Source organism: Sylvia atricapilla, chromosome 5 (assembly GCF_009819655.1).
Source record: "Sylvia atricapilla isolate bSylAtr1 chromosome 5, bSylAtr1.pri, whole genome shotgun sequence".
NCBI lineage: Eukaryota > Metazoa > Chordata > Aves > Passeriformes > Sylviidae > Sylvia > Sylvia atricapilla.
In genome coordinates, this window is record NC_089144.1 from 44231533 (window position 1) to 44356237 (window position 124705).

The 124705-nt window shown below is 39.5% G+C and overlaps 1 protein-coding gene across 2 annotated transcripts; it reads right to left on the reverse strand.

The window, feature by feature from the left end:
* Window positions 1-1409: 1409 nt before the first annotated feature.
* On the reverse strand, window positions 1410-50654 carry TMCC3 (transmembrane and coiled-coil domain family 3). Of its 2 annotated transcripts, none has more exons than XM_066319283.1 (4): window positions 50548-50654; window positions 6105-7003; window positions 4499-4634; window positions 1410-1856 (listed from the first exon to the last, which is right to left on the reverse strand). In XM_066319283.1, the coding sequence occupies exons 1-4, from the start codon at window positions 50548-50550 to the stop codon at window positions 1554-1556; spliced, it is 1341 nt and encodes a 446-aa protein (XP_066175380.1). In that variant the 5' UTR covers window positions 50551-50654; the 3' UTR covers window positions 1410-1553. The 2 variants fall into 2 exon arrangements, with proteins under 2 accessions (XP_066175380.1, XP_066175379.1); XM_066319282.1 differs by lacking the exon at window positions 50548-50654 and adding an exon at window positions 42030-42107.
* Window positions 50655-124705: the final 74051 nt, after the last annotated feature.

The window sequence follows — 124705 nt, forward strand, 5'->3', positions numbered from 1 at the left end:
TTATATCATTATTTATTAAGTTAATTCTGTCCTTTTTAGAGTTCCTGAAGCCACAAATAGTAACTATTCACTGTTTATCTGACTGTAGTAAAATGTCAGAGTTCTTCCCTGCCTTTCCCTCATCCACTCCCTTTCCTCATAATAAGGTCTTCACAACTTCTATACCAACTATTGCACTTGATGAAAAAGAAATATGCACATCAAACTATGCCCTCCCTCCCTCCCATAATACCAGCATAAAAATACTGCAACTGAAAATACATGTCATGACAATTATTTTCACAGTTACTTACACTGAACATTAATTAATTGGAGACTTTTTTTCACTTAATTGAGTGGAGAAGAATTCTGGTTGTGGTGGTTTGTTTTGCATTGTTGTTTGTTTGTTTGTTTTTAATAAAGATCTTGTTTTGCCTCGTGGCTGAAAGCCAGTCTGATTTCAGGGAAATTTTTTCAGTTCTTAAATCAAGCAAAATAAATTCCAGTGGAAAAACAAACCCAACCCTGTCTCCTAGTAGTGGTACTGCATGTTAATACATTATTTTCAGGAATGTTTGTTGAGAGTCTCTATAGTTCCTATATTTACAGAAGTTTAACTCCCTGCTCCCCCTAAAAAGCTGTTCCCTCATGTTTCTGCCACATTCTTTAATCAGCCAGAAGAAAGAAATCCACTGTGCCCAGGGTCCCACCACCTGTATGCTTTGCATTCAGTTAGAACACCCCAACAATTCAGTGCTAACAAAGGCTAACCTCAATGTTGCCTTTCCATGTACTTCTTTCCCCTTGCAGGTTGCAGGGCTTGAACAAGTGAGTGCTTTGGTGTGGATGACAACTTACCTACCAGTTACTTGCTTCTTAATTCCTTTACAAAGTTGCCTGGGGATCTTATAATTCAATTTAGTCCATCTTTGGAAGTCTTATGCCACATGTATATGTTTCCTGAATGTGATAAGGAACAGTGCCAGGACAGAACAACTCCTAACTCTGTTCAAGAGTCATCACTGGTCTCATTTACAAACAATAAATCTGTGTAAGAAGTTACTAGCAGAAGCATCAAGTTTTGTTAGTCTTGAAAACCCATTAATTTAGAATCTAGAACTATCAGTACACACGACTGCATAGTTTGGCTTATCACTCTAGTTGGATTCAGAGAGAAAATTAACTATCAGTCTAACAGAGCTGATACATATTATGGCACTCCCTCCTGATCACACTCTTTGCACTCCAGCCTAGTAAAAAGCACATCTGATACCTGCAGTTGCTGGGATTCCTCCCAGACCATTATACTTTCTTTTGTAGGTATGGGTTTGGAAAGTGGAAAACCTTTTGGATTAAGGCAGAAGACTGACTTAAGTGAGCAGCTCATCACAAATACAGCCAGTTAGACAAAATCAGATTGAACAGGCTACTGACTGCCAACAAGTATTCTTTTATATATTTACACCAGAATTTGTATACACACAGTGCTTAAAAAACAGGGAGGGGAAGAAAAGAGTGGGGAATAAAGAAAAAAAAAAAAAAGAAAAAAGAAATAAACAGCTAGTCCAACAGCTTCATCTTGGTATAATCATCTTTTCTATAGCACAAATGATATGATCCCAGTTTTTACAAAATATTGCCAGCAGTGTCACTGCAAAAAAAGTGCAGATGATATGAAAACGGCTCTTCATCATAGGAGCAATGAACTTTGCAATAGTAGAAACGCACACTAAGATGACAGTCATGAAGGCCAGGATAACATTTATACACTTCCCCAGGAGCACTTTGGCATTAACTGTTTCAGACTGCTGTGCTTGCTGTTCTTGTTGATGGAGCTCCAGTTTGGAAACTCGGGTCTGGCATGATTCCAAGGCTTCCTGGAGACAGAAAACAAGAATTAGGGCAGCCATATTTCCATTCCATGTTTCTTCACATTTTAGCTGCAGAACCATCCATCAGCTAATGAGAAGTGTAATTTATTATAGACTGCTAAAATCATAACGAACCACCAACTTTCAAAAAAAATAAATGCACATATATGTCAGAATGAGTGTGTCACTGTTTGCTCAGGCATAATCAAGTCTAACAACACTGTCCAAAACGTAGGTTTGTTCTTTTTCATGCTCAAGAAAAAGTATCATAACTTTAATGTTCATGACAGTTGTTTCCTATATATACTGTTCATATAAAATACTAATAAAGCTGTTGCTAAAGTAACTATCACTGCAGCAAAGCAGCAAGAAAATTAGTTTCTTTGTATATCTTATAGAAAACAGGGCGGGCTTGCTTTTATACTAATTAAACATACTTCGCAACATGTAGCACTTGGGTTACACTGCCTCCTTGGTCTACTTTAATTTTGCTCTCAAAGCTACCCATCCTACAATGTTGGGCTTGAGTCCTCTCTGAGATCTGGCCTTCTCCCTCTGTCAGTGTGAAGACAGCGGAACAAACTCTGGAGACACTTTTATGGGATCGTCTCTGACATGATCTGTTCTGCTTCACAATTTGTTCTAAAGAAAGCAGACCTTTCTCTTCTGCTTGAGGATGGACTAAAAATGGTCTTTGAGTAAAATGTTTTCTAAAGACACTACCCCCATGCTTAAGCCCTCCCAAAGCAAAACACAGAAAAACTTCCAACTGCTTCACTTGCCAAAATGCCAGCTTTTTGCTGGAGTTGGGATTTGGGCACCACTGCATAACATGGGGCAAAACTGTAATTTCATGAGATTGATCACCTTGACATGATCTTTTACCACTCTGTGACAAAGAAAACCAATGTTCCAGCATCCCTACTTTCTTCCCCACTCTTAAACTCCAGATATTTTCATTGCACTAACAAGGTTGTTCACCTGATCACACAGTAAGCTATTTCAAACCAAACCTCTGTGTATAAACATCCAGAGAGTTTTCAGCTTTCCCTTGCTGGGTCAGTTTGCCATTGTTTCACAAGCTGAACTGGCTTACCAAGTGACTGGCCAGGCACCAAGGTCACCATGGAATGTGGGACAGTACCTTACACAAGCCTGCTTCCTTTTACTGCTCTAGGAATTAGTAACAATATAGAAGACAGTTCTTAATGGGTGACACAAAGTCTGTTATGGTTCAGGTATGTTCTGCTTTACACACTGATGAACTTCCCTGGTCTTTCTTCCACTCTGACTGGAAGTTATCCTTAAATTGTTTTGTGCTGCTTTAGAGAAAGTCCAGCTGCAAAAGTCTGATATCTGCATTGAGAGGCTGAACACATCTTTAAAACTATCTGTACATCCTTCAGTGACAGAGTTAGTTACTCAAAATATCCAGAGCTTAAATCCTTTTACTCTATTTTAGCTAATTTTCCAAAGCCCCAAAGAGATAGGTTTAAACGGGCCCAACTGTACAGAGATAAAAGAAACAAGGTTCTATCACCATAACACTTCAGTTAGGAGTTTCTGGCACCCCTCCAGGATTGTGCTAATGAGTTAGGAAATATTTCACAGTGCTTCTGTTGGACAACTCTGTTTTCATCCTCAAGATGCCTTCACAGAAAGGAGTCTTCCTTAAATCTGTGAGAGACCTCTCTTGTTTAAACATACAACAAAACCTGTAATATTCTTAGACCCAGTACAATCCCTTTCCCAGTCTGTTCCCAGGAGCTTCCTAACTCACATTTAGGAAACTCTGATCATCCTGCTGCCTGCACTCTGTCTGTTTAGAAATGTGAGCACAGGTGTATGTATACAGGTGAGGTTTTAGGTTCATTTACCATGTAAACCAGTACGAAGACAGTCTTTGAGCATTCCTCAGTTGTTTATGAATAGGTCAAGTATAATGTGTTTTCACCATTTTTCACCATTTCCTCAGACTTTGAGTGGAAGTATTATGCATTATGTAAGTGCTTGTATTGTATATAAATACTCAAGTACATATGTAACTACATGTTGTCAGGACATACTTGTATGCATTATTACTGCCTTTTGATTGAAGTCAGACATGACTACAACTCATCTCTAAGGTGAACACACCCCACAGCTTTGATTATAGAGGTTGTTGTGATCATGACTTAAAACTCTTTAATTATAACTGGTTAATCTGCAAGTCTATTTATAAATCAGCTACCTTACTTTTTACCCTAAGTTCAATTTATAATAAATCTTGCCAGTGATGAAACTACATATCGGAGAAAGTCTGAGCAAGAGGTTTGTGTCAGGACACTGTCAAAAGTGTTATGTCACACAACACAAGGAGACTCAATTCCTTCCTCCTCTATGAAAGGAATTAAAATGGGCCATTCTTCAACCACAAGTCTGCCTAAGCCATATCATCAGTTCCAGCAGGAAAAAAATCCTGAATCCAGAAAAACAAATGGAGACTGTCACCGATTCAGTGTGCTGGGTTTTCACCTTAAAACAGAGAAAACATGGGCTTAAATCTTTCCCCGTATTCCTTAATCTAAAAAGATGTAGAAAAACGCAGGTGTGTCATGGTACAAGATTTCTACAAAATGTTAGAAGACTGTGATGAAGAAGATAAGTACCTGAACGTCTCGTGATCGCTCGTAGGCCTGATACGCCACCTTCTCCTCTATGCTGGCTAGCTCTTGTTTCAAGTTTGCTGTCTCATGTTGATGAAGGTCAGTGAGGTCATTTAACTGGTCTTCCAATCTTTCGTATCTTATTAGGAAAAGAGGTCTAAATTTAGTGCATTCTACTCAAGTAATGCCAAATCATGAAAACAATTGCACGTTTTAAAAGGCAGTTTCTAGGCATACAATGAATTCATCTGACTGGCATTACAAAGCACATATAGAAATCAGTAAAAACTTTGCAAACTTGCTATAAACATTTATTCAGCAATCAGAAAGCCTTTTTTGAGTGTTTCTTGCTGGCAGTAGGTGCTAAAAAGCAAATATTTGTACATCACTGGCAAATTATATCAAATACAAACAGTGCCTAAGGATATCCAACTCACATTTTTCACTCTTCATTTAGCCAAGAGGATATGGTTTTATAAGTAACTTTGAGCCAGTTAATAGCTCGCCAGTAATGACAGGAAAAATATGCTCTCTCTCATACACAACTGCAGAGTTCTGCCATTTATGTACAGTCTGTTCTGGCATGCTTCTACATGGTAAAACAGTTCAAGTGAATCGCCAGCAAACTACAATTTTTTTTGTGAGTTTGTCACTTGATTTAACACACAAACAAGTAAACACTGCAGTCAGCACAAAAATGATGGAGGCAAAATTGTCTACAAATGGGTAGCAGGAGGCTTGAGATTTTATTGGCAGAGAGCTGTCAGAAAAGCCACTCTGCCTTCTCCTGAAGCCAATGAGTTCAGTAGGCCACTTTCGTTATTCTTTCCTCCCTATATTACCACACAATATCCAGCCTTTCATTGTATTTTGAGAACGATAAGCAAGGAAGACATGAAATATTGCTCTTCATACTGAGACTTTGCCCACTGGTGTAGTAAAGACTTCAAGAATCTACTGTTGCCTAAACAAGCCATAGGAAAAATGGGATATAGATACAGCAGGTGAAAGCTCTCTGTAGAACATATCATCCACTTCTCACAGAAGATGATAAAGGAATTAACTGTCAAGTAACAAACACAAGATGAAGTTGTGCTACAGCACTTTAAACTAATCTCCCAGGTATGTGCTACACCAGAGTACAAGGTGACATTGCATCCACAAGATAGCAATGTGTTTGAAAAGTATTTGGACAAGGTACTCAGGAATCAAGGGTATACTTAGCAGCTGTCAGTCAGTTCGGCTACACCACAGACTGGTCAGCTTTTTTGAGTCACATCAGATGAGAATCCTTCCACCAGCTACAAAACCATTGGCATTTCTTATATGTAGTACTCACATTATTCACATAAAAACTGTGACAGAGGAGAGAGTTTTCTGATCAGCCTTTGACAAAAGGTAAAGAGCACTACAGCATTTGATAGGAAATATAAATATTCTATGTGTATTTTCAGTTGTTGGAAGGAATCAAACATGTTGGTACCAGATACTGATTGAAATTATTTTTTCCTCTTGCTTCTGCAATCTCTCTCTCTCACACACACACACATTCCAAATAGCTTCTATACCCATTCAAAAGTAATTTCAAGAGAACAGTTTAAAAAAATACCTATATCTTTCCTCTTGTAGCATCTGAGAAATAAAGCCATAGTCTCTTTTAAACTGGGTTTTTAAATTCTCAATATCATCAGCTAATTGGGACTGTGTCTCCTTGATTTCCCTTAGTTCCTCCAAAATCATGGAAAGCTTTCCTTGGCTGTCCAGGGTACTTGCCACAGCAGGACTAAAGGAAGCATTCCCGTTGCTGTCTGCTGATCCAGAGGTCCCACTTGAGCATTCATCATCACTAACATATTTTGGTTTGGCAACAATGGTGGCACTGCCCCCATAGGTTCTAGAACTCGTTTCTGGCCGAAATTCATCCAGGGTATTTTTGAGATGAGCAATGTTGTCTGCACTACCAAATTTGTTTCGGATCAGGTTGGCAAACTCCCTAGACTTGCTGAAAACAAAGACAGGTGGTGTCAAAGATACACCCGGCATACCCGACTTGCTGCTCTCTGTTCCGTGCCCAGTGCTACGAGACTTTCCATGTGGAACATCTTTCAAGTTATCTCTGGAAGTATCCTTGGTAGCTTTAGAAGATCCATTTTGTTCAATATCCTTGAGCTTTTTGTGATACTGTTCCAATTTCTTCTGCAGCTGGGCAATGGAGTGGGCAGATTTTTGGTTCTTTTTCTCAAAGACTTGCTTAATGCGCCCAGCCTGTTGCTTGTCTGCACTGTTTACCAGTTTCAAATACTCAGCCACATTATCATCTCGAGCTGTTTGTTCAACCTTGATTTGCTCTGTAACCTTGAGGATTTTCTGTTTCAAGCTATCTGCATTGAGTTTGACTTTATGAAATTCTAGGACCCCATCTGGTACATCAAAGTTCAGGTTGGTATCAGAACCTCCACGGCGGATGTTAAGGGGTAAACTCAGGGTATGCATGTCATGTCTTTCCACCTGAGAGAAAAGAAAAAGAGGTAAATGGAATTTGATTTTTTTTAATCAAACATCCAGTTTACTTTTCCACATATAATTATATCAAGTACACAGTAAAAAGTAGCTTATATTAGCAAAGCATAATAAACTTTTCTTTGAAATTAAGCAGTATTTTCCTTGACTTCTACAGGTTAATAAACAATCCAAGGAACTGCTTGTCTCTCTTAAAATAGAGCAAAGATGAATTAGAGAGAAAATTATTCAGAATAGCTTACAGAATAACTGTAAGCTTTTCGGAATCACTTACAATTTTACACATAATGAGAATAACACCTAGCTAGAAAAAGTTCCTTAATGTATTGTTTATTATTAAAAGTTTCAAAGATATTAAAAGTTTGAAAGAAACCATGGCTAATAATCACTCCATTTTTCTCTTAGAAGTGGTCAAACATCAATGGAGATGTAACCAGATTTTTCCCTCTACAGCAGTGCTATACTGTTCAGTATATTTTCCCAGGTTTAACACCTTTTTTGATACATCCCATTCAAATTCCTCCCACAATTCAAAGTTTTTGCAAAACTAGCGGAAAGACAGCTCTTGTAAATTTAGTGTATGCTGCAAGCTGGAAGAAACTGCTGTTTTCTAAAGCATAGGGGACGGAGAAAGAATTTGCTGTATTTGACTCTCCAGCCTGATGAAGGTGCTCAACAACTTGATCTGTTGTGCTAATTCTGTCTTAATAGGAGATTCACAGATTTACAGAAAGAAACTCAGGAAAGAAAACTAGGTTCAGTCAATTATAGGATCTGTACACAATAAATGCTCTCTGAAAGCACAACAAAAACAAGTAGACAAACTCAGTCTCAACACTGACCACAACAGATCGTTTTATCTTTCTCAACAGAAAGGCAAGATAGTCTGATACAAAGCATTAAAAGTGTTTCTTTATATAAAGTAATAGTTACAGGAGAGGCATGAGAAGAATGATCTAAACAAAATATCTTAATCCTTATTATTATCTTGGTTTTGCCTGTGTGACAAACAAAGGGGCTTTCATTGCAGCTGCCACAATGTCATGTCTGTAGAGACTGCTTAACAAATGTTCTAGCCATTATGGGTTTTCAGAGCTTTAATACCAGAGGGAACAAATATAATTCCTCAGGCGAGACCATTGCAGAGACAAGGAAGAAACTATATTAAAGTATCTCTTAAAGACGCATTTATGAAATGCTTTAACTACTCTTTGCTTCCAAATGTCTGAGACACTATGTTAAAAGTTTGATTTCCAAATACAGTGTTTATTGTTATGTATAATACTGAAGATCATGCAGCCAGACCTATGTGTACATGTCTAGTGATCACCATTCAATATTTTTCTTGAGTAAAAAAACATAAGCCCATCATTAAGTATTGTTGCAAGGTTTGTTTTCCCATTCTCGTACAGTTTTGGCAGATTTCCTGGAAATTCACTCAAGGATTCTTGTATTGTCCTTAAAATTCAAGCTCAGTAACCAGATAAAGTGTCCTACTGTTAATACCATGCATCGTGCACAGCTTGATCAGGAGAACTACTCTACCATGCTGGGGTTCAAACACAGAGGGGGTGATGCACCTATAAATCTGGATCTGACCAAGATCAGAGACAAGATCATCTCTACTACTTTATATGTTTTTTCTTATAGATTACCAAGGATTACAGTGGGGATTTTTCTTGATTTTTCTTTTGCTACTGCACCACTCAGGGCACAAACCAGGTAACACAAAAATTCACATTCATCAATACCTTGAAAAATGCATAGTGAAAGAGTTCTGGAGTTGACAACTTATTTTGGAGAATACTGGTTAATGATGCCCTTGAAGACTCAGACTATCCCAGGGATTAAACCAGTGTTGTGGCCTAATAGATCTACATTTTAACAGTTTGTCAAAAACAAATGGTATTGATCCAAATGCTCAGTATAAAACAAGAATTTCTTGAAACAACCTAGGACCTTTTGTAATAAGCTTTGGCACAAAATAAACTGTAATTAGTCACAGAATTGTATACACACACAAAACAGATCCATCACTGATGTCACTCAGGACAAGCTGTACATAACTTCCAGGAATGGGTGGGTCTATATCTAACCTTTACACAGCAGTAAGTGTTTACTTCCTCAGTAAAAAATAGTCTAGAAATGTATTGTAAAAATTGGATACAAGCCCAAACCAGATCCCTTCTCCCTCATGTCCTCTCCCTCACTTGGCTCTCTATTGGTCAGCCTTCTCTGCCTTCCTGAAATTTCAAGGCCACAAAAGCAATACAGATAAAAAGAACAATAGTATTGAAGGAATACATCTGCTGAATACTGCCGTGCTTTTGGACATGAGGAAATCTGATAGCAGGGGGCAAATCTGCTCCTGAATAAAACCAACCATAGGGTCAGTTCAAATTCAGTAAAGTTCTTAAAAGAATTGCATTTAAATTCCCAAAGCACTGCTACCAGTAGGGTTTTTTACTTACTGGATTGAGAGCTTACTAAGAGTACAAAAAAGTCATATCCAACATATTTTTCAGTCTGATTGTACTTGGACAAAATGGCAGATGTCCTCTGCCATCATGTTGCAAGGCTGGGTCAAGCAACAGAGGTTCTTGAAATCCTCTGCTGACGTAATATACCTTTTTGTTGAGAGGGGATGTGTAGTGTGGGGTGGAGTTTTTTCTTTTTAAGGTGAGGGGCTGGTTGGTTGGGTTTTGTGGGGTTTAGGGTTTTTTTGGGGTTTTGGTTTGGTTTTTTTAAATCAGAAGCAAGCAGACAGTGGGCAAGTCAGGTATGTCTAGACAAGTGGCCTGTCATCTTTCTTCTACCTTGATGAACGATTTGTGATTGTTTTATAGCTCAGCACCAATACTACTCCAAGACATCAGATTTCCATCTTCAAATCCTACCCCAAATGCTTCTTGCTGCAAGTCTCATCCTGTGATGAGAAGACTTAGCTTCTCTTCCTGCTGTGTTGAATGCCTTATTCTTTATACTGAGCACAAGACTGCAAGTAGGAGTCTGAGATGCTTCCACGTCCCTGCAGGGACTAGTGCCCTCTCCTGGGATGCAGGCTGAAATCCTCCCAGAGCAGGAGACTGAATGCACATCTCCTTCAAACTGTGTGAATGCTCTTCCAGCTATGCTACGGGAAGAAATGAGGAATGCCATCCATGCCATTGTTCCTTCTGTGACTCCTGGGTCCCCAGCATCTCACAAGGCCACCAAACTGTTAAAAATAAAGAAATTGTTGAGAGATTTTATTTGGTTTTATTTTTTAAATTGTGGTTGCCAAGAGAAAAATAGGTTTACATACAGTAGCAGCCCCAATAGTTAAAATGGATGAGCCATCCTTCTGGAAGTGAGAAGCACTTGAAGAAAAAAGAATCATCACACATATCCCATATTATGGCAATCAATAGGGAGCTGGGCATTAGCAGCAGATGAGAAACAGCAGTCCTGAGACATGTGGTACCACCAGGTAGAAAGGAAGTCAAAGCACTAGCCAATAGTTTGAGGAAATACCAGAGACATGTCCTCAATCTGTCTTCTAGGAAGAAAATAGGAAAAAAACCAATTTGCATACGGTCCTGGGATAGCTACAGGGGATGTTAGCCTTAAAAAAGAAACCTGGGCCTTGGAGAGAGACCACTGCATTTTATGGAGCAATTCATATACACACTTTGCAACAACCCAGTTGAGAACTAATAGTAACGTTTATGCTGCTGAAATGTGAGCTTTTATAAACAGTGATTTAGGCAAGTAAAAAGCAGTTCAGGCCCCCTGCCTGCATCAGAGCCTGGCACCACAGATGACTAGATGGGTAACTCTCAGAGATAAAGCCCCAGTCCCCCTTTTTCCAAGGAGCCAAGCAGACCCAGCTGCCTGATCATGCTATCCATGCAACCCATCCCAAGGCGAAGTCCAGAGCTTTAGAAGGGACAGCAAAATCACTGCTTGGTGCAATGAACACAGGTGCACTGCTAGGAGCCCCTCATTGCACATGAATTGTCAGGTTTACTTTCTGTCTTAAATGTAAAGTGGATGGCTGGGTAATAGCAGCCTACCATTCAAAAAAAGCAGTCAGAGAACAATAGTGATTTGAAAACCCAATCACGGAAGCAAGAACAGGGATTTCATTGGCATCGTAATGATGCACATGTTTCTTCACTTACTGTCTGCAAAAGCAGCACAAAGGTCAGACTTGCAGACCATGCTATCAATGACCCCAGAGCACAGCAGGACCCATGCTCTCCAATACCACAGGCCAGACTGTTGGAAAGGGATTCAACATGGACAGGATCTGCTAAAGAGGTGAAAATATAATTTTTAATGACCTATAGAGATTGGTCATTGTATCCTACTATTGGAAAAGATAAAGCAGACCTAGAAGACCTTATTTCTTCCCCAAAGATCCTGGGTGGGATCTACGCACGAGAAAAGATCCACAGTGAACGGAGCACAAAGAGCAGGCAGCCCGCCCTACTGCAACCCACATCCCATGGCTGCTCAGATGAATCACATCCTCTGTTCCACTGACTGTGCCAGTGGCTCTCCACTGACAAATGAGAGATAAGCCCCCTGTGTTTAAGGTATTGCAGCTGAACTCAACTCTTCAGGTCATATATTTCTTTTATGCTCTTTTAAAAAATACCTTTAAAAAGCACCTTTAAAAAGCATTGAGAAAAAAAAAATTATAAGACAGATGCATATATGTATCAGGCTCCAGAAAGCCTACACCTTTGGGTTGCCTCACTAACAGAAACAGACCATGAAGACATAAAATTATCTACTTATTTAAATAGGCACAGTTTACAGGGGTTTCTTTCTTTTTCTTTCTCTAAACAACCTTATTACCATCACCAGTCATTGCTGTGCAGGCTAAATAAAAGCTTATGATGACAATTTAAGTCTATCTTGAACGAGTTTCTGATGAGTGCTTAGAAACAGAATCCTAAAAATCCCCAAAGAATCTACAAAGTAGGATTAAGGCAGCTTTAAAGCCTTTAGAATTTGGTAATAGCAACAAAAATCATCAGGAACAATTATCTTTTTTCAGAAATATGTATATGTCAGAAGCACAGGTATTCCGATGAGTAAAAGAAAATGCAGAGGGTGTTTTAATAAGTTTTCAGTATATTCCAAAGCAGAAATGTATTTGCGGAGAGACTTTAACCATCTCTTTCAAGTTCACTCTTCCTTCTAAAATCCAGATGAGAATCCTTCATGGAAGTCTTAAAATAGAGCTAAATCATCATACAAGTTACCTAAAATCATCATTTAAAGTTACCTAAAATCAGCCCCCAACATTTTTGTACAGTATGTCACAGCAAAACACCTTCTGCTTGTTTTTTTTTTCTTACAGAGCTAATTAACAGTAATATCTAGAAGTACCTTCACTCAGAATCCCAAGCTCATAATCATGCAGAGGCTTGAGAGTATATAGGAATGGAGGGAGTCAGCACAACTTGTTTCTAATTTTTACTGGGGTAATGGAAGATCCTGAGTGATTTGTCTGAGATCACCTGGCAAATGCTGATGGAGTCAAATAACTGAAGGCATTTCTTTCATCATCAACAATTCCTCTATTACCTATTAACTCTCCACCTCCCCTCAAAAAAACATTGAAGCTGTAAGGCATCTCACTAAGACACATTAGGTGTTTATTCCAGGTAGGAGTCAAAGGTAATTCCAGATGCCCTTTGGGAAGTATCTGCTCTTCAACATACAAAGGCTGGGACACTTCAAGGCCGTTCTGTGAGTAAGACATCATACAGGGGCAGAGTAGGCTGTAGAGATTTGAATCCATTTGAAAATCTGCACTATGCCAACATGGTCTGGAAATTATAAAAATTCAGTTGTTCTACTAGACAACCACAGCAAAACCTCAGATACAGGCTAAACTACTAAGCATACTACGCAAGATGTCAGATGTTGAATCCAGTCCTTCTCAGGGTCAGTTTGATCACCTATCTTTCCCTCCATTTTAATTCATTAGCACCACAGAGTTGTGACTGTAACCACAGGCACCTCAAGAATGATAAACTAAAATTGCAAGTACATGTCTAAGTGGAAAAAACCCCCCAAATTAAAAAAAAAAAAAAAAAAAAACTCCACAACAAAAAAACCCCAGCACTCAAAGTTGAAAATGCTATAAAACAAACTGTAGAAAGCAATTGCAAGAAAACACATTCACTGAAGTTCTGGCATGACTAGACTTTTACCCTCTTAATCTAATCTGGTCAAAGCCAAATACTTGTGCATAACCTGTGACCCAAACAGTGAACTTCACACCAAACCTGGTTTGCCTCAAATCCTACAGGCACGTTCAGTTCAAAGCAGAAATACCCCAGAAAGAACCTTTTCTAATTTCTATTTAAAGGACTGAACTAAAGCCAAATTTTCTAGGTCACAGCTTGTGTGTAAGTAAGTATTTAGATATGGTACTATTTCAAATTAGACCAATGGGAGATGAGAACAATGGGGGGAAGAGGGAGTTTTCTCCTTCACTGGTAACACCAGCTCCTTCAGAACCCAAGAATGTCCACCAAAAAGTCTTCACTGTCATAACTCACACTCAGTCCAGTTCTAAGTTTTTTGGCTGCACAAAACTGTCATAAGCAAACTGGTTCCAATACAAACAACTTCTGTGCCTAGACAGTAAAAATTGAAAACATGCCTCTATAAAAGTAAGCGAGGTACTTTCCATTTACTATCCCACAGTCATGCGAAGAAAAAAAGAATAAAAATCACTGTCCTGGCTAGAAAGATATAGTGATGAGCCAATACTCGCATTTACTAAGCTTAAGTTTCTTAAGAAGGCAAAAGGTAGATTCCACACCCCTTGGTTAACTGTTTTGCTCAGTTCAGTCCTCCTCTTTAGATAAGCACCATAAATTAAAAACAAGTCAATAAAATAGTTTCTCCTAACTGAGATCAAAATAAATCTAACTCATGTGCATGTTCCTTCTGTCCCAGGTTTACACAGCAACATAAGGAATTGCTAAGGGGGCACCATGTGCTAAATGGGTGGTTCCATCAAGCAGTGCTAATAGGAAGCCCGCACTCACATTCCCTGTGAAGGGACTTTCCTGTGACACAAATCCCTCAAAGTATGACCACTATGAAACAGCCTGGGAGTGACACAGTTTTGAAGAGTGATGCCAGACATTTTGTATCCATTCTAGATTAATTGTTCAACTTTCTCTTAGTATTTCTAATAAGGGCTCTTCCTTCCCCCTTTCCCAGCTTTTATGGATTTTTCTTCACCTCCCATTCAGTAATAAGTTTTCTTTTTTAAAGATGTCTGAATAGATGGCAATAATGAAATTTCCCATACTACTGTGACACGTTCTATGAAAAGTCAGCCTGCTATACATTTTCAATTACTAAATCCTTTTCCATGAATGAGAATTTGATAAAAAGCCAGCTACATACCTGCTATGACTAATCACTTCTCATAGTTACAGCATATGCTTCTCATCTCTCTCCACTTCTGATTTAGAGTGTGCTCTCCTTTGTATCACTGCATTGTCTAACTTCTCATGACAAACTATTCCACACTGATAAAATTGCAGCAGGTCACCTTCTCCCTCCACCTGGTTCTTTCTGCTTCACAGTCAACTCTTAATTTCATTGCTATTCATATATTCAAAGCATTTTCTGAAATCCCAGCTCTTGGAACTGTACAATCATACAAGAGAATTCCAGGAAATACTATGACGTTTCTTGCCTTCAGTTATGAAGAAGTAACTCTCACATCTAACTTCATAGTCAACAACCAACCATGCTGTCCATGCCCCAAAATAAAGACAACTTTAAGGAAATTTTAAATATGTAATTTTACAGACCTACGAAAATCAACCCCACAGCTCAATGCTGATTTTAGTCAATAAATTCATGACATTATTGCTTTGAGCTGGCAACATTACATAAAACCGATTTTGTAACAGGAACACTAAGGCTTTACAGTATCAGGGAACTTTGAAAGTATTATCACTGAGATACAAAACACTCTAAATCCATATAGACTGGCCATCACAGGCGAAAGACTCAAGACTGGGGGATTTTGTTTGTTTAAACCATCGCAAAACTTCCATTTATAAACAAGAGAACAATAGCTCCATCAGGCATAGGATCTCTTCATTTGCGTTAATGCTGCAGCAGCACATCCTGAGCATATAAACAATCACATCTTGTCCTGTACCTGAACTGAATTGCTTACTTAAAAGAGCCTGCCTGCTTCTTCCTTTCCCCTCTGCCCTGCATATCTCCATGCTGGGCTGATAAAGTATACCCAGGGGTTTTAGCTATTTTTTTTTTATATAAAAGGTTTAAGCAAAAGATAGGGTCTGCTTTACTACATTACATGACTGAGCAGTTTTTTTACCTCTCCACAATAACTAGTACATCTCTTGACAAAGCAACTTTATTTTATCAAACCTTCTTTACTTATATACACAAATACACTTTCATTATTTGCCACATTACACATATGAGTGCATGTTTTTGCTCCACACCTGATATCCAAGGCTTGTATTTGTACTCAAACAGCAAATAAATCCAAAGGCAGAGAACTGCATGAAGCTTGAGCAACCAAAAATCAAAAACTTTGGGCATACTTTATCATCTACAAAAACTGGGAAGAAAAAAAAAAGAAAAAAAGAAAAAACCTTTTTTTTTAAAAAAAGAGAGAGCCCAGAAAAGAAAGAGAGAGGAAAAGCTTTATTTAAAAGAAATCTTATTTCATTTGGCAAAATAAATACAATTAAAATTTGAATCACACAGATGCATATTATGCAGGTAATTTGTTATTCAATACCACTCTGCAATAATGGTATTTTAAGCCACTACATACAACTGATTAGCACTATTTTGACTTAGCTCCAGAGAAAACATCCTAATTGCAGTGCATTAAGAACCAAAATTCTCTGCAGAGTCAATGGATTTAACCTCCTCTGGATCACAACAACACAACTTTAAAGCATTTTGTTATTTAGATTTATTTTTAAAATAGCAGAAATATTTTTGTTTCTTTTCACTGAAGGGGCAATATAAAGCATTAGGCAATAGAATCACATTTTCCTGCTCTTTGTCTATCTTCCTCCTCAAAGAAAATGAAAGTTAATATAAATAATATTATTTTGAAAAGCAGAAACTATGTTGTGACTCTGCCATTAAAGTGAGTCTCAAGTGATGTTCTCCATTTATAAATAGATCTACAGTTGTCCTCATTGTGGAGAAAGTTTTAAAATATTTGTATGTTTACTATCTTGTTATTTATATAAATATACACATGAAAAGATACGCTTTTAAAAACATTTTTTGTAAAATATCCATAAAGTTATTGTTATTGCAAGTGAGCACTAGCCCACAGAAAATCTCATCTCCATGCAGTGTTTCAGCTGCTGTGCACCTTCTGGAGACCCTGCTCTTGGCATGGCATTTTAAGGTTACACCCTAACGATCAACTCAAATAGTTACAATAAAATCTGAATTCACAAAAAAAGATAACTTTTCTAGTAAAAAGATGCAAACAGAAGCCTTTATAAAGATGAGTGTGCCTCTACAAGCAGATGTCTCTGAATCCTCTTCTTTAAAGAGGCTCCAATGTGCACATTATAACAATACATCAAAGTAGTACTTCAGCCAGTGCTTTGTGCACCCTCTAGAAAAATGTTCTCTTTTGCACACGATGCTGAAGTTTCTCATATAATCTTTTTAAATGTTTATAACCTGGTACTAGCATGACTCGCTCCCATAAGAAGTTGGAGGAATGTCTTTTAAAAACTTTAAGAAACTCTTCTGTCCATCTATTCTCTCTGAACAAAATTCAGCTAAGACTATTCTATCAATTTAATAGAATTAATCCACTATTAATCCACATAGTCATGAACCATCTTTATACTCCATTTTTCTTTCAGTTTTTTGTATACACTGTACATTTCAAATACTAATACACATCACACAAATATCTCAACCCATAAAAGAAACTCTACTGTAGAGAAGTTCCGTAAGTAACATAACATCTATTAATCAAAGACCCAAAATTCAAAAGACTTGTCTAACTGAAAACAACAATGAGATTCACCCAATTAGTGAGAAATAAGACCCTACAGTGGAAGTTTTATCTCATCTTTAAAATATTCCTATTCTGACAACATACTTCCCCAGTTAGTGAGTTTTATTAAACTGAATTACTTAGAGAAATCAATTCAGATGATTTTGGAAGATAAACTAGGTTAAAGTATTATTCTTATATCACCATATTACTTGTACGGACAGTGTTAAATCATAGTTCTGAAAAGTTTTATGGATAAAGAAAAAAACCTATTTTTAAACAACTGCCTTTAATGAGAATTCACTAAATTTTTACTGTATGGTAAAATCCTCTGATGTCATTTTGAAGATGCCTGTGTAGCAACCATTATGTTTCGCCATGGTAGTACCGGCAAGTGAAAGCAGACTTTTCCCCTGAGAGATGTTTGCAAACTGAAAATACATTTATTTCTGTTTTACCAGAACTAAAATGGCACGGGTAGAGTGAACTCCAGCAGAAGGGAGTCCTGCTGATTTTGAAAGCTCATTACAAAGCTCACTGCCCTCTACACTTAACTACAGGGCACATTTGGTGAACATCTCCTCGTGTAAATATACCGGAGAATGTGTATTATGCATAAAATTTTAGTCATAAATTCAGTGTTTATAAACTAAATAAATAAACAAACCAAACCAAAACCAAACAAAACCTCCACTCCTTTCTCTCTGTCATCCAACACAAAAAACATTCTCAAAGCTGGGACTGCAAGATGAGAAGCACAGGCAAAAAACAGTAGTGACTTTGTTTAGCAGGCTAATGGAAAGTGCTCATAAACTGTACAGTTGCACAGCACATTAAATTGCTTAAAACAGAATAGATTCAGTAGGGGAAATTGTTTTCAATTTGATATTTCTTAATCTGTTAAAACCATGTTGCTAATATAAAAGTAATTTAATGCAGGAAAATTAAACCTGCTTGTCTTACCTGCTATCCGTTTTAATTGAGAGGATATATCAAATATTATAGACCAACTTCATCTAACTTCTTTGTTTCGTTAATATGTTTATGTAAAATTTAATTCAATTTGGCACAGATGTAGTAAAGACCTATCTCAGGAGATAGCAGGGCTGAAAAGGCAACACTGACAATGCACTCACTTAAGAAATCAAAGATGGCTTTCCAGCCTGTATTGCTCCTGTTGCATTTTCTTGCCTTTGGGTAAGTGTTTTAGACTCATATCCTTTGTATTCAAGGCTCTTGGGTTTTTTGATTTTGTTCAAACTCTCCCTAGGAGAACAGAGGGGATTAAAACCTTTATAATGCTTTTAGAGTCACGATTTAATTTGGATCTCAACATCATTATCTTAGGTGTTTCATTCTAGCACTAAAAAGGATGTGATGGCATTTATTAAACTGAATAGGGCAATACTAAAAATGTTTCGTGGTGATAATGTCTCTCAGGAAATTATAAAATTACTCTTAAAATAACATTTGTAGAAGCATGAATAAAGTTCAGCGTGGTTTACTTGACCAAAACACTTATATGGCCAGATGCCACAATTTAGGCTCTAAATCCAAGACCTGTCAATTCTTCTCATTGAGAACCTCTAAGATTTTTTGGAAGAGGCAACAACCTTAATATTGTCATCAGGATACTGTAGTGCAGTTAACTTCATATAAATAAAAAACAAGTATAACTTGCTACAGAAATAGTATTTACATGAACAATTATGTACTTATTAATAAATTATGTACTTATTAATAATCTTAGTTTTTACTTTTTTCTTTCTTGTATTTTTCCTCTTTTTGCTTTTGCTCAACTAACGGTAGCAACTGCATCTTTTAATCTTAAATCAGTTTGATCACATTTTTTGATCTGGAATATATTTTACCTGGTAGAATACTTCCCAAGAGTTAGAGAAATTGCCAATCTGTGTGTTAATGCAGCTTAATTTAATGTATCTTTTTCTATAAGACTAGGGCTCTTAAGAATATCCCAGAACAACTTTTCTTTTTAAATAGTAGTGATAATTTATATTATCACTACTATTATTATTATTTATAATTTAGATTATGACACAAACAATGAATGTTTAGTCTGGATACTGTGAGCTCTAAAGCACATGAGTTTTTTGATCCAAACATTTCAGTTTACATGGATAGTTAACACAAAACCTGATATTGCTTAATTATTAAAATACTATCTCAAACTAGAACTGCTACATCTTCAGTAACATCCATAATGATGGGTAAGCCAACTGCTATAAACACATAAGAAAAACCTCACCATCTTCAAGTTAGGTATTAATACACACCTCTGTCTTACTCAAGAATCACTTTCAGCACTGCTGGCAAGCTTCATGTGCTATGAAGAAACATAAAGCTACTTATATGGTCTAAGCAGAGATGGTAATGGAAGTTGTTCATACCATATCTAGAAAAAACTTTATTAAGCACATAGGTACTTGAGATTCTTATACAGCTGTAACCCGTAATAGCGAGACCAGGGCAGCATTTCTGAAACAGGAGCTCAGGCTATTGCTTTTCTGCTTGCTCAAGTTGTCACATGCTTACCATCCACATGTCCCACAAACTGAGTCACAGAGCTCACCCATCAATTTCCGTGCCAAGTATATGAAAACAATAGAAGATGTTTCAGAGCATTATTAAGAGTTATTTTCAGCTCGTTGAAAGCCATTGCCTCTCTTACCTAACCACAGGGAACTGGGAGAGCCTCTATCAAGCGATGGTCAAACTGTTGCCCTTATCTCCTTGTAAATTTTTCATATGAAGCAACAGGCTGCCCAACCTAAGTAAGTTTGTTCCCCACGTTCTTTGGCCATTACAGTACAACAGAATTTAAATTAGGATACAGAAGTTCCCCATGTAATTCTATTACACCATAATACAACAATATTACAATAATTACAACAATAAGCCTGATGGTCTTTTTAAAGCAGCTTGTAATCTTAATTCAGAGTGTTTTAAAAAAATTATCAACAGAAAATGGCATGTGTTGATCTTACATTCAAGCTAAACATACAGGGTTTCTTCAGAAGCACAGACATAAATGCTAGTTGCCAATTTTCTCTTAATGCCAGTTCCTACATATTAAACTCATATTAGAATTTTCTATTTTTAGAGTTGTGGTGATGTTAGAGGCCTATTCACCAATATGATTTGATTAGAATGAAACAGAAATCAATATTCTTCTCCTAGTCTCCCTGCTTGCTTGCCTCCCTCTCTTTGAACTTTCTAAATTGATTCTCTTTTTTCCTCTCTTAAGTTCCTATTCACACAGTCAAGAGGATATGGTTTATCACATGGTTTGGTGTCAAAGACTTACAAACACATTACCATATTCAGTCATGGCAACAGCACAGATAAAAAGGAACAAAGCAGAGTTCAGTGGGAAAGGAAGCAGATAAGAGTCATGCTGTCCTTGGAGTCCAACCATGGCTACTGGCTCTGCCCTGAGCTCTGTACCTGGGCAGAGAGCTGTGCTTGGCTACAGCCTCCAGAGTCCTGTTGTAAACAGCCTAACATTTGACACAAGAGATCTCATTCCATGACAGTGGAAAAGCAAAGCAAAACCCAAACCACAGTGCTCATTTTGATCAAGGCATTAGAAAATTGTCTAAATATTTTTTCCCTTTATCTCTGTCTGTCATATGCTCAGAATAACTTTAACCTAAATAAAGTACCATTAACAAATCTGACTTTTAGAAGTCTCAACAGACAGATGAAGATCTATATCCATTACTAAAGCCTCAGAAACATGGCCTTTGTGAGATTATGCCAAATGATGTTAGCCTAATTACACAAAGCAAGTTAATATTCTAAACAGTGTTACATGTCAAAAAATAATTTTCCAGACTCCCTTCCTAAAGAAACAGACTGAGAGATACTTTCATTTTCTGTAGTCAGTTACTTGACAGGTCTGAGGCTTGACAGGTCATAATGCAAACTGCAAAGAAAGCTACTTTAGCTTAAGTCTGCTAGTTCTTGGTATTTATGTTACAATCAAAGCAGTCTGCCTGTAGGTAAGCAAGTGGAAGAAACACATAAATTTAGGCAGAAATCGATATTAAAAGTTAGCTCCTGTAGACTTAACATTACTTAAAACAAAAGTTTGATGGGGGGAAAAGAAGCAGGTGGTAAACAAAAACCAAAATTACATAACTGTTCAGCAACTCAAAATGGCCTGAATGTCTTTTATTCTATTTCAGCTAGAGAGGAAGTCTTTAGATATGCACACATTCATTAAATGCTCTAGGAAACTTTAATGAATTGCAGTGATTTGCACTGGACGAACACCTTCCACGCAAATATGACTGTATGGAACTCTGACCTCTCACAATGGAAAGAGCAAATCACAGCTTTTACTGCTCTGCTCTCTGAATTTAGATTTTAAGTCTGTCCCCACACATGCTCCTGGTACTAACCAGGAAATATTGCAACATTTTAACTTTATGGAATACACTGAGGGACTTCATTATTCATTCCATTTAGTCTGTAGGCTTTTTACATGCTTTTTATTATCTTTCTTGTTCATTTACTGCTTTAACAAGAGTGTTATAAAAATAAAGGTCAGTACAGAAATAAATGCACCAGGTGTTATGTTCCCCTGCATAATTTAACAATATTTAGACAATAGTCATATAGTCTGAAAGTTGTATGATATAATATAAGATACTGAAAATGCCTGTTAGGGCTATTTGCTAGCTGAAAGCCAAAGATTCACTGAAATAAATCCAGATACACGTTCAAACATTTTCAGATGCTTAGCCACAGGTACTGGGACCACTACAGGGTAGTATACCCATGTAACAACTCAGAAGCACATTGAAAAGGTAAAAAAACTGCTAAAAGTAATTAAAATAGACTAGTAAAATGGACTAAATATAGACTAGTAAAACCAATGATTTGTCAGTTATTTAGCTATTCGTTGAAGGGCTGGTTTAAGTCTCTTTAGTGTGATAAAAGTGATGTGTAGTTTCTGGTACTAACTTCCCAATACAGCTCTTAAAAGATCCATGCACAACACTGTGAATGCATCCTTGTTTAGAGTGCAGAACTGGGGTGGGGATTAGTAGCATGTAAATAACTGAAAACAGTTAAGATGTTGAATAATAAAAAAAATTATACCATTTTAACACTGTTTTTTCAAGTACTCTAGATGGCTTCTGGGTCATATAAGGTAACAGTTAATAGAAGTTCTTACTATGTTTAAAATATCACAATATTGTGATATTTGACTATCTAATGTATGAAACTCATGTCAGAACTGATCACAAGTTTCATAAAGTTTTACTGTTATCTGTAGGGAAAGAATTATCCTGGAAGTACTTATTGGAAAGAGCATTGTTTCAGAAGGTTTCTAGTTTCCTTGCACGTAGCAACAACCAGGGAAATTATGTTACTCCCTTGAATGCTGAGACTCAACTACAAGCAGTTATCTTGCTGTCAGACAAAATCTCCCAGTGTAAGGGATTTAGTAGATTCACTAGCAGACGGGCCTTCTAAGAGACTACTACATATGAATGTACATAACATCACTCCCACGGAGTTGGCAGCCTGCCAGCGTTACAGTGAACAAGTCTAGCAAGGTCAAAATATTTTCAGAGCAGTATTTTCAGAGTTGGGGTATTCTGAGTCTATGATCTCCTTTTGAAGAGTTAACATTGTTCCCAGTGGAATTTAAAAGTTATAACTGGTAGTTCTAGATACCTGTCCCTGGCACAACCTGCCACAATAATTTGAGCTGTATTTCTGATCTGCAAAAAGGAGAATTCTAGAAAAACTCTACTAGTTGCAAGAGAAGCTCCAGTGACAAGCTATCTCAAAGCCTGCATTGAGATAGTCATGCCAGGTGTATTCAATGATTTGTTCCACAGGAATTTGACTCTTTCTCCCCACTCCCAAAGCACGTAGACACACTGGCAGGCAATTTGAGCTACAGATGAAAATAACAAAACCTAATCATCACATCCTTACTTCTGACCAGTTAGGAGTTCTAAGTATTAAAACACGATTTACTTATTTCCTTTTTGGTCACTGTTTTGGTCAATGTGCTTTGGGGGTGGGGAGAGAGTCCAATTCAGCATAAATCCTTAAGATGAAGACTTTGTGTGATCACCTGTCAACAGAAGTTCAAGTTCTACAACTTGTTCCATGCTGAAACATCCAAGGACTCATGATGGGCCAAAAATAAATAAAGTGTGTCTTTGACAACCACAGATACTTCAGCTGTGCTTACATTTAGATGCCACATAGCTCCTGCAGCCACTTCAGGTGAAATTTCATCCCCAGTCTGATATCAAAGGCATCTAATACCTTGTACATAGTGATTCCACTACCTAAAAATCATAACCTAGGCTCTTATGTCTTCACTGTATCTTATGCATGACAAAGCTGGCATACATGAGTGATGATGGTGGGCCTGTCAATAGATGAAAACTGAACTAGTCACTATTCTGCGTGAAGAAGGAAGGCCTGGAATTTTTCTAAATGTTAAAATCAGGGAGGACACTGCAGGACCTGTTCAGTTCCTTCTGGAATGATGGGAGGATGCCACATACAGGGACTTTGCTTCAAATTGCAGCTTATTGGCCAAACAAAAGGTTTTGAATTTTATTCATGTGAGTTTTTGCCTCACATGAGCTCAGGCTTTCCCCTTACCTTTCCCCCCAATTCTTTTATCAATACTTTTTTGTGAACTCTCCAGTTCTCAGTTCCTTCTCTGTAATTGCTTCCCTCCCACTTTCCTATTAACATACTTTGTAAAGGGTGAGTACCTTCCCTTCATCCAGAACTTCTGTATGATCTACCTACTTCTAAAAATTTCTTGACTCAATTTAGATTTTTCTCACCTCAGAGACAAGGAGTTTTGAAGCTAGGATCTAACGTTCTAACAGAACCATGCAATTTCTCACTAGTGGTACAACTTCCTATAAATTGCATCAGTATCAATTGACATTGAGAAATTTGTAGAAAATAATCTTCCCTGTCCAAGCACAATCTTTCTAGTAGGTCATTCTTAGTCTCTCAAAAAATGCCTTATCAAAAGCAAAGATATTTACAAGGAAAGGAACAGCAGCTCTAGGAGTTGAACAGTAAGTTAACTGCAGTAATGCAATGCAGCTGCAGGAATATGAGCCAATGCAAAAGCAGAACAAGCACCTCCAAAAGCTGTGTAACAAGCCCTGCCACCCAGCAATCCTCACAAGCCTGGAAGAAACTTTCCTCTCTAAGCTCTTGTGTGTGTGCCTTTGTTTCTCAGAAACACAAAAAAGTATGAAAAGGATCATATATAAAACCAAAACAAACAAAACCCGAACAAACACAGGCCAGTACTAAAAGCTTAAGCGCTAAGTTATTATCAGACAAAATCTACTTTTGAGGCTATCCAGGCTGCCACTTTCTATGTCAAAAAAACCCATCTGCTTTAAGTTACCACTGCACCATGCTATAGATACTGTGGGACAGGGACATTATTGCAATTGTACTATAAAATATACTTCCCTTTCTTTTTGCCAAACTTTTAATTTTATTTTTTTTTAAGTTTACAAAAATTAATAGAATAAAATAAAGTACTGTGATGCCTACATAATGGAAAAAACTACCAACATCTTTTTTTTTTTTCTCCTCTCATTTTTGTGACACTCAAATAACAAAGAATGGAAAGATGGTAAATAATACTTCAAAAGTATTTTTACCTGATTTGAAACAGAGTCATGATCCTAAATAACCTACAAGAGAATTACCGCAGGTAGTCTGAAGACTTTATACTAAAATAAATGCCACTTTGCCAAGTGAGATGCATTTAGTCATTTCCTGATTTCTTATTCCTTTATTTCACATACTTGAAAATGTGTGTTCCTGAATAATTTTTTCCTTTCCTCCAGAGATTCCTTTACAATGACTCCATAATAGTCCACTAATGAGGGCACTGGTACCACAGTCTCTTGCCAGGTGAATCAATCCAGATGCAAAATGTATCATGACTTCATTGCAGAAATCAGTGGAGAAGAAATACTTAATCACAGATGAATTACATCTTCAGTCATATGTGCCCAATCAAAAGGCACAGGGGAAGTAAGTTTGCTTATCAGCCAAGACTATCCATCAAGAAACGAACAGTTGGATTCTAGGCTCTCTTCAGCTTAAGACATGTCCAACATTCCTCTGCCTCTCCAGAAGAATTACGACCCCTGGGCCCCAAGATTTGTGGAGAGATTACAAAATATAGTGAGATAGTGAGGACATGCCCCAGGAAGGAGAAAGCTGTCCTCACACCACAGATGTATTTTAAAGAAATGGAGGAGGGCACACTAGCATATTGTCTTACATTGTTTGGCTTGCTTTATTTATTCCTCAGCAGCTAACTTGCTGTCCTGATCCCATACAGTGCTGAGGCCAACCAGCCTCAGGAGGCACAGAGGCCTCAGTCAGTTTCCACACTTGGAAATGCGGGTTCTCATGGAGCTCAGCAAACAAGATGGTAGGGAATACTCAAGGTCTCCAACAGACTCCTTTCCTTTAGTTCAGCAGCAGCTTAGTTATGCTGCAGCACTTCCACGACACATGTTAAGTTTAGTTTTTGTCCTATTCCTGTAAAAATATTATTTTGGAACATTTTTTCAATACCTTTTTTAATCAGCAGTGTTCAAGCCACACATCTCTCCTATTAAAAGAGCAACTATGCTGTAATGCTTCACCAGCCATGATCTGAATGGAGCTTATCCAAAAAAATGTCCATAACTACTTAATATCGACAACAATAAGCTGGAAAACAGTCCTACATGCAAGCTAGAGCATTTAAATGGACTGCAGGCACAACCTGCTTTCCATACACTGTTTTTACATCTTTAGCAAACACATAACAGAATCAATGCCATCTAGTCACCTCTAAAATCATGGTAGACTGAACTGGCTTATATACCTGAATAATTTAGCACTGAAGAGAGGTGATGGCACTCTAGTGTGAAATCCAGCCATGACAGCCTGTACCTCCTGAGGTCCTCTGTGCATATTTACACATTTAAAAACTTGAGCTATTGGTTACAACAATTTTAACTCTTCTGGTTCAATATTTCACTTTCTTTTATAACTCTACTGATTGAATTTTTTTCTTTCATCGACTAGACAGAGCACAGTAAGTAACTGCACCAAACAGGTTGCATCCTTTGGTATATCTTATTGGACAAGCCTGCTATATATTGGAAAAGTTAATAGGAAAATTAAAAAAAAAAAGTTCTTTATTCACCTGAAGCTTCAGTTCTTTCAGTTATGAATCTTAATATGGATGTCTAAAGTTTGGCAAGCAAAAACTGAGCCAGAGCTAAAAAATCACCTGCAGTATCCAGCCTTGTATGCAGCAAAGCCCCACATGTATTAAGTTGTATTTTATTTTTTAATTGAAAATGCATGAAGTATAGGCAAGCAGTTAAAACATTTAATATTTGGTAGAGATACCATACAACAATCCATTTAAAAAAAACCCACAAAATTTTTAATTTTTTATGAAGGTCATGATTTTCTTGCTTCAGTTGTCATGAAAATGAAGTATTATATCATGCACAGGAATTAATCATACTGAAAACTCCAGAGTTTTGTCAAGATCTCTAGATTAAGAGTTTCAGAAGCAGGGACCAAAGTTACTTCAGTAAAGGCCATTCTTCCACACTGTGTGGCAGCTAAGCAGTGCAGAAAGGCATTTCAAATATTTGACCAACATCAATTCCTATTTATGTTCACAAGCATGGATGAATCCATATTCTCAAAAAATTATCAGGGACGTCACTCTACTATGCACTTAAAGACACTGAAACACTGTTAAACAGAATTAAGTGCATCTACTGGCAGAAAAAAAAAAGCCCAAATCAAATCATCAGACAGCAATGAATACAATGTATTTTTGGAAAGAGAATTTTAACTAGAGATTGACAAGAATTTTCCATTTATCCCCCTACAAGATGAAACATATGCCCAAATTCAGCTAACACTAGTCTTCTGTGTACCTTAAATTAGCTCATGAAACATGGATGGAAAAAATCAAGGCCAACAACTGTTTAAAACTTAAAGACTAAGGATTTAGTTTCAAATAAAAAACGCAACCATGGAAATCGTCAAAAAGACAAAACAAAAACAAAAACATAAACAAAAACAACCCACCACCAAACCAAAAAAAAAGGAACTAATCCAGCTAAAATTTCAAAGATGCCACGTATGTGTATCCACACAAGCACTTCCTACAGCTCTTGTTCTCAATGAAGAGACCAATGATTTGGTAAGAAAAGAGGCACATCAAAATGGAGAGGATAAAGGATGAATGCTGCACATCAATTGTGACAGGGAGCACTTTGAGTAACACCAGGCAGCACACCAGAACAAAGTGCTCTGCTGTCAAGACCTGCTTCTTCACTTGACATGTTATGCCTTCCCAAAGGCGTAACAGTCTCATTCTGAAGGCACCTACAGTGCTCCCTTCACGGGGCTTTCTCTGGCCACCTGTTTGCTGCTAAAAGCACAAGAGTTGGTTGGGATATTTTATTTATATCAAAATTGCCTTCCCAATGTTCCTAAAGAATGCTCTTTCTTTCTACACTCCAACATGAGACACTGAAGATGCTAGAACACCTTCACTTACGCACTTTAGGAAGGTGGTTAATTAAATTTCACTATTAATGCACTTTTGACAATTCATCACTACCCTATGGAAGCTTCATTCAGATTAGAGTATAAAGCTGCCTTTTGTGGCAGAGCTCCATGGCACAGAGACCCTATCTGTCCCTTCACAGCCAGGCTGCACAGGGCATTGAGCAGCCAGGGCTAGTGAAAGGTTCCCTGCCCACAGCAGGATGGGTGGAAGTAGGTGATCTTCAAGGTCCCTTCCAAAGCAAGTCAGTCCATGATTCTGTGATCAGAGGGCACACATACACCTGATCAGCAGCTGCATAGCCACCACTTAGAGTTCTGAGCCTTAGCTCAGCCTGAACAGCAGAAGAGAACAATTGTTGCATTCCCTCAGAGACATCGCTAGAGAGGAAGAGGCAGAGAGTCTGCTGTATAACTCCTTCACAATCCCACAGAAACATTAGTGCAGCAAAAACAACGGAATGTGGTAACATATGGACCTTAGATTTATTTCCTAAAGCAACAATACCAGCAGCACCTTCCCAGATCTCCTCACCCCACTCCTCAGATTCTTTTATGCCCTCAAAATTCTATAGAGTATTTTCTGCTTGCCTCAGTGTCCTTAACTGTCCTTTATAATGGCTTCAACTTCAACAGTGTCCCTTGCAAAACCTTTCTGGCCCAACAAATGGGCAAGAAAGCATATTCTCTGGTTAATCTTAAACAGTCTGCCTGCTGATGGACTGGCATGCCAGACAGTGGATAAGAGGAAAATTGTCTCTCCACTCCCTAAGAGAATGGATAGGTGCCTAGTGAAGACACATGAAAATCATTTTCACAACATGTCTGGGCTCATTACCTTTGAAGCCTCTACTCTCCCTGTCATATTCACTAGGCAGAATATAATTCACTTAAACAAACCTGAATGATAAAAAAGCCTCAGGAAACATGTAAAATAATTTCCAGGAGAGAAACAAAGGACTTAGAGGAAATTCCTTGCTCCTAACATCAAATTACATTCATAAACTTAATAGGCTTCCTTTTCAAAGGAGTAATGTATTTTTGCTGTTCCTCAAGTTTAGAAAGTAATTTGAAAACTACCATGAATAAAAATTTTATCTTGATTTACTCTCTTTACCTGCAGTTAGATCTTTCTCTTCTACATTCAACTGCTCCTCCTTGTTATTGGCACATAGGTGACATACATTACAAGCATATAAATTATTTATACCCTTTCCCTATTTTATTTGTATGCAGCCTTTCTTTTCCTTTTACAAAAATGAGCACAAACAGTATGGAAGGATGAATACTGTATTTATCTTAGAAAATGTCTAATCTTTTCCTCCAATGTGTTGTTTGTGGGAAAAAAAATATTAGTAAATCACACCATGTGAAATACATAGAATGCTATATTTTTTTTTTTCCTCTGGGACCTACATTTCATACCAGTCCCTGTAGTTTTTAATCTCTGGGGGAATTTGTATGGATATTTTAGTTTATTAACATCATTATGAAAGGACAAAATTGGCAGAACAGAGGTAAGGGCTATGAAGATTATGAAGTTACTGTTAATAATTGCTCATCTGTGAGCTACCACATTGATACTAGCTCAGGACATATCCTCTTTTGGGATTTAATGGCCAATGTGAATTACAATAGTAACATGTATTAATTATTTTTATTCAAAACATTAGTATTTCAGTGGCTAAATGGATTCTACTCTTGCAGGTAACACCATGATTTTAGCCAGAAGTCTCATAAATTGAATTGCCTATGGTACTTGTAGCGCTGACAGAAGAAAGGTGAGCAAAGTGTTAGTCTAAGGAATACTTCTGAGCATTCACTGTTCAAAAAAAACAAAAAACAAAAAAAAAAAAAAAAAAAAAAAAAAAAAAAAAAAAAAAAAAAAAAAAAAAAAAAAAAAACTAAACTAAAACCAACCAACCCCCAAGCACATCTGTTGTGAAAATGCCAAGGGCTTTTTGCATTTGGAAATGAGCTGTTGAGTGGATGACACTTACTATCTTTGTTAACATGACAGTCTCCTAAATCTTATTGCTGTTGAAAAGATAATGACAACAGGAAGAAAAAAATTTAGAGAACAATGCAAGTTTATCACAGAAGCCTCAGAACTGGATCTTGATAATAAGTTAACAGCAGTGAATGGTACAACGCATTACACTCTAAAATCAAAGCTTCTCAAAATTTAGCAAAGAGTAATTATTACAATAATTAAAGCCATTGCTTCATGTGTTGGCTAGTAAAATATATGGAAAGTTCCCTGATCCTTACATTGGAATTTCCGAAGTTCAGTTCAAATAAATTTCCAAGCTGCTCTGCAACCTTAAACTACACTGATACAATGGTTCAGTATATTATGACATGAGACTGATCAAAATCATACTGGAAGGAGAATTTCTTTCCATTTCCAATTCACTAACCCTACCTTCACTAAAGTATGTGTTTATCAGTCCATCAGACTGCTAGTCACCAAAACAGCTACATCATAAACAGTGTTATTTGGCCCTACATAGAAACATATATTGATAAATTTTAAATCAGAATTCAGACACAGTCATTAAAATTTTGTCTCACTAAACCATGAGGAGTTCACATTCCTAAGATTAGCAAATTATACTAGATGAAATCATAGAAAAAATTTCTCTTAAAAATAGAAATTAAGGCACTTATTGCAATGTGTAAGGGGTAAAAATAAAGTGAATTTTACTCTACACGACTGCACTGGTTTTGGCTGGGGTAGAGTTAATTTTCTTCTCAGTTGGCTGGTTTGGGGCTCTGTTTTGGATTTGTGCTGAATACAGGGTTGATAATATAGAGATGTTTTTGTTATTGCTGAGCAGGGCTTACACAGAGCCAAGGCCTTTTCTGCTTTATGTACTGGCAAGGAGGCTGGGGTTGCACGAGAAGCTGGAAGGAGACACAGCAAGGACAACTGTCCCCAGTTGACCACAGGGATATTCCATTGCACATGGCATCATATTCACTATATAAAAGGGAGGGAAGAAGGAGGAAGAGAGGAAGCATTCAGAGTAATGGCATTTGTCTTCCCAAGTAGTTGGTAGGGCTCTGCTCTCCTGAAGATGGTTGAACAGCTGTCTGTCAATTGAAGGCAGTGAATTAATTCCTTGTTTTGCTTTGCCTGTGTGCAGCTTTAGCTTTCCCTACTGAACTGTGCTTATCTCAGCCAGCGCATTTTCCAGCCTTTTCCCTTCCTGTTCTCTCCCCAGTCCCACTGGAGTGGGAGTGAACAAGTGGCTGCCTGGACCTTGGTGGCTGGGCCTGGGGTTAAACAACAACAGAGACATTTTAAAGCCATCTTATCAGGGAGTCCACAAAATAATCCCAGGCTTTTCTTTTCCTAAAATCAGACTTATTTGTAGTAACAATAAGGCAAATTTAAGAGTCCTCTCCTTCTTTCCAAGTCACATATCGATAATTTTTCACCTTTCTTCCTTTATATATAAAAAAGCAATGGGGAAGGAGAGGTAACATCCTGTACTGCCAATTTTCTGAACGATCAGAGACCAGTGATTTTTTGCATAATGGCAAAGCTGGCAAAAAGACAGTGTTGGGTTTTTTTTTAAGTTTTCCTAAAACAATTATGCATAAGTGAAATGAAGAATCAGTAATACTAAAAATGCACTATATAAGAGGGAGAGTCAGAAAATTCTTTTGCTTTTCTGCCTAATAAAAACAACTTTAAATCTCACTCAAGAGTAATTTGGCACAGATGTCTGGATGTTCAGTACATGCACCTATTTCAATAATGCATGAAAAATAATGAAACTTGCATCTTTTACACAGTATTTGCAATATTCCCTATCACAGCTATTTAGACTAGATTTAGTCTTGCCCAGCTTCAGGTTTGCAGCTTTAAGTGATGTAGAATGAACTTCTTCAAAATGAACAGAGATTAGACAGATCACTCCAAGTGCTTTCCCACTGTCAACTACAAAGGGTGCACAGCTGCCTTAAGAGAAAATGCCCAATTTCAAATAGCTACACAAGACTTACACAGTTTGGGGGGGAAGAAGCACCTATGGCAGAGAGTCTTAAAAGCTGCCTGATATGGAAAGCAGAAACATGCCTACACTGTATATTTTTAGAAGCCCCAAAATAGTAAGAGGTCGTTTTTCCTTGAAGTATCCACTTGGATGGCTAATGATTCTGAAATATGTATCTTTCACAGTGTTTACACCACTCTCTCTTCAGAGAAGTTAAATGATTTCCACCATTACACAAGGGCTGAGAGCTGTCACAGTAGCCTGAGCCCATGTCACCAGAGCTTTAGGCTACAGTTGTCACCACTGCTCTAGACTTCATTTCAAAACACAGATTCTCTTCAAGGAAATCACTGAACTTCAGCTTTCTCTGACATTAAGTGCCACAGTGCATAATGGCACAGTACACACAAACATTATTCTAGCTGACTCTCTCAAGTCCAAAAAAAGAGTAACTGAAACAAGGCCTGGGCTATTTGTTCCAAAACACCTCAAGGGTGTATCTTTATTGCAAGAGAAATTCTTCAAAATTAAAGAGGTGTTTGCACACAGGCTACAGTGTAATATACATAAGTCACTAAAAACCAAGAAATCCCACCTAAAGTATGCATGAAAAGTGGCCATATAGGTCAAAACATCCTTTGAAAGAACAATCTGTAAGCTCCTGCACTCAAAAGTCCGGCTTCCCAACCTCCCCAAAAAAAAAAATAAATAGCTTCTGGCATCAACAAACACAAACCAAAGCTTGACACCAAGTTTTATGAAGATCACCAGAGACTTCCCTCTATCACTTTCAGATCGAGCTTTGTTAGGTCACCTGAACTCAGGTGCTGTTCAGGCCCTTCCAGTTACTTTGGGAAAAAAAAGAGAAATAAGAGTTCCTTGAAGGAGGAAAAAAAAAAAAAAAAAAAAAAAAAAAAAAAAAAAAAAAAAAAAAAGGCAGCTCATAAAAACTATGGGTGCACATTTTTTCTACATTAAATTTACACTGCAAGACACAATTATGTCCCTCAGGTAGAAATGCACTGAAACCAGTTTTTTAATTATAAGCAACAGAAGATTTGCTCAATAGGATCTCTCTTTGCATTAGAGAGAGGATACCATATGAATTAACACGGGAAAGATACAAAGGAACAACCTGACAATGGCACAGTTCCTTTTTTGAGTAGAAGTAAGCACCTACCTCTTACAGGCAGTAATGCTTGTTGACAAATTACTCATGACCACATCCATACAGTTTATGAGAACAAAACATTAAGCAGCCAACAATGACAATCCCAGAACTTCTTCGTATAACTACTGGCAACCAGAGGAGCCTCTGGTACAAAAGCCTGCTAAATCCAAACCACTTGCACGTGACAGAAGGAGTGTAACTCTTATACAGATCCTAGGCCCTCACCAGAACCAGCAACACCTGCTTGTGATGATGCTGTGTATCAGAAGGGCCTGCACCAATTCCCATGTGAAAAAAGGGCTCCACTGCAGAGACCTGCACAAAAAGCTAACCAGGACAACAACATAAGAGTATGGCAAACTCACTGTAAACCTTCTGTGGACCCATTTTAGCAGACCAGAAGCCTGGCAGCTTTAATCAGCCTGCTGACATTTACTATCTGGCTTTAAAAGAGATGACTAAGAGTATCCCTTTAACTCTTATTTTAGAAGAAGGCTGTAATTCTTTTTTTTTTAATCAAGGTGAAACTTTGTAATTTGCTTTAAAAAAGGACTGGATACAGATGACAAGATGTAGCCACATTTCTCCCTTAAGGTATGGCAGGAGAGGAGAAAGAAAAAAGATAGCCTCTTTCCCTGGACACAGCAGGAATGGGAGAAGAAATAAATTAGAAACCTGATAAAGTGAAGAGACACTTTGCTGCTCTGACAAAACTTACGAGAGACAGCCATGACACAGGATTACCTTACTCCTGCCAAAACCTCTAGTAAAACAAAGATTCCTAACATATTAAGAACCACATAATCCCATATTATGCACATGTATCAGTAGCTGGAGTAATATCAAATACTGAAACATTTTGTTTTCAAGTCATGTGTGTGGACTAAAGAAGGAGAAAAAGAAAATTACACCTGGCCATCAAAAGGGGCTCTGTTCTAGGCAATGAATCCATTTTAGGTAAGCACATGAAATCCTACCTCTACTCCTCTCTTCATCATTTCTTCTCCATTCCTTGCTATTGCCCTGCATGTGTCCAAAGCTGCTGAGAGCTGCCCAGTCACACCCACACTGCCCCTGCCCCTCAGCCCCAGCACAGGGAGTGAGGGAGCATGGCACTGGGCTGGGTGCAGTATCTGTAAGCACAGTATGACCACAGGAACAGTGAAGGAGCCCCAGGCTGGGTGCCCCTAATGGACTTGGTACAAGACAGCTCTGGGCAGCTTGAGAAAAGCTGCCAGGCTGAAGGCAGCACCCTGCAGTGCTGCAGACTGGAGAAGCAGCCATGAATGAGAAAAAGGTCCCCACACCTGACCTAGACAACTCTTACTAACAAGATCTCTTAATTTGATTCTTCTAACACTAAATGTCTCTTTCAGACTAATAGTGGGTTTGATCCTGGGTTTACTAGGTTCCAAAGCTTCCACCTGTCCTTTCAATCTTCAACCAAAGCTTCTTGTCTACAAAAATCCAAAACGCAGTCAATGGCTGCTGGAGTCCCACAGCCAGCTCCCATTTCATATGAGTTAATTTCTCAGAAGTGAGGGTGAAGCAGTGAATCTTAGCAAGTCCTCAGCACACTTAAAGTACAGAATGCCACTAAGCTGTAATGCCCTGAATTAGAAAAAAATTAAAGAGTCAGTTGTAATTGGTCTGTCAGTTTGATCTTTGCACATCACTCACCTGTACAGACATGCTGATATAAAGCAGCACATTTTCTGCATATTTATATCATTTTGCATTTGAACAATGAGCACTAGCTGAATCCTAATTTCTGTATTACATGTACTGGAACAACTTGGAATAAAGGGAGTGAATGCTGTAAAACCAGAGAAACCTGCTACATCAGCATACCCTAACAAGGCTTCTCTTCTTGCAACAGTAATGCTTGTAGTCTAGCATTTAAAGCCCACTTAGAAATTCTCTTATATTTAATAATCCCAAGACCCCAAAACTCTGACTCCTTACATTTCCTGTAAGCTGTGCTACTTGCTTTTTAGGTGGCAGTAGGCAATATCAGGTTTGGTTTGTTTATTTATGAATGGAAGTCCTATACTTCCACTAGCTCTACTTAAACCTTTTTCTAACCTTATAAATCAACACCTCTTGTATACATAAACTACTCCAGAGCACTGCCATCTTCCCTGTCTTTAGAACACCAACATTCATCATAATGCTTCATCTTCAACTGCAAAGGCTTGCTTTAAACAGGAGGAGCAAGTCAATTAAAACAAATAAAATCTTATTTCGTGCTTGAGAAGACAATCATGTTGTAGTCCTTTTGAAAGCCATACTTGTATTCAATTTAAAACAAAACAAAACAAACAAACAAAAAAGACCAAACAAAAAACAACACAACAAATCACATGACATAATTAGAGTTTAATTGCTGCAGTCCTTAGATGCACACACAGTGGCTGCTCTTTTCATCACAATCCTTGCCAAAAAGATAAACAGGTTTCCATACATTTTTAGCCTAACCCACTACAAAGCAAAAACAAAATAAAAAACCCACCTGCAGCATCCTGATTTAAACTAAAAGAGACTGTAATAACAACTGCAGGCAGCATCTCCCATCCTGTAAAGAACACTTAACATATAGAAGAGTTTCCACAAGTCTGTTCTAATTCATCTCAGATTGGTTCCATAGGCCCCTGATGTTAGCCAAAAGTTTCCAATTAATTCAGCACTACCCGAATCACATTTCCATTTTAATTCAGTAGCACAGTGTCAACTCCTCACATCCCCAGCATAGCTTCTTCATCCAGAACTACTAGAAACAAGTGTTTACAAAGGAAGACAAATGTTACCTATATTGCACACAGATAGGAAAAGCCAAGGAAAAGACGCCTACTATAGCAAAAGTTCACTGAGAATTATCAAGAACTGATAATACTTTGAAATACTTTATATCAAAGTTCCATTGAAATACATTGTCCAATATAGAGGTAAGTAAGAAAATATTAGTACCAGTGGTTTCCAAAACTTCTGCCCTCTAGAATTTTATCCAGTTGCAACCCCTAAACAGAATAACAATGAAGTGAGCAAGCTCTCAATATTAAGCTTTTCTGTAATTTTTTTTTAAACAAAATGCCTAATTTCAGCTTTCTACAGTAACAGCATCACAATTCATAATATTTAGGTATTCTTTAGGATGTCTCAGTAGAGACATCCTTCCATTCTCCCCCTTGTCCCTAAATTAAAGCTTAGATTATGTATGATGATATTAAAAAATGCTTTAGAGGAGTTCTCCCTTGCTGAGTGTCTGGTAAGGTTCAAGACATTCCGGCACATACTTGGTCCCATATGTGACGGCTTTAGATCAGCAGGTTAATTTTTGCCTTTGCAAAAGACAAGGCAAAAAGGATATTAATCCCCCTCTTTCAGACTAAGGGAAGAACAGAAAAGTTTTGGTAGTAAATACTGCAGTGCTCTTTTGTAAAGTTTCTCCACTCGGATGCATAAATGAAAAGGAAGAATTATGTTCCACCATTCCCCAGCACTACATAGAAATTTATCTCCCACACAAGTCTTTCCCAAAATCATACTTACTGTGGGGGTGAAGATGAAAGCTGCATACTTGTTAATGTTCCCAAAAGAACAAAAATGGGACAATGTGCAGTGGGAATCTTTTTAGCTTGGACAAGATTAGATGTCAAATCCACCAAAACCTTGAAGGCTCAGCCTCTGAGCAGACCTTGCATCAGGTGGTGCCTAGTGAAAGCCTTACCTATGGAGATGATGACAATAAACAAGGCAGGGATCTAGAGCTCTTGCCATCCCCCAGCATCACTGCTGGCAACCTGACAGACGAACAATTACACGTCCTTCAAAAGGAAAGCAAATCAGAAGGCTGGCAATTTTCCCCCAGTGACTTTTTTTATACATATACCTAACATTTAAAAGGTGATAAGAATTCCTCAGTCCTGTAAGCAATACCATCCACTGCAATGAGGATGGATCAATGGCACAGCAAAGGAAGACTCTACAGTCTTCAGAGATGTGAATTTTCCTGGTGGAAACCAAAAATTATGAAAGGTCTAAGTACAAAGATTCCAAACTTAAAATCAGTTTAAACCTTAAAAAGAAGATGCATCCTCCATTCTACTTATTGTTTAAAACTGTCATCTTGGAGTAGGGAAAAGATGAATTTGAGGACACAACAATTACAATTTACAGCCTACATGTCTACAAAAGAGGTTCACCATGTAGGAGCAGGGGAGCACAGCAATGCTAAACTAAGCTATACAAAACCAGCTTCCCCTTTTGTTTCATTTGACCTAATATTGCCCTTTAGCTTTTAGAAGTATTTAACCCTGAAACTCAAAAACCAAAAACCAAAAAAACCCAAAACCAACCAACCAACCAACCAAAACCAAAACAACACCACCACAAACCCCACAACTGCAGAAACTTCTTAATAGTCCTTTCTGGGACTATGGAATAAAAAAGTAAGAAGCTTTTTAAACAGTTCTAAATGGACAAAATATTCAATATTTTACTGTTTTAAATGAACAAATTCACACATTTCTATTTACACTGTGGATTTAAAACCAAAGCTTGGAGGTCCTAGCAAAATTGTCTCATCAAACTATTTTTAAGTCCAAACCTACGGGAACCATGGGGAAAAGCGCGTGTAAGGTCTTAGAGCACAAAATATTGGGAGGTTTGGTTACCGGTTACAAGAGCCCCCAACAGGCATGTCTTCCATAGTGATCTTTGTATTTAAAAGAACACCAGGAGATTAAATCTCCCTGTCTCCTAAAACTGTGGGTGGAGTGGTTTTTTGTTTTTGTTAGACTTGGTGGGGTTTTGTTGTTCGATTTGTTTGCTTTGTTTGCTTTGGTGCAGTATTCTGTTTGGGGTTTTCATTTGTTTGTTTTTAATCCTTTTAGGTTCCTTTATGTCATTTCCTCTAAACCTACTGAAGATTTTAAGAAATAAAGGGAATTCAAGGACAGATTATGAGAGTGATTAGAGGCTCAGGAAGACAGACATACGAAGAGTGATTATTAAAGTCTGCCTTGCCTATGGACAAGATGAATGGGAGGGATCATAAGAGAGACACGGAGATGAGAAGAGACATTCCACAGAATGCTTTTTCATCAGTAGAAATCAAGCGAATTTCTGGGGGTTTTTTTTAGTGTAAGCCTTTTATATGTGTGATCATGTAAGAATTGTCATCCAAAAAGCCGCTGATTCTGCTGCTAGTCTCACTAAGGCTGAAAGAACAAGAAGCTTGAAATTAGCTTCTCTATTTGTTAATAAACAAACCACACCTGTTCCAGGTAAGGTTTCTGTGTTTGTTTCAAATAAAGAAACGATTCTTACAATTCTGTTTTCCACTAATAAAAAGTAAGTTCTGAATAGGCTCCAATGTGCAAGAAATCAATTGGGACTTCCTGTGTCTCTCTCAAGTGCATCTGGTACTTGCTAAAAGTACTTACTCTACACAGACGTCTGATGGGATGTAGTAAAGGAATTTATGTGTTTTAGCTGTAGTGGAAAAGGATTTTTCTCCTCCAGAGCCATACATATAAATTTATAGTCCTGATGAAATGTGGAGGGTTCTTGTTCGGTAATGGGTGAGATATCAAGAGTGAAGAGCAATGTCCTGATCAGCAGATAATAACAATAATAATAATTTAAAAAAAGATAGCTTTAACAGACCCTTATAGGGCCTTGAAAGGCAGTCCTGACACACTGCTCTTGAAGCAAAAGACAGCACAGTGAGACATGGGTTTGCATAGCCAGGCTAGTTTGAGCGTCAGGCATATTAACTACTGCAATTACACAGACCTCTGCATGGACTTACTGATCAAGAAATACAGTGTAGCCAGAATCTGAACACAACTTCACAATGCCTACTGCAATATTAAGTCCCTTAAGAAAGCACTATGACACTTTTTAAACTATCCTGCTAGTTAAATTCCAGCAAGAGCAGTACTTTGTTCGTGACAACTAAAAATGCAACTTCTGTTCCCAAACTGTCCTACTTCATATCTTAGGTCCTGATTTTGAATGTTTTTCAAAGATTTGTATTGGAAGTGTTACAGGAATCAGCTAGTAGTGGATGTTAAGCACAGTGAAGCTGCAGCAACTGGCATTAGCAGAGAAGACCAGAAACATTTTGCATGGCTGTATTGTCCACGGATTTAACCTGCACCACCAAAGTGATCTGCAGTAATCCTGATTATAGTGACCAGGTACTATTGGCAAGGAGAGGCAGGCAAAGTCCCCTGGAAGGGCACCCTTCTTTAAGCTGGAGCTGGATGATTTTCCAGAACTAAGGCAACCAAATGGTTATAAATCTAAACCCACCACACAAAAGCAGAACTGTAAGGCACTAATTCCATTACACTTCACATAATAGTGATTTTATGCCCCATTCAGTACTGCCATGCACAGCATAGCTGGAGTCTCTTGTGATTCATCCAAGGAAGAGAACATCCAAGAAGAGAGAATGGCCACTCCCTCAAAATATTTGGCCTTCAGCAACAGCAGTGACTTTCCTAAGTTAAGGATGATCCAACTATACCCAAGTAAAGTATTTCATCTCTTTCAGCCACTGGGAATGTCACACAAAATATGACATATGGAGAATTATTACCAGAACCCGCAGTATCTTATACTTCAAATGGCCTCAAAAGAGAAGGTATTGAACAGATCTGTTGCTATACACTGAAGAAGCTTTTTGGCTGCAGCAGAATTGTTTAAATCCCCTCAGACTCTACCATTTACAAACTCCAAAGGCTATATTCACAGTAAATTGTTCCAGCATTTCTGCAAACTGAATTTAATGATGCCTTCCTACAGTATGTACAGCAGCAATTTTGGAACTGTTATTGTCCAAAGAGAAGGTGTCACTTTCTCATAAGGAAAATCCTCAGCTGGGCTTGAAAGACACGTGCAGTAACCTATAGTCTGGAGAATTCCTTTAAAATCCACCTGCCTAAAAACTGGACTCAGTAGCCTATGTTACATAGACTAGGAGAACCAGCTTCTACTTTGACACCTGTCTTTTCCCCATTTATTAAATGGATCTCACCTTCCTTACAACATGTTTTATCCTGCTACCAAAACCAGCTCCAAGGCATTCTTCACACAGCAAGTCAGCAAGTCTCCCTAGTCTGCTCAGGCTCTTGCAAACCTCCCCACCACCTCTGTATTGTTGTGTTCATGCACTGCATTGCTCTTCTCCATCCATGTTTGGGAATGGCAGCTTTAACTTCAGCTGCTCTGACAATTTTTATTCAGTCTCTAAATGAAAAACCAGCATTCTAATTTCTTGGGTTTTTCTACCTAATACTACCAGTTCTTGCTGCTCCAGTGCATGACCATTTCTACTCCCACGGCTAAGGCAGTAAGAGAAATGTTGAATTGATCCAGGCAATTTACCCGGGAAAAATTCCAATTTGTCTGGACTAAGCAAAATAGACTTAATACAAGGTCTTACCATCATCTGGAACACAGAACATGCTGCTACCATACCTAGCAACTATATTACAAGTTATGTGATATCTAACACAACTTATAAAGCCCAAACCCTGGAGCATCACAATTACATACAACTTTAAACTTGTGTAGAGCTGTATTTCCAGTCCTCATGGTCCCAGGAAGGGAAGATGACATTAATTCTGATCAAAAGAAATCCAATATCAGACAAAATATCAGTGCTTTTATAAAATTGCCCTAAACATGAGATTTTTTTTTAAAAAAAAGTCAATGTACAAGTACAATAAGCAACACAGCATTAGCCATGATGCTTTATACTTCTAAGCAAATCAACTAGACTACAGAGTACAGTTTAACATTTAAATATGCCAAAAATTATGAAGATATGCAACTTTTCTCCATGGCCACACTTAGGTAGGTAGTACACTATTCTTACAGCAAGATCAATGAAGGAGAAACTAATCAGTTCAACTTTCACGAGAGAAGAACAAAGGAAATGCATAACATTGTTAACTCCAATATGACTAGCATGTGCATCCATCTTACAGAGTGAATGGCATGTAGATTCCAGTAGTAATGCTACAGTGTGTAGGGTTACCTATTTTTAAATATTTCATTATTCTGAAGCAATCTGAATGACAGCATCTCCTTATCATCACTGCCAATTAATGGGCTAGAGGGATGAAGAATGCTGCTAATGCACAGTACAGGAAAATAAACCCCCAAACCCCAAAACTTTCACCCCAGTCATCCCCTAGAAAAAAAATCTCCCCTCACAAATAGTTGATCCTTACACTTCAAACCAAAAAGTTCATTTGCTGTCAAAAGATCTCAGCACAGAAGAGAAAACAGAATTTCTGCCAATATCCCAAGTCAGCTAGAGCAACCTCGTTTTTCCTTTCCTGCAGTGCATGGAAAGGAAGGGCCACTTTTTTACACACCTTTGAGCTGAGTATTTAAGTAATAATTTTAAACTAAAAAGCCAAGTGCCTTCATCAACAGAACACTTACCATAAAAGCCACAAAACACGTGAAAGGATCATAAACTTTTCCTATACATGTTTCTGTTTATATATATCATATGAACAAAACATAAAAATAAAGAAAGTTGAACTCGCCAGGAGGCTATTAGTAAAACTATTCCATAGAGCCATACATCATGGATATATAGTATATTTTTACTTTATGCCTAGAACACATAGGTGCGCTTTTTATGTCAAGTTCCATTCCTGCCACAGCCCTCTTCTAACTTCATAAAAGGAACCATAATAATACTTTGCTGCCAGATACAATCGCCTGCTCCTGTTTATTAAACAAGCCTTGAGAAACAGAACCTAAGCCCTAGTATCCACCACTGCGATCGAGACAGAGTCACGGCATTAAATCATCGGCGCTGTTGACACTGGTGAGTAAGTTCTCTATTACACTTGTATCCGTCTAGTTTCGATTGAGGGGATACCTCGAACATTGGTTTCTATGAAGTCAATGTCCAGTTTCATTTAATTTTCCTAAACCAAGAAGCGTTCGAGTATGAACGCGAAAGAATCACGTAGGAAAAGCCTTCCCTTTAGGTCGCTAGCCAAGCAAACGTGGAGACCTCACGGGGAAGGTGCTGGCGGCTGTCTGTCAGAGCTCAGCACCCAAACCCCCAGGCAGCCCCAGCGCCGCCGCCCGCGGGCCGCCTGCTCTCACACGCCTTACCCTCGTCTTGCGGCGCCGGTGCCGCTCCGGGTCCGAGTACGTCCTGTCCACGGCGAGCGCCGTGTCGCTGCCCGGCATGCTTGTGTTTGTGCTGCTGCTCCCGCCCGCTATCCCGCGCCGGGCGCGGTGCCGCCCAGCCCCAGCCCCAGCCCCAGCCCCGCGGCCGCGGGACTGAGCGGCTCGGGCTCGGGCTCGGGCTCGGAGCGCCGGGCACGCCCCGCCCGCACGGCCCCGCCCGCCCGCGGCCGCTCCAGCCCGCACACGCCCGGATCGGCGCCTCGGCTCCCGCCGCACGGGGCCCCAGGGGGCGCGGCCGGGCCGTCCCCTCCTTCCCGAAAGGAAGGATGCTGAGAGGGGATGGAGGTGGGAGAGAGCTCAGCCAGAGGGACTGGGCCAATCTCTTCGTTTGTTTAATTTTCAAGGCCGTCGTGTCTGAGGGGACAGCAGGAGCTGGGACGCGGTGATCTCCCAGAGGAATGGCTGGACAGAGCGATGACAGTTCCTCCTGCTGACCGCCGCAGGTTTGGGTCCAAGCCCGGTCTTGGAGGGAGTTACCATCAAGCAATCTCGACTCCCCTTAAAACCAACCTAAACCCTGTGGCTACAGTGAAACCTCACAGCATATCCTAAAGGTTCGGAAGTCCAAAGGGTAAAGGAGGAAGAAACCAGAAGTATTGTGTTGTCAGTTTTGGGCACATTCACTTGTAAGATTTTGACTTCGGTAGCCTAAGGTACCCTGGACACAACTGAGAACTGCTGCTTGAAAGCCCTTGATACCTAGATACTTTCACAATAAAATGGTATAAACATTCTGTCAAATCAACTAAGTAATTAGAGCATTTTTCAAAGTGGTCACTGCAGCACAGCAACCAATTCTGCCCCATTTTCTGCACATTACACATGTGAGATAAATCCTTCAATATCCTGCACAAGGGAGCTTCAAATGATACTTCTGAACACTCATGGAAAACTTGTTTTCCAGAGCAGGCGTATGCCAAATGTACTTAAATTCCTAAGAGTTGAGTGGAGTTTCTGACTGATTTTCACATTCATCTTCAGACTTTCTAAGCTGAGGAATGCATTTAAGTGACACTTAACATATTTTAACCCACTGAAAAGTGCAAATAAAATACTGTTTTATAATCACTAAGTTGTAGAGGAAATGTACTTATTTTCCTTTTTGAAATAAACAGACTATTTGAGTTACCACCGCTAATCATTACACAAGTAAATCTGAAGTTCCTTCCGGCCAACTCCCTTGCAAGAGTAGCAGGACTTCACCTTTCAAGTAGAGTTGTTATCGTGCTCATGCACAAGTCACACTGTTTTTCTTCTCCAGTTGGAGACAGCAACAGTCCCAAGGCATGTAGGTATATAAACATACTTAAATATCAACACAGCTAACTATCCCAGGAGGACCTTGCAGCTTTAGAAAATATTTCCCTGTCACTGGTTTTTTATAATGGAATCCTATGTTCCAAGATAACAGTACTGTCAGAGGTTAATTATCTGGCACAAGGCCTTTGTTGGTGTTTTCAACTAGTGAGTTCTTCATAAATGAAAGACCTGGAATTCTAAAATAAAAATAAATACTACACCTGACCTTCTTGGCAGGTATTTCTTCTTCAACTCTAGCACCAGTTTTAATAAAGTTATCCCAAAGTAAACAATGAGTGGGTTTACTAAAGGAAGAACTATTTTCCTAAAGTAGTACTCAAAGTACCAAACTAAATACTGCACAAGGATGGTGACTTGCCACCCTCCTATACTTCTTATGAAGCTGAATGACTTAGCTGAAGTTAAAAAAAGGCTGCTGGGGAAAAAAAACCAAAACAGAAATGGAAACTTTTTTTCTGGTCCTTCAGCTGAGACATGAACATTAATTCATGTGCCAGAGGGTGAGGAACTCTGGAAGTAAAGGTGAGTAAAAAATTAAATATGCAAATTTTGTGGGGCTTGGGGTTTTCACTGAAGCAATAATTGCACATTTCCAAACAGGAATGTTTGGTTTTCGGCACCTAGGACGAAACATCCTTATTTCCTCAGAAACCTTCAAGTTTTTTTTAAAGACTTGCCAAATGTAGTTGATCAAAGCACAGAAAGGTAAGAAGTTGGAATAGGGACACATAAAACACTACAACTGCTCGATGTTTTAGTAATAGAAGGCTTATTATGAATCATACTTTATTAAAAAGCTTAAAAGTTTTATTTACATATCAGCTTTATTTAAATAGTACAAGCAGACTACCCACAAAATGGTGAAACTTCTCTTTAAGATAAAAAGAGGCAGGAATATGCAATATATATTTAGAGGTAGTATCAACACACATACTACTATATTTACAAAGAAAGCTCTGTCCTAATGTAGCCTCTAAGAAGAGAACGTAATACAGCTGGTCTCGTAAGACCCCAGTGTTGCATTAGTCACACCTTCCAACCAAACCCGTGGATGTGTTGCTTGGGCACTACTCTCAGTGGTGCATACCAAACACAGCAGGTCCCGTCTCCTCTGCCAGCAGTGAAAGCCCTGGGCAGTTCCTGGAGGAGCTGTGACCACAGGACACCAGGCCAGTCAATTAGGAACAACTGCTGCACACAGCAACAAGTTACAGAGGAGGAGAAATAGCTGCTTGGGCGGAGGCATCTCTCACAGGTCAGGAGAGTCCTTCCACACAAGCTGACTTAGGAGCCATTGCCGTTCTGACAGTGTCTGCAAGTGCCACATCTCAAGAAATGGTTCTTTTCATATGTTGGACTTAAATCAACTGTGTCTTCAGAATTTATGTCAAACTGTGGTGCAATGCAATTCTCTGACCAAAGGCTGCTCTTTCCCCCCTTTATCTTTCCTTCTCACATATGTGCCACTACGTCCTTCCTGAGCCGGAGGAGGAGCATGTTCTTACCCTATGGCACATTTGCAGAATGCATTTCAGTTGGCTTGGCTGAACAAACACCACCTGCCCTCCTCTTGCACGCACAGCTCGTTTGTACAGCTCTCCTTCCTCACTCCAAAACAGATATGACACCCTGAGCGTGGCAGCACAGTACTGCACAGCACAGTACTACTGAGAGCTTCACTGAGTACTTCTCTCACTTATTTTCAAAAGCACACAGAGTTTAAATAAATGTTCTTCCCACACACTGCACCTGCTCTCAACTGAACCTTAACTCCACTAAAGCAGATTCTTCCAGATAGCAGCAGGAGCATGAAGCTGGACTCACAGTGACACAGACAGAAATGGTAGTCCATAGATTTGTTCTCTCATCCTTTGTTCTTCTCAGAAAGTATTTTAAAAATTAATTTCTATGGCTTAAATTAATGATAAAATGTTAAATCATCCTGGACATCCATTCTGCCAATTTTAAAGTTCAAATATGTCAAAATCCCTCACTTAGTGCCCAGCTGTCAGTGCCCATTCTTTTTCAGTCCTTTCCCTCACTTCAGCATGCTAGCATGATCCGCAATGCTTAACTCTTGGTATTTACATCATTTTGCCTACCTTTTAAAGTGACCTTTCAATGAGTGACACCTATTAGGAACAGAAGGTCTAGTTAGACTTAAGATCACTGTACAAGAATATTCACCACTGCATTTGGTTTGCAGAGGGACATACATCAATACTGCATTTACCTGTATTGCCATGTTTTAGGAAAATCAGATCTCTGAAGGTGGAGCAGAGGCACTGTCCAAAGGATGCCTGTCACCTGGAGTCTGAGCTTTCTAGAGATGTTTCACTCTTCCCTTTAGGAACCACATCTCTGCCATCTTTTGCCCCATGACAATGTGTAACACTTGCACAGCAGACACAGTACTCCCATCTGCAAGCCATAAACCATCCATACGGATTTATGCATAGGCCATGGAGGGAGCAGAAGTGCCAGTGCACCTGTGGGATTGCCTAACTAAACCCAACTCCCATGCAATGCAATCCCCGAGACGGTGTCATGTACACACACTGGGAAGTAACAAAAAAACCCCAAACAGACCTTTATAGAGGTGGAAAACATGGAAACACTTTCATTTGGAGGCTGGCTCAAGGTTTTGCCCCATTCTCTTTCCAGTCTTATCATGAATCTGGATCTGGCAATTTACTTTACGTCTTTAGACTTCTGCTACCCTATCCTCCTAAAAGGAGAAGGATGGCACATCTTTCTCATGTGGAGAACCTTGAGCTCCTCCAGAATTAAAGTGCTATTATTAAATGTTGTGTTCTGATGTTCATAGGGAGAAAAGAAATATTTGATGTCAGAGGTATGTTGGCAAAGGTACAATCAGGAAGAAGATGAAGGTCCCTTTTCCCACAATGGTAACATCTGTACTCTAAACAGGATACTGGGGCTCCTTTTGAGAAACTTTTTAACTTGTCCTCCAAATCTTTTTGGAAAAGCTTTCATCAACCAGTCTCCAGGGAAAGGGCCTACGTGAAAAGAGACAGTTAGTAATTTCCACATCTGAGGGCAAGTGGGATAGTGCTGAGTGGCACTAGTCTTGCAGTTAGCCCTGAGTGCACTGTCAAGATTCTCAGTTCCTCTGCCAAAGCATGAGGCTTTCACACCCACAGCTTGTTTGTACCCAGCACAAACTACCATGGGATCACAATAAGACTTGCAGATTGTATTGCCAAGCTGTGACAAGCATTGAGAAGATGTTGATAAACATTCAGATACCAAACTAAAATTTTAGATCAACCCCTCTCCTCCCCTGTCCTCTCTTGATTAAGAAATGTTTTATGTGCTTTCACAATAGAATAGCTCTGGACACTCTGGGAGTATGCATTTTCTACACAGTAAAAAACTGCAAAACAAAGACTTTCATATATTAGTGAGATGCACTTATAAGGAGTGAGGTATAGAGAAGCGAGTGAAAAAATTCAGTTCAGGGGTAACAGAAGTTCTTTTTTTTCCATTCCCCTGCATGCTATCATGTGTCCCTTGCTGTGCGATGAGAGGCAATTTCAAGGCCTTTCCTCATTCTCATACAACCTAGGAAAATTCAGCTACTCACTGCTAATTCCTCACTGCTGCTGCTGAGTGACAGCGATAGTGCAAACAGTACCTACAGGATGGTGGCAGTGTTTTGCATTTCAAATGCTGTGAATAAGAGCCACCTCTGTCGCAGACTGAAATGCCAGCTGTTCTGTATACCCAAGAACTTGCCAACTTGCCCGGAGCCCAGTTATTTACATTAAAGACAGTCCATGTTGCAGAGGGAAGTACAGAATTCTCCCACTAGCAACATGAATGGTTGCTGCTCATCAGCTTACAAATTTTCTTCTGCCTCCTAGTTTGTGATTTGTGGCTGCCTGAGAATGAATCTATGCAGCCTCTTTGTCCCAAATCAGCCACTTTGACATTGTCACAAGGCATGCAGGACCAACAGCTGCAGCCTGCTGGCACATAAAGGTGTACCTCGTTCCAAAACACAAATATGAACTTGCATCCAAACCATTCAGGCTGTTGCCAGAAAACAACCAGCCTGAATCTGCTTCTACTTCATATTCTGGTGGTTACATCAGGGAAACTTTTTATCTCAAATTAAAACTAGCACACTAGACATAGCCCATGAGGACAAGAATTGCTCTTGGAACGTGCCACTCTAACCTACTCTGCGAGCAGCAGCGCCTGCAGTCCCTCTGAGGTTGCATGTAGCTGGGTAGCTGACATCTGAGCTCCTAAAGGCTCTGTAAGTTAATACACTACAGCTTTCACCCTACTGCTCTATGGCCATAGCTGCACAGAATCCCAGCTCAGTTTGGGGCTGAGGGCTGCACACAGAGATAGCAGACAGTGCTGGACAGGAACCTGTCAATTTTTATGTATCTATGAAGTACATTGCATGGTGGTGGCTCTGTATAAGTTGTGTCACGCAAAATGTTCGACATCAATTACTTCCATATGAATTGACAATGTCAAATGCAGAATTAGAGCTTGCTTGCCAGTCAACCCGAAAACACAGATGGGTTATAAGAGGACAGAAAAATTAATGATTATACAAGTAACCCTACACCTTGTCCTGGTAACAGTTGTTGCAACATAGCCCTTTGAGTTTTATTAGATAGAGTGACTCTCTATCTATGGAGATGAAACTTACAGGGACAAGAAGCTCAAATTCCCTCACCAATGTAAAAGACGATCATCTACAACTCATTTAACTGTGGAAATTTTCCAAGTGTCTGATTTTAACAACAAATATTTTAAAGGCAGGAAATTTAAAAAAAAAACCTCAGAGCATAGCATAGATATTTCTATTATGCTAAGTACATGGCTATCAACCATTTTTTATAAGTATGCAGCAACACACTCCCTTTACACATCTAAATATAGTAATATGTCAAGAAGCCACCTCTGTGTTATTACTATATAATTTTACAAGATCATTTTCAATGAATAAAGTATTTGCTTGTTTTTTTTATTGCTAACACATATTACATTTTACTTTCATATGGTAATGTTTTTTATGGCAAAAATACAGGTCCATTGATAAAAGTCTTGCCAATACCTCCAGTATGCAAGGCCTTTATAACATATTTCTGCATATTCCACAGCAGATCCACTCACTACTACTGTTCAAAAGACAGGAGCAGAGCTTCATAACTTCTTGCACATTAATATTCATTCTTAACAATATTAAAACTGCAACACCTACATGCATATGTTCTTGTACTTGACTATACAATTCTGAGTATTAGAATCATGTTTTAGATTGAAATTTAGATTTAGTGAATTTAGACATGAAGCTATTTGAATACGGAGGCAAGCTATAAGATACAACATGATTGTTATTCTTAACTATCTGGGTGCTATTAGATGCTTCAGAATAGTCTGTAAGAGGCTTAAGCAGGAAAAAAACCAAATAAATGTGTTTTAAAAACAATATTCATAATGATTCTTTGAGGCTTTAAAAACCATTATTTAAACCCATGATTTATTCATTACAAAATCTGAGGGACAGTTTTTGGCAGATTGAAGTCTGCTGCTTCATTCTTATACAACCAACTATGAAATATCACACAGTTCCATTTTCTTATCCTTGGGACTTGAGTTTAGCAGGAATACATAAGCAGCAGCTTATTTTGCACTATTTTTAGAAGCTGTATCAACACAGTAGAGTTCTAGTATTTTAGGAGGAATTTCCCCTGAACTTCCAGTAGTGGAAAATGTTACAGCATGAAATTACTAGAAAACAGAACAACGAAGACACAACATTTCTCAATGAAAATTCCTATTCTGATATTTAGCAATACAATTTTCTGGAACAAAATTAATGCCTTTATCCCCAGCAAAACTGTAACCAGTCTTTTCTTACTAGAATTATATGTATGAAGGGTAGGATTTATTCTTTTACCAATACAGCTATGTTGATGAAGCATTTATACATAAACCAATCCTAAGGCAACAAAAGCAAAGAGAACCTCAGCATTCACAGACACCTGACAGGACAGGAGAAGACACCCTGCAATAGACAGGCTGCTCTGGAGCTGGAATAAACTGAAACCCTCTTCCCTTTCAGTGCCCACCAATGTAGTCATCACAGCTGGCCTCAAGTGTCACTGAAAAATGAAACTGCCCCTCTTTTTGCCTTAAAAAAAAAAAAAACAACACCAACCAAACCCAATTTTGGCAGCAGGGTTTGGGTTGGTCTGACATGGAGGCTTGCAAAGTAGTTGCCTCCGCCTGAGCTACCAGTAGCACCCCACTTCTGTCTTGTAACCACCTCAGGCTAACAATTTTACAGCTATTAGAATTTTCAAGCCCAGACAGAATAAAGGCATGATGAATCTCGCAGATAAACACATATATCAAAAGAGAGGAAAAAACTGTTATTGTTATAGGCCTACCGGTGCTTTTTTACAGAGTTCCTTTAAATTTATGTTTGAGTGGGTATATGTCATACATGTACACAGCCTTATCAACCACTTTAGTATTGTAAGGGAAGAAATTTAATGTTCCAGCTTGTTCATTCCACTAATACAGATTATTTCATGTAGATTTTGAAACACTTGTAAATTAGGAGTCTCAGTAGAAAGTATTGGTGAGATATATAAACTAATAGCAGTATAAATACCATAAAAGCAACAAGGCATATATCAAAAGTAATTAAGAGTTCTAGGGTGCAGGCACACAAAAGTTACAACAAAGTAACATAGCCAAGAAGAAGTCCTATTACATAAATTAAGAAAAACCTTTCAGAAAAAAAGTGGTATCACAAACACGAGGGACCTGATAGATCCTACTTTGCAAGTCTAACCCTCTCCAATTCCAATAATTTTCAGCATTTCAATCACAGAGGTCTGATACAACTGAAAAACAACTGGGCATATTCTTCATTTACACTCATCAAAATCTGGCATTTCTTACAATGAAAAGTTGTCTTTTTTCTAAAGAGTATATTTTCTCACATTTTCTGTCCTTTGAGACATCATATCACAAGCCTTACCCAGTTTGAAAACTTAACAGGAAAATGTTACTAAAAATTATTTTTCATTTCTGCCACAAGTGTTCACAAAAAACAACGTACCATTTTTCAGCAGTTCTGTTACCCTGAACCTCTAGACATGGCTTGAGGATTTGCTTGAGCTGAACGCCCGAAGTTCTGCCTTGGCTGGTGAGCAAAGCCGTGCTGAGTGCACAGCCAGCAGCTGCAAAGGGCAGTCTCCACACACGCCCCTTTCCTACATGAAGAATGATCCCAGCTACAGGTGGGGCCTGCCCAGCACAGCCACCAGCTGACATCACCGTCCTTGAATTTATGGGCATGGAAAGGTATCAGAGGCCTCAGGGCCATAAAAAGAAATGGCTGGTTGGTGATATCAGTGAGGAAGTAACCCATGCAAGCTGCCCATAGGCAGTAACTTGTGTACAAGAGTATTCAGACTATGTATTAAGCTGCAACAAAAACCACAGATTGCTTGGTTGACACAGCTTCAGAGTTAGTATGTAAAACTGATGGCTGGTAGCCTGTACTGCTACATGTGTATGTATTATCAGGGCAGAGAGATGTACCTTTAATGCCGGTGTTTAGTCTAGAATCTTATCCTTTAAAGCTGACTTGTAATTTAGATTCAACAATGTTGAGCTGCTCTGAGAGCTGGTCCAGGTGAGAGCTATTTCTGTCAAAACAAAATAATTACATTGTGAAAATACATATGTCTGAGTTTTATTAGCTCCCCCATCTTTTACTGGCACATCTACTCAAGCTATGGTGTTGACACAGGAAAGTGGGCAGGGAATCATGCCTGAGGGCAGAAGACAAAACATAGCAGATGTCAGAAGTAAAAACTAAAGGTGAGCATGCAATTACATTCATAGCTGACAAAGATTTAATTGTGTCATAGCACGTAGGGTACGTGTGTATCCAAAGACTCTAAATGTAAAAGACATGGAGTCAAATGTTAAGTTATCTATTACTTACAAAAATTTGTAGAATCATTGGCATCCAAAAATGAACTATTAAACCTTTAAAATGAACTATTTTCCTCATTTTTTTTCCCAACAGAACTTCAACAACAGCTTGAATTGGTTAGGCTTTAGAAAAATAACAAACAGCTTCATCCAAGCAAAAACCTAGCAGGAAGTTTCAGCGTGAATTTTCTGGTAGAGCTGAGATCAGCTGTTATATCTGAATATCATAATACCAGCTGCTGAAACTAAGATGAGGGAAAGCTGAAAACTAGCAGAACTGCTTGAAGGACCAAAAATGCAAATGTGGCATTAGAACATCTGTGGAGACAAAACATCATACATAAACAATTATCTGGTTTTCAAGAAAAGAGAAAAAAACCTTTCTATATAACTAAATAGCTGACCCAGCAAAAATGTGATCATCTTTTCCAAAAATGAGTCATCTCCAGGAAATGCTTCACTAAATCTCTACAGAATTTCCCCTCTGATACTAGTAAGTTTGCTACTGATAAATTTCCTTTAGTTATCTGGACTTCATATGGTCAGTCTCCAAAACTATAATGTATTTGTTTTTCTAAAGCATCCAATCCTTACATGAAATAAGGGTGCGTGTATACACAACTCAGCTTCACTTAGGCAGAAAAGAAGTAGGTAAGTTCAACTAAATCAGCAGGGAATTCTTGTATTCCTTTGTAGTAAATGGAGACAGCAGCAAATAAACATTAAAAAGTTAAACAATGTCCCTAGGCATTCAAATAGCTTGAAGTTAATAATCCTCTTAAAATGAGAATAAAAACAAACAAATTTTCAGTAACTCTCAGCATGACATCTTCAACCATTTATCAAAATCATACAGCAGTTTAAAACCAGAAGAGATTGGCCCCACATCATCAGGTTTTCTCCCCACAATGTATGTTCTGTATTTACAGACAGCTTTTTATATCCTCTTTGCATGCACAGAGCTGAACTTGCTGCAGCTTGTTTGCATTGTGACAAACCTTTTTTTGACTTGATTCCCCCAGAAATTCTTGGCATAATCCTCCTGACCCTGAGATTAGCTCAGTTATCAGTGTGGTGGCAATAATGACAAGGGCACAACTGCAATCCCCATATGGGCCATCCACTTAAGAGCTGGACTCCATGATCCCTTCCAACTCAAAACATTCTGTGATTTTTGTTTCCTTTTGTAACTTCTAGACCCCAATGCATACAAATGTGTGTTGGCAAATAGCACACATGAGCATTTCCTACTATCCTAGCTTCCCAAAATTCCTCAGCAGTTGTGAATGACACTTCCCTTCATGCCTATCATCAACATCTTCATATTGTCCTGCAAACTCAGAAAGAAGAATAACACTAGACAGAAAACTTTGAGGTTAAAAATATACTGCTCAAGCTCCCTTCTCTTTGTTCATTAGATATGCTACAGACATGCATATGTATAAACACATTTTATTAATTTATGCCTCCCCGGTATTTACAGCATTTCATAGGCAGAGCGAGCAGTTTACATGTGGCACTGCACGGTGGGCAGGGGGAATACCTACATCCTGCACCCCTGACTTCACTCTTCCAAAAGACTGAGCTGTTGTCGGCTGAGCACTCTGTTGGATGGACAGCAAAACAGGGCAGTGGGAAGAAAGTGAAGAGTTCCTTTGAGAAAGGACGTACCAATCTTGGTACATTTCTACCCCAAGAAGAAAAACGTGGCCTTATTCTGCTTGTTACAGGCTGATTGGAGATGTTTCTGAGCTGATTTTTAGTAATCAATTCTTGCAAAAGATTTTTAAAATGTCATAAAGTTGTGATTGCCTTTAGAGTTTTGTGAACATTATCAATTTTCAACAACTGACCCTTTCAAATCACTTCTGATATGGCCAAGGGGTTTAAATTCTAAAAATTGTGGGCAGGCATTAAAGCAAGTTAAAAACAGTCTGGTAATTGGAATGAGCAACTGCTTCTCATGCTCTGCAAAACCATTCAAAGAGTCACAGCATTGGTGTCTTTAGTTTACTACAGACCTGCTGCAGATGTGTATTAAGTTACATCTGTTAATCCTGTTTTCAGGATTCACTAGTAAATTTGAAATGCTTTTCATCACAAGTTCCATGGCAGTTGGAGACCTCTGAATGTTAGATATGGAGCTCTCAGTTACACTTACTTGTGTGTATCAAGCTAGAATTTATATACATAAATTATATATGTGCATATAAACACACCAATATGTATATAGATAGCTACATACAAAACAAAGAATATGCAATAGCACTTCTTGCTAATTTATAATTCATTCTAATTCACAGTTATTGAATCAGAAATATGAAATCTTGCAGTTTTAAGACTGAGCAGATGCTATGTTTTCATATTACTAGCTGGGCTGCAAGCTAGCAGGAGCACTTCTATCAGAACAGTGTCTCAGGAGGAGGGAAGAAATACATAATTTGTTCTAGCTGGCCTTTCCTAATTCCATTTAGTAGAATTTAATTGAATAAGTGCAGAAAATGTACCTAAGGTTTATATCCATGACGACAGTTTGTTCCCTGTAAGAAATTTCAGAAATATGTCTCTAGGTTTCTGTATGTAACTTCAACTCAACAACAGTAATTAAACTGACTTTGATCATCTAGGATTTGATCATTTGATTTAGTGCTTTGACAAACAGGGATTTCCACCCTGGCACATCACAATTTAGTTAGGACTTTTTAGATCCTGCTGTCAGTACTGGTCAGCATCAGTCTCTGAAGCAGCTAAGGCAGAACTTACCACATGGGTGAGATACCTGCTGCAGTGGATACTCAGGACTAACTTTCTGGACTTCAAATTTCATGTAGATTTGCAAAGACACCGATGTATTTATGCAAGTATTGAATGGGTAAGATTGGATGGGACCACTGGAAGTCATCCAGTCTACACTCCCTGCTCAACCAGGGTCCACTAGAGCACATGATTGTGATGAAATGGCTTCTGAATATCTCCATAGAAGGAAATTCCACAGCCTCTCTGGGCAACCTGTTCCAGTGCCCAGTCATATGCACAGTGAAGAAGTTCTTCCTCATGTTCAGGTGGCATTTCCTGTGCATCAGTTTCTGCCCATTGCTGCTTGTCCTATTCCTTGGCACCACCGAGAAGGGTCTGCCTTCATCCTCTTGACGTCCCACCGTCAGGCACTTGTACATTGATGAATCTGATGACCTTCTGAGACCATGTGGCACGTGGGTAGAACACAGACACTATTTTTGAGAATTTAGGAATATTCACATACAGATCATTGACTTAATTTATGGTCAGTGGCTCTTCCATAAGATTATTTCAAAGGCGCACTGATATTTTACTAAATGATCCATTACTCAGGGCTGTAGTGCAAGCACCATTTGTTAAATTTTTCCAGGATAATCTACTTGGTCTTTTCACTTTATTTTCAATATCTTTCCTCAAGAGAGATCTGGAGAGTATCAGGGTGAGGCACTAGCAAAACAACAGAAAAAACCCCAACAGAATTAACTTTCAGACATGGTCCCAGGACTAACATGATAAACAGGAAGTTTGAAAGGTCTAACTCCTGCTGCAACCTTTCATCAACATTCAACCTCAATCTTTCTACACCCCTGGATTTTGTGGTTTACTTGAAAGATTTCATACATCTTTCAAATAAAGCCTGAAGGATATTTTTTATTATATATACAATTTCTTTGAAGTAGTTGTGTATAACCTAAACAAATATATCTAAGTGATACTGCTAAACATACCTGCAATCATTCCCTCCTCAGAGCAGAAACGCTTGAGAACTCTTTTGGCCTCCATACCACCATTTGTGGTGTATTGTGTATTTTTGCACTGTCAGAATAGGACGAGTTTCACTCTTCAGACACTTTACAGCTAATCTAATTTCTGTCAACTTCTCTAAAAGATGGAAGACAGAGGATGGATTCCTGAGACAGCTGAATTTGAAATAAATTGCAAGAAAGATAGGTGTTGTTAACTGGACTCTTCTGCTGAAGGCTGATGCCTCAGCTGGGTATTGATGGCAATTCTTGTAAGCCCAGATTGGTTTTGGTCATGCTTTGTCTTTTAAAAGGGGTTATTTTGCGGCAGCAGCCAGTTTTCAAGTGAACCTAAAAGCATGTGGGCATTGAGAAAGTTATAACTGATGCTAAACATGGGAAGAAAGCTAAGCAATCTGCTGTGTAGGTGATAGTGCAAGACACACAAAAACTTGCCCGAAATAATCTACCCCAGCTGTTGGCATGCTGTAATGTAGAGGTGCCATGTTTTAAATTTGCTCTGAGATGAAAAGACTCAATATAAACAATCTGCTTATATTTGAGAAAATTTATTTCTCAATGTATAGCAATCACTGGAAGCCTAAAAAATTAAAACCAGTGTACAGTGAACATTTTGGCTACAGTACTGGTAAAAACCTATGCTTTTTTATGCCAGGCAAGGGACAGGAAACTTTCAGTTGGACGTGGCTTCATTTGCTCTGGAGTTACAGAGTTATGTTTCTGCCAGCAAGAACAGAAGATGAGGGGGCTGGGGTGGCAGATGTTACCTACCATGTATGCAGGGACTTGACCTGCAGGTACACATCCTGCCTTGTCCACTCATGGAGTGGGTGAAAACTCTGCTGAGAGACATTGTTGCATCCACTGATAAGATATGATAAATCTTAAGTAGTTTTTTTCTGTTTAAATCTGCCTGCAGACTTATTTTCTAACACCAGCTACCCAGGATATATGCCCAGCAAGACCTGCTTTAGACCAGTTCATCTCAGGGGGAAAAGGGGTGCACGACAGGTAACTCCACCTTACTGTTGCTATGTTTTTCAAACATTTTCTTTTGCCATTACAGGACCCCAGGGACTGTCACAGAAAACTACCTAGGCACATACAATTTGATGATGCTTCTCCAGGTGCATTTTGCCAAATGGACTCAGGGATGGCAACAGAGGAACCAGCTCAGCTCCGCATCTGAGACTTCCTTGTAAGACTTTACACAGAAGTAGAGATGAATCCTACATAAGCCCTTGACAGACAAAATAGGGGAGCAAGTGGTATTTGGCATCTGCTTTTGTACACGGGGGAACAAGAATGGAAGGTATCTAAAACATTTTTCTGCTTCACAGGCAGCCTCTTGAAATAGCTGCTACCTTCACCCTCATCTGTGCTTCCCAACAATGAAAATAAAATGCATAGCAACAGGAAGGGAAATCTTCAGTAACCTTTCCAATCCCAAGCAACAGGAGTATGCATGAACACTGTATTATGCCTTAAATTTTTTATTTAACTTGAAATGTCTCTGTAACCTGAAACAGGTCATTTACCTCACAAAAATCTCAAATCCCTTTAAAGCTAAAGACATTAATAAAACCGTGAATCAGAAAACCATTCTATTGGGTTTTGTTTACATCAGCTTCCATTGTTGCAAACATGTTTCTCCTCTGGAAGACTTTACCTTCAACCCATGTCCTGTGCAATCACCTGGAAGTGTGGGGAGGAGAAAGTGATAAGACATGGACTAGCACAGGGGAGGCAGCAGCAGTATGGGAAGAGCAAGACAAGGGAGAAGGAGCCGCGGCTCTATGCTTGCATTCCTCAGAGCAAAAAAAGCACGCTGTTTTTCAAGCACACGATTATCGTTGTTTTGAGCTCCCTGGCGTAGAGCTCCTGTTTTGAGCCTCCTGGAGGCTGAGAGGAGGCTGTGGGCCATGGCAGCAGCACCCAGTGTGACTCTGGCTGCCCGGCAGGGCCGGCAGCCGCGGGGAGCGGCAGCGGGGCTGCGCAGGGCGCACAGCGGCACCCAGGGGCGGCAGCTCCGCACCGGACCGCACACGCCCGCGGGTGTGTCACACGGGCAGGGGATAACCGAGCGGCAACAGGCCGGCTGGCTCTGCCGGGGACTGTGCCAGCCTTCCCAGCAGCTGTAATGTCATCTCCCCATCCTGCCCTGCCTTACATAACCTGGAGCACGGCAAAAGACACATGCTTGTCATGGAGAAAGCCCAAGGTAACACCTCCATAGAGTGCTTGTCCTAGTGCCCACCACGGCCCAGGAAGGACCATCTCTCAGAGAGCTGCAAGACAACGAGCTGGAATGTGGCAGCACAGCAAACACAGAAGTCTGTAACTCGCTGAAAGATGTCCTGATGTCCCCTATGAACCCTGTAGCTTGTGTGTGTGATCAGCCCATGTTGTAAAACTGAGAAAGCACAATGAGTTTTGAGAACATTACTGCTGGCCTGTAAACCATTTATCTACGTTGTGCAGCACAATTTGCATGGGTTGGGGGGCACCCAGGTTCCTCAGCAGTTGACTAATCTGTAACTCAGTCAAGATTTTTAACTATCTCATGATCTTAAGTCACCATATTAAAAACCTCACAAACAATAGCACAGATCTGAAGCATGCACATACACACAGAGAAGTCAACCTCAGCTTCTAAATAACCCAGTAATTCCTTGCACAGCAATGACAGCACAGGCAGTGTTTTTAAGACTCTCCCTTTTTTATTATTGTTATGCAACCAAGTAATTGAGGACAGCTGAGGTCATAGTTCTGTAACTGAATTTTAACCCTGACAACAGAAACTAGCATCTGATCTTTGGTTTACTGTAAGGTTTTTAACCTCATTTCCACCCACCACTACTGTTATAAAGTTCCTCTTATGTGTGTTGGCTGCTCGTCTTTCTTAACCTTTCGAGGCTATAATGTGGTTTCTTCACAAGGTTGAACTCTAAATATGCCTAGCAAGAAGGCCTATGGTACAACGTAGCTCAGAAAATTTGGGATCAAAAATTAAATAGAAGGCTGATGAGCTTAGTCTTTGCCTTACATCACTACTGAATTCCAGTACCATAAAAGTTTTCTTAAAGGCATGGACTGTTTGAAGCTGCAGAACAAAAATAATTGAAAAAACAGGGATGAAATATGTCAACCTTATAGAACAACAAGTCTAGTCAGGTATAGTGAATCACAGCATGAGAAATCACAGATGTGCTTCTAATGGACTTTGTTTTACTATCACCTGATAGTACAATCACCTTAACAGTACCAACAGATGTGGAATTTGGGGTTTGGCTACTGGGATGACTAATACCAATAAATCAGAGCAGCAAAGTAGGTCACAGAGTCCCCACCTCACTTGCTGCTCCCAGGGTCACAACAGGCTGATTCTCTTTTGCTTTGATTTCACATGTTAACTTGCCACTTGGAACTATTTCATTATTTCAAATAACTCTTACTTTTTAGACAGAGTTTCTTTTCCCAGGATTTTAGTTAGTGGATTCAGGTGCACAACAAATGGTTGTTTTTACCCTTCACCCTGATAAGCAGAAGAGCCATAATTAAAATGACAGTTAAAATGGTAGCACAATTACCAGGACAATTTTCTCTGAGCAATGGGCATTCACAACTAAATGTAATGATTAAATTTCTGCCAAAATGTTCTTTATTTTGAACTACTGCTAGTCAGCAAAGTAGTTGGAATGCATAAATTAGACTCCCCCAGGAAATAATACTCTGAACAAAAAGTTAATCTAATGGCAACTAGAATTTTGAATGATTTATCATATTCCTATTTTGTGGAATTTAATAAAAAATGCCACCACAGATAATAGACCATAAATAGAACTTAGGTTTTTCTATTCAGTTAGCGTTGCCTCATCTAAGGCAAACTACTTGTGTCAGAGAAAGACCTTACTTAATTTTCAATAAACCAAATAATAATGATGCAGAAGGAAAATTGTTACAGACTGCAAATTAAGAACTGTTTATTACTTTGTGCAGTTGCTTACAATGTTTTGGTAATCCTAGTTGGTCTTGATCCACTGCAATGGGAAATCCAGTGTATCACAGTGCAATGACCAAATGAAGTAGCTACTTCTGACACTTTATCTGTGATCCTTCTCAAGAAGAGAATTGCAAAAGGCATTGTGCAACCCACTGAATGCCGCGCAAACACCTGGCATGCTGCTCCAAATCCATTAACCGTGGACCCAGCTGCACCTCCAAGAGTATTTTCCAGAAATTGCATGTTCCAGCAGCCCATATATAGATGCCTAAGGCCTGTCCTGAGCATACCTGAAATCCACAGTGCATGAGCCCACAAACAGCTAACCCCACCAGGGTGCCTCGTGCTGCTGGTCATGCTCATAGCACCCTTTCTCCCTTGCCTGCCCTCAAAGCTGCACAGGTACCATCACACTCTCCAGATACTGCAGTTACCTGTCAGCACCATCAGTTCATCTCAGAAAAGCAAGTGCAGGCCAGAACTTGGGCTTCGTATGGTTCATGTTTTCTGGTCTGGGTACACACCACATTTTATCCTTCAAATTCATTGAAAAAAATCTGTGATTTGTGACTATTATTACAGCTTCTTGTACTGCACATCAACATCATGCTAATGGTACAAATGTCACAGTGCTGTCATTAGAAATCAATGTCCGCACTCAGTGATTCAAAATGAATAAATAGTTACATACACAAACACTGAAAATTTGAAAGCCATTCGTGAATTTACCTAAGGTAGACACTGCTGTGGTGTGGAGAATCTGGCACTCAGATTAGCAGTCAGACCTTAGGGACCACACTACCTCAGTCTACAGCATCAGTAAAGCAGTTTATTGAATCAGAATTGCAGAAAGCTAACTTCAAAATTAACTTGATAGTAACATGCCCATTAAAACCCCCAAACGGCATATAGGCACACCTTCAGTACTATTGCCACCTACAGATATTCCTCTTATCCTTCATTACAGAAAAGTGAAAGGAAAAAAAAAAGCTATGAAACATGCATTGTACTCTGATAAATTCAGTCACTACCATGTAATTCACTGCTGATTAACATCAGTTCTCTGGGTAAAAGCTACAGCTGAACATCGACTCATTTAATGCAGAAAAAATGCTAATAAATTCAGTGGTAAAAAGCTAAAAATATAAATCCTGCTTAGTTAGGGAAAAAGAAAAAAAAATACTTGTCCTATATTATCAGACACTATCTTAGATGATTCTGCATAAGGTAAAAAGCTGTAGAGGACATGCTCAATGGTACAGATCAGGCAATGAAGCATGCCAGTGTCCAGGTTTGTCTGGGGCAGCAAAAACCCTGCAGCCAAAGCTGGCTCATGTCTTTCCTGAATGGCACATTAGTGGGTTTGTTACCCCATGCTGCAGCTGAGAACACAAAGTGCAAGGATGTGGTTGTCTTTCTTTGCTGTCCCTTGCTTAAGATAGGGAACAATGGCCTTCATTTCTTTAAGGTACAGTGACTTCCGAGCAACCTCTCTAAACGTATTAGGTTTTTATCTTCATTTAGAAACATACTATTTTTCCCTTTAAAAACAAAAGGTAATTTTATCATAGTTTTTGGTGTCTACAATACTTGTTGCTCAGATTATCACCTATGATTGAATCAATTGCAAATGTTTCCAAATTAAATACTTAAGCCTATTTGAATTCTATTTTACTTACTTGCACTACAATTTTCAGAAAAAAAAAAGAAAAAAAGCTGTAACTGCTAACCATTTCGAGAAAAACCAAAGAAATCAAATTGTTAGCAAAATAGAATAATGAAACAAACTGCTTTTTGCACATTTTAGTCCTGCCAAGCACAGTACTGAATAGGGCTGAAAGCATTAGGACAACAGGGTATATGAGCATGGCACACAAGATCTCAGAAAATTAAATAATATAATGGTCTCAATTAAAAAAATTACTGAAAACAAGGCTCTGATTTTAATAATGTTTTCCAGTTTTACTGAGGGGGATGGGTGCAAATAGTGACAAAAAGATGAATGTTGCCGTCTGGAAAGGTGAATAATCAGCACAGCCACAGATTTATCCTTACCATGCTGCCCCACACCACGTTAACAGTCTATATAGTCACAACATTTCTGGCAGAGCTAAATTGCTGCAACTAATAATTCAGATACAGCTGAGCCTTGTAATTATTTCAGAATCAGGAAGCCCACTCTGAAAACACTATTATTTAGCATGTGCATGAATCCAGATGATGTTGATATACCTTGGTCTTTCATATTACTAGATAATTTCAATCCAAATGTGGATATTTCTTTCCCCATGCTTATGTGCATGAAAAGTTATGAGTTGATAAATGAAACACAGACACCACTTAAATACAACATACCAGATAAACCCAGCTGGATCAGAAGCTCCATGCAATAAGGTACAAACCAGGCATAAATTACTACTGGACATCTCCAAAATCCTATCTATTCAGGCAAAGCACTCTATACAAAGAGAAATTACAGAAATTCCTTGCTAGAAGTACCTTTTTTTTCAGGGTTCTGTTTCTATGGTAAATGGCCAAATATGAACTTTACCAGGCTCAGGACCCTTTACTAGATTTCAAAAAGGTAGTGAAAAAAATATTTTCTTTTCCTCATTTTTTCACACTAACTTTTGTGCATGACTGATTTCTAGCTATGTCTCCTTATTGTATGGGGTCTGTCCGTGGCAAAACAAAGAACAGGTTGTATTTCAACAGCTGAACTAGGGAGAAAAAAAAACAACAGGAAAAAATTATTTATGCAAGCATCATCCTTGAAGCAATTACCTGTGTTTCTGTATTTAACTATATTTAACCTAATGATATCTAATTAATCAGATATTTCTACTGAGTAGTCAGGAAATGTCTCAGAGCACAAAACATACAGTATTTTAACAGATACAAGCAGCATGAAAAGCACCATCTGAAATCCGAAGATGCTCACAAATCCCTATAGATCTCACAGCTGGGATAGCATACCAGCTAAAGTGAGCCAGCACTACAGCCAAAACAGCTATTGACCATTGCATCCCTAGAAAATAACATCTTCCTAATTCCTTCTTAGACTTAAAGATGGCAGGTTTAGATAAGATACTAGGAAGAAATTCTTTACAGCGAGGGTGGTGAGACACTGGAACGGGTTGCCCAGAGTAGTTGTGGACTCCCCCATCCCTGGAAGAAACCAGGCTGGATGAGGCTCTGAGAAACCTGGTCTAGTAGAAGATGGCCCTGCCCATGGCAGGAGGGTTGGATGGAACCAGATGTTTTTTAAGATCCCTACCAATCCAAACCATTCTGTGATCTTTCTGAATTGGTATGAAGGCACTGACCAAGAAACTGTTTGCTAAAAGAGTCACAGCTTCTGTCCTCTGCACCACAAGACCGGGGCCACGCAACAGGAGTGAGGGTTGGGGAGGACAGCTGGGAGCCAAGGGTTATGCTGACAGTGCCACCAGCTGGAAGGTCGGAGATGATAGCATAGGAAAGGCTCAGCACTTCAAAAACAAGTGAAAAAGGTCTTTTAATTTGCCCTCTTGGAGAACAAGCCAGAAGCTGCAACTTGTATGAAAGGAGCTCCAAGGTTCTCCCTCACAGCATCTAACATATATTAGATTTGGCTTTGATGTTAGTTCACATAAGAGAAACAACTAGTGTATCTTCAGATGCTGGATAATCCAAGCTAAAAACCTCACATTGTTCAAGCAAAAAGGTTTCCGGTGGTGTTTACAGGCTTATGCTACAAGTGACTCTTTTTCCTCACATATATGGGAGATTTTCTGGCATTTTATCCTACGGGAAAGAACCAGAATTATTTTGCAAAGAACCAATATATTTTTAAACACACTAGGAAAAGTCTGATTTCACTTAACTAAGCAAGAGTTTTGCCTCTGACTTAAATTACACTTTCACCCATTTTCCCTGGTACTGTAATGGGGATCTTTCTTATCTTTTAGGCAGATAAAATCTGACCTGTGGCCTGTGTCAACATGAAAATAGAAGTAATGTAAAATTTTGCTAAAAGTTTCACTTCCATATTTGTCCAAAAATGTAGTGTTTAACCTTTAAAGTCCTTTTGATTATAAATGTGAAGTGGAAACAGTACATTGACTTGGAGTACGCACGTTTTTTACAGATATTGTCTGAGTTTTATCAATTTTTTAACGGACGCACAGTGTTTTGGGTCCAACACTGCAAAGTCTGAGTGATTCAGGGGCTTCAGTCCTATCATCAAAATAACTTGAGTATTTTTAAGAATTTAGGCCTTAGTGGCTTAAGTGTAAAACTCTCAGATTATCTGTTTAATTCATTGGGAATTAAAGCTCTGACTCATTCGTAGATATAGATGAGCTTTAAAAAGCTTAAAATAATTTTCTGTTCTGACAATCTGCCCATTTAAATGCTTGTCTCCCTCCTTACAGGACTGGGTCAGCTTCTAGGGAAGATGATGCTGTATCACTGTGGCATATTAATTTAAACTGGCATCAGTTCTGGTCTTTCCTAGCAATGATGTGGTCTTCCCAGCTATGATTTAAGCAGATCTGCAACTGCTGTATGATTAGTCAAGCAATCCTAGAAGCAGGGGCAGAAATCTTTGAAGAGCACAGTAAAAAGGTTAGGGCCAGAATTGCTACAGCAGATTTAATATAAGCTGTCCCTATTTATGAGCCAAAATTTTGAGCACTGAAAAGGAACCTGAGTTCAAATGCAATTAACAAACTCTCTTTAGTGCCTTTTTAAAAAGAAGAGCATTAGGAACAGGTGAAAAAAAGCTAACTAACTTGTTGGCAAATGCAGACATGACCCATACTTTTAATTCACTGCTGTTTTTTTTACAGCAGGTCATTATTCTCATTAATTGCTAGCTGCTGGCAGATTCCTTGACATTTTGGATGAAAGATCAAGCTGGATTTAATAGAGTGATCAAGAGGAAAGAGGTTATAATTCTTTAGGTTAAAAATCTGCCAAATCAATGACATTGTGCAGACTGACATCATGATAAGCAGTAGCTCACTGATACAGCAGTCCATTTTTTAATCAGAGTGACATAATAAAGCTATCGTCTGGCTTGACATATAATTGCATCATACATGCATGGCCAAGATTAACTGTAAATCCAACACAGTGTCTCTCCTGATTCCTCTTAGAAGTTCAAGGTGGGCAGGAAGGTGTGAGAGGATTTATGCAGGTGTGTTTTCATCTGTGAACAAAGAAATTCTGTTACTGGATTGAAGGGTACATCTAGCAGCACTACCTAAATACAAGGACATTTAGGTTCAGGGCGTTCTAGCTTTTCCATCACCATCATTCAGAACTACTAAGAAATATGGCTAGTATCAGATCTGAACACACAGATATGCTTTTCCAGAGGTGCTCACTAGGAACAGCCTTTGACATGTGAGCAGAGCAAGGGGCTCAGACACATCTCCAGCTCTGAAATGAGACATGCTAACTGGTGTGTTATAGACTAAGTGCAATTGGCTTTTTCAAACAATGATTATTTTTTACAGGTAGCTTATCCTGCAGAAATATGAACCAATCTTGTTTACTCCAAAGCACACATCCCATGGCAGATACCAGACAACAGATATTCAGGCTGAACTGAAAAAAAACCAGGCAGGAAGATAAAAGGAATAATGGTTACATGCTGTGTGTCAGCTTTGGGTGGGGAAAGTTGGAGCATGAATTTTTCTTATAGAGACAGGGCTTCAGTACAGCTCAAGGAATGCTGAAACACTTAAGTAAGTGCAAGGAGAAGGAAATGGGGAAATGCCCCAAACTCTTTCTGACAGTATGTGCTTCCAGTGTGATACCCGCCTCGAAAAGTAAAGTTTTGCTAAACCAACTAATTGGATTCTGCCAGGCTGCAGAAGTATCATCAATCATGTATTGGTATAGGGAACTGACTATTTCCAGAAAATTAAATTTAAAAGGCAACATAGTAGACTGATAGATTCAAAAGCCTTATGACATTCACACTGGAGCATACTGAATATTTTAAAATTCAGGAACTGAGAAGGATTTTGTAGAAATCTCTGCTAAAATTGTACATTTGAAGATGCAGCAAGATACATTAGGAATTAGCAAGGCATGAAATTGTCTCACAAAGAAAATCACTTCTATGAAACAGTGATAAACGGCACAGGAAAATTATAGATAATGATCAGAATTTTTGTGCTACTTTCCACTGACTGCTCTGTCACTTGTTCTAAGTAAATGAATAAGGAACTTTTCTCCAGCCAGTGAAACCAAGAATAAGGAAAATCCTGTGTTATCCTAGTTTACTGAGTCTTGATACATGCAGAGATGCAGCACATACCATTATGGGGTATATCTGAACTGACAAAGAAGGTACTTCCTTTGGAGAAAGGCTCTCTGCATCTCTGATACCTGCAAAGGGTGACCCATTGCCCAAGCAGTCAGTCAATCAAGTCCCTTTTCCACCAGTCAAGAAAGCTCCCTGCTGAGTATGGCATATACTGCTTTCTAAAATTCAACCCCTGCTTACTGAGTAGGGCTCCAGGCCCTCAACTGCTTGATATGGGACAATTACTCTGGTAAAGTGGGGATTTACTACATTAACTGAGTGCAATGGTTTTCAAGAAAAAGTCTAAGAACATCTGAGCTACTGAGACAGATGAGACTAAATTCAATCCACTGTCGAGACTTAATAAATAGGTCAGATAAGAGCACGTGACAAGCTACACACAGTCATAACTGGAAAACTATTCTCTATGCAGAAGTTAGAATAAAAGCTTGATTTGAGACAGTGGAATTTTTAGGACTGAAAGCATTGTTAAATAACACTAACTAGCCATTAAAAAGCACACTACACCTGCAAACAGCTCTTCAATAGTTAGATACAATGACTATTTCTACTCAATATCCTTGTGTTATCGGCATTATTTTTTGTGTAATCTGCATTAATTTTTTAGCTCTGAAAAATGAGGTCTTTAGATAAGACACCCCAAATTACAGACAAGTACTTATTTGCAGATGGATTATCAGTAGGCATGTGATGAGTCAATGACAAAATTCAGCTGTGGGTCTGAGCCTGTGACTTGGGTTCTTGTCTAGTAAAAACTCCCTCCCAGGTAAGAGGAAAGGCAGAAACATGTAGGCAAAATAGACTGAGATTTCACTGATCTGCAGAATGCTGGAGTCTACAAAGCAGTAATTGCAAACAGAGCATTTGTAAGGCTCCTCACTCAGATGTCAAAACCCTTACATACACGAAGAGATTTCCTTTACCTGAACTGCCACAAAAAAAAAAAAAAAAAAAAAAAAAAAAATTAGCCATCTTTCAGAAGCAGCCAAATGGCTGCTACAAGGAGTTCCACAGCAGCTAAACTTGCCTTCAGCCTCTTCTCTATTGTTTTCTCAGGCATCACAAACCCACTGGCATCTGCAGCTACTTTTTGCCACATGCTGAGGATTGCTACTACAAGAGGAAAGTTTAACACCAGAGCAGCCCAGTGCCACCTGTTAACAAGACTGACAAACACAAAACACCTCTAATGTAGATTCACCATGTCACACTTAGACATGAATTACCCTAGTCACAACTGGACTCTGCACTGCTGAAATGTCTGTTGTCACCAGCTTACCAATTGCCTGAGCCTTTAAATTAGGCATGAATATAGAGATGACCAGCATCCTTCACCTGACTGTAGTATCCCAGTTTTTCCCATCACCTTCATCTGATGAAAGCCATAGATAAGTATTTGCCCTTCTAGCAAAATAATCAGCCTCAAGGAGGGTTGGCTTGCACTCAACATGAACAAATCAAATCTACAACGAGAAACACCTAAGTATTTTCCCATTTTTTCAAGGGAAACAAACAAACCACTACATGAATGTCATTGGCTACATCTATTTTTGAGCAAAACTTGGAGAATATAGAGACTTCACCAGACTCTTTAAAAACAATCCATGTCAGATAAAACATCAAAAATAAACAGTTACCTGTAACACATTTAGTATGGGATTCCTCCTTTTACCCGAAGATACCTGATTTTTTGAGAAAAAAGCCAACTTTATTCAGACTGATAAATCTCCCATTATTTTGCCCAATTCTCCCCTTTTCCCTTTGACTTTCTTTAATCTTCTCAGATTCAACTGTCTTCTCCAAGCATTCCTACTGGATCCAATATGAAGAACAGAGTCACCACAAAAATATCTCCCAGGTATATGCTAAATATGATACCTCTTGCAAACCGCAGCAGAGGCACAGACCCTCTCAGTTTCTTGGTAATATCAAAGCTTTCATCACTATACCCATCTAGTAGCTTTGAAAAAGAAAAAACAGTAACATGTTAGCAGGCACATCTGACATCACAGAAGCAGAAGACAATGATCAACCTCTTCCTTTCAAGCACTTTTTCCATGTCAAGTGCAGTTTGTGCCTTTTCTCCTTGACATCCTTCCCACAAGCACCACAGAGTAGCTGGTTGTTGGCTTGCAGAGTGTGGATGGAGAGTTGTAGGAACAGCACATACCTTGTGTGTAAGTCAGAGAGCTGATACGGAGCTAAAGTGTCATTGGGGTGGGGAAATCAAACCTTCTAAATAGTCAACATATCTGACTCTAAATGCTCCTTTCTCAACTTCTCCTAATTCCAGAGCACAGCTTGCGGACTCCACATTCCTGATGTGCTCTTTTGTCTATCATAACCAAAATACCTAAACTGACAGATACCTGGTTGTTGGGCTGTTTTTTAGTGTATGTCACTAATTCTTAGCTTGGTTGACTGAAGAGGGCACATTTGAGTTCTGCACACAGTGCTGACAATTTCCACTCGTATGCATCTAAATTAAGGAAGTGAGACTGCAATGCCAACAAAGGAAATGGCTTTGTTGAACACATGCTCTTTAGGCAAATGCCTTCACATTTCCCCCAGGGGAGGAGCACCCTGCACAGCATTAGACTACAGAGAAGAGGCTCAGCAATATGTCAGGCTGAGTAGCTTTTAACATAAAACTGTCAGGATCCTCAAGAACTGGATCTAGACTGAAGTTCAGCATCAAAGGCTGTGGCAGCGTTCTTGCATATACTTATAATGCTAGAGAAGAGAGATTGCATGAGTTCCTAATATATGCCATTCCTCATCCTCATGCCTTAGTGTAATGACTTTTCAGCAGAACAGGCAGCCCTCCTGAAACGTGTCATTCAAATGATGCACAGCTCTTTCTTGGGATAAAATAATCAGGTTTTTAATATCAGATAAGAATATTGACAGCCCATTTAAACTGTGTTAGGAAATACCAATTTCAAATGTGATGCAAACACGGAAACCAAAAAGACAACAACCTTCTACTTTATTTCTGTGGAATACAAGACTAATTTCACTCTTGACATTTTCTCTAATCAGTCAATCACTCTGCTATTTGGCCATTGCATAAGAATTATACAATGTTAACAGCATCCCTTTGGTTTTAATTCCTTTTTGTAGGCAGCTGTGAAATATTGAGTGGGTCAGAATGTGCAACTACAAACCACTATTACTAATTTTAGGTTTTACTCTTGTGCCCCCATAACTCAGACTGCAGTCACTTCAACAAGAAGGTGAGAACTCTCTGAATGCCACCAGGAGCTCTGTCTTGTAAACACGGTTTTCCTAACATTGCACATTTCTCCATGAAGAACAAGTAAATCCCTATGCTCACTATCAGAGAGGACAGCCAGCTATTACTTTCTCCTGTTTTCTTGAAGGGCAGATAAACACTGCACTTCTGTCCAGACAAAGGTTAGGTCAGACCATGACCTTTCCTACACCTAGAGTAAGAGTCCTCATGGCACCAGCTGTCTCTACAGTGCAGCTGCACATGGGCTATGTCATCAATTTTTGGCAGGGATTGTGTACAGCTGAGAAGTAGGAACTTCCTCAACTCCTCATCCATGGACATCTAGCTAATAGAGAGATAAGAGTAAGCAGTGGCTGGGATCCCACACAGCCTTTCCAAGGGGACCATGCTCATGGTGCGTGTTTCCTTAGTTTCATTTACTTGTCTGTCACTTCTGGCTTGTGTCCTCGGGTCAGGAGGCCTCAATCACTTGACAGACTTTGAGCCCTTGATATCACTGGGAGAGGTGTGTAAGCCTTCCTGCAGACTTGCATGTAGAACCAAGGGAGGGCTCTACTGTCCCATCACAGCCCTAGCAACTACCATGATTTTAGCCAAATTTCTTAACATTTAGTGTTTCTCAAAGCTCTCAGTCCTGCAATCATAAAACCAAGTGAGATTCTCAGCTTCCATATTCTTTAATAGTGTAAATTTGTGATTACAAAGCTAAAAACTGTCATGAATGTCATCTGACACCTCATAAAACAGAGGGCAAGGAGAAAAAAGTCACTGGATTTAATCTCATTACTTAAGAAGGTCTGATTTGTGGCTGCTACATACAAAAATTGGCAGAGAAGACTTAATACAGCTAAAAGCTGCATTGAAGAAGTTGTACATCCTGTCCCCCAAACTTTGATGTAGCTAAAAATTAATTAATGTTGTGGAGTGTCTTATTAGAAACAACTCACTCAAATCATAAGTTCAACTATGGCAGGAACTGGCCTCACTCTGCAGCAGCCCAAAGATGCCATTGCCTCAGCATGGGCTGAAGATGACCAATAGATGATGCTTTTCAGAAGCAAACCTACTTGATTGCTTATGTATTTTCTGGCTCTGATTCTGGTAAAAATAAAAAAATAAAAATTAAAAAAAAAAATCAACAAAGCTGATGAAAACAAAGCAATTGACAAAGTCAAACCCTAAGAGGCAATGAGTCCTAGACATTATTATTGCAACTCCCAGCACTCCTCCACTCCCAGCCGCTGGGTAGAAACAATTTGCACAAAAATCTATTTAGAGAATTCATTAGTAGCAGTCCAAGTTAATTGTGGCATGCATACAGATCAATGTTAAGCTTCTAATTAAAAGATACCAAATCTAACTAGAACCTTGAAATATCTTTAGATTATATAAATGTGTCTGGGGTATGTATTAACTGCACATTGTTTTGGTTTTCTTGCTGTCTGGTCATTATACAAACTGCCTAATTTAAGGCCATTTAAATGTAAATAGCTTTTAGCAACACCATAACAGAAACTAGAAAACATCTTTAGCAAAGATGGAAGCAGGCTCTTATATCTTTATGAACAGTAATTATTTAAGACATTTTAAGCCACAGTTCTATTCAAAAACATTTCTAAAGGGATTCACCTAGAAGACATACCTGTCCAGAAAACAACATCCATCTCTTCTACCAGCCAGGAGAGAGCAGGGAGAAAAGGGAAAATACATAGTGTGCTCCAGTTTATTCAACCTTTCAGTAAATGCCCTTGAGTTTCTAATGAGTGTCCACTTCACAAATCTCCTGTTTTAACAGATAAAACTCCATCTTTCTAATAAAACCAAAACTCTGACAGATGCACATACTTTTCATGTTTCCAGAATAATGTCTCCAAAACAGTGATGAGAAATGGATAAAATTAAATTTTTTTATCAATTTGTAATCTGAAAAGTTTTTATTGAATTTAATAAAATCAGGTGTTTGTAAAGCAATTAGCTTAAAGTATTTATGGCTGGAAACATTCAGTCTTCCAGATAAATTCAAAAGAAAATTCTACACCTTCCACAAAACCACTGGGAGGGTAGTATCATTTCCCTTTATGAGCAAATAGTCTTCCAAAATGATTAAAAGAAAATCCAGAAAATCCAAAATTCACATCAGTGTAAAAAAACATGAACGACCTAAAGTGACACAGTGCTCCCCTGGAGACCAGCAAGCTTGACAGATGGCTGTTGACAGAGATGTATGTATTCATCCTCCTCCCATTGCAGACTGGGGAAGGCCAAAGGCTCTTGTGTCAAAGAAACTCTTTTTCTGACCCAGAGACAGGGCTCCTGAGAAGGGTTTTAAAGACTTTTATTCCATTTTCCGCCTCATGAGAAGGGCGAGAAGGTATAGATATTATAAATCACACCATCACAATCAGAAGCCAAACTATTTCCTAATTACAAGACATTATAAGCGCTTTTTGGCCTATCAGCTTTTGCCACACAATGCTGCTAATGCTTCTAAGCCAATAATCTATCAAAGTACCCCACATGGGTCTTGCTACAGTACACCTTTCATGGTTCTATTTCTCCAAAATATCTAATCCATTTGCAAAGTCATCATCTGAAACTTGTCTCTAGCTCAGTTTCTCTCTCAACAATGTCTGTCCTATTCCACAGCCTTTATAAGTTAGCATACTTTATCTCAGAGTTTCCGTTGCATTTTTTTCCACTAGCTGGACTAGTTGAAGTGCACAGCCTCTACAGTGCAGCCAGGCTCATCTCTTGCAGAAATGCCTTCCTGCATGGCACATGTTTGAACACATTGCTGGTAACTATTGACATCTGTGTAAAGAGAGACCTGATGCATTGAGAAAATGAAGCTCTTATGTACAGCTGTTGAATGGTCTGGATACGATCAAGCACCTTAAAGCCTGTTAAGTTCACCTGATGATGTGAAATGCTGACACTGCACTGTGAACTCCTGACTCACAGGTAGTGCAGCAAGGAGGGGTGAACATGAGCTGGCAAGAAAATGTTCCCCAGAGGCCAGTGGATCTCCCACAGAATAAGAGGCAGCAAATGCATTTCCACTCAGCCTGAGACATTCTGTCATTTGACAGAATTATACTCTGAGAATATAAAACAGAAAGATGTTTCCATCCTGCCCAATTTGTTATTTGGCATCTTTGTTATGGTATGTTGACTCTATTTATTCTTAGGTTTCTTGCAGGGTGTTGTTCTGTCCTAAGGATATTTCCCCTTCCCTTCAAAGATATTTCTTGGATGTCCTATATCTGTCACAGCTCCCTGGGGATCGCCTGCCACCTGAAGCCTGCCCAGATGGTCAGGACCTAACCTGCAGGGTTAGGAAAGGGCTTCATACAGGAGAATGAGAAGGACACAAATCATTTTGTATGAGAACAATCCAGGAACAATAACAGAAAACTTGAAAGCAATATTAAAATGTACATCCTCAGCCCTAGAAGGAGGAAGGGGAGAGAAGTTCAAGAAGCTTATTTTTGTGGAGGGAAGTTATGAAGTACATTATGCTGTATATGTTACCATACTTTTATCCAATGCCCTTAGCTATAACTAACTAGATCATAACTAGAGTTAATGAACTACCAGTGTGATCCAAATTGGTAACTCCCATGTGCCTTGAAGTAGTCTGCTTCCTTCATTAAATATAAGTAATAAATACAGAAAAACAAACAGACAAAACCCAAACCAAACCAAACCCAAACCAACTAAGAGCAAGTAAACCAAACCCCAGAAATATCTGCAGCCAGCAATGTTATTTATTGATACGCTGTGTGTGCCTCCGACAGGAATTCAGTTCTTTTAAAACAGACCAACCAGGCTACTAAAGTGAGTGTCACGTCATCTCTTACTTAACTGGAAACCCCATATAGCAGAGTTGCTGCCAGTGAAACTAATTCTTTGATTCTATCATAGTAATAACTCTGAAAAAATGAAATCAGGGAATAATTAAGCATTTTAAAATACTTGCTCAGAATAAGGGAGAACATTTTCACATATAGATGTTTCATATACACAAAAATTAATAAATACTCAAAGTCCAAGTATTGTAAGTAAAAAGTAAATTGTAAAAAGTGAGTTCTGTGTCACGGTTCTGATTTAGCCAAAGCAAATTAAGAAAAAGAATGTTAACTTTCCATTTCTGTACAGAAAGTCCTGCTACTTGCTATCTTGCCAATGTGTCCAGTTAAAACAAGCATACTAAGAGTCACAAGTGTAATGAAGCATTTTTCTAATTTAGCAATCAGCAGGTTATTGAAGCCAGAAGGCTGTGTGACAGTGGTGAGCAGCCTCACTGATAAACACTGTGTCTGGATCCCATCACACACCATCCTGCTCTAGCCACTGCAAGCAAATGGTCCAGCAGATCCAGCCAGTTGTTCTCTTGAACAATAAAAATAATGAGCTTGAGAACATTTATGTTTTGTCTGCAGCAATATGGTCTGAGAGAGGATTTCTCTCTTTGTGTGGATCCTAGTCCACTAAGGGGTTAAAGTATTTTAAAAACCTATCAGTATTTTAGAAACCTAATGAAGATTCAAGATCCTTCAGTAAGAAAGCAAAACACAGTATAATATGATTGAAGAGAGATGCTCCATTTGACAGTGTTGTACATTGCTTAGTCCTTAGTGGAACAACTAACGAGCAGCTCAGAATACAATTCATTGCAAACATCTCTAATGTGGAACTAACAGCAAATGCTAGGAAATGAACTCAAATTTTATAAATACATAAATGAGCAGATGCTGATTCTTTGCTGTAATTCAGAGTTTAACTGAGGACCTCAGTGGCCCATGAGTGCAGCCACTGTTTTCATGTAAATGGGGCAAGCATATTCAATATATTTTTCCCGAGCCTTTTTTTACCTGCACTGAGAATTAGCCAACACATTATTTTCTAGTCTTGACATAGTACTGAAGAACTTGCTCAGCTGCATATCAGCCATAAGAAATGGGAAGAAGATATGTGTGACACATCTTTTAATGAAGAAATAGAAAAAGAACTGAAAACCCATTTAGAGAGAACTCAAATGCACATTTATCACACAAGACCATGGGGAAGGGAAACAATTTCCCAGCTCCCTCCTCAGGATTGCTTCACAGATTAGTAGTCTGCTTGCAGGAGTCCTATCCATTTCCCAATAATCCCTCAGGAGAGACTGTATGAAAGACAGATACACTCACTGGAAAGAACATATGGGAAATAGATCTCTATGCATCATTAGAAAAAGAGAATATGAATCAATGCAACTAGTAATACAACTGTATCACATCCTGGCAGCTAGACAGATGAGCTCCTAGTAAGGAAATTAGAAACAGCTGGAGTTGTCTCCCTGCATAATATTAATCCCCAAATTGTATTTTGTCACAGAACAAAGGTAGACTGACTTGCCATATCCAGTACTCAATTCTGGAGATCAGAGGACCCCAACAGGAGTCAACAGCCTTTTCATTTTCTAAAACACTCCAGTAGCCTCTTGGTTTCCTCATACACAGCACCTTCTCATAATATCCAAGAATGCCTAAGAAAGCCAACATCCCAAAAAGGCAAGATCTGGCATAAAATTACTTTGAATGCTCAAAGCACAGCCACAGCTGTGGAATGTGGCAGGAGAGGTGTCTGCCCTGTGCACCGTCTCACACAGATGGAAGCAGAGCACATGGGGCAGTGAGAGGAAAGACAGGATGCACATGTAATACCTATGAAGTCCACCTTGTCCTTTTGCCCTTCCAAGCCCACACAAGGAAATTAAAGGGAACAAAGGCACTCGCTCTATCACAGAATCATACAGTTATTAGTATTAGAAAAGACCTTTAATATCATAAAGTCCAACCATTGAACTAACACTGCAAGTGCACCACTAAACCCTGTCCTGAAGTGTCACATCTACATGTCTTCTTAATACCTCCACGGATGGTGAGTCAATTTCCCTGAGCAGGTTGTTCCAGTGTTTGACAACCTTTTCACTGAAGAAATTTTTTGTAATATCCAACAATCTAAACCTCCTCTAATGCAACTTGAGGCTGTTTCCTCTCAACCTATTGCTTCTTACTTTGAAGAGGTCAGTCCTCACCTGACTACACTAGGTCAGTAGTCTTACGGAGCGATAAGGTCTCCCCTGAGCCTCCTTTTCTCTAAACAATCCCAGCTCCCTCAGCCACTCCATGTGATATTTGTACTCCGGACTCTTCACCAGCTCCACTGCCTTTCTCTGGACATGCCCACCACCTCAGTGTCCTTGCAGTGAGGAGCCCAGAACTGGAAATAGGATTTGGGGTACAGCCTCACCAGTGCTGAGTACAAGGTCTGACCAGTGCCCTGGTCCTGCTGGCCACACTATTGCTAATACAAGCCCTAATCAGCTCCAATTCAAGATGGGGATGAGGTAGCATGAGGTATGCAAGTACCTTACAGCTGGGGTACGTATACATTGTGTACATACATATACAAATACCCTATCTGGTGTACACAGCCTCCAGAATTTTGGAAAGAAGCTGGTAGATTCAGCACACCTAAGGTAAGCAGGCTGTGCAGCAGGGGAAATGAGAAGTTATATTAATTACTTAGACATCTCACTGAGGTCTAGACATTTCACATTTATGCAATTTAGAAATGAAACACTACAAAGAAATTATGATCTGCAGCAGTATTTCTGAACAAGGTTAATAATAAGTTATTTATTTCCCTAAAGAGAAGAAATATTTCCAAAACTAATTTAAAGAAGCCCCTACGCTTCAATTTAGTTATTAGCCAAGTTTTGTAGGAGGGTTTCTCTTCTGCTTTCCTGTGGAGGGCAGAGAGCTCAGTAATCAGTGGAAAACTGACCTAAGACAGGTTTCTGTTCTGTTAGCTGCAATTCCTTGTTGAAGAAAGGTAGTTTTTCATTCTGGTGAACAACCACAACAGTATTTCAGGCCTCTGCATGAGTGACCACAGGGCACCTTGAACAGTGATATAAATGCCTCTCATTTACCCATGGAGGAGGCTCATGTCCACACCCAGAGGAATGAGACTGTGATTGCTATAACTGGAGGTGCTCAGGAGTGTCCTGTCTGTATATTCACCACATCTCTTAGAAAACATTTGGCTTTTATGAGTCAACGTCACAATGCTCAGCCATAAATACTGGCTAACTGGTGTCTTCATAAATCTTCACTAACTGTTCTAAAAAACAGCTTTTCACATGAATGAATAAAGCTTCATAATACTCCTGAGATTTAAGCAAAAATTAGCCAGCAAGCATAGCTAAAACAATAACATTTCAAAGAAAAAACCTCCATTTATTGTTGACACGTCTGAATACTGTAAAATATTAAAAATAATTTAAATTAATTGCCTCATCATAACTAGTTAACACCATGCTCTGACTCCCAGAATTTTTTCAAAATGAAACATTTCAAGCATTTCTCTTTCTATGAAAATTTCTCCCCAGATCTATCTTTATTTTAGGGTGAATTCCCTTTTGTTTTCTGATCCTATTTCTATCCTACTTTGTGATGACTTGCTTAGCATGCATAGTCAGCGAATATCCATATCTTCACTTCTGTTTTTCCAGCTCTGTTCCCTGATCCTTTTCTTTCTTATGTAAGTATTTTTTAGGATTCTAAAATCACAGATGAAAACTGCTGAAGTCTCTAATTTAGAATTAATTACCTCTCATTCAACCTGCACCTATAAGTAGACCAGTCTAATCTCTGGGATTTTAAAGTACCAGAAGTTTCTCCTTCAGAATTAAGGACTGCATCTAGCTACGTGGTTTTTCTTCACTGGGCTCAGTGAATTTTTACATCTAGAGGTGTAAAAGAAAGCAAGTTCTCTTTAATGATAGTTCTGAGAAAGAAAAAGGCAAAACAGCTTAATTTGTGGGGAAAAAAAATCCTTAATGGCATTCAAAGAAGACCTTTGAATATGAAGCTGCCACTTACCTAAGAAAGGCTGCACAATCTGTGATTAGTATCAACTATAACTCAATGACACTACTGCCACCAGAGGGCTAAAGTTGTACTACTCAAAGAGAATATACAGGCTGAGAGAACTCAGACATTACCTGTATGGTTTAGACACAGCACATGTCCTAGTTTCTACCCAAATTTTCATTAAATCAAGTTTCCTGATGTTGGCCCTCCATAAAGGCACAAGCTTAGCTCTTAATAATACTTTAACAGTATTTAGTTTACTGACAAAGAGTTCACAGTTTCTATTATGGCAGATGTTACCTACATGACTTGTTTGCTTGCTGAGTACCTGATTTTGCTGCAGATTAAGTGCAAATACACTCCTTGGCCTAAAGGCAAGGCAAGAAAGAACTTAGCATTTCAAGCTACAGAAGGAGATACTGACCAGATCCCTTCAGCCTGGGACTGGACCACAGTCTCCACCTAAAGATAAGTTCATGTAAATACTGGCTAACTGGTATCTCCATAAGTCTGCACTAACTGTTCGAAAAAACAGCATTATTTTATGCTCAGCATCCTGCTGATTGATGATGAGAGAAGTAAGCCATGCAACAAAACCCTGAACAATGTCATATCTAAAAATAGCCAGCAGTTCAGACCAGTGCAGTAATAGCACTGTAATATTGGTACTAATTACAGGCCAACAGATTGCAGACCAATTGCAGACCTTGGAGCTAAGAGCAGATTTCTGAAATGAGCCAGAACAAAATGTACTCAGAAAGACAAAACACTCTTGGATACTATCATGAAGATAGCTGCATCAGATCAGCCTCATACTGAGATGCAAGAAGAACCTCTTAAACTATTAGTAAAGCTGCAGTACCTAATTAATTTTAATAGCTCTTGATATGAATATCAGTGCCAAAGCACTTATAAATTAAGACTACTCAGTAATTTTCAGGAGCCAACACTGGGCTCCACAATGCTAGACCTCTGTTTACAGGATCAGGCAGGCTAAAACAAAAGCACAATTAATAACTCATAGTACAGATTCACCTGCCACATCAGAGATAATCCTCCCAGAGCTACTCATCAACTATCAACAGAGCTTCAGTAAGCACAAGTCAGAGTGCTCTGTGATTACAGCAAAGCTGCATCACCATGCACTGAATCATGGTGACACAGCATGCAGAGAGGAAAGGTTTAAAAGTGCCCTTTAGCCCTCTTTGCACTGGAGATGAGGGGAACAGAGCTGGGAGTACCATGGGCAGGCAGAGACCCTGCAAGGGAGGAGTGGGAATGAAAAGGGAGGCTTGACCCTGAAGGTCAATCAAAGATGAGAGTGAATGGCAAAATGCATTTGCCAGGAAATCAGGGAAAGAGGGTGCTCCTGAAACACAAGAGAATGGTCAGCCCTCTCAGAGGAGGAGTAAGAGGGGTAAGAAGGAAGCAAGAAATCACATCCTGAAACAAGGAAGCTTCTACAATGCTCAGCTGCACTCAGAAAGAAGCACATCCTGGAACACACTTTTTTTTCTGTCTGTCCACTCTTCTCCCTGCCATCCTCACTCTCAGGAGCAGCAAGATAAAATCTGTGTTGAAAGGCCACTTGCAGGATGCTCTGCCATGCTTCCCAGAACAAAAAATACATGTCCTGGACTTCTGATTACTCTTGAACAGAACTTGGTCAGAGGATATCACCAAAGCTATATTTTTGGTGGATGCTGAAAGATATGGAAAAAAAGGACAATGGTTAAAAAAAGTTATTGCATTCACTTGAATGAAGAAAATGGCACTTGCCATTGCTATCCATCTAACATTCCAGCTGTGTTTTTCTTATTTTATAATGTCACTTTCCAGTCCCTGTACCCTGCCTTTCTGCAAGGGCGTTACTTTGGGATCATCAGACTCCCACAGTTCTCGAGCTTTTCTAAAGTTATCGTAAATGCAGCAGAAAATTACAGGGTATGATTTTAGAGGAGGGAAAAAAAGATACACAAATAACAGTGTCATAATATCCACCAATTTTGGTTTCATTTTGCACAGAACTTCATACTTTCATAGCACTTAATACATTCAAAATGCATCTTCAATCAATATGTTTTCAGTTGGATCACTCAGTTCTACACAAATTTTCTAAGGAGACAGAAAGTTCTCTGGAAAGCAGGAGTAGTCTGGCTTCTGAATTCCCATTTCTTATATTTGGGAAGTCTTGGTGATTGTCACCTCTGACCTAAGTTATTCAAACATTTTTTTATGCTTAAGCTTTTCCCAGAATTAAGGCTCCCACCCATCCACTTTTTGTATTCAAACCTGGTCTAGAGGTAACTGCATGCCCAAAGAAAAGGCATCTCTGCCCTCTCCCTTCCAGACTAGGCACACTAGCAGAGCATGCTGTGTCCCTTGGCAGCCAACGTCTCGTGCCTAGCTGTCACTGTAGGAAGAGACTCACCAACACTACATGGGTAATTTCTTAACACATAGGCCAGCACAGGACAAGGGCTGAATGGATATTTGTGTTTCTGGATTCCTGTTTTAGAGCAGAGGGGAATCTGAAGGCAAATTTGGGAGCCAAATCCCTTCCCCAAGCCAGTCAAATAGGAGGCAAAACAATCATAGTCACATGCCACATCCTTCATTCTTTTCAAGAACAAGAACTATTTTTGTCATGTATTACAAAAGATTTGATTCTTTTTCCTCAAAAAAAAAAAAACCCAGGTCCTAGCTGCCCACCAACCTACTGTCAAAGTCCAGCAGCCACCAAACTATTTGCTTTAATCTTGTCCTAAAAACAGATTAACCTTTTTCCCCCCTCAAATTCTAGATAAACAATTCAGCCCAAGTCAGATATTCAGAATCATCATCTCCACTCAGACAGTTAAAGGGTTGTCAACTTATTATTATAAATCATTCCAGCTCTCATAACTTCTGGCCCAGTACCCAGATCAGTGTCATCAGATGAACATATCACCTGTCAGTGGAAGAATAACAATGTCAAACTTGAAAGTTCTTAGCCGTCTTCGAGCAAATGTGAAATGGGATCTCAGTACATCCAACAGCTCAAGAATCAATATCAGATGAATGAGAAAAGCCATTTTCTTTGGATCAGTATCAGTTTTCAAACAGTTGACATCAGCAATTTTGCTATTTGCCCCAAAATATCACTTGCACAGAATGTAACTACACCTGCACTCTAAAAAATTAGAAAGGAAATAGAGTACAGTTGGAGCTTTTTCATTAATATGAAAAAGTAGATTAATAATGAAGAAATGCTAACCTTACTCTCTTTCCTGTGCCCACTAAAATTTGAAATATGCCTAGTGGTCCTTTCTGTATTACATTTAATAGGCCTTTTTCCATTACATGAATTTAAAAGAATACATTTGAATTCTGCTCATGGAAAACTTTCTCCCCTCATTGAGCACAATGGCACATATTGAAAAAAAACAAAACCAGAACTTACCACTGAAAGTCATGCTTCAATTAAAGCCTTTTTTCAAATAGGATATTTGCATTTTGTAAGTGGAACCAGAGCCATTTTCCTTTTCAGCACTGTCCTGCAAACATTCTTGCATCTATGGGACTTCATTTGCATTGAATTTAGTGTGGCAATTCTCATAAGCAGAAATTATTTATGTGGTCCTATCTACTGCTGAAACAGGAAAAAAATTAACATTGTGATTTTTTCTTTTATGCCAAGACCAGTGTTAGAAGAGAGTGTGGTCAGGACTTGGGCCATAGCCATCCCTCAAATCTCATTCAAAACTGTCTGCAGAAATCATCTCTCAACACACGAGGGGACTCATAGCTAGCAGAGTAAGAAATGTGATTCATGGAATACAAACACCCCAAGGCACCATTTACTCTCAATTCTTTCTGCCTCATATCCCCTAGGTGAAAAAAAAATTCTATGCTATCTAATTTATTGTTGGAGGGTCAGGTTACATTAATAGCAGAGACTAACCCATCAAATCAGTGTTCCCTTACTCCAATTAATAAATGTAAAGAGATTCAAACCTGGGATCAGATTGGGAGATATAAACTGAGTGAAAAAACATCACATAGCAAAGGGATGTTTCTCTGTCAAAGTAGGATTTATTCATAAAACAGGAAAAAAATTTCCAAGCTGTTCAAAATAATTTCTGGAATCAGAAATTAATACAGCAAAATCCATATACAAGCCTAGCAATTCAGTCAGGCTCACTGTCCCTCTCACTCATGAGAAAAACTCTTGAGAAGAACACTACTGAAGGGTTGACAGGTCTTAGGTCTGTGAGAGGATATTGTTGTGGAATAAGTATCATTTTGCAAAGGTGAAGCAAATATTACGCCCAGTAAAACGCAGAATTGTTCTAAATCCCCTGAAAGAACATCTGTGGGAGGAAAACGTGTCCTTGCCCAATCACTGAAAGTGCTCAAGGCCTTACTGGATGAGACTCTGAGCAATGTGGTCTAGTGGAAACCACTCTGTGATTCTATGAAATGTAGAAAGATGGTAGAAAATTAGTATTTCCATAGTTCCTTAGAAACTGGGAGAGAAACAACTTGCCCCAGACATCATCCATTACCAGAAATGTGTGTAAGGACCAAGAAAGGAATTTCCATTTTCAGAGTATTATGCCTATGTTTAAGTTAGTTTAAAACAAAGAAGCCTTCATCAGCTGCCTGAGGAGAGTGCCCCACATTTTGGTGGAGCTTTCTTCCCCAAGGCTCATGCTCCTCTCTCAGCTGGAACCCTCACTCTTAGTTAGAGGGACTTAACTCCCCTCCCATGCCTCTCTGGAGCATGCCCCCGGCACAAGCAAGGTGATCTCAGATGGCCAAGGCAGAGAGTACCAACACACTCAGGGCAGCTGTATGCTTGTAAGGACTGTCAAGTCAAAGCCAAGTTTTGCTGATCCCTGTTTGATGCTGCCTTTGCCTTGTGCCTCTCCTGTCACCTAGAGACACAGGCTACATCCAGCATGGGAAATCCCTCATTATCTTGCTTGCAGTGGAGAGAATCCTTAAATAAGGTATTAAGCTCAGAAGTCCAACTTATTTGTCTATTTTTTTTTCTAATTATGATGACTAATAACATCAAGTTTTCATCTCAATACAAAGACACAGAGAAGCCTGCTGCAGGCCTCTTAATGGAAATGCAGAGCTGAACAACATGTTTGTCAATTAGCAACCCCCCCAGTAAAGGGTCTGACTCTTAAAGTAATGACACAATTATGGTTAGATCTTATTACTTACTAGTTACAACACGGTGGCATTTCCAGTCTAGGGCAAGACGCTGTGCCTGGCACAATGCATTGAACACAAAACATAATCCAGTGGCTTTCTTTGCAGAGCCTGGCCTAATGCCTGATCCTACTGCTGCTCTTTAATACATGCAAGTAAAAGTTATATTTATATTAAAATTAGCAATGGTAACATCAGCAGTTATTTCCACTATCTGAAGGAATGCAGGTCATTTAGTTTCGGAGTGCAATCCCTTCTTCTCCCCTCTGTGCAGTTCACCCTGCCCAGAAGATGGAAATAAAAGAGGAAAGCATCATAGCTGGTGCACAGGTTTTCACTTCTGGCAAGTATTGCTGAAAAACCAAAGCAAAACTCACCCTCTCTCCAATACACAAGGCAACTGCTTTTTTTAAACAGCAAGGGCAGACCCGGACCTGTGCTAGCCTAAGAAAGGGAAGGGCATAAAGCCTAGAAACAAACTCCATGAAGAAGCAACAATATCACATCCCCAAAGGTCAGCTCAGATTTTCCAAATGACATGTAGCACAATCTGTCAGCACAGGATGTAACTAAGAGTGAGGGTTCCAGCTGAGAGAGGGAGCATGAGCCTTGGGGAAGAAAGCTCCACCAAAATGTGGGACACTGTCCTCAGGCAGCTGATAAAGGCTTCTTTGCTGAAGTAATGTGAAAAGAATCACAAATACCGTAGGAAAACTCAGTGATGAAGAGTATGATCGAGAAGGCCCTCTCTCTCTATCTCTAACCTAAAATCTACCAGTTTGTAAAGGCAAAAGGATCATGAAATGGAATCTAGTCTAGAAAAGACAAAAGAAAGTAACCAAAATGCCTTAAACTTGGTTCCAAATTTTGAAAAAATATTAATTTTTTCCTCAGGCCACATATCCTATTATTGTCACGTCCTTGTGCATAACTTGCAGCTTAGCAGTGAGTGAAAGCAACAGTGTGTGGCAGAGGTTTGGTTTTGGTGGTAATGATACCCAATGCATGCCACTACACAGAGACACACCTATGTCTAAAAGCAACAGTCATAAAACTGAGAAAAAACAGGAAGTAAGTCACTTTATATAATTTGGTATTTAAAAGAAAAAGACCCAACCAAATTTCTTCAAAGTTTTGGGTTCCTTCATGTGCTACCACAGATAAAAAACCCATAATCAAAGACTATTCTGGAAACAGGAGATTCTGAATGAAGTCTGAATGCTTTCATATAATTTATCACTACGACCAATGCTAAATGCATACAGTTACCACTACCTTCTAGAAATTGTTTATCTAGAAGACACAAAAGAATCAAAGGGCTGTGAGGATGGATGGTCTGGAAGGATCACAAATGCCTATACTTTTCTGTTTCCATTCTTTCAAATAATGAAACTTGCAGAGAAATTTTTTTCGGTAACAAGAAATACAAAAAACCCCACTATTATTAGCAACATCAACTAAATACTGCTTCTCCAAAAAGTGGATTCCATTCCTCTTACAAACTTCTCTCTTTCTGCCTCCTGGTTTAACAAATGCTACACTCAGTTGGCCATCATCTCAACTGCATGCAACACTGCCTGAAGCCTGCAACCAGAAAACAAGTGTTTTTTACAGCTTAGGACTGGTATAAATTCACTAGCCCCAAGTGGTTGACACCATTAAGTTTTTCATTTTGCAGAAGACAGCTACATATGCAAGTGGGTATCAAAGGTACTTAATCATTTCAAGTCTTATCCACTTTTTTTCCTGCCCTAACAGGAAAAAAAAAAATTCTTCCTCAATAGTGCCAGATCATCTCATCTAATTCTCTCTCACAGGAAAACACCACCAGCTAGGACACAGTCATGCAGAGGTATTTCCCCACACATACAAAGCAGCCAGCAATGAAGGCAGTAAGAAACTGCTGTGGTGAAAGCCCTGTTAAAGCATTCACATCTATCTGCCAGTGGATTCCTTTATTTTTCTCAAGTATTTTCTGACAAGGCTAAAAATAGTTTAGCGATGAAAGCCATTAATAATGGAGTGAACTGTGTTGTGGGATTTGGTGTCACATTAACTGTATAAAGAAATAACAGCACAAGAAAGACCTGATTAATAATGCATCCACTGTTGAACTCAAAATAACACCTAATTAACAACAAGAGTTTGCTTTAAACTCGGTGCTGAGGCATTCCATTGGCCTTTCTGACAAACAACTACTCAATTTTTTGATGCTTTTCCATACACTGAAGTACAGACATTTTAGGTCAGCAAAACACCACAGTACACAGTTCTGATCTCCTGCACCATATGGGACACAGAAGTCATTCAGGAATCCCTGCAGGGAGAGATGACTTCTGAGCTGCATGAACAAACACTGACCTCAGGAGTTTACAGAAGAAGCAAATCCCAGGCCTGGTTATGATTTGCACTAAGATTGACCTCCATTAAGGATTTTTTTTTACCCCATTAGGATAGACTGAAGATGCAAGGATCAAATCCTGTCCTTCCTGGGCAGGCAGCTTTGTGTGCCAACCTCTTAGTCTCTTAAATATAATTCACTCTTTCACAGATTCTCCAAGGGGCATAAGTGCAAGTAGAAGGTAAAATTTCCAGTGTGCTGCTATTTGTGACTTAAATCACACATGAATCTCAATTTTGAATAGTAGAAGGCTAGACAATTACCCAGCATACCTCTATCTGCCACAGAGGTATGAACAGATGTATAGTTTCATGGACAAGGCTCCAAAGCCAGATGGGAGCTGCTGCCTTTCAGATGGAGTGATTGACAAAACTGAACTGGAAGTAAATGCTAGTCTCAGTGTTCTCAAGAGTAACCATATTAAGTCAGAGGAAGCCAAGAACAACTGCTCACTGATGTAGAGGTGCACTACCTCTACTCTTAAGAGTCATAGAATCATTTTGGTTGGAAAAGACCTCCAAGGTTATCAAGTCCAACCACTACCCTGACACTGCCAAGTCCACCACTGAACCATGTCCCGAAGAGCCACATGTACACATTTGTTTAAATACCTTCAGGGATGGCAAGTCAACTACTTCCCTGGGCAGCCTGCGCCAGTGCTTGACAACCCTGATACAACTTGAGGCAATTTTCTCTTGTTTTGAGTTCCTGATGCAGATGGGGAGCTACATATACATGAGTGGATGAAATATGGAAGGCAAGCCCAAGTCTCAGAGGCACACACAGAGAAAACTACTAAACCAGACCATACAGCCATCCTCTAGAACTGACCTCCCAGAATATTCCTACGTGATACACTGAATAAGAATGAAAGTCACCTGAAAAGGAGCTGGCTTAAGATACTGAAGCCCATGCATTTAATCCCTGAGTGGTTATCCTTAAAACAAGATCATGGTGATACATCATCTTGTGGAACCTAAGCTTTCTGCAATCTTCTGACAGGACCACCTGATCCTGCCAGGACACTGTATGGCTCCATAAGAGAGCTGCATTTGAAGAAGAAATAAAAGCGTAGGAAAAAGTGCAAAATACCATCATAGTGTGCTCAACAAACACAAGTCATTAAATACCCTAGTTTATTAAAGAGGACTGATGAACCAACAAAAATGAGTTTGTCTCACGAGGATCTGTCTTTAGGCCTCTCTACCCATGTGCTCCCAAGTACAGCACTGCACTGTATTGCAGGGACAGATCCTGCCAGACTGCAAACTGTACAGACACTGCACAGCCCCAGGCTGTCAGGAGCAACATCTATTTTGCTAACATATCAACACAGACTAATGACAGCAATATCTAACAGGGAGAAAATGTTCTCTGGGGATCCCACCATGGAGACGAGAAGAGAGGGCACAGTTATAGCATTAGCAGGAGGCCTTTTTTCAAAGCACCCCTGAGGTGCCTGAGGTTTTCACCAACGAGCTGGATCCTCATGCTTAGACACTAATAATAAGAAAAATGTAAGAAAAACAACGAACAACAAAACAACCATAATCAAAAATACATTTGAAAAAAATGTACTGTGCTTGTCTGTTTGTTTTCTAGTTCAGGTATTGCTTCCCAGTTCAGTTTTCCCAACTCTTACCCGCATAATGTCAGCTCTTTTCTATCCTCTCTATGCATATGCTGCTCACGTAAACTCTTCCTATTGCTAATTAAGTTTGCTTTACAAAAATTACAATTCCCTGAGCCACAAACTATATTTGTTACAGATGACCAGACAGTCAGGGGATAACCATGAAAAATAAAACTTGTTCCACTTTCAGGTCATGTCTTCTATTCTGCAAAAGAACTGCACCATTGAAATGGCAGGTTGTTGCATTCTCAACTGCTATTCGTAATCTAAAGAGGCATTAAAACCAGAAGTTCTTATTTTGAAGAAATCTTCTGTTGCCTTCTCTTACAGTCAATACAATAAGGACACACTTATCATATAGTGTATCCTGGCTATTATATCAGAAAGGAAAATTACATGACTTTTAAAGAAAGATGACAAGTTTTAGTGATTTAATTTGCTTTAAAAATTAATACTTGCTAAAACAGGAAAACAGTGCTCATAAATTTATACAACTCATTTATACCACTGAATTCTCTGTGTGAGCATTTGAGTCAGCAACAGTGAAAGTGATCTCCTGGCCAACTTTTCACAAGCATATGATATTAAAGTCATAAGCTGAATCAACTGCTAACTTGACCAATGAAAACTAAAACTAACCCCTGCAAAACAAGAGATGAGTGAGGAACATGACAAATATATTTGGAACACTGCAAATTAAGTCTTTAAGAAAGACACACAAGTCTTTCCCTGTTTTTCAAAAATTAAGGATAATTCTAAGTTATGTAGAATCACAGAATATCCAGACAGAAGAGAACCCAAAGGATCATCAAGTCCAACTCCCTGTTCTTTGTATGACTACTTAACAGTAAACAATATGACTACAATGGTGATTGCAGCAAGAGCTGCGAACAAGAACAATAAAAATACAGATTAACCTATTTTCTGATCATTCATAAACTTCAAAAGTACAACACCTACAGTAAATACTGATATAATCACATACAGTTTATGCCATCTAATTAATCACTGGCAGTTATTACTGCCAAACTCTTGACATTTAGGATACAAATACTCCATCCTACGTTAACAGTCACCTCTACAGGCTGACTACTACTTGTTCAGCATATACACAGCACAGCTCACTGTTGTGGAAGTGAAGAGGGCAGAAGACATAATTCAAACTGCAGTGCTTGAGCATCTGGAGAACATCTTTACTTGTAGACTGCAAGCACAGCTGACCACCCAGTCCTCGCTGGAAGAGCAAGTAACAGCACTATCTAAATACGGTTAAGTTGTACTCAGAATGCCAAAAGTGTTTCCTAAGCAATCCAGAATGATAAATTTCTCCCAACAAGGTCAGAAGGGTTAAGTAGGTACCATTAACATGGAGAGATAGATGGTTTCTGCCTTCCTGTAGCAACTGTAGGAGTGTTCCCTGGAGAGAAGCAAAAGCAGCAAGGACCTCAACAACACTGAAGTCGGACTAGAAGGTTGTTTCTATTTCTATAAGTGCAACCCAGCAGTTGTTTTTCTGCTAAAGATAGCCTGAGAACCTTCCTCAAAACTAGATGATGACTCCTCCTCTTGCATGAATGCAAAGCCTCTTGCACTGCATGAACATGCACTCACCCTGTCTGTCTAGGACAGGCAGAAGAGGTGCTTACAGGGTTTCTGAAGACTGCTTTTTCTGACCAAAGACATGTGGGCAATGTTTCCAGGATGAATTTTAATAGTTGGATATTACTGAACAGCCTGGCAACTCTGCAGGAACCAGAAATTGCAAGGAGGACCTAGGTTTGCTCTTCTTCCAATTATGTACTTTTTCTTTATAAATGACATTAAAATCCTATAAGAAGATGTAAACTGCTTTGACTTTTCATTGCAAGGTTACTAAGTCAAATGAAAGAAAAAAAAAGCCTTTGTTCCTCCTCCCTACACAGTCACACACAATCAAGCTTAAAGTTGATCCGAGCGCTTGCAGATTGGAGATTCCTAAAGCTCCAATAATAAGCCAGAAACTAATTAATTTAATTAATGTAGTTCTTGATCAAACAAAAGAGTAAAGCAATCTTCATTGCTTCTGCACTGCAGAGCAAGCTTTACTGAAGACATGCAACCATTAGCTTGTCTTTTTTGATTTTCTATAGTGCTAGTTTTCCAAAATATTCTAGATCTATTATTCACAGCCAGTTCATTCCTGCTCTCTGCATTAGCTGCATCCAGGAGTTGCTGTGGGTTGCAAAAGCTGAACCATGAAGACACAGCACTTGCTCACCACACTGAGGGCAAGGCTCATGCTGCCTCCTACCTCACACCCCTCTTTTGTCAGGTCCTTCTGCCACATTTGGCACTTGCACTGTACACAGCTCATTGGTGTGATACATGGTCTCCTTAAGCCACTAAATCCAACACAAGAGGACATGAAGCAGGAGAGGGGCTGCAGTGCTATCTCCTTGCTGAGGATATTTCAGATGGCGACACTTCCCTCTCCTAGGTCCCACTACCTAAACCACAGATATGGATCAGGGCTGTGACTGTTCCCTCTTCTCATGACATCATCCAACACAGATTGTCTCTTGACCGGAAAAAAACAATGCTGTGCTTGACCATGAGGTTTTTGACAGCTGCTAGTACTTCCCATGCTCCCATGTTTAGCTGTCCTTTATTCACTGCAGCCTGCAGAGGCTTCTTAAAAAGGTATAAGTTTGCCCCCACCTACCTCCTCCTTCCTTGCACCATGACCCTGGGAGATTCAGGGAAGTCTGCTGTGCAATTCTCACACCAGGAGGAAATGCAGGAGGGAGTGCCTGTTTCCCTCCAGCACCACCTCTGCTCTCACAAAAGCAGGCACAGGCTGGGAAGGGAGATGTCCAGGCTACCCTCCAGAGAGTAGGGAGAAGGGGTCTATTTTGTAGTCACACTTAAGGCAGTTAAACTCCCTGCCCCTCCTGAGGTTACTGGGAATTCTTGCCTTTGCTTTCCAGCATTTGGATCTTACCTTGTTTAGGGAAGGTCAACTAGCTATTAGATTACCTACTCCCTTTTCAACACAAAATGGAAAGTCTGGAGCACACATAAAAGCCCTCTTTTTTTTTTAAAAAAAAATAATATTCTCTAACATTCAAAAGGAATTAGATAACAGCTATAATGGCCTCACCCACTCTTGATCCTTTCTGCTGCCAGAATGTTTTGTGTAATAAATCATGCAAGTGCTACATTATTCCAAAGCTAAAAATGGAGCAGAGTCAGGAGGCGGCACAGAGCTCTGAATACAGAATGCAGAGTCGTATTTGATAACATCTGCACTCAGTCTGATTTTAAGCTTCCTCAGGTTAGCATAATGAACTCAAATGAGAGGGGAAAGGTTCACAGGGAGATTACAGCACAGGCTGGCTTTAAAGCTGTTCTTCTTTCAACTTCACTTTCACCACATTTTGATTCAGATTGGGTTAGCTCCTGGAAAGGGTTCTGCTGAACAGAACACACTGAAAGCATCCTTTACAGCTCCTCAAATCCAAGACAGTTGTTGAAGTGTGCTGAGAGAGTGCAGGTGAATAGCAGGATGCAATATAATTTTTCCTCAAATCAGAGGAATGAGATAATTTTTTTCCTCCAGGCCTGGAGAGAGAGCTTCTGAAAAAACTGTCCCACTAGCTGTACTGGGGCTGAAATACTCATTCAGACCTTTAAATGAGTAACAAGCACTGATCACAGGAGTGGACTTGATGAGGCAGCTCATTCCAGCTAAAAGCAGACATTATTCCAGTTGCCCGTTATTTTAAAGCCTGTCCTTAAGCATCTTCCTGTAAGTAATGGCTATCCATACTGAATAAGTAATCAGGCTAAATGTGACACCCACTGCCTTTGCCACACATCTGAGCTTCTACTAGGTTAGTGGTGGAGTGTACCAAAGGCTTAATCTCTCTCCAAGGGCTTATTCCTTAGAAGAGGTTTTAACATCTGCTAGGAAAAAGTCTGGTAACCACCATGACCAGAAATTTTAGTCTTTAGGCTTTAATAACAGTCTTAGTTAAAATAGTTGATTTTTTTAGATGGCTAAACACATACTTTTTAAACTATCACTAGTTCAGATTGGATAAAACACTGTGTTTCATCTATTGACAATGAAAAACTTTTGGGACATACCCATAACAGGGCACAAAAAAAAAAAAAAAAAAAAAAAAACACCAAACAAGGAGTTTTTTCCCCATGTAGTCCTAACATCTAGGAACTGAACTTCAGTGAGAGCTGAAATTCACAGAGAGCTAATGAAAGTACAGCTGCAGGCTGTTAGTCCAGGAAGTTTTAACACCCACTGCTGCTGGAAAGCACACGGGCCAGCTCACAGATTTCTGGCAGGTTTTTACTGCTGCACATTTATGCTGTCAATAACCTTCTGTGATGCAAAAACATCTTAAGGGCTCTTTGCATATCCAGATGGTGTTGTTCTTTCCAGGCCAGTCTGCTAGATATCTGATTTGAAGGTAGCCCAGCAGGCTACTTAGATCTTCCCCTCAGATGACTCCACAGTTCCTTCTGTGACTGATTTACTGAAACAAGAAACAATAAAAAGCAAAACTCAAAATCGCTACTTGCAGATGTGCACAAATTGCAATTATACTGAGAAATCAAATGGAGCCACCTAAGAACTGATCAAATACATGAGCAACTCTTCTAAAAAATAGGAGTAAAAAGACAGATAATGACTGACATGACTTGAATAAATGAATACTAAGGCCAGCAAGACTATTATATTCATCAGCCAGTCTGAACTGCAAAATAGCAACCAAAGTAAACCTCAGAACTTTTCTGTTTCCACCAAATTATTTTTAAGCCTATACACAAGCATTCATTAAGCATATTCATTCAGTCCTTTTATCATCCTGCACCATTCCAGTTTTATTACTAATTACAGATACAGCAAAGGAGGATGATTTTGTTGTGCCTTTCTCTGCATGCTTTAAAAGGAGATTTACTGATTTTTGATCTGCTTTCTGAGGGCATTACTTGGTATGTAATGCCGCCACAAACCTGTGCCAAACCATAGCCCCCCAGTGAGGAAAATCTGAGGGACAGCTAAAACATACCAGTACTTTCAATCCATTTTCTACTTTAATACATTTTCCTTTTTAGAAATAATTTTAGCTGTTTTTCCTGTAAATGTATTCTCTACACTGTTTTCTCTCAGGTGCATACTGACATTGCAGAACACTCTCTCTCAAACACTTAACTGCCGTTTAATACCAAAGCATGGACCCTCAACGATAGCATCAGTCTTCTCCAGTTACTAATATAGAATATACATCTGCATGCCCACCTATTACCTTAAGGAATGTAACTCAAAAAACCCCACCCAAACTTAAAACCTATCTTTAACTTATAACATGCAGCAATATCCCCATATATCTAGCTATCCAGAATCATTAAATCAATGTCCTCCTTCAGTCAATGATAAGTCTTAGATCCACTGGGCTTGAAGCCAGACCCAAAACATAGTTTGAACCTGGAAGGGCAGAAAACTGCAGGGACTAGAAAAGTTTCAGGCATGAGCATTGCCCTGGTTGCTACAGTAGAAATAGGAGATGCAAAACCAAAATGTTACTACAGGGGGTGATACTCTGCTCTTATCTCAGTTGCAGGCTGTTGGGCAGCCAAACACCATTTCCAATAAACACCACAGACATGAAGACTGTAAAAACGCCCTAAAGATTTTGCAGGCTCCATTCACAGAGGCTAGAAGAGCTCCACAGCTATTAAATCATGACAGAATGAACCAACAGAACAAATTCTCCAGGTGATCCCAGGTTTTACACACAGTTCTCAAGGTAAAAATCAATACGAATGGTCAAGTTCTTGAGCTAGGCCTGAAAAAAAAAAATAAAGAGTTATTTTATTAAGTTCTGGCGCAGAAAGAACATCAGTCTATAAGAAAGATCTCTCCTAGGAGAGAAGGATGGCTCCTAATTTTTTTTCCTGTCAGGAAGTATTGAGTTTTTAATGCATGGGCTGGTTAACAGGGCAAAGGTGGTAATGGTTCGTGTGTGTTGAATCATGAACTCAGTTATGTACATAAAATACAGAGACAACAGAAAGATTAAACACATTAGGGCATCTTTGGCAAAATATATCCTTCAACTGAGGATTTTTTTAATAAAATATAACTCATATCCACAGCATGGAGATCTGGTCTCTTATTCTAAAAATAATTGAACAGTTTCTCTCCAGTTCAGGAAATTTAATATTATTAAGTGACTGCAAAGCAATGCACAACATTCATAAACAAGTCAAGAAGACTTCAGGCTAATACTGGCACTGTCAACTTGTATAATAAAATGAGAGCTTAAGGTTGTTGCCTAAATTGCCCTTCTGTAATCGATTTCTTTGGAATACTGAAGAATTGAACAAAATGATGCTTTCAATTAATTTAAACACTTACAAAAATTAACATTTGAACTTCTAGCTAAGCAGCCAGGAATTACTTCCCCTGTTTATAGTGTATTGCTCATACTCTTGCTCTAAATAAGTAGCCTAATGACATATAAACAACCCAACCAGTCAACACAGGGACACAGAAACTAAAAAATATTTTAATACTCTTGCCATTTTACCATGCCAAAAGTTAATTAGCAGTATTAACATTCAAGTTTTGAGACCAAAACCGAGGCTGGTTTTAATGGCTACAGAAAGCACAAGGGCTGCAGAGCAAGGCTAGTCAAAGCAGAATTTCAGTATTTTTAAAAACTAAGAATCCCAAGGATTGAAGACCTTGCTTTAAGAAAACAAACAGGAGATGTTGGATTGTTTGCTTTTAGAGCTTTTTTCCCTCTGGTTTATGGGTCTCAATACTAATAATATCCCAGAGACTGAGAAACTAGACACGGTATTTAAATACAAGAAGCAACTGTTGCCATTTCAAAAACAAGACCCTTTAAAACCAGCAGCATAACCAGCATCCTTGTGAGCGCATGCTGTTAGCAATACATGCAACTTGTTGAGCTAGTATTTTATTTAATATTCATATAATGTTTACCAAGAGAAAAAAAAATCTTTTAAGAAAGTTGCTGCATTTAATATTTGCCATAACACAATGCACATGGTTTACTGACATATCTCCAGCAGGCTGTAAGAGGAAAAAAGCAGCCTCCAGCCCTCCAAGTGCGAGCTGCAGTACTGCCAGATCCTAGCCAGGAAGGGAGGAGGCAGCTACCTGCCATCCCATCTCTGCAAAGTGGGCCCAGCCTCAAGAAATAAGGAGACAAATCTTGTGAGAAGCAAGCCCTAGGTGGTGGGCAAAAAAAGAGAGAATCACCTTTAATTCTAGTCCTAAACCTTACTGTTCCTCTGGGCGTTTTTTGGTCTCCTCAAACTGATTTTTGCAGCTCAGCAGGGATGAAGACCAATATCCTGGCAGGCTTCATTGCCAAATGTTTGCTGGAAGGCTACAGGAGGTGATGTTTCCTCTCCTGCCTGCACAGACCGGCTTTCTACCAAATCAGTATCAAACACATTCACAGAAGTGACAATGGGACTGGATCAAGGTAAAAAACTCAGCAGCCAGCTCAGACAGCTCCATGTCCACCAAAAGATCTGGTGGAAACTTCTTCACTGATCAAAGGACCAGTCCTTAATAGCAAGCTCTGTAGTAGCCAGCCAAGAAATCTAGCTAGAAAAATTGAATGGGAGATAGAGTGGTCATGTTGAGACTGGGTTTTTTCCTGTTCAAAAAATTCCAACAAGACGACTTTGTGTACATACCAGTTAAACTCTAACTGAGTTAGGATCAAAAAAACTCCTAGATAGAATGGAGTATCTGTTGCAGATAAGGTCTCTCTGAAATTATGAATGCCTACCTGTTCCTAGAGGAAACCCAGGATACTTGTCCATCCACCGAGATCATAACAGTGCTGTTTTGGATGTCATCTGCTCAACAGAGATCTGTTTTGGCCAGGCAATGGGACAGGATACCCAGAAATGCCATGGAACCTCCATCCTTGGTGATACTCAAAACCCAACATTGGCCTACCCAAGCCACCTGCTCTAATAAGACCTGCTTTGAGCAGGAGCAGTAAACAGAGGCATCAGCATACCTGATTCTGTGATTTGTCTCTCCTCCAAAACTAGCACACTGAAATTGAGCAAGATATTAATGTGAAAAATAATAAAGTTAGAAGTCAAAAGACGTTATACTTGGTCAGGTTCAGCTATGGAAAAAAATCTTAAACTGAAAATTTTGAGGAAAGATAAGAACAAAGGTTTCATTAACTCTTGCTCTGCTGTAATCAGGCCAGCCATTTCCAGTTCACCATAGGCAGATATTTATTTAAGAAAAAGGCTTGAAATTCTTAAACTAAATAAAACTTTTAAACAGCAAGAAAAATATTCTGAAGTGTCTCGTTATTAAACTACTAGAGAACATCCAAAGGAGGGCATGAATATGGTGACGGGCCTTGAGGGGAAGCCATATGAGAAGCAGCTGAGGTCATTTGGCCTGTTCAGCCTAGAGAAGAGGAGACTAAAGGGAGACCTCACTGCAGTCTTGCAACTTCCTTGTGAAGGGAACAGGAGGGGCAGGCACTGGTCTCTGTGGTGATCAGTGACAGGATCTGAGAGAATGGCCTAAAATTGTGTCAGAGGAGGTTTAGGTTGGATATCAGAGAAAGGTTCTTCACCCAGAGGGTGGCTGGGCACTGGCACAGGCTCCCCAGGGAAGTGATCACAGCACCAGCCTGAGAGACTTGAAGAAGCGTTTGGGCAATACTCTCAGGCACATAGTGTGACTCTTGGGGACGGTCCAGTGTAGGGCCAGGAGTTGAACATGATGATCCTTTTGGGTCCCTTCCAGCTCAGCATAGTCTCTGATTCTGTGTTTAGTGAATTCTTTTATTTACTAGAACTCAGTTCAGCTTGCTTGAAGTTGCATTCCATGCATTAATTTTAGTGCAGTTTGGATCACAACCTAAATTACATGTCTGATCAACCTGTCTTTTAATCACAGCAATTTGGATATCACAACTGTAACCAAAAGGAGTCCTTCTCAGCCATTTCACTTTTAGTGAGGTCCCCATGTTTTTTGCAGGAGGTTAAGTGACTGCATCAATTCATGCAGTAAATCATTGAATTCAAAGTGCATTTACTTGCTCCCTGTTGCCCAAGTTCATCCAGCTGACTTGCTTTCTTTATCTGTGGCACCTAAATAGCTATCCCAGACACTTGCTATATTCTGGGCAAAGAGGAGTTGTCATTTAAAAGCTTCAAAACCTCTGGAGTGAATTTGGGCAGACATATCTCAATCTCCCAGTAGTAACAGCTACAGGCAGATCAATGCTTTTGCGTCAGAGATAGGACTCTGCTCTCTAACTCCCACTGTTTCAGAAAGGAGACTACCACAATTTCCACTGCCATAGTAATTCTCTAAATAAGGACAGTATATTCAGCAGTGATAATTGAAAGCAAGTCTGACAGAAATTTTCCATCAAAAGTATAGATAGACAACACAGTGTCTGTAAAAATGCTGTGAAAATAGAAATTAAATAGATGATAGTTACCTCCACAGAACAGACAGACACTGTTCAGAACTTCCATTCAGCAGAAAATTTTCTGTCCTTTGTGAGAGCAACAAATAATGCTGACTGATCAGAGATTGCCTGGCCTTGTTGAACTTTAGTTCACAGGAAACATGGAAACAAGACAGGAAATGAGCTCTCTCTTTGCAAGCACCCAGAAGGTTACAGAGTGTTAGGAAAGAACTAATGTGGATTTATCAGAGACAGATCATGCCACTCTTCCTCCTATGAAAGGATAAGAAGCCTTTCTGTAAGACAGAAGTAAGAGATGCTCTACATCTTCAATGAATACACAGCTTTTTTATGCTCTTTCACAATAGAAAACCAGAATGTTCTTCTCAGGGGTTTGCTGCCAGACAAAAAGACTGTATTGTGTGATACTCACTTAGGGCTCAAATGAGGCAGTGAGACAGAGAACATGTATTTTCTATGCACAGACAGCCTCTGGAAGGGACTGCAAGTACATGGGAGGACAGACTTACTAGTTTAAATTGACTGGAATAGGCTTGAAATAAGACGATAATATCATATGAACACACCATACGTGCAACATATCAGTTGCACAAATTCAACATGGAAAATGGGCAGATGTGGAAATTAGATACTATCAGAAATATATGTCTGTGTCATGCTGTTGGAAAAACAAATGACAGACAAACAATTACTCTAAAACAAACTTCAGCTTGGAATCTATAGACATTTGTTTCACCTGTGGACATTGATGCATTAGCAAGAGTACTGCAGCAAGCCTGGGCACTACACTGCTCTAAAAACACTACAGCAGGGTGAACAAAAAAGAACCCTGACATCTAAATGTAATGAGAGAAATAATGAGTTGTGTTTAGGATTCAGGATTTTTATGTTTCGGTTCTCTGCCACTGCTCAGGACACCTCATTACATCTTCCACATGACTTCCATTTACATTACTAATCCTGCATCACAGATGGGTCAGATGAGATTTTCCATATTGCAGCATGGGAAATATTGGTTTACGGAAATCCCAGTTCCTTTAACAACCACATAGCTTGTGGGGAAATGTAAGTTATAAATGGGACAGCCAGCATCAGAACTAAAACTGAGGTGCAGAGTTCAGATCACCCCACTAAAAGCACAGCTAGTTTCCTTCTTGCCTGCACCCTTTATTTCAGTGTATAGGCAGAACAAAGGGCAGATTTCAATGTACATAGGTAGAGGCTGTGACCTTCAAGGCATTCTCTCTGTCCCACATGACTCGATTGATATAGAAAGGACAGAGAGGCCCAGCAGTGGTTCAGTAACATTACAACTTCTACTGTGAAGTGACAGGAAAAAAAAAAAAAAAAAAAAAAAAAAAAAAAAAAAAAAAAAAAAAACAAACAGAAACCAAGATAAGAGGGAAAAGGAGAGGCTAGAGTGGCATACTTACAGAGACAGAGGGAAAAAAAAAAAGGCCAGTGGCAGGAGAGAGTCCCTGCTAATTGAAGAACTCCCAGCACCTGAGAGTCCTGGAGTCCAAATTTGCTCATGGGCAACTCTAGCACCCAAAAGACCTCCAACACAAATAAAAGCATGTCTTTTTCTTTTGTGTTAATATGAACCAAACATACAAAAAACCCCCAAAAAATCAAAAGCAACAGGTGTCTTGAAGCAGCATGGAAATTCACAGGGGCCCATGCTTGTTGGACTCAAGTCAAAAACTTAGAAGATTCATCAAATACCCATAATATTTTCTTACTTTGTGATACTCTATATATCAATTGTTTCAGCTCACTAAGTGCTTGGAAACACTACTATCTTCAGAGGAAATGAGTTACAGCGTTGGTTCAGGAACCTCAGTTCTTCAGGCTGAGGGAATGCTATGGAAGTGTCTGAAGAAGATAAGTTTGTCTCTGACCAGACAGCATAAATGCTATGATGACCAGATATGATGTTATGTCAATGTCAGTAGGAAGTTAAGGCCACTCTGCACTGTCTCAGGAAGTTTTTTAATTTACTGGAAGCCGGCAGAGTACGCCCTGCCCACACTGCTCCCTGGGGCTGGCAGCAATCTCTCTCCTGCTCTGCCATCCCCTGCCTTACATAAGCAAAGGTAACCCAGAGGTCATGGCAATTTCTGTCTGAATACATGTCATAAGAGATATCTCCTGGCTCAGGAGCCCTTTTTTGTTTGCTTCAGATACTGCTGCCTGATAAGAAAAGCAGAATCATTTTAGCCTTGAGAATGGACTGTGCTTACAAAGGCATCCCCATCTCCAAGTCCTCAGTTGTCAACAGGTTTGGGCTGGAGGACAAGCCATCTCTCCTTCAGATTGCCACAGAGGACAACGAAAAGGCTTGCAATCTTCATCACAGACCAGCATATTTAATATGCAGTTGTCAGGAATTAATTTCTGATCAACTTGACAAAATGAATTTATTTCTGATTTAATGGCTTCAGGCTGAATATTTGCTCCATAGGGCACAGGAGAAAGGGGGAGACCACAAGTCTTCTTACTCCTTTTCTCCCTAGCTCCCCTCCCTGTTAATCAAATCATGCCCTGTCATGTGGCATGTGTGGTATGGTAGCTACATGACCAAAGAATCTCCTTCCATTTTAGATCTTTTCTTTGTCTGTGAGAGCCATTCTGCAACTCTCCAACAAAAGAAATCTCCCTCTTGAAACAGCAAGACCTCAATCACAGACCAGTCTCTGTCTGCATGAGACACCTGTTTGGGAAAGAGAGACTGAAAGATTACAAAACAAGAAAATCAAAGTGCAAAATCTACAGGTGTTGAAAGAAATCCAGTAATAACCTGCTGGGAGCACACAGATTCACTGGAATGAGATTATGTGCTGTCAGTTTCCATCAGTCCTCTCAATTTATTGCAGCATTTGATACATGCAAGCAAGATTCTCAGGCGATGGCAGATGAATACAGCTCATTTCTTCCATCATTTGAAAGTCATTAAGATTAGAGCACTGCATGCACCAGAAGCATCAAATTAAGCACCCATCACAGGATCAATCCCCATTATTCTGTGTTTTTTGCAAATTGAACACTGCAAATTATATATTTTAGTGAAAGCACTTATAATTTGTTTTCTTGGTTAGCAATGATTTAATTATGCCCATTTTTAAAACACAAGATAAATAAAAGTTCTTTTTCACACAGCTAACAAATCAGTATTTTATTCCTCCTTGTTACAATTGCAAAATTATGGTGTGAATGTAGAAACTAAAATCTAATTTTAAAATCATATCTCATTTGGTTGCTATTAAACTTATTAATATTTGCATTACTAAGGATTACTTGAAGTAGTAGGAAAGTACGATTCACAAACAACCAGAAATAGCAGGAAAGGGGAAAAATGCAGTAGTACCAACTTTCAAATATTTTTATTCATCTGAACGACATGCAAATCAAGACATGCTCTAACTTCAGGCTCCCAGCCTGTCACAGCACTACACAGATTGCTAGACTGAGGCATTCAGAAGCACAGAACGGGCTGAACAAACTTTTATATTTTGATTTTTTGACCAAAGACACACAATCTAGAATACCAGGGCAACACAAGTATCACCAAGCATGGAACAAACAGGCTCTGTATGTTTGCCAAGTCACCTGACTATCATAATCTTTAACTGAAATGTAATATCCTGCTTTAGGCTTGCTATATTTCTTTACAGAGTAAAACAATTGACACCGGGAGAAAAAATCTGGGGAATACATCCCCTCATCCAGTATGCCTCAGAGAGATAGCAAAGCAATTCAATGTGTTGCCACGTACATGAAAATAAACAGAACAACAAGCAGAGAAAGCAGAAAACCACTCCATAAAGTATGGTTTATGTAAATTGAAACTGAAGTCTGTATACAGAAAATGAGAACGAAATGCAATATTTATTGAGTTCTGTTCACTTGGAACATAAAGCTGCAATTACAATAAGAGGTGTTTCAGATATATGCTTGAAGGCCAGGAAATTACTTCTCTACAATTTTTGTCCAGTACAAAGTATATGCTAGCAATTTAGCCCCATATTAGCATTTCTATGTCTCCCAAGACTAGGGATTTCTTTAATCCAGGCCTGTTTATCTTCTGCCACCATTCTATGTACTGTGTACACAGCATCTTTCACACAGTAATAAAAAAAAAAAAAAAACCAAAATAAACCACCTAACAAACTCTTAACACAAATTGGTAAAAGTAAATCTTCCCAAACTGCAACATCCCTAGATGTTACTAGGGATAACCACTACAAATTACCCCACAAGTGGAAAAGGACAGAAGGTAGACTTAATGCTAGACTCATGTATTTCCAAAAGGACCCACTACTACAAAGGATTAAATTATTTTCTCTCTGTGAAAGAAGTACACAAACACTACTAAAATAGAACTATATGCTCTCAGCCCCTTCATACCCCATTCTTTGCAAGTCACTTCAGAGCAGTGTGCCCCCTTTTTCACAGCTGTACACAATCTCCAAAGTGGCTAGTAAGCTGATGGACCCAAAATATTATTTCTGAAGTTCTTCTTGAACCACTATGATATTGCAAAGCAGTTGTAGTCACACTTCCACAAGTTGCTTCAGTCCCTAGTTGCAGCAGATCATTAAAACAAGGGAGGCATTTTATACACCTCATCTTTTAATAAGTTAGAAGCCGTGATTCTAAACAAAAAGTCACCCTTGTGGCCCCTTCACAAGCCACATACACTGTCCTAATTACTTCAAGTAACTAAACTCAGTTGTGTAATTCGGAGCCAATTATTTTTTTCCCCCAGGTAGGCAGTCAGGATTTTAATGGAAAACGTGCAGATGTGAATATCCAACCGTGTGCATTCTCTTATGTATGTGTTCATGCTTCATAAACCTTCTACCACAATTTAATTTTCACTGGATCATAAATATCTGAAGAAAATTGAACTCAGAGGATTTTCACAGAGTAAACACTTTAAACCTCAGAGCTGGAGTCTACTCCCTGCTGTTATGCAAGCAGTTTCAAGCAGTGAAAAACATTCTGGGGCTACCAAACATCAGACTTGTCACATAGTGATTGATTTCTCCTTCTTCCCAAACAGGTCACAGATATTTGTTTCAGTCAAGGATTGCATGTCGTTATCATCTACCACAGCCAATTCTTTATCCTACTCTGCAGGCCAGATACAAATCAAAACTCAAGACAAATACTCCATAGTGAGTCAGCACTCACCAACCAAACACCTCTCTCGAGAGCAGTTAGGCAGCATATTTGCCAGCTAATCTTCCCAGAGTAGTGAGGGACAGCTTTAATTCTGCTTTGCATCGCTTTAGAGCAAGCTACTGAAATATTCAGGGAAACATAAACCCACCCTTTGCTCCCACCTCACCTTTTTCCTAGCCAGGGCTGTTTCCCCCAGATAACTCTAGCAGAGGAAATTTTCACCTTTATAGCCAAATTCCAAACTTCTGTGACAGAATTTACAACTAGCAGAAGCAGCTGTTAATAATCCCTATATAACCTTGCCAGGAATTCAAGCCTGAATCCAATTCTGAAATCATTAGTTCTGAAGCCACAGGATCCCTACCAAAGGAGAAAGATCTTTTAAAATATCAGAAAAAGCTGTGTGACTGAGTTATTGGTTTAAACTTGTTTCATTCCAAAGGTACTTTTGAGAAGTTTGTGTCTATCCATGCGCTGTCCTAGAGGAAAAACAAATACAGCAATCTCAAAAAATAATAACAGAAGAAATAAGTTTTTGTATTAACTGCAAAAGAATAGCCATATTCATTCCAAGGACAGAACTAGGCTGGAAAGTAACACAAGAATGTGGTTCCAGTGGAAACAAGATATTTTGACCCTGAGAAAAAGTCTGAAGACAAAAATACCTCAGATAGGAATCCTGCTTTAACAGAGTCACTGCTACTTGCCCATACAACTGTAAATCAGTTTGCATCCCGTAGATGCAATAAAAATCAAAAAGCTCATATACCAGCAAACAAAAACAAACAAACCAAAACCAAACAAAATTTATTCCAAAACACCATGAAAGTGGTGTCATGTCTAAAAGATGAGAGACATACTTGCACTCCAATTTACAATTCTTAAAATCATGCCTATTTTCCCCTTGTTATCTTGTTTTCAAATTATTATTTTTCTCCAGTCTTCTCAAGAGCTACATCTCTGGGCCTACATGTAGCCAAGCAAAGTCAACCTGAGTAGAAAAAAACAGCTGACTACTGAAAAACACAGGTGAAGCCATCTCTTCAGGAAGCGTGCAGACATTTCTGTACTTCTCACCCCTCTAGTGCTTATACACCTTGGTGTCAGCCTCAGGTAGTCTGTCACAGTATGTACAAGACACTTTACTAAGGAGCCAGCTCTAAGCTTCTCACTTGCAGTCAGCATTGCCAAGTGCAACTCCATGTGAAGGGCAGTGGAGCAGATGTGTGAGGCGCCCCACTGAAAAGAAATGAGTTTTCAGAAGCCAGGGAAGACAACCCCGAGGTGCAAAGAAGTTGTGAAAGAAGCAAGAAGCCCTTTCGGGGGCTGTGATCAGAGAGTCCTTTTTACTCAGAGGTCTATGGGGTATCTGACCCCAGTAATCTGCTCCCACTATGAAGCCAAAGCAGTTCTTGGGGATTGTTGCGCTACACTGGTGGCTGCATCTTGGGTGCCAGAGGCTGGTGGAGACATCTGGGGTGCCAGAGCAGCATGCATGTGAGACAACACGTGCTGTTGAGAGAGCAACATGACGATCTCCTCCTCTCCTTTCTCATAGAGTACTGGGCACTGCTCAAGGTCTGCACACACACAGGTACAAACATGCTCATTCCTGCCCTGAGATCCTTCCACACAGAGGCAGAAGTCCCCATGCTTGGTGCGTCCTTGCTGGTATGTGCAGAACCACACACAGGACTTCAGCTGAGGATATGGGAAAAGCTCCTCTAGGAGCAGAGATAAGCAAGTGGGAAAAGTGAGCAATGGATGAGAGGAATAGATGTGATGTGACACTGAGATGCTCTGAGATCTCAGACACTCAGATCTGTGTGAGAGCCCCTCAGTGGCATTTAAATCAGTTTTTCCCAGCAGCAAGGGAACATGCAACATTAGGACTCCCTATGGGCTGATTTAGTGCAGACAGAACAACAGCTTTAGCACCCAATTAAACAAGCCTTTCTCCACCATCCACTTTGATCTATTGCCTCTAACAACTGCCCCAGCTGCCTGTAGTTAAAAGCCACCCCTGTTGCGTGGCTCAGTTTAACTGTGGTACTTGTTGGCAGTGATGGCCTGGAGGATGAAAGTATAAAGGGGCTAAAATATGGAAACCTCATGGAGGCTGTGAGAATCAGCAGCAAGTAAGAATGGCAGCTCGGATGCAGGTTTTGGTTCAGGACATCTCCTAACAACACTGATGAAGGCCATAGCAGCAGTGACTCCTTCCATATGTATCTATAATTGTACCTGTATATACACATCTGTGCAGTCTGATGTTTAAATTTGTGTTGTAGTATCTGATACTGATTGCCACAAGAGACTTACAGCAAGTCCTGGTATGGCCATTATTCTACCACAGCCAGATAATCAATAGCATCTCTTCTCCTGATTCCTGAGTGCCTACGGGGGATTTTTCATCAGCAGATGCAGAATATACATATCCCCACGATGTCCTAGAGAACAACAGCTAAAGGCCAGCTAATGGCCAGCTGCAGCAGCAATGTCCTGAGGCACGCTGCCACCTTGTTGTAGTTTAGAGAGATGACAGCAAACACCCTTTACTCCTTCAGCTTCATTCACAGCAACATTACCTGGCACCCAGAAAAGTGTTGCTTTGTTGTTGCCAAGGAGATGAAGGGTGATGAAGGTGCTGGCTATTTATCAGTAGAATCTGTGATTTCTGCAGGACATGACAATTCAACTTGGATGTATTGAAAAAAAATACTGTCCCCCTTTCAGCTCCTATGGTACAAATGTACTTAAAAACACGTTTCATTTGATGGGTTCTGGTTTGTCTAGAGCAATAGATGCTAGTCTAAAAACAGAAAAAATGTTCCACAACAAGCAGGATAATACATCGAGACTGCTTAAGGACTTTCTCAAAATCTGGACTGTGTTACTCTGGGTAAATTCAGTATGAAACACTGTCACTCACTACACACAGACATGAAAAAAATTCAACCCATAGGAGGCAAAGGAATGAGGAATCCAATCCTTAAGGTGAGTGTGGTCTCTCAACATATCTGCCTGCTCCAAATATCCTCTGCACATGTCTTGGAGCTTATACACATATACAAGTTTAATAGGTTCAGCTTAAAATAGCTGGTTTTAAGAGCTGTATTTTTACCCATATAACCCTGGATTAAAGTGGCTTAAAAATATATATCTTAAAAATATTTATCTCCAGCAATACAGAAACATTCCTGTAACTGACACTGCCCTGTATCATGGTCAGTCTCTCACAGTGGTCCTCTCCAAGGTACAGGCTGAGCTTTTCTTACTATTTACTGAGGTACTTGTAGAGTACCAAGAATCTGGGAGCAGTTACCATAAGGCAGACAAAGCAAGAAGGCAAGTTAACTAGTTAAAGAACATGAAATTTAAATCAAACAACCTTGTTTCTGTGCCTCAGGATAGGATTCCAGATGTTTTGTAATGAAACAGAAGACAATACAGTAAGACATCAGGAAATACAACTAAAAGATCTATTCTTGTAAAACAAAATGATATAGTTTAGAAGTAAGGTGTTAGAAAATTTTTTTAGAAAAAAGAAAGGCTACAGGTTTTTTTTTAGCTTCAATCACTCAAAATGCTTAGAGAATTCACTTAAGAACACAATACATTCTGTTCAGACCTTTCCTGGTATCTTTGATTTTCTGGCTGTCAGCAAAAAAATGTTACCTTACATCATACAATCCATTGCTCAGAGATGGTGCTGTTCATGCCATCCTTTCTTTCCTTCACCTTAATTAGAATTGAAATCGTGTGACTCTCAACACTCAGGAGATATGTAAATTACAAGGGAAAAATAGCTAAGGGCTTGCCTGCATGTGTTGCACACCAGATAAGGCAATACTCTTTCCTTCCCCTCTGCTATTACAGTATTTCTACTGCAGCATGTTTGCCCACACTAAGATATACAATACCACAAAAGCTATTTATGAACTCTCCTATCAGTGTACACACACTGGTAACAACACAAGACTGCAGTAACCAGGAACACTTTGATATAACATTTTTCTAAAGGAAACCTTATTCCCTTGATTTCTGCAGGAAAGGGAGGAGCTGCTCCAAAGCTTAAGGCCTGTGGTTAAAGCACTGATGGAAGACCAGAGCTTTATCTTTGAAGATGAAATGTCATTCTGGATGCTCATTAAAAACTAGGTTTAATCAATTCACTTGCATAACAAAGACAGTAGTTGCTGAAAAGTGCTCACCAAAAGGAAGTGAAATCACTGACACAATGTGAAGAGCTGAAAACAAAGTGATGCAGCTAACACACTTGTCTCAGGGACACGGTGCATCTTGATTTTCTTAGATGGTTTCTGCCTAATACTGTCATGCAAAGGCTCTTCAGAACCCAAGGATAATTTTCAAAACATCCATCTCTGCCCACTGATACTGAAAGACACTGAGAGACTTCACCTGTCACAGAATCCTCTGAAATTTGTTCCTGTATCAGCTTTTGCTGTTTGAGTGATATAATAAGAATAATCACTGCTGTAGCACTTGATAGCCTTGGTAAGTGAAAAATTGATTGATATTTTGTTTTTCTCCCACATGCCAAGAGAATATAACAAAGCGAACACAGACATTTTCTAAATTCCTAGCAAAACAAAAAATTCAAAGCATTCTCAAAAAAAGATACATCGTTGTTTAAAACTTTAATTTTAATTAAAATAAAACAAAGTAAGGTGACTAGAAAAGCAATTATACCTTGGATTTTCAGACCAAAAAAATCTGACTAATGTCCCATTCATATGGAATGTGATAGGGCCACCAAATCTGCTTTATCTCTTGGAAGAAAATCTGTTCCACTTTATATCTTTAAAGATTTGGTTAACTTAACTTTATGTTTTATTCCATTAAGGAATTAAACTAAGGTAAACTGGCAGCAGATAATCAGAGGCAGCACCAACCCTCAGCAATAACATGAGCTGATGTGCATGGTGTCATGCAGGAAAGATGTCCTAGTGTCATGAGGAAAGATGCTGGTCTACTGCAACATCCCCCTTCCCTTTTCTTTCTCCCAGTCTTATGTTTGTATCTGGGCCCTTGTTGTGGACTGATAATGTTGCATATTTTGTAAAACTAGTTCTTGTGCTTGTAAATGGAAATAATATTTCATCTGGTACAAAAAACCAAAGGTACATACTGCAAGTTTGTTTTCTTCCTTTATTTTTGTGTTGAATACTGTGCTGAATCTTCAGGGGTTTGAGCTGTTACTTCTAGATCATTTGATATAACAAACCAAATAAACAGTCCCCAGATAAACACATGAATGGAAGCTATCATCTTTGCTATTAAAAAGGGGCTATTTAAGTCAATAGTACAGAAAAATAAAATGCTTCAGCTCCTCTCAGACACCATTTGGGAAAGAAATATTGTGTTAGAGACACACAAGTATCATGGTTTTACTTGCCACAGTTATAGCAACTAGGTTTATTGGAGTACAAGGTGATAAGAAAGAGTAGCAGAGCCTGTCTGGTTTTCAAAGTATTTTGTGCCTTTGAGGGCAATTTTTACACAGCTGCTTTCAGAGCTTCCTCTTTCTTGTTCACCAAATCACTCTGAGAAATATCGCAACAGGAACAAACAAGTCCTTTATAACCACACTCAGAACATCACCATGAACCACATCTTTAAATAAACTGCTGTCCTCTTTAGAAGGAAGTTCTGACATGTGAGTTATTCTAATGTGAAAGACAACAAATGGTATTTTGACTTGTATCTCATGGGTCTTTCCCAACACTAATGAGGGCAGCCTCTCAGCCCTCCTCCAAGGACAGTGGTTGTTTTTTCTCCTGCTGTGGGGCAAGAGGTGAAACTACATGCATGCCTTGTGGGTCACAGAGATAGTTTGGGGTGCAGGTGAGCTCAGCTCAGCTCATGGTGCTGTCAGCTATTAGAGCCACCTCATGAACCAAGCCCAGCAATCACTTCTTCCTGGCCACTGCTGCTGCCCACAGTGAAATTCTTCAGCCAAACGAAAACTGGAGGGGAAGGGACAAATCTCTGACCCCTTTTTGCCTTTTACTAGCTCCTTTACCTTCTGAAGATCTTAAACACTTGATTATCAATGGTAAACAAGGAGACATATCAACCCTCTACTTCTAGCCAGCTGGTAGGTAACTAGCAGCGCCCAAACGGGCACTGCACCATCACAACAGGAAATCTTCTTATGACTTGCCAAGGTTATGATACAGTAGGAACTTCATTCAGCAGGATCCTCCTCTTTCCAGATCGTGCAGAAACATCATGAACTATAGAAAATTAAAATTGCAGCCCACCTGTAACTCAAACAATCAAAAGCCTCAGATGTTGAGCTGGCCCTACTGTCCTGTAGCACAGGAAAAAAAGAATCTGGCAAGTTGTTTATTACTGAATCATATTGAATCCATACATATCCTAAGCAATTCCTTGCTAGGTGCTGATTTATTTAATAACTTAATGGACTTTGAATAGTTTTCAGGAAAGAATGCTGGACCTCAATGTTGTGTTGCTATTTTGTTCAAATGAAGCAACAACAGCTGAAAAAACTCTCATGAGTCCTCAGCAGAGGTAGGAAAAAGATAATTCTGCATTGTGGCTGACCTTGAAATCAGATCACAGAACAACTATGAAGCATCCTCTTTTGAACTGCAGGAGTAGGTGAAAATAATTATTTAACCCCTATGCTCTTAAAGTGATATTAGATCTACAGCTTGGAGAGAGCAGTTCAGAAACAATCATAATCAAATCTTTCACAAGATGTAAACTGTTCAGTATACAATAAATCTTTGAACTGGATGACCTTTGTGGCATTCTTTTTTGCAGGAGAGGAAAGGCACATGTTTCTCAGAAAACTACAGTACACCCCCCCGGAATCACAGAGCCCTCAGGATGCTCTGTAGACTGAGGAGCTCCTCTTTGGGGTATGAAGACAAGACCTGAGGAGTGTGTTTCTTTTGATGAAACAGACTTGTGGCTGGTTAGACTGCATGCAAGATAAGGTTTGTTATACTTCCCACAGGCATACTTTGGAGTCTTCTTGCATCCACACTGGCATCCTCTTGCTGCCTCAGGCAGCTGACATTCCCCCAAGCACCTCCCTCCCAGACAGGGCAGAGCATGAGAGTGGAGAAGCCCATTGGAAATTAATTTGCCACATGCACTTTGGCACAGAGATGCCCCACGTTGAAGGACCAGGCTGGTCAGTTGGGCAGGCACAGTGGGTGGGCACTCTGTGCCCAGGGCCAGTGGCCTCAGCACAGACACCCACACAGATCAACCTTCTCCATAACTGGCTGAGCAATGCAAGCTCAGCAGGTGGCAGAGCCTGGGTATGGTCTTCAGTAACAGAGATCTGAGTATCAGACAAAAACCAGGGCCCAGATTTTCACTAAACACTGGAAGAAACACAGAATTGGGCTCAAAGCTCATCGCCTCTTGCTGCTGGTTAAGGAGATGGATCTGAACTCCTTATTCACACAGCCTTGATACTGGAGGTCTGAAGACATCCAAGGTATTGCTAAATCTAGAGAATGGCACTGCATTTCCCCATAAGAACTTCTGTTTTGTCCTGTGCTACTGGATAAGATTTTGAAAAATAATAAAACAAATATTTACTAATCTTTACATTTTCAGGGCCAAAGCTATATAGTTAAAGTCCACTCATGCTCTAGCTCTTCTGAAAAGGGGAATGGTTACAGTGAATCAGGTTAGTTTATGTTCTCTTTTTATAAACACAACACACAGGTTTCTCAGTCTGTGCATCCTTATTGTTATGTCAAATAAATGTGATTTTGTTATTTTCATAAAGTTTAAAAACCCATGCATTTACAAGCTCATAGCAATTTCAAATAAAAATCTATATTCACATGTCTGAATATTATCATCTGCCCTTAAAAACAGGTCTAGCAAGTGCCTGTAAGCAACACGGTGAGCCCTGGTGAGCTACACACTTGGCAGGAGCTTGAGGAAGTGAACTTTTCTGAAAGTCAAAATGCAGCACCTGCCTGAACTGACCACAGCTGATACAGGCAAAACTCCCAGCTCCATGAGTTTCCCAGTATTCCAGCTTCATTTCAAAGCCCCCAAAGTTCTAGAAAACACTCCTGGCCAGCTGAAGGCATTGGTGTCTTTTGGCAGCATACATACAGATCTGCACCTTTATTTCTCCCTTTAAGCATATTAAACCTTATGTGGATCTACCTGTCTGCCAGCTGCAGTATTCACAGAAAAGCTGATGCAAAGCCTGTCTCCTGAAGGTCCACCAGGAACCTGCCTGTAAGAACACTATGAGCCCCTGTCCCTTGTAAGGGCCTAATCTGAAACCACATTAGAGACGGCAGAATAAACTACTCTGTTTGACTTCTGTGGGTCTTTGAGTAGCCAAGGTCCTGCTGTAATGATATATCTACACAGAGTGTGTACTCTACTCATCTATACAAGTAGAATATTGTATTACAGTGTTACATCACAGATTAATTTTGGTATAAAACAGCATCCTTTAATCTGAGGGGAGGCAATAACTCTCAGAATGGGTAAAGCAGGAGGACTCATATATTGTACCTTACATGGAGATCTTGCTGATTTATCCATTTCCAAATAAATCCATCTAATCATTTAGAGGCAGTGAAGTACAGATTTAAGAGCAGCTCTAAAGCTCACTGAAGTTGTCAGGTACCTCATGGCTTTCTGGAAGCTTTGGATTCAGAGTGCAACAGCTGCTCAAAACCTAAACCTGAGAAAATGGAATGTACAAGAACAAATTGGACTGATTACAACTGCAGATGCAGAGCTTGTGGCAGCCTGGTCTACTTGTACTCAGAGAATCTAGGATAGAGGACATGACAGGACTGGTTTCTGCAAGGATATGGGGCTAATCTGCCCCTTGCAGGGAGCCTAGATCCTACTAAGATCTCCCTCATAAACAATTTTTTTTTATTTTTCTCTTGTGGCACGTGTTGAAAGGATGCAACAGAGCAGAAGGCTGAAAGCCCAACTATCCAAAGCTCTCCATTGTACCACACTCCTGTCAAGCCTAGCAGGGCTTTGAAGAAAGACAAAACCAGGTGACAAGCATTCAAGTGGTAGTACTGCAGAGCCCTGAACACTGCAAGACAATGCATTATATTACATTTTAGACCCTACACTGCTTCCACCTCACAGGCTGAGTGCCTCAGCCAGATTCAAACATTGATCCTGCAGCAGGATCCATACAAGCATGAAAGTTGACATAACATTAATTACCCACACCCATTAGCAGAACCTCTTTTCCCACACAGCTTGTAGCATCCATAATAATTTTCCAGGGGATGCATCAAGAGGTGTAACTGAAACAAAATGCCCTCACATGAGAAGCATGGATAGCACATCACTCTCTGTGTTGCATGTTTAATTAGTTTGTGCAAATTCTTGTATATTTGTGCACCTTTGATGTAAAAAGTATGAGAAAACCATTAAACCAATAAAAACATTATTCTTTTTATGATACAATTTTCCAAAACCCAATCCTCTGGTAAAAAAATGTGAAAATAATACAAAGGCTGCAAATGTGTTAAAAAGTAAACAGCACAAAAATAAGCCAACTTTTCTACTGCTGGTGCAATTAGAAACAGATCAGAGTCTGGGTGTCACAAACTACAATGCTTTGGCAGATGTACAGAGCCCTAGCAAGATATCACATAGTTTTCAGTCTCACACAAAGCTGAGAAATTTTCTAATATAGAGAAATAAACCAACATTCAGATACACATGCAGTGGTGAGATCTTGTACTCAGCTCTAAGCAAGCCTTCAAGGCTGGCAACTGGAGATGTTGGAGGCAAGTAAAGGTCAGCCCATCTTTATACCTGGCCATGAACACCAACAAGAGGGCTGGAAAACTACTGTGCTGCTGTTTTATACATGAGACCGTACTTAAACACCAGGGAATATTACAATAAACAACTGTGATAAAAGCCTCCCCTTTCTGACCTAAGAAAAAATAGGAAGAGAGAGAAAGATAGAAGAAAACCACTAGAAGACCCTGTGGTATGTGGTGCCTTGCCAGCAATATGGGTCTGTAAGCAGCTGTAAGCCCTCCTGAACTTAGGAGGTCGCACAGCCACAGGAAGTGTCTCTTCAGCAGCAATCCAAAAACCACTTTCTCTGCTTGTATTATCCTGATCACTTCCTAAATGTTTTCTTTCATACAAGAAAACCTGGCAGTGAAGAATCTGGCTGAATCTTGAAAAACTTCTTTCTTTGTCTCTCAAATTCAGCAACATAATGCTAAAGGTAAGAAATACTTTATAAAATTAACCTTCCGCCTCCATAAAAAAATGTTTATAAAAAACTGCTATCTCAAAAATACGTGAAAAAAATTTACACTCTTAAAGTTATGAGTCAAATGAGACTTCAGAACAAAGCTATAATAATTACTCCATTAATATCCCACTTGTAATGAGAATATACTCTTTTTTTGAAGTCAACTTTTTTTCCTAAAACTTAACCCCCTTTCTTTCAAAGAACTGGAGAATTAAAACCATTGCATTCACCTTACAATGCAGTGTGAGAGTGCATAAATGCAAACGTGCTGCTGAGCATGATCAGCACTATACACCTGAGAGTCTCATTTAGCTAAGGTTTCCCAGTTGAGCAGGGAGTTCTGGCATCCAGCCCTTGCACGCAGGGAGCAGGGAGCTCTGGGATCTGGCCCATGCAATTAGCGCACCAGCTTGTCGTGACAGGTTATACATGGTCACAGACATGTTTAGATATTTCAGAAGTTTTTTATACCTACCATGTGTGTATAAAGTGGTACCTCAGTCTGGACTGAAATTACTTACCAGGAACTGCTCTGAATGTTGTAGTTACTTTATTTCCCAAATATATATCCCTTTGGTATCTAGTAGTTTGTGTCACACCAATCCACTCATCATTCAAATACATCATTGAAACTGTTGATGCTGTTGAAAGATTGTATCAAGGGCACAGAGAAACACCATTAAGTTCCACGTCAGTGAGTTCTCTAATTTTTGTATAACACATACAGTCACTGTTTGATGAAAAAAAGGCTTTATTACAAAGAAAGGGAAATATCAACTAAACAGAAATCATGTCAAGCAGAAGCATAAATCATAGTCAGGTCTGACAAACCAATACCATGTATTAAAGTTGCTATGGATGCCCTGAGGCAGAGCAGCACAGTTTTTTCAAGTGTTATGAAAATAGACAATTGAAAGTACATTGTAAATTTGTTCCAAAACGTTCTCACCTTCAGCTGCCATTCAGCATGGTGCAGGCACTGAACGTGTGGCCGGCAAAGCTGTAACCGTCTGTTCCCAAAAAGAACCTGACCCACATCTGAGAGTTCAGCCATCCACAAGTAAATGCTGCAGTACTGCTTAAGTCACGGAAGGCAGTGATAGGAAGATTCTACACAATCTTCCAAGGCAGCTCGTGTAGCATCACCTGCATTTTTGGACTCTTTTCTTCTATCACTCCATTCTTCCAGTTTTCATGTATGTCATCTTACACTGGCTATAATTTCCATACTTTTGACTTGATCTAATTAGCCTAGCTCCCTATGAAAATCAGATATTCAGAATCAGTCTGTTTATATGTATGTAATAAACTTCTAATGCTGATTTCAGGCCAATCAGACAGATACTGGAGATCTCAAATATTATGAGCTCCCTGTGTATTTTGTAAAACCAGAGTGAAGGATGCTAAGGGTTTGGTACTGTTGGTCAATTAAGTTGAATGAAGAAGCCTGTGTGTAGTTGTCAGAATATCTGACAGAATAAAGACTGTAAGAAAAAGTATGGGATACATGGTAAAACCAGAAAAGAGTAGTTTAATTTAGTTTTTAAAAGTCTATGAATGAAAAGGCTCAAGACCATAGGAGACCGAGTTTCCATAGTATTCTCTGTAGCCACAGGACTTGACATACAGACCTTTGTGAACAAGATAAATTTATAGCAGCAGCTATATTTAAGATAATATTGACGATGTGATTTTCATTACTAAGCTTTATTGTTTTCTATAATAAATACGACTGCTGCTGGAATCAGAGGGAATTTAACAGCCATGCTGGGATGGCCATCTCTGCACAATGGTCAGTAAAGATGCTGTGTAGTGTCAATGTGCCTAAAAGAAAGAACAGTCTGTATATTTATAAACTAGTCCAACAGAGAGAGTCAAAACCTAACTTATGGCTCCTGGTTGATTTTAACCCCACTGCAATCAGTAGTGGGCTAACATGGGGGATGGCATTGGTGACGGTTGTGCGAACTGCACTGAGCAGCAGAGCAGTAACAGCAGAACATCAGTCTCAGCTGCTCCCAACACATCCATCCCTGTGTCACTTCTCATCCAGCTCAAATAGTAATTTACACAAGAAATGGATTTCACTGCTTTCAGCACGGCAGCAAAGAAACCCATATTTCTTAATACCACTTCTGGGACTTCTGCATTGCAGCTGTTGGAAGAAACTGCTACTTTTAAACCTCAAATTTAATTAAAGTATCTCCAGGCTTTTTCCTCCTGTAATTTAGTGACACTTCTCTCCAGGCTAAACAGAATTATTTGCAAACTGTTACGGCTACTGCAGACAAAAGAGGTCACCAAGCTGCAGCAGTAGCTGTAATTAACACAGGAGCATACGTCAATACGTAATTGACTTCTCAGGGAATTCAGAGCAGCCACACAACCAAGCAGCTCTGACAAGCTTTTGGCATCCAGACAGCAGCTACTCCTGCCACAAGCTGGAACAAGAACAGGAAGAGACCGAGAGGAACATTTTTTGCTGCAAGGATTTTTCTAATATCATCTTCCCTGGATGCATGGTCACATCAGATCCATGAAATCCACCCTGCTTATGGATCCTCAGTTTAGGTGAGCAGCAGTGATGGCAGAATTTCAAAGCTCTTGGCCAGTCAGCAATTACTTACCATGGCATGAATGACAGGACTGCAGGACTAGGTGTGATGAATAAGGGCTGCAGCTACCAAGATGATAGATTGTGCCATTGGGTTGGAATGCAACATCTCAGCACAAACAGGACCCTCAGGCAGTGATACAAGGAATCTGGGAGGAATGGCCTTGGAGCACAATTCTTGTGACAGCAATGTGAGGGGTAGTTGTAAAGAGGCAACAGCTCTTCCTTGAGAAGCAAGCTAATAATTGCATTTTTTTCTCTGTAATTAGTCCTGATAGTGAAAGGTATAGTTCCCTATCCCTCTGATCAGAAACACAGACAGTGACAATTTAAGAAAGTTAGAGAGGCCGGCCAGTTGCACGCAGTGTTTTGCAAGGGTGGGACACCAAACATCTCTAGTCTGAAATGAACCATAAGGTGGCACTACTTTAAAACATTACCTGAGAAGATTTTCCCTGACATTTTCTAAGCTCTACAAAACTCCACAGAGTTCACACTTTTAATTTAAGTGAATCAAGTCATCCAGAGAAACCTCAGTGACACAGTGAGAGTGCACATCATTGACATATGTACTTTCACACATATTTTCTCTGAAATCTCTAAGTTTTGTTCTGAAAACCAAAATGTCTCAGATACTTTTGTTCAAGCACTTCAACACCCATCTCAAAACTTATGTTTGTGTGTGTAACAGCCAGACCCATCTTCTCTTTATACAACCATGGAGCATGTAAGACCATAAGGATTGTGCTCTTTTTCTGTGCATGGCAACAGCCAACAAAGACACTTCTAACAAGTAATTTTCTAGTTCACATCTAATGTGCAGGACAAGCTGCCAGATAAAAACAATCTTTGCAAGTGGAGTCACAGGAAGTTCCTAGTGGTTATGGTAAAACGAACTACAGAGATACCCTGTGTCTATTGATTTGCTGTTATGTTAGACCTGGCCACCATTTTAAATGAATGGTGAAAGGGACACAAAGCCACCTACAAAAAGGAGATTACATCAGTCTGAGAGAGAATAGTAGAAGAGTGGATTCTTAAGAAACTTCTTGAATGCAAAGATAAGGACTCTACTGAATCTCCAAATCCCATCGGCACAGAGAACCAGCTGCTGGTTTTGTGTCAGGGTACAGTGCCAGTTTTACATAGCACAAGAAAAAGAAATGGGTCAGAAAATAAATGCTCACCGACTGCAGAACCTTCTGTTGGGTTGTCATGTAAGAGCATAACTGATCTGAAAATAACAAGGCCATGAGTTCAGGTCCCCCTTGATCTTCTGTATCCAGCCAGTCTCCTGCCCTGCAGAGAACTCCTCAGCTTTCAGGCAGTCCTTTACTAAGAACAATGCAAGGTCTTTAAACCACTGTTATTTTTGCAGAGTCCACCACAAAGTATGGCTTACCCACCTCCAGTACCACATGCTATGAGGAAGAACACTTTAGAGAGAGATAGCAGGACTAACTGAGCTCAGCTTTAGATATTTCCTTTCTTACAGGTACCTTTGATCTAGCTTACATCCCAGTAGTGACCTTGCACTGGCAACCTTTCAACCAATGGACCGAAGTGTTCAAAAAGCCAGTGAGGTGATGGACAGCCCACAGACCCCTTTCCAAGTTAACCACATGGTAGAATGATGAACCAGTGTCAGACTACAGCTGACTTCAGAACATGCAATTGCCAGTGAATTGACCCAGCCTGCATGTTGACAGACAAACATCTATTCATTGCTGCATTTCTTTGGATTCATCTATTCATTCTGCCCACGGAGCAGAAGACATGCTCACTGTGTGTCTGGCACCATGCAAAGCAGTTAAGTGAAGCAGCTGGAGAGACATCACAACTGTCCACGCATTTCTACATGAGAATGTTCTCACTTACTGTTACCTTACTCACATTTCAAATGGGAGAATAGGCTACTTCATACCAAGAATGTAAACATAGAGTGTAGTGACTCAGATGATTTTGAGCTGATCCCTACCATTCTGGCAAGGTAATGGGAAGCTTATTTCAAATGCAATTGGCTAAAAAACCTTCCATGCATTTAAAAACCAGAAGACAGCAATAGTGGGAGACAGCAGGATGGATGAACTTGTGAATATCAGCATCCAGAGTTAATAAAATTCTACCAGAAGGTTCATATGATGAGTTTTAGTCGTTTTTTTTCCTATTTTGATCATCCAATATAGTCTTTATTTCAAATATCATCATAGGAGCAGTAATTAATTCAAATGAAGTGGGATTTTATCTAAATGAGCAAGGAAAATGTTCCAAAGCATTCTGAACTTCAAACCATAACAAAAAAGAGAAGTATTTCTCTTTAAAACTTTAAAATACAATTTTTAGAGAAAGCAAGACTTTTTTATCTTTAGAGTCTGCAAGTACACTGTGGAAGATGGCACACTGGCTTTCTTTAAGAAGTAGGCTACCAAATTCTCCTTTTCTGTCCCCAGCCACAGCTAACTGAAGACTACCAGAGAGAAGCTCTTGGACCTACTTGACTTTTACAGATCTTTTTGAGTCGGATACTAAGAACAGTTACCAAACTGGAGCCCAAACATTAAATACTACTAAATCCTTTGAATCCAATACAGAAGCACTTCAATTATGGAAGCTTTGTGTCATCCTAGATGAGGTCACAATTCTTAATGATCATCATATTGAATATTGCCGTCATATTCAGAAAGCTTGATTATCAAAATTATCCTTTGTCCTTTGTGTCTCATGGATAATTGAGGTTTATACATTTCATGCAAAACAGGTTTTGTACCTCATTAAGCAAACCTGTCTGTATTTCCACAGTGAAATTCCTGAACATAATCTGTGCAGTTTACATGCTCATGGCTGGATAGCATGATTATGGTAACTACAACTGAGTTAACTATGGTTAACTCAGCTTTAAGTCAGAAACTTCTAGAAACCCACAAATCCAGTGGTAGGGCTCCAGCTTTGGAAGCAGATTGATTTTCTGTGCTCCAAATAGGTGTGCAAAATGGCACCATTTTGTTACATTATTCAAGCTGTTTTAGCTGAACAATGTTTTACTCATGTCTAACTTACACTGGGCACTAATCATCACTTGTTTTCAGCAAGAGGAAAGTATAGAAGGCAAATCTCACACAGCTCAATTGGTTCAAACTAGTACTACAAAAATGTGACATGCAGATGCTAATTCTTAGTCTGTTGTAGCAATGCAAGATACTTAAAAAGAGTCAGTTCAGCATGTGAGTTCACATATCTCATTTTCTAGATAATGGTGAGGACTACACAGAAGTTCTCAATATGAATTCAATCCCATGAGTTTACCCCAAACACAGAAGTACACAACAGTACTTGTGAGGCAACAGACTCACTGTGAGACACACAACCAAAGTCTGGGGGAAAACCAAACATTTTACTCATTGACCAGACCATCTTCTTGGGAAGCACCCACAGAGAGCATTGGAATGTTCCCAACTGCCAAAGCATCACAGGAGTCTTGTTCCTGGGTGGCAGCATGTACCCCTGGCCAACAGAAAATTCTCAAATATAGCATTTATGAAAACTGGGACATCACCTGCCCCTTTGTTTTCAGAAAGACAGAGGGACACATTAACCTAATCCTGTACTTTGTGTAATTTTCATCTCTCTTTCACACCTCATTATCTGAAGAGGATCCTAGCAATATATGATAGCTGAGAGAGACCTGTACCCAAAGTCCTATTCACAAGGCAATGTCATCCAGAGGTGATGGCTATGAGAGGTCTTTCAGGAAAGAAGTGGGAAAATGAGGTGCAGTGAAAGAGGGGGGAAGAAAACATCTGATACCTGCCTCAGCCCACTGACTGCAGAGAACATGGAGCACATGGAGCAGCAGTGAACGCCAGAGAAGGTGACCAGAGAGTAAGCCTGATGGAATGAAAGAATCGGGAAGAATTACACAAACTTCACTTAGCAGGAGACCAGAGCTAAAGAAGTCAGTTGCAGAGCCTGAAAGTAATTCTGAAAGGATGCAGCACTGGTGGATGCACCCCAAGAGAAAAGCAGTATGATTGAAGGTGGAAGGCAGCATTTGTGGGAGCACCTTCTTTGGAAAGAGAGCAGAAAGGGAAATACACACAGAAATTGTTATCACTGAGCTACCTAAGGTACAGGAAAAATAGCCTTTGTAGCTTCTGAAACAATGTTACTGTGAGCAAATTAACCTGATCAGCCTTAGAACAAACTGAGTTGTCAGGCTGTAGAGTTCACAGAAGTTGAGTAGAAATGTTCATCAGAATCAGCAGGGATACAGCTAGTGAGTTTTATGCCATTTAAAATGCCTCAGAAGGGTTGTTTCATGGATACTCCAATATGCAGATATTTAATTTGATCAGAAATGTAATTATCTGTGTCCTAGTTCTTCAGTATACCTAAGTATTTGTCTTACAAGCTACTACTCCACATGAATCTCTAGATTTTTGCTCTATAAATACATACATAAAAGTCTTGAATTATGTTCACTGAAAGCTGGTCAGAAAACATTAGTGCTACCAGTAAAAGAAATAGCTTATGGTGTTTGTATTAGTAATTCTGACTAGGTTTTTATTTTCATCTTAGGTTTGTTTGGTTTTTTTTTTTTTTTTTTTTTCAGGAAAGAAGACCTTCCCCTCCAAAAAGAAAGTTATTTTATACAGCTAGAATTAGTTTACAGACTCCACTTGAAAAACATAATTCATCATCCTGATTTCTACCTTTTAGTGGTCAATGTATTTCCACACATGCATTGTTCTAAACCATAAATCCACCTATGGGAAGGCGGTTTCCATAGGGGTGCCTGGTTGAAGTTGAGTTTAGCTTTTTGCAGGATTAAGTCCTAAGAGGCAGAAGTAGTTTGCAACACAGCAGAGGTCAGAGTACAGTAATTCTCTACGTGAGGCTGCAGATTATATCTCATGTGGCAGGTTGCCAAGGAGCTGCTAGGAGCAGAGAACAAATACAGATGGGAGGAGGAGGATGCAACAAGGGTAGAATTACACTGAATTCAATGCCAATGAAATGGCATTGGCTGCTAAGAGTGACAATAACAAGCAGTAGGAGAGGATGAAGACCAGGACCTAGAGTGACCAGGAAAGGATGCTCCAGCGAAACTAGCAGAAGAGTCCCTGAAGGTCCCAGCAGTGCTTCCTCCAGTGGCTGAATTTTCACACCACAGCTCTGCCAGGCAACCTCAGCCCCAAACCACCCCCCTTCAGTTATTCTCTCCTTCCAACTACAGCCCAGACACCCAAGGCCCACTCCTCACATGTTCTGAAGGTGCTGTCCCTTCCCCTTCCTCCATCCTCATTTTCAAACCGAGTAACAGGGAAGGAGAACTCACATGAGAAAAGTCTGAAATTACTAAACAAGCTATAAAAACAACCCTTAGTAAGCTCAGTGATAGATATAAAAAATTCACAGCTTTTCCCTGCAGAATCATTCAGCAATTTCAAAGCTGCACTGGTTTCCCAAGCACTAGTTAGGGAACATTTCTTTGTTCAGGAGAGCACTGATGCATGTGCCTTCACAAGTGTATGCTTTTACAACACAGCAACTTAGAAAGGCAATTTCCAGTTGTCTTGAATAAGACAGTAATTTGAAACTATAGGTTTTCCCCTTGGCATCTCTGGCAATCTTTGCACAAGAAAATTTTCTCTCTTGCCCTCCCACATACTGTAGTGATAACACATATTTACATCACTTCATGGTGGTGTCATGAGGATTCATTAATGCTCGTAAGCAGTCTGAAGAGGAAAAGTCCTACAAGCAGTAAGTTACATCAAGGCAAGGGCTTTTTAATGCACACTCAGCCATGTGGTGAGTATCTCTCCTCTTCCACCACCCTCGTTAGCATCTCCAAAATCTGTCCCATGGAGCAGCAGGATTGCTGTATAGGTCCAGGGGACTGAACTATTCAAATGAGTACAGTCTCAAGCACAGCAAAAATACTAAGAACACACACATACTACTTTAAAAATTCCTACAGAAGCAGTGCCAAGGAGAAAATGTACTTATGAAATCAAAATGGACCCAAGAAACAAGAAACAAGTAAACTGATTGGGGAAAGTATTACTTTTTCTTCATTTGATTCAATGCCATGATTCCCTCTGATTCAGTGATTTGTGTCTTCCATTTCTAAATTGTATTCTGTCTAAATATAGTTATCACAGAGAACAGAAAACCCAGCCTGAACACCTGGGCACTAGTTACAGGCAGGCTATTCTGGGGGTGGTGGATCAGCACACCAGAACCAGCATTCACAAACCACCTCCAGTGTGCTCAGCATTGCTGAGAATAATGACACCAGCAGTTGGCTCATCAGGCAGCTCTTCTTCCTTTCTCCTGTCCCACCTCACCCATGGAAACCTGGTCCACAAACAGTCAATGGACCTAGAGCTGGAAACAGAAGCTCTCTGGCTGACTTCTCAGGTACAGATAGTCTTTTTTCATCTGTCCCTGCAGTGCCACAGTCAAACAGTGATCCCTCATTCTCATCCAAATTCACTGAGGAACTGGGAAACCGGAGCAGGCTCCAATAAACTTTAGCCACCGGCTCTCGAGGATGTTTGTCCCCTGAGCATTGGGATCTACTCTGGCTCCACCAGCTGTGCACAGAGGAGGCACAAGCACCCTTTGCAAGTATTAATAACCTGTGTTATTCTTACAGCAGCATTCTTACAGCACCGTTTCCAACGCCCAGCTTGTCAAAGCACCAGATTGCCCTCTCTTGACAGCAGTTCTAAAACTGTATACCCATACCAGAGAGGCTCTAGCGAAAGAATGTCATAGGAGATCCACAATTCAACATCAAGCAGTGCAAAAGCAGGTCAGGACACGCTGGCACTGCCCCGAGCCCACCTGGGGTCAGAGTGACTGCGGTGTCAGGGACAAGGTTCAATCTGACTGCAGCTGCCCAAGACTCCTGCAGGCAACTGCTCTCCCTCCGTGCACGGGTCAGCAGCAGGAGCTGCATTTCTGTGCTCTCTGCCTTGCACTGCTGCATAATGGGGCCCAGGAAACAAAAAAGGATTGTAGGCAGCAATGAGGAACTCCAAAGCTTTTAAGAGCTGGCAAAGAGAATACTGCCACTTGTAAGTCTGAATGCTAGTTTGCCACAGGAGACTTTATATGATTTCTGCAATTCTAGGAAACTTTTCTTTAATGAAAACATTCTGTCACCACCTGTCAGGAATAAATTTAGGCAAAGAAAACAAGACAATATTGAACTAGAAGGCAGGATCTTGCAAAACATCAGAGCTGATTCATCCCTTCCCATTCCTCCCCCCCATCCTACTCCAGGCACAATGCCGAGAATACATTAACTTAACTTGCCTGGGGATGTACATTAGATTACTATCTACTACCAGGGACTTCAGAATCCTTTATTCTCCACCAATGCTGTATTCCAGTAAAAGAGTACTGAATAAAAGTAACTTCACCTTTTTCTTCAGTTATTCAATTTCTGTAGTCTGCCAGCAGAGGTGCCAAGTACAAAAGTCTCGACTACTCAGTCCCACCCTAGAACAGGTATGCCAGTGTATTAGGATATACATCTGTTATTTTTGTCTCAACATGCATGAATTACCTGAGTATTATATATGTAGATACACATTCTTGCCTGCTAAATCTGCACTCCTACTTTTTAGTATCTGAAAACAGTAGCTGAAACAAGTCACCTGTTGTAGGACTAAGTTAAAAGCTACTCTTAGATAAAAAAAACCTCTTGAATCACATATTAAAAGAATGAATGATACATAACTATCAGAAAATGGAGGCTTCTATTATCATCCAAGGCTAGGGATATTTTATTCTTCACATCTTCAATTTATTCTACACAGTTTCTGCAAATACAGCACTCAGGATTGCAGCCTAGAAAGCTCTCTGGCTACACCTTTCCTAGTAATAAAAAAAATTGAAATCTGTTCATGTAATGTAATACTTATCACCCTTCAGAAGGACCTCTTCCCTGCTCCTTTCCCTCATTCAGTTAGTCTCATGCTCAGCTGCCCTCCTGTGCAGGTGTTCTGCAAGCCACAAAAGTACAGTTTGCCCAGGCAAGTAGTTGACCTGGCAGCAGTGAATGGCAGTGAAAGGCTTGACAACCAGCCCTGCTTTCAACATCAGAGAAGGGAACAGAAAAAAGAAAAGATCGAGTCCAACCTTTGACCAAACATCTCCATGCCAACTTAACTAGATCACTAGTGCCAGTCCAGTCATTTGTTGAACACCTCCAGGGGTGGTGACTCCACCACTTTCCTGGGCAGTCCACTCCAATATTTGACAACATTTTCAATGAAGAAATTCTTCATGATATCCAACCTGAACCTTCTCTGGTGCAGCTTGAGGCTCTATCTTCTTGTCCTATTGCTGGCTGCCTGGAAGAAGAGGCTGACCCCCACCTGGCTACAGCCTCTTTTACATGGTTGTAGAGGGTGATGAGGTTCCCTCCTGAGCCTCCTTTTCTCCAGGTCCAACACCCCCTCAGTCACTCCTCATAGGACTCGCTCTTCTGACCTTTCATTGGCTCTGTTGCCTTCTCTGGGCACTTCAGCACCTCAGTGTATTCCTTGCAGTGAGGGGCCCAGAACTGGACACAGGATTTGAAGTGCGCGCTCACCAATGCTCAGTACAGAGGGACAATCACTTCCCTAGTCCTGCTGGCCACACTATTTGTGAAACAGGCTCCAACACCCAGGGAGATCCAAATAGATTGAATCTATGTGGTAAAAAAGCAACGGAAAGTATATATCTTCAGGCTTAAACAGAAAAAGCAAGCAAAAGGACAAAAAAATCCCCTTTATTTTTGAGTAAGTCAATATTTATCATACATCCATTTACACTCATTAACTCAAGTAGGCCAGTACCAAAGGTTTGCCACCAGGGGATATGTCCTTTTTAAACAGTTAATGAAGTTTTAATTAATTGTGCTACCTGAAAGTATATCTTGACAGAATAAGATAATTGAAACGCATTAAAAAGTGTGTTTATTCATCTGTCCAGAAATAAGCTGGAAAAGACAAAGAGAACATGAAACAAAACAGTTTTTAGAATACCTGAAAAGAATGGAGAACTACTAGGAGACTTGCAAATTTGACTACAGGTATGAATAATTGTATGCTAGCAAATGCCCAAGATTAACAATAAAACAAACAAACCACAACAACAACAACAACAACAACAACAACAACAACAACAACAAAAAAAAAAAACCAAACAAAAAACAAAACAAGCCCAAAAAACTAACTAATTTACAAATAAAAAGACAAAAAAGTAAAATATCTGAATCAAGCTATCAAGCATTAATACTATATTGCTGCAGGGGAAAATTACTAGTTTTTCTCCTGGAAAAGATTTTGATTTCCCATAGAGAACAAAGAGATTAAAGCCTTTTTTTTTATTTTTTTTTTTTTTTTTTTTAAATAGAGGTTACTTCTTCATTGGAATAGTAGTATTTTCCTCAGAAATATATTTACCGGATTTTGTTTCCTGGAGTTTTTTAATAAAAACATAATTTTCAATATAAAACAGCTTTGATAAGAATAATATGGGCTGGTGAAGGCGATCATCCTTTTATGATGATATTCAAGGTCAGGTTCAACTACATTAAATACAATGGGTTAAGATAAATTGCTCAAAAGAAGGAAAACAGTGACCAAAGAGCCATTGTCCTGATTTTAAAGGTCCTCAAGCCTCCTGAGATCTGTCAAGATATACACAGATGTTGTAGCAAGGAAGAAAAGGGAAGCTTTATCCATTTTTTACCTCACAACTGGAGACTTTGGAAGTTTTACTTACTCTTCGATCAGCTCATTTCTCCCTTTTTTCCCATACCTATTTTTTTTCATATATTTTCCTTAAAGTTAGTATTAAATTAGGCAATTTAATTCAGTAGGACAGTAGGACAATTTAAAATCAGTAGGACAACATTCCAGCAGTAGAGAACATATAGAGGAAAAGATGGCCCTTCTCTGTATCTTTTGTGCTAGAAAGTGTTTTGTCTCCTCCTCAGAACAAGAGGAAATGGAAATGTTCATCCTGGCACAGGCAAGCTGCAACCAGCCACTCTGACTTACCCCTACCCTGAATGGCAATCTTGAACAAAAGAAATTACTTTAATCAAATCTTTCTGGGTTTAATTCAGTGAAGTCAACATGTTTAAGACATCTTAGCCTTCTTCCATTCCTTTTCTCACTATTTCAATCTCAGATTATGCACATGCTCTCTGAGACAACATGGACTCAGAACTTTTCTCAGCTGATGTGCTTAATCAAGGGTATGACTAACAGGTTCAGTATCTCACAAGAAAGCTCAGCAGAAAAAAAAGCTCAGTTCTGTGTTGCTAGATGGTAAGAAACATAGTGGTTCATATTAAATCTATGCCTGTATCTTGGCTGGAACAGTGGCCAACAGTGGATATCTTGGGAAGACTCCCACGACTAGAATAACCATGTAATGCTGCTCCCCAGAATACTTCCCAGCTGCTGGAGATCCGCAGGTCAAGGGGGTTTTGAGGCAACAGTGTTCATTTTATCCTCAGGAGCATATTCTCTGTGAATTTGAATCCATGGAAACTCGTGCTCCCCCCAACACCCAGTGGCCAGGAATCTCACAGCTAAATGCAAAGCCCATTCCTCTGCTCTGAACTTTAGGGGCCTGATGGTCTCATTTGATGGCCCCAGCCTTTTGCTGACAGAGACTGAACAATCAGTCACTTTCTAATTCTTTCTCCTCATGTCACTTATGCCTTGCTCTCCTCTCGGCTTATCAACAGAAGTGGCAGATAAAAATATGACCAGTAAGAAAGACCATTAAAAGCACATCAGTCATTTACATGCCATTTTAGAAAGTGAACCCAGGGACTTTGATACATAAACCCCATTGACATTTTAATTCCTTACTGCCCACTCTTAAAGACATTTACTCTAGAATCTTAAGAAAATAAATCTTAGGATGGATTTTAAGTAGATGGTAGATATATCTGAGATATCCCATTGACATTTCTTTATACCACAACAACACTTCCAACTTAAGACCTGTAAAACTGCAGAAGATTCACCTTACCTTTTAAACATCCTATTTTACATTGCTGAGCAGAATGAAATATCCTTCCATCATCTATTGTCTGCCACAGTACACACCACTGCAG

What these genes read in the sequence shown, in the direction of transcription:
- TMCC3 (XM_066319282.1), bottom strand. Translation starts at nt 42,107, where the DNA reads ATGCCGGGCAGCGACACGGCGCTCGCCGTGGACAGGACGTACTCGGAC. An exon ending in CTACAAGAGGAAAGATATAG is followed by an intron (nt 4,635 to 6,104) that starts GTATTTTTTTAA and finishes TTTCCTAATAAG; the next exon opens with ATACGAAAGATTGGAAGACC. An exon ending in AGCGATCACGAGACGTTCAG is followed by an intron (nt 1,857 to 4,498) that starts GTACTTATCTTC and finishes TTCTGTCTCCAG; the next exon opens with GAAGCCTTGGAATCATGCCA.